At 36.6% G+C, this 106271-nt stretch overlaps 3 protein-coding genes across 3 annotated transcripts; all 3 read left to right on the top strand.

Moving 5' to 3' along the window:
- Window positions 1-9338: 9338 nt before the first annotated feature.
- LOC112046261 (uncharacterized) lies at window positions 9339-74994 on the top strand. Its single transcript, XM_024082856.2, has 6 exons — window positions 9339-9567; window positions 39623-39733; window positions 57057-57176; window positions 66998-67112; window positions 68066-68222; window positions 71750-74994. The coding sequence occupies exons 2-6, from the start codon at window positions 39668-39670 to the stop codon at window positions 71877-71879; spliced, it is 588 nt and encodes a 195-aa protein (XP_023938624.2). The 5' UTR covers window positions 9339-9567; window positions 39623-39667; the 3' UTR covers window positions 71880-74994.
- A 10423-nt stretch (window positions 74995-85417) lies between these two features.
- LOC128198559 (uncharacterized) lies at window positions 85418-89093 on the top strand. Its single transcript, XM_052884644.1, has one exon. The coding sequence runs from the start codon at window positions 85768-85770 to the stop codon at window positions 87763-87765; it is 1998 nt and encodes a 665-aa protein (XP_052740604.1). The 5' UTR covers window positions 85418-85767; the 3' UTR covers window positions 87766-89093.
- Window positions 87928-89198, top strand: LOC128198560 (uncharacterized). The gene has a single exon (XM_052884646.1). The coding sequence runs from the start codon at window positions 88024-88026 to the stop codon at window positions 88972-88974; it is 951 nt and encodes a 316-aa protein (XP_052740606.1). The 5' UTR covers window positions 87928-88023; the 3' UTR covers window positions 88975-89198.
- Window positions 89199-106271: the final 17073 nt, after the last annotated feature.

Below are 106271 nucleotides of genomic sequence, written 5' to 3'. Positions count from 1 at the left end.
ACAATATAATAAAAATGGAAAGCTTTGCAATTATGTGAAAAACTTTGTTGGCAAAATCTTTCAGAATAGTGGCAAGCCTCCCTTGTGTCTTTGTCGGCATTTTTATTATATTTTACGGAATAAAATGCCGTAGCTCAGTAGCCCAGTGGATAGGACCTGTGCTTTTCGAAAGGTGTAGGTTCGAATGCACCATTCAGTTATGTGTATGTTAAGGAAATTAAATATCACGTGCCTCAAAAGGTGAAGGCATCGTGTGACAACCTGCATACCTCTTTATTCTCTACGAATCTAAATTCAACCGCTGTGGGTTAGGATGGAAGATTGTTATCCTAACCCCTCTCATTCTGAGAGAAGAGTCGTGCTTAAAACTGAGCTGAATATGGTTGTTAATGATGAATGATTATTTGAATAAGTAAAGTTATCAGATGTTTAATGAAAAACTTTGTCCTAAAACAGCAAGGCATCAAAGGACGTGCTGTAGTGTGGCAAGTTCATTGATAACACTCCTATGACATGCGGGGGACAGGAGGAATGACTGTGCGGGTGTGAAATCGTGCGTGCGGGGAAGTGACGTGTATCAGTCGTGGGTTTTTATTTCATCGCTACACACCCCCGGCCCGCGCGCTACATCGGGAGTAGTAACACACCAAACAAAGACGCTACCCTGTATCCATCTATTCACATGCAAATTCAGAAAAGACATTCTTCCACACAATGAATTATAGCATTCAATTACATCCAACTTTAATGCAATAAAACCGATATAAACATGACTTTACACTCTAATTTCTGAATAAAAAGAGCCGTTTTTCCTTTACACGTACAACAAATATTTGCCGAGCTTTTCAGTTCATTTAATTAACCGACTTCCAAAAAGGAGGAGGTTCTACGTTCGGCTGTATGTATGTTTTTTTTTTTTTTTTTTTTTTTTTTATGTATGTCCAGCGATAATTCCGTCAATTGTGAACCGATTTTGAAAATTCTTTTTTTGTTTTGAAGGGTTTACTTTCAGGGTGGTCCCATTTTTTTCATGTCAGGATCTGATGATGGCATCCTGGAGAAATTGAGGGGAACTTTCGAAAGTTGTAGAGACGGCTAGTGCGTTTGTTAGTGTTTCCATAAGGTATTTTAAGCCACTACAACTTTATGAAGGTTTGGAGTTGGTCTGATGATGGAGCCGAAACACAGACGATGGAACTCGTCAAGGATTTACAGCAGTCACCTTTTGTTTGGGCTTGATTAATTTGTATTGATGAGTACTTTCCACCTATATGGGTTGTGACTGTATTAAGGGTCTGGTGATGAAGACGAGGGACAGTGAAGAGAACTCCTCGACGGTTCACAGTAGCTACCTTGTGTTTGGACTTGATAAATTTATATTGATGAGAACTTTCCACCTAGATGGATTGTGACTGTATTAAGAGTCTGGTGATGAAGACGAGGGACAGTGAAGAGAACTCCTCGACGGTTCATAGTATCTACCTTGTGTTTGGACTTGATAAATTTGTATTGATGAGAACTTTCCACCTAGATGTATTGTGACTGTATTAAGGGTCTGATGATGAAGACGAGGGACAGTGAAGAGAACTCCTCGACGGTTCACAGTAGCTACCTTGTGTTTCTACTTGATAAATTTGTATTGATGAGAACTTTCCACCTAGATGGAATGTGACTGTATTAAGGGTCTGGCGATGAAGACGAAGCGCAGTGAAGAGAGCTCCTCGACGGCTCACAGTAGCTACCTTGTGTTTGGACTTGATAATTTTATATTGATAAGAACTTTCCACTTAGATAGGTTGTGACTGTACACACGCAGTAGGTATGCTAACACTAAAAATTAAAAAATAAAAATTTTAATAAAAAAAATTCAACCGACTTCCAACTCGAAAATTAACCTAAACTAAAAAGCAAGAAATAACTTCTTACCTATGTGCTACCTTCTGATCAGTTTGAAGGCGGTGCCAATCCAGTGTCATGTTTTAATTAAAGCCGTTTCTGAAAGAACCACAGAAATTTTGTAATTTAAACGGCTTGAATTAAAACATCACTGGCTTGGCAGCCTTCAAACTGATCAGAAGGTAGCACATAGGTAAGAAGTTATTTCTTGCTTTTTGCAAATTCAGAAAAGACATTCTTCCACACAATGAATTATAGCATTCAATTATATCCAACTTTAATGCAATAAAACCGATATAAACATGACTTTACACTCTAATTTCTGAATAAAAAGAGCCGTTTTTCCTTTACACGTACAACAAATATTTGCCGAGCTTTTCAGTTCATTTAATTTGATTCTCCCTAATATCCGATTCTGAGGCGACAAGAATTTAATAATGCTCTTCATATAAATCGATCTCAAAAAACTGTACTCGAGGTGAAAATAAGGGTCGGTACACAACGCAGAGCGCATGCTCATGAAAATCTCTAAACATTCAGGAAATTTCGATAAAATTATTTTTGGCAAATAAAGCGATGGTTGGAGTGTGTGAAAGACAGCGTTGCCAGATGTCCATATTTTGGCGGGTCGTCCCGATTTTTAAGTTACCGAATAACATTCAAAAAACCTGTTTCAGTTCTGTGTACAATTAGACGATGTGTATATCTTGTCAATAATATTTAAATTCAGCCAAGTAGTTTTTGAGTTAAAATATAACATCATCATCTCCTTTACTTTTCCCACTTAAGTGAAGTCGACAGCATATTTCAACCTCTTCCATTCGCATCTATCATTCGTAATCAACTACTCCTTAATTTTGTTTTAAAATCGGGACGTCCCGCCTACATCTGGCAACGCTGTCTTCCACACACTCCAACTAACTCTTTTTTTGTCTTAAATCTTAACAAACAAAAGTCAATTCTTAACCCTTTATTACAGAAAGGGATGCACAAGGGTGAAATGTTGGGGCGTAGCTAGTCTATAATAATACTTAACAGGTATTAATATTATAAAGCTGAAGAGTCTGTTTGTTTGTTTGTTTGTTTGTTTGTTTGATTGAACGCGCTAATCTCAGAAACCACTGGTCCGATTTAAAAAATTATTTCAGTGGTCATTAGATAGCCCATTTATCCTTACAGGAACGGGAACCACGCGGGTGAAACCACGCGGCGTCTACTAGTTATTTATAAAACGCAAATGCTTTCAAAATATAATAAACTTTGAGTTAATTTAACTGAATAAAAAATATCCTAACACAATGCGAACCAGAAGAATAATGGCTGTAATATCGGGCCCTTGCAGCAAATTACCTGCAAAATAAATTCAAATAAACGGCGGCACGTGGAATAATCCGGCAATTTTTCATACAGGCTCAGTTACAAGTTCCAACTCCATTTAATAACTTCTGATTTATGCTGCGGATGGTCGGTCAAGATTATTGTGGACCAAGTGTCTGTGCTAGCCAGACATACCTCAGTTTATGAAAGCACATAAACACTAGCGGCCGCCCGCGACTTTATCCGCGTAAAAATCGGTGTAAACTTTCTTTCTACATTTAACCCTATAACGTTTTATAATATATTTACACATTAGTCTGTTAACGCTTTTTAAAAATATAACTTATAACACGAACCATTTATATTGAAAAAACTTTCAACCCCTTTTCAACTCTGTAGGGGAAGAATTTTGAAAGTTATCGAATCATATTATATTTAAGCATGTTTCTGATAATACACATGCCAATTATTATGCAAATACATAGATTTATTAGTATTAGTACACAACCAAACGAACACAGCACAAACATCATTCGAGCCAGGTGTCAAGTTAATTCGCACGAGCTTTAAGTAGTCAATTATGGAGTTCGGACTGTGGTCGCTTTGCAAAGTAGCAGGTTTCAAAGGTCAAACACAAAACCATCTAAGTTTAAAGCGTGTAGCAGGAATTATAAACAGTGATTAGAACACCACCCCAATCGACTGGCAGCTCAGCTCACTATACCAGACTATCGCATGATGAAATCTTTTTAACCATAAAATTAAACCGAATTCAAAATCACAAAACTAAAAAGCGAAAAATAGCATCGTATGGCCTAACTTCTGATCACTTTGAAGGCGGTGCTAACACAGAAGTAGAAACATTTTGTGATTTTGAAGTAATTTTAGAATTTAAACTATCGTGAGTGTTATTCATATTAATTGATTATGAAACACGGCCAAAACTCACGTGATATTACGTCGGAGTATGCCCGACTAGTTTCGAACCCATACGGGGCCCTTAGTCATGAGCTGGTTCTTGCATCGCGGCACGATCCAAACTTTGATTTTGAAGACAGTTGTTTTTTTTTATTAAATTTTTTTCTCTGCCATCAAATTCCTAGTAGCCAGGGGCTTAGCTTCCCATAAACTCTCAATAATAAAGGGACCACAATCGTGGGCAGTTGGTTCTATCTCCACCTGCTATTTACTTTTACTATTATTGTACCAACACAGTATTTTTGGACTAGTTGAAGGGAAATAGGAATATTGGTCATATTTAAAAGATGTGACAAATATTCTTTGCAAAAAAAAAATCATTTAAAAAGCAGTTCAAAATTCTAACGATTTCGGGGTTGCCACGAAACTAAGAGTCTGGCGATTGGAGTCATGATTTCTCATGTTTAAAAAGAACTATTTAAATTTGGACAAATGAGTATGTAAATTCTTGAAACCTTCCAAAGACACCAAACTTAAACTTCATAATTGACTACAGTACTTTTTACCTATGCTAAGCAGCATGGCTAACAAAACTTCAGCCTTTATTATATGATGTAGGTCTGGCTATAGTATGCTCTCGTGCAATTACAAGATGAGTTATATTCCAATTTGGACCCCAAACGTAATTCATACAGATACTAAATGGCATAAGGGACCCATAATATGGAAAATATTAACTTTTTGAAACGACTAACACTCCCTACCAACTAATCGTAAAACTAAAGCCCCAATAGTTCTACGGTAATGGGACTGTTGTTACACTTGAGAAGTATTGGGTTCGATCCCCGCCCTTTGGATTATTGTAGTACCCAGTCTTTTAGATTAAATTAAATGTAATAAAAAGGAATATTAATCATGTTAAAAAAATCCTATTAATATAATAAACACGAAAGTTTGTATGGATGTTTGAATGTATGTTTGGATGTTTGAATGTTTGTTACTCTTTAACGCTGCTACTACTGAAGCGATTTGGCTAAAATTTGGAATGGAAATGGATTTTACTCTGGATTAACACAAAGGCTACTTTTTATCCCGAAAAAATCCATGGTTTCCCGAGATTTGCGAAAGCTGATGATTTTAATGATACGAATGTTTGTTACTCTTTCACGCCTCGACTACTTAACCGAATTAGCTAAAATTTAGTGTTGAGATATATTATAGCATGGATTAACACATAGGCTAATTTTTATCCCGGAAAATTCCATGGTTCCCGAGGGATTTGTGAAAAACTAAATTCCACGCGGACGAAATCGCGGGCGTCCGCTAGTAAAGTTATAAACTAAACTGAACTAAAGCTGTTACTGTTGATTCAACAATAATTTCAGTTATATTGTAAGTCTAACCACAGAAATAGATATAAACTTGAAACACATTAATTACATAAAATTAATATTTAATTTTAGAGTAATTTCCCTGCGTTTTAATAATACACTGCGGAATGCAATTAAGAGCACGTCTCTAATGTATAATAAAACATTATACATTAGAGAAACGTAAAACGTTTTTTCAAGAACTTTTATTATTCCCAAGAGAAAATGTAGTTTATTATAATGAAGGAATTCCTGACACAAAAGTCATTCGCAATCTAAAATTATAATTATATATAATATTGTGTAATTAATTATAATAGCTAGTGCACAGTAAAACTAACTGTGATTTGTGTTGCATTATGGTTCGGCTTAATTTCAATATTATGAATTTTGTAGAATAATAAATAAAATGAAAAAAAAAAATATTACGATTTGAAAATGTATATTCTGAAATCCCCCGTTACTGATAAGTTTATAATAAAGACTTTTATTTGATAAATTCTTAAAAAAACACCGATATCTTAGGATTCTCCTCATTTTTATATACTACAAATCTACTCGATCCCGACAGCTTTAAAAAAACCGCATCAAAACCGATCCATTATTTTATAAGCTACGACACAACTAACACATAAATATCCAGATTATCCAAAGCTGCTCTAATAGGATCTTACCAAATTTGGCTAGGCAGGGAGAACAACACGAGCAGAGAACGGGGAGTGTTGATCGATCGTCAAGGAATTCCTTAACCCTACATCCTGTAGTCACAAGTTCAGGACTCTCCTCGGAGTATTTCTCTCTACCACGCGATGGACCCGGCACCCGCACGGTGAATCCATGGAATGCTAAGATATTCGTCTCTTAAAACTCATAGCTTCTCTCTTTTTTAAGTCGGGGGCTAATAATAAACACTAAGGCTATAAAGCCAGTATGATAATCCCTAAGTGAAAATTGTCTTTGAACCTTTTTCAACCTTAATGAGATGTGGGGATGATTAGTAAAAAGGTAGGATTTAATTTATTAAACCTATACGAATACGTATAACAAAACAGTTGAAACTGGGTGTCTGAACATGACTATTGAAATAGACGATAAAATATTTTTTACCGTATGAACAGTAGCGGCCCCAGTCTAACTTCGCTTTGCTTCGCTTTTACGCGATCACAAGAAGATCCCAATCTCAAGAAAGTTATCGGCCACAAACAAAGTTTTTAGCCACTTACATAAGAAATAGTGTGGACTCCTCCGAAGCGACTCAATTGATATTGATGAAATGTTATGTACATTTATGGAAAATTTCTTATTTCATGCCGAAGAAAAAAAAAAAAAATTTAACAAAAGAATTAAACCAAAAATAATAAAAATTATGAAAAAAACAAAGTAAACTTTTTGAGCCTATTTTTCATAGCATCGTCTTCAAACCGATCTATAAATATGACATAGGTACGATGTTTTTTTCGCTTTTTAGAATTAATGAATTTTTGAAGAAGGTTAAACTTTTTTGAAAACAAGATTTTTAATAAATTTTTAATTTTAGGCCTTAATAAAATTAAATGCCAGTATATGCAACTATGTGTCATTTATAAGTGTTACCACTAAACACCGCATCTGCAGATACAATGTAATAACAAAACACGGAAGATCACATTCGCCTCTATATTTCATCAAGTCCCTGCATTCTGTAAATTGATAATGTTAGTCACTTTTTTAACTTCGGCACCCTACAAACATAAAATTCTAATTAGAATAAGACGTGTTGTGAGAAGTTCGTCGACGAGTGTAACATAGCGGAATCGCACCCCACTCCCTAAATCTGTGAACTTACAGCGCAGTTACATCGTTCGTTTCCATGGCAACTTCGTTGTTAGTGACATTTGGCATCCATAACATAAATCATTCCTAAAGTTCGATTAGGAAGTGTTATACGCGAAAACACAGAACTTATAGCACTTAGGATGCGCCTAAGCATGCATACGCATGCGATAAGCGGCGAAAAGTTCAACGACGTATGTGGACGTAATAGCACCTTAATCTAAGAGCAAAAAGTAAATAATAATATATCGAACAGTGCTAGTCGATCGGTAGTGCGTCGTACAATAATTGTTGATATTACTGTTCCACATGACGATAATCTGGTTAAAGCCGAAAAGGAAAAAGTATCAAAATACTTGGACCTCACGAGATTACCGCCATGTGGAATGTTGAGTCAACTATTATTGTTCCGATAGTTGTTTCAGTCAATGATCTTATAGCGAAAAGCTTTGACCAACACCTTAAGAAGTTTTCGCTTAACTGATGGATCAAGAGTCGGATACAAAAGGCAGTGATTCTTGAGACGGCGCGTATTGTGAAGAGCTTCCTCACTCTGGAGCCCTAACCACCTGTTGCTTGGGCACTTGATTTTTTTTTTTATAAATTTTTAATAGTGTTTTATATTTATATTGATATTGTTAAAAATTACTAATAAATAAATGAGGGAAAAATATATCACAAACAAAACCTAGTTTCGCACAGAACAGCCCGCAGACATATGCTACTATGTAATGAAATTTCGCTGTTCATTTTGTTATTCAGTTTATCTACTGGAGTCCCTTGTCTTGTCTTATCTGTAACTTCAGATCCACATTAATGTCGTGTCGTTGTTATTTAGTGGTGTTGGTTTTGTCTTACAACTGTGCAATTAGGTCATGTGACGTCAAGACAAATTGCTCCGAAAAGTGCTCGCCACTTAGTGGTACAAATATAAAAATATGTGAAAATTAAACAACTTACTGTATAGATCAAGCGCTCAGAGGAAGTCATTATATGAAGAACGTATTTCGTTCACTTAAATATAACAATCAATCAATCAATTTATTTATTTGCAGATAGATATAGATCCATTATATATATATACAGGTGATGACTATAATGATGTAGTTCGACTCCTATGAAACATTGAAATTTTCTGAGTAATAGCCTAATTTCTGATGATAAATGATATTCCTGTGTCTAGATGAGCATATTAAGCCTTTGACATATATAATTATCAATAAAACCGTATAATAATCGTCCAGTCAAATGATAATAATACATACCAATGCCTTATAGGAACACACACACAGAACAGCTCATTGAAGGACGCATTTCTAGCTAATTCTGCGAAGTGTCTTTGAAACCTTTTTTGGCTTTTCACTAACCATTTAGATGAGTCATTTCCTTATTCCACCATCATAATAAAAAAATGGAATATCGTATTTAGTTACGTGAATAGACCCCATACAGGTACCTACATAATTTTAAGCAGTATTGGCATCAAAGCTGGCGAAGGTAAGGCGGAAAACCTTCTCGCGATGTATCTAGACACAGGAATATCATACGTAAGACTTTCCATAGTATAGCTAACAAATGCAAATAAACAAATAATGCCAATAGCACAACTTTGCGTTGAAACAAATGAGTGATTTGAAGCTGAAAACGCACTTAAAAGCTATTAGCACACGTCCGTAGCTGTATTGACGTGAAATTCGGGTCATATCCCGCGGGAACTATTGAATTTTGCGGAATAAAAATCAACCTACGTTCTGCTCCAAATTCCAATTTATCACTACCAAAATTCATCACAAACTATTCAACTTTAACGCAAAAAGGTCTTACAGACTTTAACTTTTATAAGAGTAGTGATAAGAGGTCAAACTCTCGATCGCACGAAACTTGAAGTCACATCGACTACCGCATCAACCAAATAATAAAATAAATAACTGAACCAACTGAACAAATAAGGAGCTTAAAGTTGAACGCCGAACAATTTCAATACCCCGAATCCCAGTTCCACCTCAGTTTGAACTCGACATCGAACGTCGACGCGCGCGTCTGAAAAACCGATTCTACTAAGCCATACTTTCCCGAACTTCAAATGAAAATACATCCGAAAGTTTTCTGAAATTCCCTTTCTAGTGACAAAGTAATCAAGAAACTTCGTTTTGACTAGATAAAATTAAAAGTATTATTTTTTTCGTGTTTGCAAGGTGTTTTTCAGTGCACCCTATTAAGTAAAGTGTTTACGTTTTTCTGATTTTTCCGAGTGGTAAGTAGACGTGTTTTTCTCATAATGATGCCATTTTTTTAACTTTTATTTTAGTGTGATGAATTTTTTTATTATAATAAAACTAAAATATTTTAATATTTAGTAGACATCTAACGTTTTTGAAACATCATTCTGTCACTTTGTTATAAGCCAAAAACATTCGAAAACTCATAATAAATAAACCACGGAACCCATTATAGTTTCGCCATATCCGTTTGTCGGTATGCCGTCATTTAGCTCCAAAACCATTTTTACTGTAAAGCTTTAATTTACGAGTAGCATTGAAGAAACTACAAAAATACCCCTCCTCTACATGTAAAATGGAGAAGATTTTATTTACTCGTGTATCCCATAGTGTGGATATCATCGAGAAGGTCTTTAGTAAATGTTGTATGTGTGCTCAAATCATTTTTCGATTTCATTAGGGATTAAGTGCTAATTTTTTCATCAGTTCAGTTTCATTTTCCGACAGAACTTTTAAATATACAATAGGTATGTTTATCATAGCCTCAATAGCTCAACGGTAAGAGCGGTTGGACTCACCACCGAAGGGTGGTGGTTCAATTCTCACCCGGTTGCCCTATTGTCGTACCCACTCCTAGCACAGTCTTTCCCGACTAATTAGAGGGGAATGGAAATATTGGTCATATTATAAAAGATAATATGGCAAATATTCTATTAAAAAAAAAACATCAAAATCATAAATTAATAGTATGTCAAAGCCTGAAGCTTTATACTTTAATTATGGCCTACACCAACCACGCCAATCCAATGCATGTAGGTATCGCAACGCTGACAACAACCTGAAGACTTTTATTAGCTTGACGTAGGGTAGGAAATCTAGACTTTACTTAGCTTACTTCGTGGAAACCGATCAAAAAACACCATACAACTTCAAACCTCATGCGTCTCTAGCGAAAGCTTACCTGGCGAATGGAGAAATAACTTAACAAATAAGTAAAAAAAATCAAAATAAGTAGACTTAGCTTAACGCGACTTCGTCCGCGTGGAATTCAGTTTTTCACAAATCCTCCGGGAACCAAGGATTTATCCGATATGAAAAGCCTATGTGTTAATCCAGGGTAAAATCTATTTCCATTTCAAATTACAACTATATACTATAAAGGAAATTAACTAATTATTTAGATATCTCACCTACAGCTTGTAATAGTATCTAGATCTAGAATATTGAACAAAATCAACTAGAAAGTTAATCTAAAAGCAATATCTGATGGAGACGTTGAGACATTTTTAATCATTCCAATGTAAATATAATAAACTCCTTTTGTACTTCAATTTTTAATTAGACTCTTACTTTTTATAGTAATATCTACCTATCTATTTGTTTTGTAGATAATTGCCCATATCTTGATTATGCAACTTTCAATAAAACTAAAACATTGGGTATAATGATAATTGTATACCATAGACTAGCTGACGCCGCGCGGTTTCACCCGCGTGGTTCCCGTTCCTGTAGGAATACAGGGATAAAATATTGCCTATAGTCTTCCTCGATAAATGGGCTATCTAACACTGAAAGCGGACCACTAGTTCCAGAGATTAGCGCGTTCAATCAAACAAACAAACAAACAAAAAAACAAACTCTTCAGATTTATAATATTAGTGTAGATAAGTTACGTCCCTACAAAATCACCGCAAAAAGTGATCCGAATTTAGCGACTCCATTGAGCGCACACATGCACAATTTTGTCTTTAATTCCGTTATATCTATAAATAGTTATATATCTATATATAGTTGTTACACTTCCTGAACACACAACTCGACATTGTAGACGATATTAAGGTATTATTTGTTTCAATAACGTTCGCTGTTTAATTTAATTTTTTTTTAGTGCCACATCTCTAGTACAATATCATTGATTAAACCAGTCTGAAACTGATATTAATATTTAGTAAACAATACCAATTTGGACATTGTAACGGTTCATTCATTAAATTATGAAATTTTCCCATTTCCCATTTATGTATGAAAAATGGTCGATCTCTTTTAACATTAATTAAATTTTTAATTGGTCCCGGTCAAAATGTGTGACCGGTTAAAGTGTCAAACTCATCTGCCCGCCAAATAGGACTATCAGTGTAGTGGATCTAATCTAATTATCTAATACCTACTGTATGATGTCCACGAAATGTTGTCAATTGACAATAAACTGGATGTCATTCGTTAGATACATAGAATCAAAATTTCGTATATTACGTAAAAGTAAGTGAATTAGCCTGCTAGTCCAATACTAGGTCGTTAAAAGGAGCTGATTAAGAAGAGATGATAACCATTTAAATACAAAACGAAAACTACTTCAAGTTAAGCCATCAAAAAGCCATAGCCGATACTCTTCGATTCTTATGGACCTTTTTTTCTCGCCCCTCCCTCCGCCTGCTCCTTTATCAGTTGAAATACCATTAAGGTAATAATTAATTTGTATAGGCTTTCAAACCCAACTCTAAACAGTAAAATACACCTTAAAAGACCAATTTACCTCCAATCTATCAGTTTCCATTAAAGAAAAAGGATTTTAATAAATACTTTCTCCTGGGAAATTGAATTTCAGATGTTGCTTTCCTTTTAAAAGTTTATTTACCAGTACAAAACATTTTTAGAATTACTTACTATTACTAGGTAAGTTAGTAAAAATATTGCGGGTTATTGTCAGTGGCGCGCACTTTATAGATGGAAAACAACACTGCCTACCCTAAGGACTCAATACAAACCTATGTTGGACCACAGTATACATAGAGAAGGATTTTTACTTGTAGTGCATATCCTAGTTAAAAAGCTTATACACGCCACTAGTTATTGTAGTAGGTACCTATATAGTCTCTGAATCGGCTGTAAAGTTTTTGAATGGACACTCACTAGTAGGTCTAATACGGAGTACCTTAGGCTTACTTTACAAATACCTTTTTTACGAAGTCGCGAGTAGCAACCAGTTTAATATTAATAAAATAATCTCGTGGGCACCAAGAAACAAATGATAAAGTAACATTGAAAACCATAAAACAATAATTATTTACAAGAATAATATTTTCTTTTAGCGTATTCCAAACATTACCGTAGCCTGTGGTGTGACGTTAAATTATTCAAACAGCGCCTAATGGAATTTAATAGCAACGACAAAACGTTGGATTATCTCGTTAAATTTGGGATAATGAATTATTCATTCATAAACACTCACTCCTAACCGCTCTCTAGCTCTACTATGAAGCAGTGAACAGAGTAAAAGCTAGTCAATAAATACATTTTAGGAAGGCTGACCTTTGGTGATGACATATGGTTTCAAAACTTGGTCGGCTCAGTGTCACACAGCGGGCGATAGGCCATACGACTATTTATAGACTGTATACTGTCATCGATATTTGCATGATCTGTAGAGAACGAATTAAGAATGCAGCCAAATACTCCAATGCAAAATATGGTCAAGATGAAAGCCACAACAAACTCAGTCGGATATTCAATCGTGGCTGCGTATTCAAATCAGCAGAGTCTAAGAGTGGGCGCACACAATGCGTTGCGGCGGCGATGAGGCGCCGGAGCGGTGCCGCTGCGTCGTCTTACATAGAAGTATCTGTGGCATGTCACACGATGCTTTCCGGCGCCGCACCGGACTTGCAACCACCGAGACGAGGCCGGGAGTGGTGAATGCGTTGCGACGTCGGAGCGGCACCGCTCAGTTGTTTATAGGTCACCAATTCATGAAGATTTACAAACTGTCCAACGCTGCGACATAACGACGTTGCGGCGTCACACCGCTCGTGTGCCCGCTGATACGGTGAAATCTTTGTGATTCATTGCGGCGGCTTTGCGGCGCCGGAGCGATGTCGCTGCGTCGTCTTACACATAGAAATATCTGTGGCATGACACACGATACGCTCCAGTGCCGCACCGTCCCCGCAACTGATGCGGCACTGGAGCGCATCGTGTGACATGCAACCACCGAGACGAGGCCGGGAGTGGTGAATGCGTTGCGACGTCAGAGCGGCACCGCTCAGTTGTTTACGCGTCACTATATTACTTTATTAACAGACTGTCCAACGCTGCTACACGTCGCTTCGAGATAACAACGTTGCGGCGCCGCACCGCTCGTGTGCCCTCGCTCTAGCTGGGTCGAGGTATCGGTTCAAAAAATTCAATTTACCCGGGACTTGTCACTTATACGGCCACAGAGGAATTATAATTATTGTACATTATCGAAAAATTACGACGTGCCTTTAGCTTTCAAGAAGCTTTTAAATTCAATTGAAAAGCTCTTTTTTATGCGGTTCGTATAATTGAATTAATGTTCAGCGGATGTTAGACGAATGTACCATTTTCACAATCGGACACTGAAAAAAGCTTTTAGTTTTTAGTTAAAAATGTATTATTTCCTTGAAATTGGATTTTCTTGTTTTAGACAAATATTTTTGTGAGTGTGTATTTTTTATTCCACTTTTAAATACCCATTAGTAAAGAAAGCAGTTTCTCGAGAAAAATCGGTAGAATGGAAGGAACGTTATGAGCGATGGATCATTCGACGCGGAATGAAATTCTGAGAAAGACGTATGTTTTCCTGCTATGTTTTGCATTTTTTATAATCAAAATGACAACATTATAACCAGGCCACAGTGTTTAAAAAAAAAACTCGTAGTCTAAAACCAAAAAAAAATCCTAAAAGAAAAAAATTCCAAAATAAAGATTGTTCCAAATTAGAACCGTTTTAGTATGAATGTAGTTTGAGAAATCTGTTTTTTTTTTTTAATATTTCAAGCAAAATTTTCACCAGACTTTCTTAACAACATATGATATTTAAATAAGGCTTTGTTTCGTGGAGATTGTAGGTATTGTACATATGGTTAAGAACATTAAAAATATATACGGTCGAATTGAGAAACCTCCTCCTCTTTTTGAAGTTGATTAAAAAAAAACGTATGCATGCGATTTCGTCCGCGTGACTACCTGAATACAATTTCAAAGAACACACTTTGATGCTAAGTTCGCCCTGATCCTTCCTTAGTCATTCTCTATGTCACAAAAAGAAACTACTTTGAACTTGCTAGTTGCATTCGTTAAAGTTGATCGTTAAAATTTCCATCAGTAAGTCAGTTATGTATATATTGGCGAAGCAGACTAAATTCCACTTCTGATAACGGACAAGCCGTAGTCTCAGAGCAGGTTCTAAGCTTAACGTGTCAAGGATGGCAGATACACAAAGTAACACAATAATTAACGTAGATTTTGTAACCGATCAAATAACTCACTCGCCGACATAATTATAAAAAAAATGTAGTTTATTTTTTGTCATTTTAAATCTAAAGCATAGTATGAAAAATATATAAACGGTACCTACTTATTTAATATATCTATCTTGAAAATTTTTGTCTGTCTTTCTGTCTGTTTGATCCACCTAATCTCCAAAACGACTGGACTATTTTAACGCTTCTGTCACTGGCAGATGGGTTTGGGCTTAAAATATTTATTATTTCACAAAAAAATCACAATAGTAACATAGGATATATTTTGTCCCTGCATTCCTACAAGAACGGAAACTACGCGAATGAAACCGTGTACCCATAAATATAAATAGCTCAACGGTAAGAACGGTCGGACTCATTACCGAGGGGTGATGGTTCGATCCTCGCCCCGTTGGTCTATTGTCGTACCCACTCCTAGCACAGTCTTTCCCGACTAGTTGGGGGGAAATTTGAATATTGGACATATTTAAAAAGATATGGCAAATGTTCTTTTAAAAAAAATTCTTAAGTCAACCGCATTCTGTAAATATTACTTACTTAAAATGAGAGTTCGTTTACTGTAGCAAAAGTAAGAAAGTAATTTTTTGTAGGAAGGTTTCGCAGTAATTTGTTTTTACACAAACCTAATTGCAATTCCAGTACTGCGCGTGAAGCCCTACCATTAGTTATGGGCGGGCGGCATTATTTCGGCCGGTTGTAGACAAATGTAGAGCCTCACTTGTTTTGTACATACATAATTTTCTTTTTTAATTTTTCTCTCTTCTAAATAAAAAACACATGCTTTGAGTGCCGGCTGTGTACTTATAAATGTCGTCTGTAAACAACTTTGTAACCAAGAGTTTTTTAATTCTGTACGTGTGAGGTCTGCCAATCCGCATTACCAATATGGTGGACTTTTACCCTAACCCCTCTCATTCTGAAAGGAGACTCGTGGTCAACAGTGAACTGATTCATCATTATCAACCTATATTCGGCTCACTGCTGAGATCGAGTCTCCACTCAGAATGAGAGGGGTTAGGCCAATACTCAACCACGCTGGCCAAATGCGGATTGGCAGACCTCACACGCGTACTGATTATTGGTCATTAATGGTGATGATGATGATTCATCATCATTATCAACCCATAATCAGCTCACTGCTGAGCTCGAGTCTCCTCTCAGAATGTGAGAGGTTAGGTCAATAGCCCACCACGCTGGTCCAATGCAGATTGGCAGACTTCACACACGCATAGAATTAAGAAAATTCCCTGGTATGCAGGTTTCCTCACGATGTTTTCCTTCACCGTTTGAGATATGTCATATTTAAAATTTTAAAATGCACACAACTAAAAAGTTGGAGGTGCATGCCCCGAGCCGGATACGAACCCACATCCTCCGGAGTCGGAGGCAGAGGTCATATACACTGGGCTATCACGGCTCAATAATGATTATATTATGTTAATGATAATGACCAAGAGCAAGACCAACTGCTTAACGTGCTCTCCGAGGCCCAGGGGTGTAAAATGACCAACTTCCCAACTCTGGACTGAGAATAAATGCTAATGAAGTACAACAATATTAATTGAATAACAAAGTGTGCATTCCCTGTAGACCATAGAACAACAAAGTTATAGAGACGGCCCGGGCTCAATCCACAATTACGTTGAAAGCCATTAGTCCAATTACCTTCCTAGCACTGATAAAGCGGTCGGATGTTATACCTAACTGAAAACTCGGTCACACGCCGCTGGCGACGCCTTAGTTTTAATTTTATTAACTACGATTTATTTACTTTGTATTTTCCATTACCATTACACAATGATGTTAGAAAAAAAAGTGTGTGTCAGCTCCGATGCACGAATGGAGAAAGATCCTCTTTCAGATCGACTGGCTAAATAGGTGTATGTTGCTCCGCAGCAGACACTATGTACGTCTCAATAGCTACGTTTATGAAGTGAAAGGTGCGCAACCGAGGAGCAGCAGGCTGCGGCACAAAAAACGTAACGCTGTCATTTGTTCATCGAATTTTACTGCCCATATTTTTTTTATACCGGAGGCCTAATATGAAAAATCGATTCTTAAGGTGTAAACTCCAAATAGAGGTAGACAGGTTACATAAACTACATTCGATGTTTACAACTGGCACGTAAAACTTATTTCAGCGGCGTTGTCAACGGTGCGATGACAGTGCGGCGACTGAGCTCAGGTTTGCTAATTAGCATAGTTTTAACATGCCACTTGCGGTCTGCGTATAATATATCTATCTCTTTTTCTTCTAACATCACTCAGTATCTTTCAGAACGTTTTACTTTGCAACTTTTGAAACTTCAAAAGTCAATAGCGGCAAGGGTGAAATGCTACATCGAAAAACCATGGGTTCATGAAGTTTCATGGTATACGTATGATGCGGATATGTTTACGCCTGCGATTACTGTGCCCACACGTAATAGGTCCTTTTACTTTATTCTTTTGCAAAGTAAGCCCTTGACTAACCTCTCACCTGATGGTAAGTCATGATGCAATCTAAGATGGAAGCGGGGTAACTTGTTAAGAGTAGGATGAAATTCCATACCTCCATCGGTTTTTACACGACATCATACCGGCACGCTAAATTACTTGGCGATGCGTCTTTGCCGGTAGGGTGGTAATTAGCGACGCAACGGCCGAAGTCTCCCACCAGTCAAAAGTCAGTCTTTCCGGCTCATTACATCTCTTTTCGCTACTAGTTCTTAGCGTCCTTTACGGTCCTGACGATGAAATAACGAACGACAATGCTTCCCAGGCAACACAAACACAACAAGCTACACATCGTCTTCCCCGGCGAAGACGAGGTCCCCGATATCTAACGTCACCCAATTACTAAAATCAATTACAAAAGATTAATTTTGAATCTGCTAACGTCATTTTAAAGGGAACGAAATTAGAACGGGTATTTGAAGCGCGAAATTTAGGTTTACTGATGGACTCCGAGCTGAGGTTCGAGAAGCATGTAGCTGTGGTGGCACGTAACTGCTTTTATAGGCTAAAGGTGTTATATAAAATACGACAGTATCTTAGTCAGGAAGTTCGTAGTCATTTAGTTGAAAGCCTCGTACTGTCAAAGTTAAATTACGCTGACGTGGTTTATGGGCCTCGGTTATTAGTCCGAACGAGCAAGCTCATTCAGCGGGTACAAAATGCGTGTGCACGTTACTGTTTTTCAATTCCCCCTAGAACACATGTTTCTCCATTTTTAAACCAACATGGTTCGCTAAAGATGTGTTCCAGGAGAAAGCTACATCTTGCTTCCTTATTATTTGGTCTTTTCAAGGATTGTAGGCCATCATATCTTTTTGAGAAGCTAGTGAGGGTATGCGATTGTAAAGAACAGTATAGGTGCGCAAAAAAGCCTCTTATGTTCCCGCGGCATTGTTCTGCGGCTTTTAGGGGCAGTTTTAAATATGCCGCCACTCGATGCTGGAACAACATTCCGCCACCTATTCGCGACTCTCAATCCAAATTTAGCTTCTCTCAGAAATTGAAGAAGTTCATGTTATATAGACAAAAAGAGTTAGAAGATTATGCAGTGGAGGCATCAATTATTTAATGGGAACTTTAGATGCAAATAACACATTTAGGTACAGTCTATTAATTGGTATAAGTATTCATATTTCTATTTATATATATTATATGTATATATATATGTAATATTAATTATTGTATGTTGGCATTTATCTTTATGTTATTATCATTTTATTTATACGCTCTTATCAAGGTTTTTTGTTTTTGGTTTTTTTTTTTTTAATTTTGTGTCTTATTGTATGAATTTTTATTTTGGATGTATTTAAAGTATTTTGATTAGATGTTTAATTTATAATTATAACTGACTGTGACGTCACCCGGGTCTCAGCTGAAAATCAGCGCTGCGCATTGCTTTCCTGCGATGAACGGCTAATGCTGAGCTGTAAACCCTTTCTGTTTGGTGTCACAGACAGTCATGTAATATCTAAGATAGGATGTACTGTTTGTGACACTAAAAAGTGAATAAACTTATTTTCTTTCTTTCTTCTTTCTTTCTTTCTTTCTTTCACCCAGTCGTGGGATTTTTAACTCACCCGCGCCCGCCTGATACAATCAGGCCAAAACACCCTTCCCGAACGGCCCTCTAAGCCGAGGTCCGAGTCTCAGAGGAGACGCCCTTAGAGAGTCGTTCCGCCCATCTACTCTGCTTCTGCCTTCGGGCCCCATCACGCAATGATTCTGCACCGCTGAGATCACCGGGGGATTGTGTAAGTGCCGTAGGCTCCATATAGGAATAAAAAACTAGTTTACTGTTAGCGATAATCTTTCGATCCCAGTCTCAGACCAATTAGATCGGGACCTGACTCGCTAGACGATACCCAAAAAATATCTTCTTCTTAGAGTGCCTCTCCATTACTGAAGGACGGTGGTCAGCTTTCTAAACTTTTCCTTGTCCATGGCTAGGCGGAAAAGTTCTTCGACTGTCTTTATGCGAGTCCACTCCCTTATATTTCGTAGCCAAAATATATGACCATTGATCAACGATCTAACGCGTATATAAAAACTGTAATGTGTAAATGTATAAATTGGGATCGACAATGAATCGATTTTAATTATTATCCTTCCCAATTCACTTCGTCCTCCACAAAAATCGACAGACTATATTGTTGGTGAATTTGGATGCTATACAAGTCCATAGCTAATAAGTAGAGCAACGCGCTGTTTCAGGAACTGCTAATAAACCAAACCTAATAATAATACTTGTTACTCGCCATCGTCGCGTAGAAATTTCATTGTATTATGTAAAGTATCAAATTAACACTACACGCTTCGTGTCACATCAATAATTCAACACGAACCTTCAATCAATCGTCCAACCACTTTCGACGTTATTAGGGCTAGAATACACAATTAGGCAGTTTCACCAATTAGTTGATTCAGTTAACTGAAAAACGGCACCCCTCGTTCCCAAGCGGTTGATTTAAAGCGTCTGGTGTTGCCTTTGACTTGTTGACTTCACAATTTTCTGTTTGACTTACACTAACGGAATACCAAACTAAGAGGGCATTGGTGATTTGCCTACGTGAGTCGTAGAACTAAAACGAATTAAATTACAAAGTAACAGATACTATAAGCAACTAAAATATTAACGTGTTTATGGTATCTCTAATAGAATTGTAACTCTTTGTTTTACCTTTATTACAGACAAACATCAAATTACGAAAATATTTCCCTATGACGCTAAGATGCTTCTTTTGGTACACCACTTACCACCAGATAGAACCAAATTAGTTATTTTTTAAAGGACGTTAGTTTTTTCTTTTGAGCACGTTCACTAAACTGTATGTAGAGAAGAGAGTATTGTAATCATCATCATCATTGTCAACCCATATTTCTCTGCTGAGCTCGAGTCTCCTCTCAGAATGAGAGGGGTTAGGTCAATAGTCCAGCACGCTGGCCCAATGCGGATTGGCAGACACACGCGCAGAGAATTAAGAAAATTCTGTAGTATGCAGGTTTCCTCACGATGTTTTTCCTTCACCGTTTGAGACACGTGTTATTTAATCTCTTAAAATGCACACAACTGTTGGAATTGCGTGTCCCGGATCAGATTTGAACCCACACCCTCCGAAATCAGAGGCAGAGATATCCCATATATATTTTTTACATTAGTAGGACCTGGGAATCAAATCTACTACAACCTACAAAATTTCTCCAAAGTGGTCGTCTTTAACAGGAACTATACAAAACTTTATTAGAACGTTTGATCAAAGTGTCGCAATAATTTTCAAATAAAATATTCACTGCGTAAGTTTTCCAGAATGTTCCAAGTTACAGATAGCCCCTGGGGAAGGGACGACTCGAACCCTCATCAAAGGGATCGAAGTATTGAGCAAGACCTTAATTTGTTTTTGATAAATTACAGCTTGCGCTTCTTTACAAACTATATAAGTTTTGACCCGGTTTTCTATAAGTTGTAAATATTAGAGGTCTTTATGACAGGTCGTCCGTGGAAGTACCCCCGCCATTCAGTATTGCTGTTTGACGACCTATATGGCGCTGTCGGTAGTGCTGTGGTACTCAGCAGAGAGGACTTTAGAAGTTTATACTTTCTATATTGGCTCTGGTCTAGTCTGGTGGTAAGCAATCGGCCGTGGCTAGTTACCATGCTAAGAAGTACTAAGACAAAGGAGACTCGTGCTCTACAGTGATCAGGATATAAGTTTTACTGATGATGATTATGTAGCGTGTGTTAAGAAATTAAATATCACGCCTCTCAATCGGTGAAGGAAAACATCGTGAGGAAACCTGCATACCAGAGAATTATCTTAATTCTCTGCGTGTGTGAAGTCTGCCAATCCGCATTGGGCCAGCGTGGTGGACTATTGGCCTAACCCCTCTCATTCTGAGAGGAGACTCGAGCTCAGCAGTGAGCCGAATATGGGTTGATGACGACGATTATGTAGCATAAAAACAAATTAATGATAATAATCAAAACTGCAGTTGCAGGCATACAGTTGTATTTACGCGATCAGATAGATCGTAGCGAATCATTTTCCGATATTCCGCTAAAGGCAACTGGAATCAGAGCAATATTGCAGTAATACGAGGGATACAGTGCACTGCAGGCAATAAAATGCAAATAGCCAGCTATTAAAGACGTAAATTCAATTATACCACCCATTTGTTACCCCATTTGTACCCACTTGCAATTACTTATCGAACAATAAACATTATTATTTAACAAAAGGATTCGCAAAGTACAAAACCAAGTAATTGTTTTGTTTTGTATTTTATATCCGCTTTCAACTTAAACAAGAAGTTTTAATTATTTTATGTAATGAGATTATGGAATATGTTTTTGTATTTTTTTTAATTGTAACTGTTGAGTTTTTGCCTTGCTTCTAAACTGAACCTCCCTTTTGAACCTGTGGTATATGTGCTAAATTTAATATAAGCCAAGGCTATTTAATGTTCATTTCCTGAATGTTCCTAGATTACATCATCGCTTACCATCAGGTGAGATTGTAGCCAAGGGCTAACTTGTTAAGAATAAAAAAAAATGTTCATTTAAAATCTATTATTTCACTATGTAGTTATGGAAGAGCGGAGTCTTCTAATACAGAGGTAGTTTTACTACTCCATAAAAGAAGGTTCCAATTTCGCATGTATTTATGTAATTTCAGAAACTAAAATATTTTTTTTTATTTACCTGTAGTTAATAAGCTATTTAAATTTATATTTTGTAACAGATAAATAAAGTGATGATGAAGCTAAGTTTGGATTTTCAATAGAAGTTTTACGATAGTGTAGGAATCATAAGCGGGGTAAAAATGTTTTAAGGGATAAAGTTTAAATAATGAATAGAGTAAAGTGTGATCAGAAAGCAATCAAATTGACTAATCTATTCTAATATTATAAAAAGAGGTACTATTTGTATTTTTGTTTGTAACGAATAAACTCAAAAACTACTTGAATGATTTCAAAAATTCGTTCACCAAAAGAAAGCTACATTATCAGGGAGTAACATAGGCTATATTTTATTCCCGTATTCCCACGGGAATGGGAAGTACGTGAACAAAAACGCAAGGTTCTGCTTATATTTTATAAGTAACTGTGAGAGTAATATATTTTGCATGTTTTATAAGTAATATAATTACCGAAGCGTTCGTGCGTGTCTCGTGTGAAGTAGGACGCGCTTCCATTAACAAATTAATTCACTCATTAGCCTCAATCTAGACTGAGTGATATAGTAAAACTTATTTTATCCGTCTGGCTGCCTGTCACTTTCAAGGCTAAGGGTGTGTTAGCAATGCAATAAAATGGATACAATTGGGACACGTAAGTTGAAAGAATAAAGTAAAAAACATTAAAATCATTTTTTTATTTTTTTATTCTTTACAAGTTAGCCCTTGACTACAATCTCACCTGATGGTAAGTGATGATGCAGTATAAGATGGAAACGGGCTAACTTGTTAGGAGGAGGATGAAAATTCACACCCCTTTCGGTTCTACACGGCATCGTACCGGAACGCTAAATCGCTTGGCGGTACGTCTTTGCTGGTAGGGTGGTAACTAGCCACGAACGTACAAACATTTCCAATAAAAACCGTTCGCGTTTCACAAATAAGGAACTACGATACTTTATGGAATAAAGATGTAATTTATCTACATTAGAACGGGTATCCAAAGCTGCCACTAATAGGATCTTACCTAATTTGACTTGTCAGGGAGAACAACACGAGCGGAGAAGGGCGGTGTTATTCGATTGTCAAGGAATTCCTTAACCCTACGTCCTCTAGTCACAAGTCCAGGACTCTGCTCGGAGTTTTTCTATCTACCACGCAATGGACTCGGCACCTGCACGGCGAATCCATGGAATGCTAAGATATTCGTCTCATATTAGAACGGGAATCCAAAGCTGCTACTAATAGGATCTTACCAAATTTGGCTAGGCAGGGAGAACAACACGAGCAGAGGAGGTGAGTGTTAATCGATTGTCAAGGTATTCCTTAACCCTACATACTGTAGTCACAAGTCCAGGACTCAGGAGTTTTTCTCTCTACCACGCAATGGACTCTGCACCTGCGTGGCGAATCCATGTCATCCTAAGATATTCGTCTCTCTATCCAGGATAATATCTCGGTACATCCCTAGCCAAAAGTGAAAGTGTAACAAACAAACACACTTCGCACTTACACACGAACTTCCTTCATTAGTGTGATTAGCTGACCTATTAATATTTTTGGTCTTTATTATCAACATATTAAAATAAACATCGAATCCATTGACAAAATGACTACATACTGTATGATATCCACCACTAAGCACCGGATGATATTTGTTACTTAGAATCTCAATTTAGTATATATCAACTACTAACGGTGAACTAACGGTGAAGGTAAACATCGTGAGGAAATCTGCATACCAGAGAATTTTCTTATTTCTCTGCGTGTGTGAAGTCTGCCAATCCGCACTGGGCGTGGTGGACTATTGGCCTAACTCCTCTCATTCTGAGAAGAAACTCGAGCTTAGCAGTGAGCCGAATATGGCTTGATAACGATATGTCAACTAGCATACATCAAGGATAGTGAATTAGCCTGCTAGTGGGTATTGTACTATCTACAGTTTCCTTACTAACTCATCCCTACAAACTAAAAACAAAAATACTCAGTTGGTCGAAACATCACACAATATATAAAAAAATCTTTAAAATATAAGAATTTCTATTATTTTTAAATAAAACATTTTCCTGCAAAGAAATTTATAAAGGAAATTTTCTGCGTTGTCTTGTTTTCAAAATACTATAGGAAAGCGATCCCCGGACAAAAGATCTTTGGTCGAACTTGGGCTTGGCCGAATTAATAGTACGTGATCAAAATGTACAATAGCACGAACAATAGTCTATTGTAATTAATGTTCTGGTTCTTAATAATATCGGACATACAAGTCTGTTTTATATTCTTAACTTGTTCGATCCATTCATCAATAGTATCATAGTCTTTCTATCTCTGCGTATTATATTATTATTAGCGGACGTCGCGCGTTTTCACCCGCGTGGTTCCCGTTCCCGTAGGAATACGGGGATAATATATAGCTTAAAGCCTTTCTCGATCAATGGGCTATCTAAAACTGAAAGAAAATTGGACCAGAAGTTTCTGAGATTAGCGCGTTCAATCAAACGAACTCTTCAGCTTTATAATATTACTATGTTTTACCTTCTCCGTTTGAAGCAAGATATTTTGTGATATTTAAATTCTTAAAATGTACACAACTGAGAAGTTGGAGGTGCATGCCCGGATTGTTACTGTCCCTGGTAGTTAGAGATTAGCGCATTTGAAACATGCAAAAAGACTCTTCCTGTTTATTATATTAGAAATATCTAACTATGTTAATTTGCAGAAAGGAGGCTGGCGTAAGTGGGAGGAACGAAGTGTCGTTCTCATACCTTTGTATTAATTAAAACTATTTTTTTTATAAGATGCGTGTAAAAAAAATATTTAGTTTTTACAAAACGTGAATCAAAAGAAAAAAATGTGTATTTTATTAACAAAAAAAATACTCTTGTTACCTACGATTGAAAAGCCTTATAGTATTTATGATGCAATCACGCAGTTGTATGCCAGCTTCGGTGTTTTTCACATTTATGTATTGATAGGGTACCTACTAATTTTAAGGTATATCTTTTTTCTCCCTGCTTTTCAAGACTGCTTACCATATGCTTTTTTCTTAGTTAAATCATGATAAACAACTATTAATAAGTTTCCATTATGTACGCTACTTCTATCTGCTAGTCCCAAAATGCATGCAATGTTTTCTTTCAATTTATTTTAAAAGAAAATTTTATTTCAAAGAAAATACCTTCAAACAAAGCCATTTCCCTCTCATTTCCCTCGCCTTAATATTCAATTTTCTAATAACTCTTCCTACCTACTGTTTTAAATTATAAAGCACAGTTATATGGATTTCCAGAACAAATCCACAAAACGTCAATCAGTCAAATCTTTTATTATGTGGAAAAGCATAGAAAAGTGAAGTTTTTTTGTTTATTCGACTAATTAGTTAAATTTTTTCCGCCTTATAAGGACGTTCCTCAAATTTTAAGGAATATTTAAAGGAAATAAGGACGAATATATTTCGAGTTCTCAGTATACCTATTAAAAATCGTGTGAATTTGGATCAAAGGAGATGTCCATTACATGGTATTTGTTCAAATCTTAATAAAAAAAAAAAAATCTGAATAAATGTAACTAAATAAAAAGAAATAAATCAAATTAAAACCCAAGTTTTTGAATTATATCAAGATGTCGCCATTAAAGCAACTATGACATGACATTTGACAGCAAACGTCAAAACGACTATTGCGTTGAAAACGTCATCAATCTGCCATTGTTACCCATATTAGTGTTGCATTTCTTGGGAGAGAATGAATATTATTTCGAAAGTATTAAAGTAAATTCGTAGATTTGTATAATCGAAAATAGTTAAAAATTTCATTTTCTATTATTTCCGCCAGGGTACAATGACTGATCCTGGGCTCCATACAGTTTTGGACCATCACCTTTAGTATTTAGATAAGGATTTGCTTTTTAAGTTTACCTAACCTATTTATGATTAGTCACACCTCGAAGAAGTAAAAAGACGTACTCGTATCTACTCGTAATATAGAAGTCGGGAATATATTTAAATAAAAAATGACCCTTCGTACTAAAACCTAGAATATTTGCGTCCAAAGTGTTCTAGGGGTGACTTATTCAGACGCTGCGTGCCTAGCCGCCATATCAACTGTGAGATAAATGAAACATTCGGAAATGGAAAGAAAATATTTCCCCGAAGAGACGTAAGGGCCTTTATAGCGGACGGCTTGTAACATCGACTTTTCTCGCGGTATATTCCTTTTCTATTTATAATATATTAGTAGTAGAGACTTACTACTTTATAATATATTAGTAGCCAACGAAGAGTTAATGGTTATGCGTTAACATATTATGTTGTACTATTTGCTTTTTCCTTCAAAAAATTTTGTAATGAAAAATACTAATTACGTTAAAAATACTAATTAAATACACAGTATATAAAACTTAAGTGACAATTTTAATTTTGTACAAAAAATAAAAAAAGATGTAAGAGAAAAGTCCTGACTATCATTTAATTTCGGGCGTTAATATTTAAAATACCTGAATTTTCAAAATTTAAAATTGGTTATACATTTTTAACTCTATTTTATTATATAAATTGTTGAAGAAAAACAAAAGTTTGCTCTAAAAAAAATTAAAATCCCTTTCATAATATTAACTATACTAATTATGTATACTCAAAATCTATTTTAAAACTATTATCTTATTGTTTAATTTCTAGAAATTCTAAAATACGTATATTTCTGAATATATTACCATTAACCCTTGTGGTTCGTACAATTACAAAACCTTATATTTATCGAAAATCACAAAGTTTTGATCAGACAGTCTACTATAATCTTTAGTGGATCCTAGAGCAAATGTTTCTCAAAGTGATGGACTGAGAACTAGAGATGGCCAGATCTACCTCATTTTATATAAGCTTACAAGTATAAAACATGTTTTTTTTTTTAAATCCACTGGATATCGTAAAAAAATCAAAATTGGCTAAGAAATAACAAAGTTATGAGGTAATAAACATGAAAAAAAAACTTTATAGTCGAATTGAGATCCTCCTTTTTTGTAGTCGGTTAAAAATCATGCGCCCTACCGAAACCGACCGACATACAAACATATTAAAGTTACGCGGCAATTTTGGCTAGTTACGTCAGTCAGCATTAAGTGACAGTGTTTTCCAACGCTGGCTACGCAGCTAAATTACTACTCTCTAGTATCTGAGTGACGTCATGATTTCTCATATTATTCCGAGGAAAATATGAAAGGACTACAATGGTCTAATTATCTATATATTACGCTTTATACATAGATAATTGAAGGCTGTTGCAACCACAAGTCGCCTCGGTCGAATTTTTATATTTGTATACCCTACCAACGATTAGAGAATGGGCTGAAAACGTTCAGTGTTTATATAATGAAGGAGATCCGGCTACGACAGGCTCTCGCTCTACAAAGAATCAATCAGACAGAGAGGGTTCATTGTTTATGAGGCTTCTCGTTAAAAGCAATTTCTTATTTCGGGAAAACAAGACTCGTATTATTAAATCGTTGCCCTAATACAGAACTATGATGAAATATTTTCTGATCGAAGTTATGGAATCGCTATTTTTAACCCCAAAAATATTTATACAAAATGTTCCGAAGTTAATGGATAAAATGCAAATGGGAGATACGGATAACTGATTTAAGATAGAAAATCGGATAAAAAGTATAACTTGGTCGCGATGGCTTTTTCAAAACTAATTAAATCAGTTTTAATTATCTAGGTGGTGTACCTCCCATTTGTGCCGTATCCATTAATTACGGGACAACCTTTAAATAAGTTTGTAACACATTATCTCGTAAAGTATCGCTTATTTCATCTATTTCAATATCGTATTGTATCCGTGCAAAAATGACAAACGTATCAAAAGGTCATCATAAGGAAAACAGGCAAAGATCATTCATTTTCAGAAAGTGTGTTCTAAGTGTGTTTCCTCGCAAATCTGTTATAAAACGTCGTTTGACATACGTGCGCTTTGATAATTACAGCCTTTGCTTCCTTACTATAGCTCTCGCCTTCGGCTTGAGCTACATATAACCTCAGCTGTAATTTCAACTTGTCGCACTTATATCATAATGTACTATTACCGTATGGAGCTGTCGTCCTGCCTAGTTCGTGATTACCCTATGAAAATTTGGATTCCTGGTGTTGGGTCTTGGGTCATTAAACTGTTAATGGGCTTTGCTTCTAAGAAATTTCAGTATAAATTCTTAGCTCGGAGTTGGGAAGTTGGTGGTGTTACCTTTTGCGGTTTTGGGTTTGTTGTTTTTGCTGTTTAGTGGTGGTTTGTACGTCACTGTACAGAAGGATAACCCGCTGTTCATCGTCGTTTACATGTGATATCAAAATTATCATTCTAAGACCCGCATTTTAGCATCATGGTAGTTCTAAGTTTTATATGATAATTTTTCCATTATGATCAAAGAAATTTCAAACAATGGTTGCCAATGCCAGGTTTTTATGGATACCTAACTTTCCTTTTTAACCAGCATATTCTCTTCACAAATTCCCAGTTTCCGTCGAGTGCTATAAAGGCTGTATTAAAAAATCATCTTAATAAGCGGAAAACTTGAAATTTCATTCTCGGGAATAGCAGTTGGCTTATATAGTATTTATGACTTTTAAAAACTTGTAGGTATGGCGCATATCTGGCTCTAAGCGAACTACAGCCAGTGAGATGATAATAACGCAGTTAAATTTACCTGCTATGACGTGCACGGTCGAGATTTCCGTCTATAAAAATAAAGTTCAATACATAAACACCTAGTGGGTAGATAAATAAATATTGATAATTCATTTATTCAAAGGTTGTCTGGTAGATATTGCTATAAGCAATAACACCGCCTTTGCACATACTTGTTTTCTATGTTTTTTTTGTTATTGTTTTTGTTTAGTGCAATAAAGTATAAATAAATAAATAAAATAAATAAATACTTGCAATTAGACTAATAATAATCTATAGAGCCGCAGCACCTAACACTTTTTCACTCCGAACGTAAGCCACTTCAATGACTATTGTGAGCGTATGAGCTAATCTAACACTCACCGATACGCACACAAGCGCACTTATCGTAGCGCAACGATGTGTCAAGGGCTCCCATTTCGGGGCACATAAAACGGCTTAAGAAACCTGCAATTACACACTATCTATGTGTTATAAATCTATGACTTGCAAGGTGTTCGATTACATATTCATTTAACATCAGATGAAAATTGAATTGAAATTTGAGATCGCAGTTCTGTATTAATAACTTAGCTTACAACAAAATAGCTTTAATATAGTGATTTACGCAATAAAAAACGCTTAAATGTATGTTCGAAATTCGTTTATTGCAATATCGCTTTGATTACAAGCGATTTTAAATCGTTAAGTGTATTTATTTGTAGTAAGTCTAACAGAAGGACCCGGTTACCAGGTTCAGAAGGCAAGAATACAAACCTGATAGATAATTTTAATGTATTAAAAGGTTTCTTCACATTTACAATAATATACTTTATTGAATTATTCATGCACATTGCACAAAAAATCACTAAGTATATTAAAAATAGTTTAATTAATATATAACCTAAGTCGCTGAATGAATATTCTCTAAAAGTAACATCTCACTAGCCTCAACATATCTCCCACGAGAGCCAGATTGCGCTGCATTGAGCTTAAACAAAATCACTCTTTTAAAACATTTGGTACTGAAGTATTAAGTCCACTACAATGATCCTTTTTACATACTCCCAGCATTATATTGGCCGCATTAGTTACATGATTTTCTTAAAGTGAAACAAATTATTTATAGCATGGCCAAATCAACTCTTATCGCCCAACTAAGAGAAAAGTCTAGTAGAAGGCGTTGGTACGACAATAGCCCACCGAGCGGAAATTGAAGCCAGGTCCACTTGGATTTAAATATGGCCCTTTGACTGTGAGCTACTAAAGCTTTAGTACATTTATACTCCTATAACCACATGGCATTTTGTGATCACTACTACGACATAAGCCGTGATAGCCCAGTGGATATGACCTCTGCCTCCGATTCCGGAGGCTGTGGGTTCGAATCCGGTCTGGAGCATGCACCTCCAACTTGTCAGTTGTGTGCATTTTAAGAAATTAAGTATCACGTGTCTCAAACGGTGAAGGAAAAACATCGTGAGGAAACCTGCATACCAGACAATTTTCTTAATTCTCTGTAATTTGAAGTGTGCCAATCCGCATTTGGGTGGACTATTGGCCTAACCCCTCTTATTATCGACTCGAGCTCAGCAGTGAGCCGAATATGGGTTGATAACGACCACGACTTGACAATTTCATCGCGAAATTCTATAAAATACAAATAGCTCAACGAAGTTCCGAGAATATTTGTTCCACTAACATTTAGCATCGAAATCGAACTCGGGATTAAATCCTGCGGTCGCAGATGAAAGTTACTGTGAATTTGAGTTATAATATAATGGAAACATGGGCCGAACGTTGGGCCGAACTAAATGTGGTTATAATTCAATTAGGTGCTAAGGCTCTTTCCGAACTGCATCCGATCTCAATCGGAGATTTTTCGATCCAAAGTAGTAATCGTAATATGATTGTATGAAGTGTTGAGCAGCTGATTGGAATTTTGTATAGACAGAATAGGATATTGAATATGAATTGAATATTTTTAGATTCGCCGTCCCATTGGATGAAACCCCGAAAAATTCTAAATATAGCGAAATGTGTTTTCACTCGCGAGAATATCGCTGTATGTATTTTCATTATACGTAACTTCTTAGAAAATGACATAACACATACTTAATGAATAATGTGCATGCCAAATTGGCAAGATACATTTACCATCTATATCTACTGACCACCTGTATAATATCATGCATGTCATCATCATCATCATCATCATCATATCAGCCGATGGACGTCCACTGCAGGACATAGGCCTTTTGTAGGGACTTCCAAACATCACGATACTGAGCCATCTGCATCCAGCGAATCCCTGCGACTCGCTTGATGTCGTCAGTCCACCTGGTGGGGGGTCGACCAACACTGCGCTTACTAGTGCGGGGTCGCCATTCCAGCACTTTGGGACCCCAACGTCCATCGGCTCTTCGAACTATGTGCCCCGCCCATTGCCACTTCAGCTTCGCAACTCGTTGAGCTATGTCTGTGACTTTGGTTCTTCTGCGGATCTCCTCATTTCTGATTCGATCACGCAGAGATACTCCTAACATAGCTCGTTCCATCGCCCGCTGTGTGACTCTGAGCCTTCTTATCAGGCCCATAGTTAGCGACCAAGTCTCGGAACCATAGGTCATCACTGGCAACACGCACTGTTCGAAGACTTTTGTCTTCAGGCACTGAGGAATTTTGGACGAAAAGATGTCGCGAAGTTTCCCGAATGCAGCCCAGCCGAGTTGGATTCGACGGTTCACCTCTTTCTCGAAATTGGACCTACCTAACTGGATCATATGTACTAGGTATATGTATTCGTCTACAATTTCGAGTGCAGCGTTCTCAACTATAACTGGGTGGAGCGATACATGAGCATTACACAATATTTTTGTTTTGCCCATGTTCATTTTCAGGCCCACCTGTTGAGAAACGCTGCTGAGGTCATTGAGCATGGTACTAAGGTCATCCAGAGTCTGTGCCATGATGACTACATCATCCGCGAACCGCAGTTGAGTGATGTACTCGCCATTGATGTTAATGCCAAGTCCGCCCCAGTCCAGAAGCTTAAAGACGTCTTCCAGTGCGGCGGTAAATAGCTTCGGAGAGATCACATCTCCCTGACGCACTCCTCGCTGCAACTGGATTGGCCTCGTAGTCTGATCCTGAATACGGACTGACATAGTGGCGTTAGTACCATGCATGTATCTGCAACTAAATAAATTGATTGATTGATTGATTGACTATTCTACCTGTATTAACACTAATTGATACATCCCATTAAGTAATGACCTATGGTTCCGAGACTTGGTCGCTAACTATGGGCCTGATAAGAAGGCTCAGAGTCACACGGCGGGCGATGCAACGAGCTATGCTCAAAGTATCTCTGCGTGATCAAATCAGAAATCAGGAGATCTGCAGAAGAACCAAAGTCACCAACATAGCTCAACGAGTCGCGAAGCTGAAGTGGCAATGGGCGGGGCACATAGTTCGAAGAGCCAATGGACATTGGGTCCCAAGGTGCTGGAATGGGGTCTCCGCACCAGAAATCGCAATGTTGGTCGAGCAGGTGGACAGACGACATCAAGCGAGTCGCAGGTATTCGCTGGATGCAGGCGGCTCAGTATCGTGATGTTTAGAAGCCCCTACAAAAGGCCTATATCCTGCAGTGGACGTCCATCGGCTGACATGATGATGATGTTGATACATCCAAGGCTTTCACTGAAAACCAGACCTTGTGAGAGACCTTTATTTGGTCAGTGCGCTTTTCCTTTCACTTTTCTTGTAACTTGTATAAAAGCTTAGTTTTAAGTTTTTTACTGACCAAATAAAAATATTTTTCTTTCATTCTTTCAAGGCTGTCGACAGCATGCAATAACGTTATTCCATTTTTAAAAAACCCCATAACTCAAATACATCATCAACAAATCGTTACCGCGCGCGCGGTGACCTAAATCGCTACCTATTTTTCTAAAGCGGGCTAACTCTCGCGAGCTTTTCACATTTTGATTGGTACTTTTTACGCCGAGTCAGCGTGGGTATCGGTTTTCCCGTAATTCATGCGTCAACCCCAAACAGATGCGATAGGCTGAAAGAGCATAAATGGTTTGACATAGTACCTGCTTTCCACCATTTTGATTTTATTAACCGACTTCCAAAAAAAAGGAGGAGGTTCTCAATTCGGCACGTATGTTTTTTTAATGTTTGTTACCTATAACTTACTATAACTTCGTTTTTTTAGTTTGAAAAAGTATACTTCATGATTGGTCTCATTTAATTTTCATGAAAATAAAAAATAAAAAAGGACGAAACACAGAAGAATAAAATCTTTTTGCCAAAAAATTCAACCGACTAACAAAAATAACAGTATGTACTACCTTCTGATCACTTTGAAGGCGGACACAGTGATGCATTAACTCAAGCCGTTTTAAAAATCATAAACTTTAAGTATTTTTTCTTTCATTCAGAAACGGCTTTAATTTATACGCCACTGGCTTGGCACCGCCTTAATTGATTTAGATCATTAAACATAAACTAACTAATAATTAAAGTAAATGGATTGGGTTTACCAGAAATTTAAAATCTCTTTACCATATTTACACACTCATGATATATATACTGATATGCGTAATTTACGTAATTATTTAATTTAAATCTACACCGAGACATCTTTATTCTTCATAAATTCCTGTCTAAATCCTACAGTAGGCGAACCTACCAATAAAGTTAACAAAAGGGTAGATTTCGTACAAGTGAATGAGGGTCAAAGATATTTATACTCTATACAAAGGCTTCTGTGGAATTTTGTTACAAATAAGTATCCAAGTAAACCAAACTATGTAGTTGTAGATCTAAATAGTATTTAAAATTGAATTCTTGGAACTTTTGCATGTAGTACGTACAAGGTACATCCATTGTATGTAATATATATTTCAATTAACATTATTTCCGATGGTAACTGGCGTCCACCACTAACCAATACCTTCGTTTGATAATTAGATTGATAATTAAGAGAAACTTTTTAGCCGAGCTGGGAATCGAACTCCAGACATGTTATAAAAGCAGACAAGGCCACTCCATGTGCTCTAGAAAGGTTTAAAATTTAACTAGAACAATCGCCATTAATTAATTATTCTAATATTAGTCAATTAATATTATCACAAAATTAAGGAACTTCAAAGATAATCTTTTTTTACGAGACTTTAAAAGACGTAAAAATAACATTGAAAAGAAAACAACAAATAATAATTTGAATTAATTTTATCCCAAGTTCTTAAAGGCGCCCTTTTTCCCTAATGCCAAAAAGAAAACGAGAATTATTGACGTATCCTGTTGTAAATTAAAACTGTTTGCTGTCACAATGCAAATTTTTTATCACCCCCAAGCGTGGTCAGAATTTTATTTAGACATTGTTTTTAAAGAATCCAATTTCCGTGGACGTCACGCGGGGACAATTTTTCAAAAACACCCCTCCAAATTAGTAAAATTAGAATTTTCCTTGTCTCATTTATTATTGCCTAATTCACCCACGTAGTTCTCGTTCTTGTGAGAATACGGGGATTTTAATTTACCCAAGGTCACGCACAGATAACGTGGCTTTTTATTGTTAAAAGTTATTTTTTTTAAATTGTTTTATTAATTTATTAATATCCCCTACAACCGCACAAACAAAACTATGAGAGTTTGTAATATTAGAAAAGGTGAATAGATTTTTGTCAATAAATAAATATTATTTTAGAATGATCTCAGTGTTACAAGTTGGTAACACTGAGATCTTTTGTGACAAAAACCCCTAAAATCGCCCGAAAAAATATAAATTCATAATGTTTTAGAAACAACATAATGTAATATATTTCAAAAGTCTATATTTAGTACATAAAATATTACGTCTTCATCTGAACGAAGATTCTTTACGAAGAATCAGATGAAGACGTAATATTGAAATCATACATGACACCGAATAAATTTCATGACACTGAATAAATTTAACATTTTTTTTATTGGATAAATATTGCCGCCAGTCACCACAGAGTGGTTAAGAACAAGTAAGAAGTAGTAATATTGTCAATTTAAAAATATAAAAGAGTCAAAAAATCCCTGAAAATACCCCTAAAATCCCCCCATTTCTCTCTTTATAGCAGACGGGATATGGAGCCACCATAGCGCTCCGATACGGGTTAGCGGGCTTATTGTGATAATGTTAATTCATTTAACAAGTACAATCAAATATTAATGGTGACCGGCAGCTTAAAATGTTCTATGAGGGGAGTTACGTCTCCCAACTTCCCAAGTCGAGATTTTTTCTTTAAATTAAAAAAGGAGAAAATCAGTATAAGTAAAAAAGCCCGATCCAGGATTTGAACCCGAAGTTACATAGACTAACAAACTACTACTAAGTGGACCAACCAGGCAAATTTAGATCGGCTGCTAGTCAAATTTAGATTTTTTAACAGCTTTGTACAAAATGCTAAACACTCTTCATCACTGGCTAATAAAGTTCAAACAATGTAGCAGAAATCTGAAATATCAGATCTTTTGAATTGCACATAAACAAATCCTCACAGATCATCAACTGTGCGCAAGATCATAATATTTATACTTTACGACTTATTCTCAGTAGGGTTGCCAACCACACTCACTTTACTCTCCACTTAATTAAATAGGTTTACTGGTCTACTTTATTATTCTACTGTGGAAAATTGAGTAAGTAACTGTCATTTACTACCTCAGACCATTTAGTTTAGGACCTGCCTTGCTAGATGGTACCGCACTGTCAAAAGCATATGATCACGATCCAATTCTGGTGGTGAATTTGGATGCGATATTCCAAAGGTAATCGATCTAAATTGTGTTTTTGGTATATTTGTATGAAAAAACGTTTTTATAAAGAAATTGGTATGGCAAATCATCGTTAGTAAACTAAAAGAACTACTTTAAGTTTTGCTTTTATTAAATTATATTTATAATGTAAATTATAATATAATATAATATTATATTATAAATTCTTTTTCCTGCGGGCCGCAGGACGGAGTGTTTATTAAAACCGACTTTTGGGTCGTGAAAGAGAAAATTATTAAAATAATATTCATATTCACATTAAATAAATTGTGACAGCCCTGTCTGTAAGTAAAATGTGCCAGAAATAACTACGATCTCGGTAGATATTTCAATACATCTAGCAATTCCGTTGTTCTATGATATTCCTTTTGTTTATGTTTTAACATTATTCCCAGATCTCCGCCTGGTTCCAATTTACTATCATCTTATATAATATTAGTTTCACATAGCTTTCGTTTTGTTATTTATTCCACTTCAGGATTCTGAGAAAACTTACTTAGTGAGTGACTGTGAAAATTAAATGTGAAAGGTTTTATTTTGAGATTTATTAGATTTATACTTCATACCTTCAAGGCAACTTGTCTCTAGAGCCCCTCAAATTTAATCTTTAACGCTGTTTTTCAAGGATATATCATTATCAGCCTATTTTATCAGCCCGTTATATGGAGCATAGACCCACTACGCTGCTGCAATGGCTTAGTGTTAAATTCATCAACGACTATTTATCGTTATCAATATTTATCGCTATTTCAACGGTCCATAATAGGGCCAGGAGTGGTGTGTGTGAGTGGAGTGGACTTAGGCTCCATATCTGTCTCTTTTTATGGAGCTTAAACCCATCACGCTGCTCCAATACGCATTGGCGGGCTTGGGTTGGGTAAGGGTTAATGGTAATGATTGGGACTGACGGTTTAACGTACTCTCTGAGACACGAGTTCACCATCAGCTTCCCAAATTCATTCTGAGAATTTCTTGGAAGAAAGGACTAAATATCCCATAGTCCAAAACAGGAGTCGAACCCGTGATCTGAATCCACATTGGCTAACCATTGGACCAACAAGGCAGTTTGAATTTATATCATCATCATCTCCTTTATATCCCACTTAAGTGGGGTCAGCAAAATATGTCAATGTCAATCTATTCCATTCGTGTCTGTTACTGGTCAACTCATCATCCCTTTACACATGTCCACTTTCACATACTCCATCCACTTCTTTTGTCTTCCTCTCCTCTTGTGTCCTACCACTTGCAAATTTAACATTTTTCTAGTAATTTGACTTTTATCGCCCCGCAATACATTAATTTAAACATCATCTGTTTGTGTTGCATTATGGTTAGGCTTAATATCAATATGTATTTTGTAGAATAATAAATAAATAATAAAATCTCCTATTTTTTAATTTACATGTATATCTCCTCTTCTACAAATATGTAGGCATATTAATATAGTGGGCCGTTAAAGCAGATTTATAATGTGGAATTTCGAATATGAATGAGTAGTGCTAGCCAAAAATTTAGATATAGTGTTACAAATTCCTCGATTACACGTGGTATTAACATTTATTATTTATGTTATAGTGGAGGGGAGCTATCAGTGTTGGTATAAATAAGAGGATATTTGTTGACTTGGGATCCGTTGTTTGTTAGTTTACGTTAGTATTTTTGTGCAATAATGTTTTGTGTTGTAATTATTTATTGATATTTTTTTGTTTATGTTGTGTGGGCATGAAGAACATGTCGGGCAGGGAAGGTGAGTGTTTTTTAATCTGAAAGGATCTTTTAACTATCTACCTACCTACCAACCTACCACCACCTACTCTCAAGATCACAAGTCCTAGGACTTGCTCGAGGTGTTTCCTCTACCTCGAAATAAAGGTACAATCACTGTCGCTGCTACCCTACGTGTCACAATAGGTAACTTAATACTGGATTAAATACTAACACAAATAATATATAACCATTTTCGAATGGATTATAACACCTTTTATATTACACTCACAAATCATTTCATTTTTGTAAATGTTAGGTTCGCGCCAACCATGTCTCTGAGAAATTCTCATTTTATATCTTCACTGTTCTCCTTGTTCTTATTATCATATAGGTATATGCAATGTACGAGATATGTTCCATTTTGCTCGCATTCACGTCTAAACATCATATGTTTTGGCACGATTTGCCACATAATTTCTTTGCTTGTTCCACATCTTTAGACGTAGCTTCTACGGTGCATTCTTAAGAGTTTACAAAATGGTCATGGTAATTCAAAATTTAAATCGCCAATTGATTCCTCAAAGACGTCAATATTATCACAACATTATTTCTATCGGGCTTTTACAGGGTTTAAAAATAAAATAAAATTGTAGTAAAGACAAAAATTGTATCGAATTATATAAAATAGTCAAAGCTACAATCTCACCTGATGGTAAGTGATGATGCAATCTAAGATGGAAGCGGGCTAACTTGTAAGGAGGAAGATAAAAATCCATGCCCGTTTCGGTTTCTACATGTCACGTATCGTACCGGAACGCAAAATCGCGGTATGTCTTGCCGGTAGGGCTGTAACTAGCAACGGCCGTAGCCTCCTAACAGCCAGACATGGACCAATTAAGAAACCCTCAATCGGCCCAGTCGTGGATTGAACCCAGGACCTAAGTCATGTAAATCCACTGCGCCACGGAGGCTGACAAATATTTATACTTTTAAATTATTCATGCTAGATTGATTGCTTATAAATTGTGAAACTATATACTAATCAAATCTTGTAAAGAGACACGTAATACTTGCTCAAAGGCCGTAATTAAGCCGTCAATTTCCAGTTCATGCACCTATTCCTCTATAATTTAGCTTTAACATACCGCAATATTAATAAACATCACTCACCTTAATAAACCATTAAGAACCCGTCCCCAATTTCGGAAATAACCTCTTCGTCTTCAACCTTAACTCAAAGAATCTTGGCAATTTCGCCGTTAACCATCCTTGCAATTTCGTCGCCGACAATGCTTTCAATTTCGTCAACGATCGTTTCAATTTATTAAATGAAGCCTTACAAAAGGCGAGTGAAATCTCAAGAATCATATTATACCTATATTGGCTTTCCGTGTATCTAGGGATTTAAAATAATATCAAAATCTATTTATTATATTATTAAAGAAGCAATGAAAGCCCAGTGGAGATGACCTCTTGCCTTTGATTCGGAGGGTGTAGTTTCGAATCCGGTTCGGGGTATCACGACTCATACTTATATAAGCATTAATATGATTTACTACGAGTATATGGCTGATACTAAAATGAATTTTGCTACTAAAACAGAAAAGAAATCCGACTTACTTTCAAGTCAACGTCGTATCCTCTTGAAGCAAAGTTTCGCAATTAACTCAACATTTTATGAAATTAGCAGAAAAAATCAGGTTGCCGAAATTAAGAACATAAATCTCTCATGTTTAAGCCATCCTTGCAATTTTGTCGTGGTGCCAATTGTGTTCTTAGAATTGAAGACGACAATCAATTCAATTTAGTTCAGAAAGGGTACGAAACATTCCAATTAGTCCAGTTACAAATGATTATAGACCTAGGATTTTTTACAAAAAACTTGAATTTGGTGTGTAATTGTGTAACTTGATCAGATCCACTTGACAGCTCCTTTTAATAAAATAAACGTCAAATAAATGTCAAATCCCTAGGAAAAAGGAAAACTGTCAGTTAGTAAAATGTAATGAATTTACTGTCAATTTGATTTGATCAAGTTACGCAATTACCCCCATTATAGGTAAGTTTATGTACTTTACTTATTTTTTACCATAAATAAACGGTAAAATTGCAACATCTTGCATTGGTAGGTATGTATTGCAATTAAATTATTTATGATTAAAAATATCGATAGGTAGGTAAACAAACCTATATTATTTAATGAATAAGCCAATTAAAATCATTATTTAAATTCGCTGTTAGATATCCTAGGTCATCATACACTAGCGGACGCCCGCAACTTCGTCCGCACTTAGACCTCCTTAATCCGACCCTGTCGCAAAAATTCGTTCTTAGCGGACATCCACTAACTATAAACTAGCATCCTACGAAATATCATCTTTCTACGTCAATCGGTTTCGAGATTTCATGATGACTTACGCACTCTTAGAACTTCACTATGATTTTCTTTATTTCCAGATGTGATTGTGAGCTTGCTAGCAAAGTGTACCGACTGAAGAACTTATGAAGCGCAAAATATGTATGACGCCATCGTTCACGTGTGACGACGACATGGAGGAGCTGAATGTGGTAAGCAGTCATTTTTTTTAAACATTTACCATATATTTAAAAACTAGCGGACGCCCGCGACTTCGTCAGCGTGGAATTCAGTTTTTCACAAATACCGCGGGAACCATGTATTTTTCCGGGATTAATAGTGTTTATCCAGAGTAAAATCTATTTCCATTCCAAATTTCAGCCAATTTGCTTCAGTAGCCGCTGCACAAAGAAGGAACAAACATACATGCTTACACACAAGCTTTCGCATATTATTAGTATAACCTTTAGCAATGACATAAGGATGGAATTTGGTGTAGACAAGTGTGCGGTCATCAATGTAGAGCGAGGAAGGATAGTGAGCTCCGAGAATATAGTTATTTCAGAAACTATCATTCTCAGATCACTCCTTGAAGGCGAGACCTATAAATACCTTGGAATGACAGAAGCACTTGGTATTGAGACAGGGAATATGAAACAGGTAGTGAAGGAACGCTTCTTTGGCCGCCTGAAAAAAGTCCTAAAAAGTCTTTTATCAGGCGGTAACAAGGTGCGTGCCTTCGATAGCTGGGTCATGCCCTTACTCATATACACTTTTGGCATTCTAAAGTGGACTCAAACCGAACTGGATTCCCTGGACTGTAAAGTCCGCAAACTGCTGACGTCATACCGGATGCATCACCCCCGTTCATCTGTAATGAGATTGTACATCCCACGCAAGTGTGGAGGACGTGGCTTCTTAAACGCCAAGAACCTCCATAATCATGAGGTGTGCAATCTCAGAGATCATTTTCTCAAGATGAATGTGAGTATGTTTCAGGATGTCGTTGCAGTGGATAAGGGACTTACCCCGCTATCCCTAGGCAAAGAGAACTGGCGCAAGCCTATATTAATTAGTAACTCAGATCGTGTGGCAATATGGAAGAGCAAGGAGTTGCATGGACGATTCTACAAGGCCCTTACTGGGCCGGATGTAGATCAAATAACATCTGTATCTTGGTTGCAATTCGGTGACCTCTTTGGGGAAACCGAGGGTTTTGTCTGTGCAATTATGGACGAAGTTATAAAGACGAGAAACTACCGGAAACACATTATGAAAGATGGCACTCTAGACATCTGTCGAGCGTGTCATCGTCCTGGGGAGTCCCTCAGGCATATTGTGTCCGGGTGTTCTCATCTTGCTAACGGCGAATACTTGCACAGACATAATCAAGTAGCCAAGATAATCCACCAACAGCTTGCTCTTCAATATGACCTTATCGATTTTGAGATGCCTTACTATAGGTACGACCCAGCGTCAGTTCTTGAAAATAGCAGTGCATTGCTCTACTGGGACCGAACGATTATCACTGACAGGTATATTGTAGCCAATAGACCTGATATAGTGCTAGTCGATCGGTCAGTGCGTCGTGCAATAATTGTTGATATTACAGTTCCACATGACGATAATCTGGTTAAAGCCGAAAAGGAAAAAGTATCAAAATACTTGGACCTTGCTCACGAGATTACCGCCATGTGGAATGTTGAGTCAACTATTATTGTTCCGATAGTTGTTTCAGTCAATGGTCTTATAGCGAAAAGCTTCGACCAACACCTTAAGAAGCTTTCGCTTAACTGTTGGATCAAGAGTCGGATACAAAAGGCAGTGATTCTTGAGACGGCGCGTATTGTGAGGAGGTTCCTCACTCTGGAGCCCTGACCACCGGTTGCTTGGGCACTCAAATGTCCCGCAGCGGGAGGGTGAATTTTTTTTATAAATTTTTAATAATGTTTTGTATTTAATACTTATATTGTTAAAAATTTAAAAAAAAAGAAGTAATAAATAAATGAGAGAAAAAAAACGTTATTAGTGTGATGTGTTGTGAAGTGTGGTTCATATCATATAGTAGCGGAGCCCAGGATGCTAAATTTGCAGTTACTCGAGCGTCATTGAGACCGATTACATTTAGTAGATTAAATTATAGGACGAATAAATGGTTATTTACTTTTTTCGCTTTTAGCGGTGGAAAAAAAACTACAGACTTTAAAAACAATTTTTATTACTTTGGCTTACTGAAATTGTAAAAAAAATTTTAGCGATTAATTAGGAGATTATTTCCTTAAAAATAAGTAAAAAATTAATCGCACTCGTACCTCGAGCACTAAAATATAAGGGTTTAATTTTGTAACTTTGAAACCCTCCCATTCCATTACGTTAGGCTCAAATCGTCAGATTTTCGAAATGTGCAGTTTTTAGCTATCAACTCACCTACCTTATCTTAATCTGACGTGCTGGTTGAGTATTTATGAAGTTAGTTTTTTTTTTTGGTTGGCCTAAACGTACCCACCAATATTAAGGGCTCATACTCGGTGGAGGTACTCGACAAAGTGTAAGGTATAGTCCCTTATGTTTATCTGCCGCGCTCGAGTAACTGCAAAAATTCCCTCTTCGGCTCCTCTACTAATACAGTCAAATGCGTTTATGTAGTATGCTGTTACCTAAAACATCTACAGGATTCCGTTGCAAGTAAAAAAGTTCATGTTTTTCAAATTACAAAAAACGAAACACCCAGCGTACGAATAACTTGGACAACAGCAAGATAGACAAATAACAATAAAAGACAAATAACATGATTTATATATTTTTTTTAAATAATAAAATAACTAAGCAATTCGGATAGCAACAATTCAATTGTTTGAAACAAAGAATCAAATCACTGCTCACTCTTACCACCTAATTCCAAATCAGCGTGTTCTACTTCAATCAAAGAAGGTTCATGAATTACTGTAATTGGTGTCTCTCCACCATCTTCATCCAATCTACATTTATGTATTTTCAAAAACTCCTCGTGAGCATTAAGCGCAAGTCTTCGTTCTTTACCCTCAGCCAAAGTATTATCCCAAGAGAAAGCTATCTTATAGGGATGTTCCCTTACCATTTTACTAGCATTGTCTTTTAAATAGTCATATTCATCTAAATAATCGTTTTTGAGGTTGGTTTTATTATCGCCGAGGTAACTTTTTTTTGGCTTTACTTCTTTCTTTATAGCTTCTGGAAATAGAATGGCGACAGTATCGTTGAAAATCGTTTTCTGATTTTTCATAATTTCTAACATTCTTCGCTCTTTTTCCAAACGCTGTGCTTCTAGTTCTCTTAGAGGTTTTTCTTGTTCAATTAACTCTGCCCTGTTTATTCTCTTTTTAACGGCAATAGTCTTTTCGATAAGTTTCTGTATGATCATTTGCCACCTTTCTTCTGGACCTATAACTCTTAATTTTTGTTGCCGTCTAAACTCTGCTTCTTCTTCAAGTTTTTTTTCTTCTTCTTCTCTCAATTTACGTTTTTCTTCTTCCTTTAAAGCCAATAACTCACCTTCTTTTCGCCTAATTTCAAGCAATATTTGAGGATTATTTCTCATCCATTTATCTTGCCATTCTATAAACGTATTTTTAACTTTAAGCTCTCTTATAATCATGCTTTCTGTGCGCCCTATATAGGCTGGATTTTCAATCATAAAAATTGAAGGGTATAAAAACATCCTAAAAGCGCCATTTGTGTCGCTAACACCAATTATGTTTTTAGTCAAAGGCAGTGAATGCAAACTTACACTAGTAAGCATATTACCGGACAATGTTTGAATGGATATAGGCTGATCGCTTCTTATAAGAAGGTCCCACGTTTCTAAATCTCCTTCAGATGTTGTCAGGAATAACAAACTAGGTTTATATAGAGACCAAGCCCCATCAGTTAAACGACAAGGCCGCTTTTTCCAAATAATAGGCCGATTTTTCAATTTATCTGACCAAATAGCAAACATTTTACCACCTACTGTCAATGTTACGTGACTAATAAACGGATTTTTTTGTGTTCTCGTTAAAGCGCCATCATGTATATGACAACTAAACAATATGTCGCAATACTCCGAGTTCACCACTTCCCCTGTATTAAAATCGTGACCTTCCCACGTTATTCTACTCAACTCACCGTGTTGTGTTCCACAATAAAGTATAGTATTTATTTCAGACTCGCTTTGTGGAATAATTTCACAATTAAAGTATTTTCTTCCTGTACCTGTTTTTCTTGGAGTATAGGTATATTTGATTGTAGGAGAATTCATTCCAAAACTTTGAAGAGGCAACGTTTGAGGATGACCGGCAACGCCTAAATGAATTTTATAACAAGGTTGCAAGTTACGATCCAACACTTTGTAGGGTGAAAAGTCGACCATTAAGCCAGAAGGCCTTCTTAATACCCTCTTAGACTTCTTTACTTTCTTGCCTTCAAAAAGTGTTACATTTTCAACAGACAAACTCCAAATTAATATAAGACCATCTTCTGACCCAGTAAAAAACATAACTGATTTTTTTTTATTTTCCATCATTAAACACTTTCCAGTCGTTGTTACGTTGAAATTAGGGGAAAACCAATTAATAGCAGTTATTGCCCCATAGTGACTAGTCATTAAATTACTCAAAGCAGTATACTGAACAATGGATTTATCTTGAACATTTTTCATCCACCCCATTTGAGCGTTCATTGCAATTCTGTATTTCTCTCTTTTTTCACTCAAAACTTCAATTTTATCAACATTTTCTAACTTGTCTGTTATATCCCAAACAATAACTTGACCGTTAATACATCCACCTATTAAAATATTTTCATTGAATGGACAAAACGAAAGCACTTTGACCTCCCGCGGAGCATCTAAGGTTAATTTTGGAATTAAGCTATCTATATGACTCCAGATTAAAACAGGATTGATTCCATAGACTGCTCGGTGTATGGGATCAGTACGAAACCCTAAAGTTTTCATTACTGTTGGTGATCCATCAGAATAACAAATAGCAACAATTCCAGACCACATTGGATGAAAAACTGCACTAGATATATATTTGTCCTTAGCGCGAACATCAGTGAAGCACACATATTCTCCAAAAGTCATAGTATCATAAATATCAACAGCCTTTTTTGTTGCCAGGTTTGGATAGTCATTGCTATACATGTCCATTACAGTATTCAATAGCACAATTGAATCCATTTCTGGCACCTTTTCCTTCATAAAATTATTAATCGTATTTATATAAGACGGCCTGCGCATACGTCTGAAAGCATTTCTGTATGTCTGGAGACCAACTTCATCTACTGGTTCTTTGTGCTCTTCCTCCTCGTCAGAACTTTCTTCTTGTAGCTGATTTTTATCACCTCGTCTATCTTGCCCTGTGTCGCCACCGGCTTCAATATCTGCAAAATTTACCTTGCCTAAGGCGTCAGCAATTGATTGAGTCCATTTGTTTTGTGGATATCGCAAAACTGTTTGTGCGAAGTTTTCAACTGTGCTTGGAGTAGCTTGACACGCAGACTCAACTCTTTGTCGAAATATATTGTTGAACTTTTGCCTGTACGGTGTAAGTTCTATAAAACCATCACGAACAGAATTAGTATCTCTTATAATGAATTTATGGGGTTCATATTCTTTAGGAAACTTTGCCTTAACTTCTATTTCTAATAAAGGTCGTGTATTAATTGGTATTAATTCCTTTATTTCCATTTCACTTCCTAAGCTTTTCCATGGTCGAGGCTTTTTGTTGACTGCTTTTTCAAGTTTCTTTTGTTGCCTTTTTATAAACTTATCAGATTGTTGTTTGCAATGATCTCGTGCTTCAGTTGTTAGACACATGTAAAACTCGTCAACGTCCTTGGACTCATCGACAATATATCCCATCAGTACCAAATCTTCTGTATAATTTTCAAGATACACTTTAAAGGGAAAAAATTCTGAAGCATCACCGCTAGATTCAATACTTTCTAATATTTTATCTTTTTCAACGAACTTCCATGGATTTTGGGCAATTATATGAGTGCCAATAACCATTTCAATCTGTATTTGTGTTTCCTCCCCAAGTACTATTTTGACTACTCCTTCAACGTCATATTTGGGAATAAACCTTTTTCTCCGAGGCAATGGTTGCGCCATTTCTTCAGCTGGTACTTTTTCTGTAATATTTAATAATATAAATTATGTAATTTAACAAGTTTATTTTTGATGTGATGACAACTTACATATTGTCTAAATAATTGTTGACAATTTGACAGTTTCTAATTGCTTTTTCAAAACGTAATATAAAATCTATTTAGACTATCATATATTAGATATTAATATATGATTATTATAAATTAATAATTTAAGCAATTAATAATTATTGGGCCGTGAGTGGATATGACCTCTGCCTCCGAATCTGGAGGGTGTGGGTGTGAATCCGGTCTGGGGCATGCACCACCAACTTTTCAGTTGTGTGCATTATAAGACATTAAATATCACGTGTCTCAAACGGTGAAGGAAAAATATCGTAAAGAAACCTGCATACCAGAGAATTTTCTTAATTCTCTGCGTGAGTAAAGTTTGCCAATCCGCATTGGACCAGCGTGGTAGACTACTGGCCTAACCCCTCTCATTCTGAGAAGAGACTCGAGCTCAGCAGTAAGCACAATATGGGTTGATAATGATATTAGATATTTAGACATTTATCTGTACCAATTGTTAGGTTTCCGTAGAATTATATGTCTACTAAATAACTGTTATATGTACTTTCAATTCTAAAAGTGTTATTTTTGATTCTTATTTAATAAAAAGATGGTCAATTGATGTCGACCAATCAGTGAGCAAGAACAATCGCAGACGTCGACCAATCACGGCCGACCAACTGTGGGTCGGTAGGGGGGTACGACGACTGCGGTCGAGTCGGGCATTCAGTCTTGAGATTTTGCAGTGATTACTAAAAAGTGTTACTAAGTTAAGATAAGTGAATAAATAGTAAAATTGTTATTGTGCACTACGACGTTTTACTTCCACACTGGCCTGAACCTTACAGATCAGAAGTGGGATAATCAAGAAAATTTACATTTTCTTGCTACGTCCACGCGCTCGGAAAAACGTAAGTACTTGCATTCTAACTTAAAACTCAAACTTAAAAATAAAAGCATTGTCTACCTAAGCAAAATAATAAACTAAGTGTAACTCGAAGGTAATAAATCCAATACAATTCACTAACGCATGAAAAATGAGGCTTTCAAAAGAGGAAATTTATAGTCAATTCAATGTTAGATGTGGTCAACAATGAACGATTATTTAAAACAATTATACTTAAATATCGTCTAAATACGTACAATGTCGAGTTGTCTGTTCAGAAAGTGTAAAAACTATAGATATACATACGTATATAATAGAAATAAAGACAAGATTGTGCATGTGTTCACTCAGTGTTGTAGCCTATTATTCGGATCACCTTTTGCGGTGATTTTGTAGGGTCTATAGTATAAAATTATCATTAAATGAATCACAAAAATAAATTCAACTCGATTTGGTGTTAATATGAGATTGTTTTTTTTTTTATTATTTATATTTATATATTTTAATTCTTCTGGATACTTTAGTTTTTTTTATATACACTTTTTTTTTTATTTTTTATTTATTGGATATTTTTTTTTGTTTACATTTTTAACATCTAAGAAAGATTACCACGTGTTCAAATAAAAAAATTATTACTAACCGTATTTATTCAAACTTATAGATAATCGAAAATAGGTATCAGAACTTTTAAAATAGTACGAATTTTTTATTTTTATATATATAAAATTCTAAGCTGGGTTCTTGAAAGTTTCAGATAATGGAAAATGATACCGAGTATACCCAAGGTAAAGGGTCTAAAAGAAAAAAAACTCCAGGTGGGGAGTTAAGGCAAAGGACAGAATCCCTAGGTGGAGGGATGATGTCAAGGAAGGATACCCTAGGTGATGGGTCATATATGCAAGGGGTGAGGCCCCAGGTGGGGGGGGTCTCATCTAAAGAGGGGTGAGGCTCCAGGTGGGGGGTCTCATCTAAGGAGGTTGTGAGGCTCCAGGTGGGGAGTCTCACCTAAGGAGGGGTGAGGCCCCAGGTGGGGGGTCTCATCTAAGGAACTCAATCCCAGGTGGGGGGTTGAGGTTACAGTTTAGAAAAGAACCGGAACATGTAAATGGAGGAGGAAATATGTCTGATACGGATGGTTGTACAGGAGAGTCAAGGAAAGAATCTAGTAGAAGGAACAGAAAATCACGGTCAAAGCGACGTCACGCTGAAACTGAAAACAATGAAACAAGCGATTCTTCAAGTTCAGTCGCCGCAAGTCGCCGCCTCCAAAAAGGTCGAAAACGTTAAGACGTAAAGATGAATATATGATGGATAAATTTTTAGCTATTTTAGAAAAAGTTAAGAGTTCGGATAAACCTAAAATAACGTTTAATACGAATGTGGTACCGGAGTTCGACCCTTGGTCTAACGACCAATCTATTTTAACTTGGATCAATAAAGTGGAGGAGTGTGCCGAAATATATGAAGAAAGGGAAATCATACACTACTCATTGCCTAAATTAACCGGCGTAGCCAGAACATGGTATCAGGGTTTAACTTCGATACTACATACGTGGCTGAAATGGAAAAAGAAATTAATAGAATCTTTCCCATGTAAAGAGGATTATGCCGAACTCTTAACCGAAATGTTGTCTAAAAGGGTAAAATATGGTGAGTCATTAGAACATTATTACTACGCAAAGGTCAAATAGGTGCAAAATATCCGGAAAACAGGCAACATGTCTGTTACATGGTGTAGAGGATCGAGCTATAAAAGTAGGCGCACAAGCAGCTCAATGTCGGGAACCAGAACAGGTACTTAAATATTTTAAAACTGTTAATTTAGGTATATGCAGGGATCTTGACAATATGCGGAAAGGTAGATACGCAGTCAACACAAATAAAGCAGATTCTTCTAAATCAGGTAATTATTTTAATCAGTTAATTCGGTGTTTTAACTGTAACGACTGTTTTAACTGTGATAAAGCTTCATCATCGGGTAAATGCCATAATTGCGACGAGGTAGGTCACCGCAGCTTTAAGTGCGTAAAACCTCCCTCCAGGTGCACGGCGTGCAATCGATTCGGTCACCTTACTCTACTCTACAATTGAGACTAAGACTACGGCTACTTCGGGTAACGATCTTAATCACAAGCAGATCTCAGAAGTAATGACTGAAGATGTTGAAATTAATAAATACGTCATGGACATCACTGTCAACGAATCTACGGCCATTCCTTCACTGAAAGACCAGACATCTTGATAATTAAAACCCCAGAGGAAATTAAATTTCAAAGGATCGTCCCAAATATGCGCGCAGTGCAAATTTCCACTGGTTGTCCTATGCTAGATTGTGTAGTATATTTAAAAGAGGACCATAAATCAAATACTATTGGAAGCTAAAATTAAGTATGCCATCGTTTACATGGACGATATATTATTGATCCCATCAAAGAACTTCGAGGATGGTTTACAGAGACTGGAAGAAGTATTACAGCTACTAAAGCAAGGTGAGTTAACTTTAAAGCTTAGTAAGTGACATTCCTTTCTTGATACTATAGACTTCCTGGGATTTGGCCTGGTAGTAGAAAAATAGAAGCTGTCGATAATTTCTCGGACTTTCAGGTTTTTTTTAGACGCTTTATTAAAGGATATGCAATCCTTACTGCACCATTAACAGATTTGTTGCAGAAAAATGTAGCATGGTCGTGGAACAATGATGCTCAACAAGCATTCGAAAAAGTCAAAGAGTTGCTAACAGTTCGACCTATTCTTGTGTGACCCCAAGGCAGATGTAGAACTACACACAGATGCATGTCAGGTAGGTCTAGCAGGTATATTGCTTCAACGGAACTCCAATAGTGCATTGCAATCTGTGTCGTACTTTAGCCGAAAGACGACAAGCGACGAACGTAAGCTACACTCTTATGAGTTGGAGACGTTAGCGGTTATCGCCTCGTTAAACAGGTTCAGGGTGTATCTTATAGGAATACCTTTTAAAATTTACACGGACTGTAACGCGCTTAGAACAACGTTAACCAAAAGGGACTTGATACCCCGGATATCTCGCTAGTGGATCCAGCTACAGGAGTACGACTGCACTATAGAATATCGTCCCGGAACTCGCATGATGCACGCAGACGCCCTTAGCAGAAACCCGATAAATAACACAGTGAGTGAAGAGCATGTTCTAGATGTCTTAGCAATCGAAAAATCGAACTATGATTGGATATCAACGGTGCCGTCTGCTGATGATCCATCTATTGAAAAAGCCACGGATGTATACACAAATTATAAACTCAAACGACAGAGTTTATATAGAGTCGTATAGTAGGAGAAGAGATAAAATGGTTACCTCGAGGCGTGAGATGGCAGGTTTTGAAGATGAATCATGATGACCTAGGTCATTGGGGGTTAAAGAAAACTTTGCACCGCATTAAAGAACATTTTTGGTTCCCAAAAATGCGCAGGTTCGTAAAAAAATATGTCGCCTCCTGTTTAGAGTACGCCCATCATAAAGCTCCTGGTGGTAAACACGAAGGGATGTATATATAAAAAGTAACCAAACCTTTTCATACTGTGCATGCAGATCATTTGGGACCCTTCATCAGAAGTAAGAAAGGGAACTGCTACTTGCTAGTAATTATCGATGGCTTCACAAAATACGTTAGCATTAATGCAGTCAAAAATACTAAATCTATCACTTCAATACGGGTGATGAAGCAATATGTAAGTTAATTTGGAGTTCAGTCACGTTTAATTACAGATAGGGGAACGGGCTTTACCAGCAAAACATTCCAAGACTTCGTTAAATCATACGGCATTAATCATATTAAAAATGCTGTTGCGACTCCTAGAGCAAACGGTCAAGTCGAAAGGTTTAACAGGACAATTTTAGACGCGCTAGCTACATGCAGTCATGGCGAATACGAGAAGTTCTGGGATGATGATGTTGAAGATATACAGGTACAACTAAAAACAAAACTATACAAAAGAACCCCTCTGAATTATTATCTGGCTTTAATGTAACCAGCAAGACAGAAGGTAAGTTACGTAATATAATTAGCGATACAATCAATAGGATTCCGTTAGAAGAATTAGATGTGATTAGGAAAGAGACAGGAGAGAAAATAAGAGCAACAGGTAAGAGACGCAGTTAACTATTATAAACATAGAAAGGCGGCAACACAATATAAAGAAGGTGATTTAGTTCGAGTGGCAAGGCAAGTACCTCACAAAAACTTGTATCAAAATATCAAGGTCCCTACCGCGTGGTAGAAATAACGACAGATTTCTGATTGAAGACACACCTTTGACACAAAAACATGGCCGGAAATACGAATCCGTGGTGTCTGTTGATAAAATCCAGCCATGGATGAATTACAGTAGAAATTATGAATCTGAATCTGAATCTAATACTGAAAAAGAAGATTAATGTAAATGTCTGGTTGTGTCTTCGAACAGAAATTACTTAATATTATAAACCATTATACATTATGTTAAACTTAACAAGTGTAATTATAAGTATTTATTTTTCTCGTTAATTTTATTTGCTTATTCATTTTTGATACTTATAAAAGATTGATTAAAAAATGTATTTATTCACTTAATTAATATTTTTTTAGTAGCTATATTATTCATTAATTAGGACTTATAAGATGATAAATGTAATTTAAAAACTTTATTCTACGGATGCATTAATTTTATTCACTAAGTTTCATTTCTTTATTGTTAAAAATCACCTATGAATGAAATAAAAAAATAAATAAAAAAATAAAAAATGTTATATCTACACTTTATTTTTTTAACTTAAGTGTAACTTACAAATAAGTTTAGTGATTATATTGAAATTAATGTATTAAAAACAAGCGAAGGGACTCGCGTAGGATGGCCGAGCTGTTAGGTTTCCGTAGAATTATATGTCTACTAAATAACTGTTATATGTACTTTCAATTCTAAAAGTGTTATTTTTGATTCTTATTTAATAAAAAGATGGTCAATTGATGTCGACCAATCAGTGAGCAAGAACAATCGCAGACGTCGACCAATCACGGCCGACCAACTGTGGGTCGGTAGGGGGGTACGACGACTGCGGTCGAGTCGGGCATTCAGTCTTGAGATTTTGCAGTGATTACTAAAAAGTGTTACTAAGTTAAGATAAGTGAATAAATAGTAAAATTGTTATTGTGCACTACGACGTTTTACTTCCACACTGGCCTGAACCTTACACAATATTATAATAATATTAGTAAAATATTCTAGAGAGGAAAGATTTGATTGTCTGTTTGCATTTAAATAGACTCTGACACCGATTTGAAAAACTTCACTGTTGGAAACCTATACTGTATTTTATGCTATATTTTATCCCAGTATTCCTACGGGAACGGGAACCACGCGGGTGAAACTGCGTGTCTTTTGCTAGTATAAAAATATAAAGATTCCCTGTATATTTACTAAATCGAACAAATAATAAAGTACACGTGTACTTTTTTATTTGTTCTAATATTCTATTTTTAAAGAGTCGGTGATATGAGAACATTAAAAATACATGAAAGAGACGAATATGTTAGCATTTCACGGATTCACCATGCGGGTGTGAATCCAACTCTGAGCAGAGCCTTGAAAATATGACCAACTTGTACCTATAGGGTTAAGGAATTCCTTGACAATTAACTAACACTCCCCTTCCTCACTCGTGTTGTTGTTCTTGCCTAGCTAAATTTAAAGTTCTTGAACATAACCGAAAAAGCTTCCAACTTACAATATTTGTTCGAATGATATTTAGATTGTATACGTTGATTAAATAAATGTTTACTTGGACTAAAATTTTCTCTTGAAAAATAACATCAACATTTTATTGTTATATTTTATTCATTTTATATGGAAAAGAATTAATATTTGTTTTCTTTTAAATATATCTTCTTTTAAATTATCTATAATAATATTACGAGTAAAAAGCTGAAGAGCTTGTTTGTTTGTTTGAACGCGCTAATCTCAGGAACTACTGGTCCGATTTGAAAAATTCTTTCAGTGTTAGATAGCCTATTTCTCGAGGAAGGCTAGTCTGTAAATTATCCCCGTATTCCTACGGGAACGGGAACCACGCGAGCGAAACCGCGTGGCGTCATCTAGTTATACAATATGATTAGACGATACAGACCCCAACACTGGTTCTTTATTATTATTATCTGTCGTAAATTGTTTAAATAAAGCTTCATGGTGTTTAGACGGATAATTTGAATTTCATAATTATTGTCACAGTTATTGTTGTGAATTCTGGCAACGATAATATTTTCTTAGCGATAGATTGCAACGAAACCATAGGCGTATAATGGGCCGGGGGGGGGGGGGGGGGGGGGCACCGATATGGAATACTATTATGATACTAATAAGACTTGATGTTGCGTGCCTATACGCGCCTACATGCGCTTCCTAAAACAAACTTATACGCACGTTTAGAACGCTAGTCTGAAACCGCTCTTAGCAATGCGATTCTAATTCAAACGTAACTGTAAATTTTGACTTAACTTCACAAGCGTCATATACGTCGAAACAGCCTTATCGTGCCCCAGATATAGGACGCAATAAATCACTCTGAACATGTACCTGCCCGCAATACAACTGCAGACTGTTTATTGTTCCGATATTAATTAAGAGTGGGCGGTGGCGTTAATTAATAGAGTTTCCGTGGCTTCATGATATCTGATGCTAACGAGCAAATAAAATGAATCTTTTGCTTTAAATAAAGAATCATTAATTATTATTTGACTTATTTTGAACATGATCTGTATTTGCTTTTCCTGTCGTAGCTTTAATTGATAATTAACCGCTAGGGTTAACAGCTAGGGTTAATTAAACTATTGCTAAGGGATCATGAGCTTCTTTTCGATTTTTGAATTGGATTGATGAAAATATTGTTCTTATTTTGTCTTTTACTTTGGCTAATTTATATCTACCGCCTTTTTGTTCTTTGACAAGTTACTTGACTGCAATCCCAGCTGTTGTGCAGTTTAAAGATAGAAGCGGACTTAACTTGGAAGAGGCCCAAATTTATTCTACCCGTATATCCGACGATTTCTACGCAACATTCTACCAGAATGCCTAGCAGTACGTATTTACCAGTAGGGTGGTAACTAACTACGACCTGATGCCTACCACCAGAGCAAACCTGAGTAATTTAAAAATTATGAAATACTAATCTGACCTGAGCTGAGAATCGTAAACCCAGGACCTCTATGTTGAGAACCACAGCACTGCCGCAAAGAAGAAGGTTTAATTCGTTGGCCAACCAACTTCAAATTCTACTGAATCTGATATGTTGTAATACGTATCTCACCTGTTTCATCTCGATACTGTAGTGTGGTATATTCTTCATCAGAGCTGGAATCTGAAGAATCTTTAAGCTTTTTGAGAACCTTAGATTCTTCATCACTCTCTGGATCACTCATTACTTCTGAAACAAATTCGGAAAACTATAGTCACTTTTCTATTTTTTTTATAAGTCGTAAAGACTGTGTTATGACTAGTATGAATGTATGACCTCACAGTGTTTACCCTTAACCGTGGAGCTACTGACGGTTTTTTAATTAATTCCTTTTATTTATTCTTCTCCTTTAGGATGTAACCACATTTAAATGCCTAGGCAATTTTTATTATCTTTAATTTCAGGATTAAAAAAAACTATTTTCATTACTTTTATTTTTAGTCTTGTTTTATACGGTAAGTTTAATGAAAAAATTTAAAATGCCTCAAATTAATTAAAGTAATTAATTACTAGGCAAGAAAGTAATCGAATATTTGGACATAATTTGTAATCTGAAGAAAAACATAAACAATTACTTCGCTTTATATTTTAACTATATGATGGTTTTCTGTACTCCATAACTACTTTAATGGGGCACCATTACGGTAGCTATAGACGTAAGTATAGCTACTTACACACCTAGGTAAGTAGGTATACTTAACTAGGTGTGTAAGTAGGTACACCTTTTCTACCTCCCAATAATCACGATAATATAAACGTCATAACTAATGTCGTGGTACATACCTATAAGAGGGTGAACTGACAAAATAACAGCTTTTACAAGTTGACGAAGTTTAGCATAAACGACTTTTTATGTTTTAACGTATCACATCAAACCTTATTAACAGAAATATGTCTCAAATCGAAGATTTTTCACTAAAACTTGTATTGCACTTTATTTACTCAATAGCTATGTTACTCGTAGACAGAGTACAATGAAGAACGCATATTATATGTATGATCAGTGTTGTGTTAATCCCGGACTTTGTAAACAAACGTTAGTTGCCAGGCGAAGTTCTAGTTTGTACGCAAGCGCTTTATTTGTAACATTCAACTTCGTTATAGTCTAGGATCCGAATTAGAAACGCTCTTCACCCATCTGCTGCCCTATTTACTATTTTGGTCTTTATTATAAACCTATTAAAATAAACATCAAATCAATTGAACAATGTCTTCTAACTATATATGTATGATGTCCATCAGTAGGCACCGGATGACATTTGTTACATAGAATCTCAATTTCGTATCTATATGTCAACGAGTAGTAGAGAGTTTTATACCAAATTAAATATGTCAATAAATATATTGTCAATGGTTTGTCTAAAAAAAATCAGTCCAGGATATAATTATGATCATGACCGGAATCCAGGAGTGATTATTTCAGACAACCCTATACCATTGTGTTCGTCATGATATTTCAACTTTAATTCATTAATCACTAACCATACTGCTAGTTACTAGTATCGATTTACTTGTTTATACCTGCGTACCCAGGAGTTGTGACGTGAAAAAATAGTCAATCTAACGTTTGCATATTCTATACAGGCTTTATATTTAGGTCACTCGATTGGTATGGACTTTGTCGGTTAACCAAACTAATGAAAGTTTGTAACACAAAATTAAATTGATAATTAATCATAATTATTGTGGCCATATCATGCCAATACATATGTATATTAGCAAACCGTTGGTAATACATGTATATTTAATTTGACATAAAAATCTTTGCACCCAGTAAACAGAAGGGTGAAGGTTTTCTTACATTAGGATCCTGTACTATAATAGAGTGAGAGCCTAACCAACTGAAATGGGGAAAGTTTTTCTTTAAATGTTACTTGGTTTCTTACTTTTAGCACTCTGGTTTCTTACTATGGCTGTATTCGAAGATGTTGGCAACGCAAAAAGTACTTTTACTAGTATGTTTAGTAAAATTGTATTAGAAAATATCATTTAATGAAGAAAGTTTCAGATAAAATCTTATTTAACAAACATTTCGTATATAATTCTTAGTGTATTTGTCATTTTTAATTTTTAAACATTATATTTTTTACATTTTAATTATTTATTTTTAAATTCAAGTACTTAATTTCTCTGGACTCTATTAAAATCTTGAACGGACAAAGTCAAATGCGTGTACTAGAAAATTATAAAAGAGTTTCGATCTGGATACCACTTGTACAACCTCTTCTAATTTTTCGGTAAAACGACCACTTCAATATACCTTTTTTCATACCTCCCGCAATTTCCTCCTTGAGCTCTTGGCCTATACATTGTACGGATTCATGCCTTTGTTTGTGTAATTGCCCGAAAAGAGAAGGGTCGCGAGTTGGCCCATGTAAAGAGCTTAAATTACTTAGACCCGCTATAACTTACTAATATCACCAGTTCCATACACAGACGTTTATGATGAAATACAAAGGTACGGGCAACATTGTGCGCTATTTTATACTTACAGAAGATTCCCTTTTTTTATTATTTTACAAATTGGCCCTTGACTACAATCCTACTTTCTACTATTCTACTAATATTGTTTCGCCCTCCCTCGATTCGGCCCATATTACCGAGAGGTTGAAAGGGCCATGGGAGGTGGTGGGCTGTCCAGGTCTATTCTACTAATATTATAAACGCGAAAGTTTGTATGGATGTTTGTTACTCTTTAACGCCGCTACTACTGAAGCGATTAAGCTGAAATTTGGGATGGAAATAGATTTTACTCTGGATTAACACTTAGGCTACTTTTTATCCCGAAAAACCCCATGGATTCCCGAGATATACGAAATCCTGATGATTTTGATGGTATGAATATTTGTTACTCTTTCACGCCTCGGCTACTGAACCGAATCACCTGATATTTGAAGTAGAGATAGATTATAGTCTGGATAGTTAAATCTTTAAAAAAAGTCAAATAAAAAATATTGTCATGTGTGGCATAATGTTGAAATAAACGCATTTTTCTTCCTTTTTTTATAGCCAAAAGATAAATAGAGAGATCTATATTTATCTCTCTCTATCTCTAGGCGGGTAAAACAGATCAGTAAAGCTGGGAGCAAGTCACATCAACTACGTGCGATTCGTTTTTGTCATCCGTCCGGTATTTCGATCTTATTCCGTCCTTTTAACCCTAAATATGAATATTGAAGGTAAATACCCCTACCCCAAAATATTGAAGGTAGTTTATTATTTGCAGGCAGCACTGTCACACCGGAAGGAGTCCGCGGCGCCGCTGACGGCAGAGCGGGACGGCGCCATCTTCCGTCACCCTCTGTCGTACCCACTCGCTTTGGTGCTGCGACTTCGAGTTCTTCAGGTACCAATGGCCATCGATTATTTATTGTATGCGACTATCATTTTTCCACTAATTAATCGCGGCTCCGTATCATGAGATCTAGAAAACAAATCATAGAATTTAGGTGTCCATCTCAAACAATGTAAATGCAACCTAAATCTATCATCATCATCATATCAGCCGATGGACGTCCACTTCGGGACATAGGCCTTCTGTAGGGACTTTCAAAGATCACAGTCCTGTGCCGCCTGCTACTCGCTTGATATCTTCAGTCCACCTGGTGGGGGGGTCGACTAACACTGCGTTTTCTAGTGCGTGGTTGCCATTCCATTATATTATAAGGAACTAACTTATCCTAATAACTATATAAATCATGCCCACGTGGAATGATTGCAAAAATATTGGCTGCATATTTTCCGCGCTGGACAGCGAGGCTGATCCTTTGCGCAAAAAATGAGCCAGCCCTTCTGTTACCAGTTGAGGCAACTAGTCGCGGTGAAATGGTCCAAATGAATTTTTTGGCACTTCGACTCCATGGCCCAAGGGTCTCCACGGCAAAAGGAACAAATATGTAACTCTCAGTCAGAGGGGCAAACTTGTGCCAATTACCGGTTTCAGCTTTTTTTGCCGCGGCTCCCGGTCTCGATTCTGTCAAATACAAGAAGCTATAGCTTGGCAATGGGCTGGGCACACAGTTCAAAGAGCCGATGGACGTTGGGGTCGCAAGGTGTTAGAATGGCGACCCTGCACTATTAAGCGCAGTGTTGGTCGACCCCCCACTAGGTGGACTGACGACATCAAACGAGTCGCAGGGATTCGCTGGATGCAGGCTCAGTATCGTGATGTTAGGAAGTCCCTACAAAAGACCTATGTCCTGCAGTGGACGTCCATCGGCTGATATGATGATGGTGATGATGATAGCTTGACAACTTCGTTCGTAACATTCCCGATGTTCCGCGCGCGCCGGGGGGCGTGTAGCAATGAAAAGCCCATGATGGTTTCACACCCGCGCAGTTTTGCCCTCTGTCGCCCGCATATCATGTTATAAACGAACTTGCCAGACCATAATTACAAATACCTCTATTACTACTAAAATACATAAAATACAAGTGTTTGCAGAGGCATATCTTCGACTGAAATCTTTGCCGTTTAATCACTTTAGTGAGCCCAAACGTCCATCTTTACGATAATCTTAATTAACATTCAGATTTAATCCTATTGACATTCTAATGGATAACTTTGCTTGTCGAATTGTTTGAATTTTAGAATGGAAATGGATGAAGGTTTCATGTAACCTTGAACTTTAACAAAATAAGAATGATATATTACTAATAGATATATATAATATATAGCATAGATTCCGCTCCAGTGGGAATATTGTAATAAAAACTATTACTTGGGTTGAAAGAGGTTAAATTTGTCTAAAAATTCAAATCTCACCTTTATGGGATTTAATGGGGGGTTGATTTTTTTATAAAAATGTCAATTTAAGTAACATAACTATCGTTGACTATCGTTAAAACGTAAAATAAAAACGGTTTAAAGGATGAAAACTTACACATTTTTTAAGACAAAATCGTGGACGTTCTCATGTACATGTTTTAAAACTTTTACATTAACATATTATTTAGAATTTATTTAAAAGGAAAACGACTTTATTCCTAATGTGAGTAAGTACCTAATTATTTTCCTTGTCATTGTAATTATAAAACTAGCCGTTACTTTTATCCTTCTAATTTGTTATTAACTAACGACTTTTCTTGCCTAATATTAAAATTGTTTACTAGATTTTTAACCGACTTCCAAAAAGGAGGAGGTTCTACGTTCGGCTGTATGTATGTTTTTTTTTTTTTTTTTTTTTTTTTTTTTTTAACCACTACAATTTTATGAAGGTCTGGAGTTGGTCTGGTGATGGAGCCGAAACACAGACGATGGAACTCGTCAACGATTTACAGCAGGTACCTTTTGTTTGGGCTTGGTTTATTTGTATTGATGAGAACTTTCCACCTAGATGGGTTGTGACTGTATTAAGGGTCTGATAATGAAGACGAAGTACAGTGAAGAGAACTCCTCGACGGTTCACAGTAGCTACCTTGTGTTTGGACTTGATAAATTTGTATTGATGAGAACTTTCCACCTAGATGGGTTGTGACTTTATTAGGGGTCTGGTGATGAAGACGAAGGATAGTTAAGGGAACTCCTCGACGGTTCACAGTAGCTACCTTGTGTTTTGACATGATAATTTTGTATTGATGAGAACTTTCCACCTGGATAGGTTGTGACTGTATTAGAGGTCTGGTGATGAAGATGAAGGAGAGTTAAGGGAACTCCTCGACGGTTCACAGTAGCTACCTTGTGTTTGGACTTGATAAATTTTATATTGATGAGAATTTTCCACCCATATGGATTGTGACTGCATAGGGAGTCTGGTGATGAAGACGGAGGACAGTCAGACAGTCAGTAGGTTTGTTCACACTCAGTGTGCTAACACTAAAAATTAAAAAATAAAAATTTTAATAAAAAAAATCAACCGACTTCCAACTCAAAAATTAACCTAAACTAAAAAGCAAAAAATAACATCTTACCTATGTGCTACCTTCTGATCAGTTTGAAGGCGGTGCCAATCCAGTGTCATGTTTTAATTAAAGCCGTTTCTGAAAGAACCACATAAATTGTGTAATTTAAACGGCTTGAATTAAAACATCACTGGCTTGGCACCGCCTTCAAACTGATCAGAAGGTAGCACATAGGTAAGATGTTATTTTTTGCTTTTTAGTTTAGGTTAATTTTTGAGTTGGAAGTCGGTTGATTTTTTTTATTAAAATTTTTATAGATATATAGATTTTGTCAATGATTTCAATGTCGGAAAGTACTCGTTTCCTCGATAAAAAACAAATAATTGATAAAATCTATCAAAGGTACAGGAGAAACCCTTTTCTGTAACCCTGATCAGTATGATGTCAAAATTAGTTTTGCGTTTAACAGGTTAATTAAGAATGCCAGGACTCTTATATTGCGTTTAAATTAATCTAAGAACTAGGTTTTGCGTTCGTGAAAACCATGGGTTCGCGAGCGACAAGCTAGTCTTTTTTCTTTTTTACTATAGATTAAATTAAATTATGACATAATCTTGATCTTTCAAAGTGCTTGTAAACCAAGCCTAATTGAAATAAATGAATTTTGACTTTTGACTTTTATAACTAGTTAAATATAACTAGCAGCGGCGAAAAGTTCATGCAAGCCGATTCCCGCCGGGTTACCTCTAACAATCAATGCGGAGTTTGTAACACGCTATATGAATTTCCTTTTCTTTGGGACAGCTTACCTTCATCCATCCTTCCATTTCATTCCATCTTTCGTCACTGATAACTAGAGGTTTTTCTTCGTTCCTGGGCTTTTTCCGCACTTGGAAACTATGTTCTCTTTTTGCTAAATAAATGTTACGTTACCATCAAGGTACTATTATTATCCTCCATATTCATATTGATATATTCAATTGCGTGTATTCCTTTCATCAAAGTTCAAGATGGGTTCGAGTAGAATCATAGATAGGATAGCTTGCAAATCTTTGTTCGGAAAACCAATTTCTTTCTAACACAGGCGTCGGGATATCAAAGCGTTTTGACGTTCCATACAAAATTGTATTGAAGAATTGAGGGTTCTATGTATAAAATGATATTACATCAAAATACTCCGTCTGTGATTCCGATTGCTTGTAAATATTCGTTATCAACCCATATTAGGCTCACTGCTGAGCTCGAGTCTCCTCTAAGAATGAGAGGGGTTAGGCCTTAGTCCACCACGCTGGCCCATTGTGGATTGGCAGTCTTCAGACACGCAGAGAATTAAAAAAATTCTCTGGTATGCAGGTTTCCTCACGATGTTTTCCTTCACCGTTTGAGACACATGATATTTAATTTCTTAAAATGCACTCAACCGAAAAGTTGGAGGTGCATGTCCCGGATCGGATTCGAACCCACACCCCCCGGAATTGGAGGCAGAGGCGAACCCACACCAGTCGGAATCGGAGCCAAGTTGGCCCTTGTAAATATAGTGTTTACAATTGAAAATTATTTAACACATTTAAAAAAGCAATTTTTGTTTATAATTGTCTTGTAATATATTATGAAATCTTTAATCTTAGGTTATATGTTAATAAGCAAAATTACTGAATACCTTACTTAGTACCTGTCCAGGTGTCACAGAGCAAGTCTCCACAAACACGCAGGTATCCAAAATACATGAGACGCTACTGTAAACCTATGATTTATTTATTGTGAAAATAAACTGTTTCAGATCCCTCTGTGATTTAACTCCATTAGTTTATACCCAAGCGCTTTTTTGCAATTTGCAAAAGCCAAAAGTCTTCTGAAAATAAAATAACCTTAACATAATTTGTTTACAAAGTCCAGTTCAAAACTACGGTTTGGTGTTTATCCGACACTACCTTTGCTACGGAGTTTGAAACTTTAAGTTTAGATTAGAAAAGCTTTACGAGTAAACAGTTAAAAGTTGCACGTTCAAAGCTTGCATACAAAACTAAGTGCAACAAGTCTGACGAGGCTAACGTGGAGATTTTTCCACAAGTTTTAATTAAATTAAACTCCGTTTAATGTTTAATATTTTAATTTGGTTTAGTCCATTGATATATTATTATGTGTTCACACACTACCTATCCTCCTACCTTTTTTTGACGGCCTCCGTGGCGCAGTGGTATGCGCGGTGCATTTACAAGACGAAGGTCCTGGGTTCGATCCCCGGCTGGGCCGATTGAGGTTTTCTTAATTGATCCAGGTCTGGCTGGTGGGAGGCTTCGGCCGTGGCTAGTTACCACCCTACCGACAAAGATGTACCGCCAAGCGATTTACCGTCCCGGTACGATGTCGTATAGATACCGAAAGGAGCGTGGATTTTCATCCTTCTCCTAACAAGTTAGCCCGCTTCCATCTTAGACTGCCATCAGGTGAGATTGTAGTCAAGGGCTAACTTGTAAAGAAAAGAAAAAGAAAATACCTATCAATATTACTTATGTTAGTTACTATAGCAGAAGCCCGCTGCTTTACCCATACTATAGTTCCCATTCTTGTGGGAATACGGCAAATCTGTCCAATAGTTTTGACTTTGTTACATTCAAAATTACAAATTTTTCCTCATTATAAGAAAGTTACTCGTAAATACAATAAACAGTTAAGAAGTTCCAAAAACTTTAAAATGTGAGTACCTAACTTCTAAAATGGATATGGTAAGTAAATTCCAGCCTTCGCATTGGAATTTATTCTTCCAATTGTTTTTAACGATCTTCCGGATACGGTCAAAAATCTTTTAAAAGATACGAAAGTGCATAGGCGGAAATTGAAGGAACACTTTTTGGGACATTTGCTTAGTCGAGGTCACTACACCATCGATGAGTTCCTTAATGATAAAGTTGCTTGGAGGCCGTTGGATCAACTTCCACCTTCACACAGGAAGTAAAACTATAAGAAATTATAATATTGTCATCAATTGTATTGTTGTCTTCTCAGCAAAATCTGCCTTCCGAACCGGTGGTAGAATCTTTACAAATAGTCAACTGACGTATCAAAAGTGCTTGTATACTGAGCCTACTTGAAAAAAATGAATTTTTGATTTTTTTTTTTGGTCAGCCTCTGTAGCGTTGCGTAGAAGTAACAGCGGTACAGTCACACAATAATTATGTTTTACTACCCGCTAATGGTGTTTTTCTTTCTTTTTAATTATTTTTTTTTAATATTGTTTATGCCTGTGCACAGGTAAACCAACTGCGGTTTGTGTTGCATAATCTCTCATTTATTTATTACTTTTTTTTTTTAATTTTTAACAATATAAGTATAAAATACAAAACATTTTTAAAAAATTATGAAAAAAAAAAAAATTCACCCTCCCGCTGCAGGACATTTGAGTGCCCAAGCAACCGGTGGTCAGGGCTTCAGAGCGAGGAACCTCCTCACAATACGCGCCGTCTCAAGAATCACTGCCTTTTGTATCCGACTCTTGATCCAACAGTTAAGCGAAAGCTTCTTAAGGTGTTGGTCGAAGCTTTTCGCTATAAGACCATTGACTGAAACAACTATCGGAACAATAATAGTTGACTCAACATTCCACATGGTGTGTGTTGCATTATTTTTAGGCTTAATTTCGGTATGTATTTTGTAGAATAATATATATACAATAAATAATAATAATATGATTGTACACTAGCAGGCGCCTCGCGGTGTCACCCTCGTAGTTACATTTCCTGTGAACATTCATCATTATCAGTCTATTTTAACCAGGCCTCCCTCCTCATAGTAGAGGGGATATGGAGTTTGAACCCACCTCGCTGCTTCAATGCGAATTGACGGACTCAGGATGATAGTGTTAAATTCATTACGATCATCATCAAATGTTAATGATAGTATTTGTGACTTACTGTTTATCGAACTCTCCGAGACACGGGGATGTTTTCCAAATTCCCAACCCCGGTCTAACTAAACTGTTAAAAATGTCCCTAAAGAAAGACAAGCTTAGAACTTCATAACATTAAATGTTTGGTTCAAATAATGCTGAACACCATTTAAAGCCACAAAAGGGAACAAAATTTCAAAGTTTACAGAGTTTATTGCAAATTGTATAACATATTCCCTACTTGCTTGTGATATAAGATGTATGAAGTTTAGTATTTGAACGACATAAAGTAACTTTATTTTCACAGTCTACCCACGAACAAAGTAAAGCTACATATACATCAGAGGGTCAATGTCTTAATAGCAGCCTAGAGTTTGGAAGCTAGTACAGCCGTAAAGCCGTCGGTTCTGCGCTTGATCTCACACTGGTCGTGTCTGTCTGCCGTCTCATCGGACTATGAGTGTGCTTCCTGCTTCTTTGATTCATGGCAATCCTTCGCTAGAGATTTTTTAACGGTGTTTTTTTGCAGGATTGACGTGAAGCTAAGTGATTAGTGATTGGGAATATCAGTTCTTATATTCGTCGTCATCAACCCATATTCGGCTCACTTCTGAGCTCGAGTCTCCTCTCAAAATGAGAGGGGTTAGGCCAATAGTCCACCACGCTGGCCCAATGCGGATTGGCAGACTTCACACACGCAGAGAATCAAGATAATTCTCTGGTATGCAGGTTTCCTCACGATGTTTTCCATCATCGATTGAGACACGTGATATTTAATTTCTTAAAATGCACACAACTGAAAAGTTGGAGGTGCATACCCCGGACGGGATTCGGGATTTTATAATACTTAATACTCGTATTAATGTAAATAACACATACATTAGATATAATTTGTGTACGGGGAACGAAATCGCGGACGTGTGCTGGTCATTATTACAAAAATATTTATACGCCAGTGAACACGTGGCTTTATATTTCATTTTCTATGTTTGACTGCGATAGAAGAATAAATAGGGTGCTTTCACATATTTGATGTCGTACATATTTCATACACATCAAATAGTAGACGAAACTATAAAGTTCATGTCGTAATATGATACTGCTATATTAAATGTGCCCCTGGACAGCAATTTCTTTTTAATATCTTGTTTGGTAAACTGATCCATGCGTCAGGTAAGCTGGTATACATATCTACTTTATAACTGCTAATAGGCACGTCAAGCACTAACCGACCACGAACACGATGGCCGTGCGGGCCAGTGGCGGATTTACAAATATGCCGCCAGTAGGCTATTGAATTTTTGCTGCCCCTTCTGTCTCTATAATTCGATACCGTAGTTCGCAATCATATTTATTTCATATTTTCAATAACTTGGTAATTTAATATTATTTCAGTAGGTACTTACGTAGAATTTTCACTTTATTTCTGAAATACAAAAATGTTTTAGGCCAATTTTGCCGCCCCTAAAATCTGCCGCCTACTTAGCCTACTGGTAAATCCCCCACTGGTGCGGGCCTATTATGTATTTCGGTGTACCATTCAATTAATGAGTCACTACATCATTTTTCATCGTATTTTCATCATAATTGTGATTATCTAACATAGTTATTTCAACGAAATTATCTTGACTACGTCATTTTACACCAAATAACAGTGATTTTTTTGTTTTACGGTCATCTAAGATGATTATTTCAACGAAAATACGTAAATAACGGTTTTTCGTTGAAATAATTTCACTAATTGCTACTGCTACTTGAAGTGAACTTTGCCACACTGTAAAATGAAGATACTTATGTAATTTCCTTGAAAATGCGATGTTAGATTAATGTATAATCGAAAATATGATGAAAAACGATGTAGTGACTCGTTATTTGGATGGTACACCGAGATACTTAATAACCCTGCTGGTCGCAGAGGATACTGGATATGCGACAACGACCACGACCGCTTGTAAAGCGGCCGAAATTCGGGCTGCAGTTCTTTCACGACAACACTGGCTGACCGATTCTTTAGCCATGGAGCTATTTACGTGGTCTAATTTAATTATCATCATTAGCACCTTTTTGCTATTACTACACTAAGCTCCATCCTTTTATAAGATATTTGGAGCTTAGACTTACCATGCTGACATAATTAATATAGGTGGGCGAATGATAATGTTTGAATTTGGAACGACCACTTGCATGTAAATGACCGTGACCGGGCTTCATGCCTTAACGACTCCAAGGCAGCTGCATCAACCTTCCAACTCCGGGATGCTACTGAGAATTTCTTGGAAAAAAAGCTCATTATTTTAAGTTAATCTAAGACTGAACCCAGGACCACTTGATCGGAAGCCTTAGATGTAAACTAACCCCTGGACCAAAGCAAACCGAACAGAGGCTCGCGACTTTATCCGCGAGATAATCGGCGTAAACTTTTCAAGTACTTAAAGCTTACACATGTACTAGAAGTTAGAATTTATTTAGTAAACTATCCTCAAAAAATAGACATACCTATTATGAATGAACGAATACACGTTTATAAATATGTACCGTCGCAGACTTTTTATGAGAATAGAATGGAAAATATTTTATTTGTTAACGCAACACATTGAAGACTTCAAACTAACACACGTCTTGATACTTATAACTATTATTTATAGAATCTTTATAAAGAAATATGACTTTTTTGATATAATATACTTAAGGGATTAGGCAGCGTTCGATGAAAGCTCCCAGACGGCTTGACCTTTTTCGACAGAAATTTATACAAAACCTTAACAAATTTATAACCTTTTTCAAGAATTACTCAGTGGTCAGACGCACTCGGGGATCCTGGGTTATTTTAGAAGTTATCTAAATTGGCTCAGGACTGGTCTGGTGGCTTCGGTCGTGGCTACTTTTTACGGCCTACGTGGCGCAGTGGTATGCGCGGTGGATTTACAAAACGGAGGTCCTGGGTTCGATCCCCAGCTGGGCAGATTGAGATTTTCTTAATTGGTCCAGGTCTGGCTGGTGGGAGGCTTTGGTCGTGGCTAATTACCGCCAAACGATTTAGCGCTCCGGTACGATGTCGTGTAGAAACCGAAAGGGGTGTGGATTTTCATCCTCCTCCTAACAAGTTAGCCCGCTTCCATCTAAGACTACATTATCACTTACCATCAGGTGAGATTGTAGTCAAGGGCTAACTTGTAAAGAATAAAAAAAAACCCTACCATCCAAGACGATGTTGCGTAGAGGTAGAATAAATTAGTACCCGTTCCAATGTATCCCACTTTCATCTGAGACTGCTTTTTTCTGTCTGAGTAGGTGCCGTTAGCTCCCTGCGAAACCACTACGGCGTCACCAGGGGGATGAGACTGCATCTTCACTTAAAATCATGTGAGATCGCAGTAAAGGGTTAACTTGTATAAAAAACATAGTATAATAGTATGACTCAACCATGCTATTTATTACAGATAGTATGCGGCATCTCAACTTTGGTCATGGGAAGTGTCGCCTTTATAGAAGAGAGGCAGAAGTTCAACATGGGGCTCGGCATACCCGCTGGGAGTCTCAGCATAGTAGCCGCTGGTAAATTGCTTCATAAACCTACCTAAAATATTGATAAATGTGATTTTTGGTCGACTGTTGGTAATCTTTAGTTTGTTGGAAACATTTTATTTCTAGCATATTGTAATACGCCTTATATTTGGACCCTGGAAAGATCCAAAAGGTCCAAACTCCATAGTACCCTATTTACAAGTAACTTACCAATGTTATGAGTACAAGCTGACATACATTCAGCTTTTGTAAAATAAGGAAGGCACCACTACAGGACACACCACTTAGAACAAACGTAATAACATTAAAAATTTAATGAATTACAGTCGAATTTCGACTTCATTACGTGCGTCTAAAAATTTTACCCGACTGCGTCAGAAGGAGGGTAATGTTTTTCAAGCATACATGTGTGTATGTAAGTGTCCATTTCTTTGGCCGAAACGGCTGGACGGTTTTCGACACATAATTTGTCATTGTGTTCGTCAGGATTGTGGTAGTGACATAGTTCATATAAATTTTCAAAAATGGCGCCTGTATAAATGTGGGGGTGGGTTTTGGTTCTGATGATGGACGTCCAGTGCTGGACATATGGCTCTTGCATGGACTTCCAAACATAACGGTCTCGAGTCGCCAGCATTCAGCAGCTCCCTGCAACCCGCTTGATGTCCTCAGTCCACCTAGTGGATGATCGGCCAACACTGCGCTTTCCGGTGCGGGGTCGACATTCCAGCACCTTAGGACTCCAACATCCATCTCTCTTCAAACTGCCCTGCCCATTGCCACTTCAGCTTCGCGACTTGCTGAGCTATGTCAGTGACTTTGGTTTCTCATTTCTGATTTGATCACGCAGAGAAATTCCAAGCATAGATCGCTCCATTGCTCGATGAGTGACTTCAAACCTTTTATGAATTACAGCCGAATTTCGACTTCATTACGTGTTAATACTATACTCGTACGTGTTAAATAGTATACAATTTTCTTAGCGGTGTCAATCCACACGTCGCGCGGCTGGGGGGTGTCCAACGGAGCCAGCGCTGGCGTGGCGGCGGCCGTGCTGTGGGCGGCGTCGGGCTGTCTGCTGGTCGCGCTGATGGTGCAGTGCTCGCGGACTATACTGGACCCGCCCGGGTTCAATCATGGGTACAATTTGACATTTTTTTATCATTATTTATCATCATCATTAACAACGATAAACGGCTCATAGTTGAGCACGAGTCTCCTCTTAAAATGCACATAACTAAAATGTTGGAGGTGCATGCCCTGTACCGGATTTGAATCTGCACCCTCTGAATCGAAGGCAGAGGTCATATCTATTGACAAGTATTTATGCATTACTATATTTATTCCCACCGCACGCCAATTCGCATAAGAGGTAATCTAAGCTCCATATCCCGTTTTATTTAGGATAGAAGGCTTGGCCTGTAGTGAGCTGTAAAAATAAGATAATAATGACAGTTAAATTTTTGCCCCTTTTGGTCTACTAGAACTATAATGTGCGATACAAGACAATCTGCGTCTACTTATTTTTCGACCAATAACGAAAATATCTCTCTTCCATCCCATCACAACAAAAGTAAAGAAAGACTCGTAAGGCGTCATTGACGCATCTTCGGCCTGCTGGAAAAAATTTTACTTCTAATTTAATTACTTTTTACAGCAACTGTAAAAACACTTTAAAAAATTGTCGGTTCCTGTGTTATGGTACCACCGTGCCGCTAGATAATTAGTTAAGCATTAATGTTTATGTAGGCACGAAGGCGTTAACCTTAAAATAATTAACTCCGAGCTCGGTATTAAAGTGTTGTGGCTCACCGGAGAGACGTAAACATGTAATATGTTAAGTAGTATATTTTACATATAACAAATTACCTTTTGCGTATAATAATATTGTCTGGAATATTAGGTAATTTACAAAAGGAAATAATTGTTTGAACTCTACAATGTACCTAAAGCCTCAATGGTTCAAAGGTAAATAAAGAGCCGGAATTAACGTCATGAGATCATCCGCACTATCGTTTTCCCCACTATAAACTAAATTTATTTTATTGAAACCGACATATAGGTAACATTGAAAAGATGGCAGATATTCTTCTTTAAAGAAAAAAATAAAATTAATCTATGAACATTGAATATCTGAGGTTGTTTTGGATTAAGAGTATCGTCAGTCTGGGTGGTATTGCCAATTGGGGGATTTTTCGAATTAAATTATTCCTATTAATTAACTCTGTAAATTAACGCCAATCATCTATATATATAAAAATGAATTGCTGTTCGTTAGTCTCGCTAAAACTCGAGAACGGCTGAACGGATTTATCTTATCTTGGTCTTCAAATGTTCGTGGAGGTATAGGGAAGGTTTATAAGGTGAGAAAAATTAGAATAATTGCCGGGAAAACCATAAAAACAACCCTTTTCTATTTCCCATACAAACGTTTAAGAGTCAAGGGGTAGGGTATGGTAGGGCTAGAGTAGTGTAGAGTAGGGATAGGGAAGAAGTGCACATAAGTCAAAGCGAAGCTTGACCGGGTCCACTAGTTCTATATACAAATGAGATAATTTCAGTTTCGTTTGCCGATTCTTCCATTTCATAAATTCATTTCTGTTATTCTTTTCGCCATTTCTACTCCTATCCATTAATAAATTTTTAAAAATTGTTACTACGTGGCCAGGATATACAGACAACCTACTCATAATATATTTTTAACTCACTAAATATAATTTAAGACATTGTTTCTAGTTTGGGTTTCTAGTAGATACATTTTCTTAGACGCCATTCGATTTGCACATTTTATGTTAAGTCATTGTTATTTATGTCATTGTACCTATATTTAAGTACCTAGGGAAGACACGGACTTACCAAGTTTAAGGGCCAGGACATGATTGTAATTGTTTAATGAGTATTTCAAATGAACATTTCTTATTTCTTATTTATAGTTTTTAATTTGAAATAAAGGGAGTCATATAGTTATAACAAGCTTCCTCAGTGCTCCTGAAAGCAAGGCAACTGATCCTGAAAGCAAGCGCCAAAAATTCGTATGCGAAAACTTCTCATACAATTTTCACATTCTTATTTAAATTTCGCACAGAGCCAGGTATATGTCAGTGTCATATTTGTGTAGAGTGGGTAACTTCATTTCGGCACAACAAGTTTGGAACACATGCACGAGTTGGTTTTCGCAATGAGGTTCAAACAAGGATATTTTATACTAGAGATATACTAGACTAGCGCATCAAAACTGAAGCGGACAAATGTGCATAATTATCTTAATTTCATTTAGTCGCTCGTAATCATCATATCAGCCGATGGACGTCCACTACAGGACATTTGTAGGGACTTCCAAACATCACGATACTGAGCCACCTGCATCCAGTGAATCCCTGCGACTCGCTTGATGTCGTAAGTCCACCTGGTGGGGGGTCGACCAACATTGCGCTTACTAGTGCGGGGTCGCCATTCCACACACGCAAGTCTGAACGCAGTCCGATTTGAAAAATTATTTCAGTGTTAGATAGCCCCATTTATCGAGGAAGAGGGCTATGTATTATTCCTGTATTCTTACGGGAACGGAAACCACGTGGGTGAAACCGCGTGGTGTCAGCTAATACTTAAATATTGTAGTAAGTTGTTGTAGGAAGTGTAAAAACTATATACATAAATATAAAATGTAAGTAAACACAAAATTCTGCATGTGTGCGTTCAGTATAGTCGCTAAATTCGGATCACTTTTTGCGGTATTTTTGTAGGCACGTAACATATCTATAGTATAAAATAATCATTGGGTTCAAACTACTCGAAGCGTGGGCAGACACAGCATTGGTAGAGGTGCTGAAGTTGAGAGGTCCGCTTTGGCAAAGCTTTCGTATTTAGCATATATAAAGTTTTTAGTACCTCGCAAAATAGTGAATGCTATTGAAATAAATTTACCTTGAACTTTAATAGAATTAATACTATGGGTGATGCCTAAAACATGGAAGTATTTGAAAATTAGAGCAGTCTAGAACACGACACTGTTGGACATTGTTGGACGTTGATTCGGCTTGCTTTGTAATTATTTGATTCAGTGTTCCATCTGTGAGATCAATACCTTTTTTAGCGGTTAAGCCACCTGTTGTATGTATACCGTTTTTAATTTATTATATAGTGTGTCTAGGGTACAGAAAAGAGTGTTTCATTTTATTAATATTCTATATCTATTAAATTCTATTATAATTATATACTACATTAGGGACTGAAGGCGAAATTACCGCTCTGACTCATAGTTTTCCAAATCTGCCAAGTAGGTAACTTACTTTTTGATATTGATTTTTATTTCCAAATTACAATTTTTTTTATTCAACGACAAAGGACATGTCCCAATTTTGTATGGAGGCTGGGCCTTTATTCCGAGTGTCAACATAGTAGAACAAATTATTTTTATCTTAAAAGAACATAAAATATAGGGCTTAAAACCCAAAAAAAAATACTATCGACCTGCTTATAAATTATAAATAATAAAGGCCCATTTTGGGACATGCCCTTTAAAATGATCTAGTTGTGGTGTGTAAAGTGATGAAGCAGTTTATACAAATAGGGCTATAACTTAGAACGTAGGCGTAAGCGTATTTCTCACATAATCGTATTCATATGGCCGTATGCTGTAATACTATAATTATTTACTCTGATCACAGGGACGGACCCGACGAGGAAGCGAAGCCGTCGTCACGTGACCTGGTCGTTATAGCGTTTGTGCAAATCGCTCTCGCCGCCGCTACGCTCCTCAGTGCGGTGGTGTGCGCTCGCATCGACTGCAGCGCATGACGCGAGCCTTCGGGCCCGCTCGCGCGCCGCCGCGTCAGCGAAGGCCCCGCCGCCCCGCCCGCGTCCGCTCCCGCCGCCGCTCCGCCTGACACAGAGCGCGAGAAAGTTGGACGTGTTGCCTGGCTTATGTAGACTTTTGTTATCTGGAACTACTGCTATGAGTATATAGTGTCACCGCGTTAGTGAAGTGCTCCGCGACCTAGTCATCTCCGCCGTCATCGCCGCTCCTTCAGTAACAGAGTGTGAAAGACTGGACATGCTACCTATACCTTATATGTAGACATCTATAATCTGGAATCAGTTCTTTCTATCATCACCTAAGCGAAGCCCTGGCTCCGCTCACGCCGCCGCTCTGCCTGACACAAAACGCGAGTATTTGACGTGTCTGGCTCATGTGACTCTTTTTATCTGGAACTATTTCTACATATTGCTACTAACGTGTCATCGCGTCAGCGAAGCGCGCTCCTCGGCACCCGCGTCCGCTCCCGCCGCCGCTCCGCTTGACACAAAACGCGAGAATTGGACGTGTTGTCGGCATATGTGACTTTTTTATCTAGAACTTTTTCTACATATTGCTACATATCGTGTCATGGAGTCAACGAAGCGCGCTCCTCCGCTCCCGTCGCCCATTCATATATACGAGTATAACCTCCATAACTGCACTGCAAAACTCTTATACGACTGGTCATGCATGAGTTACCTTATAACTTGGATATCCTGGTTATGACTTATTGCACGGATCCATATAAAAAGTTTATAATTTCTAAATTGGTTTAGTGGTGCTAACATGCGATCAGAGTGAAGAGAAATAGACAAAATATAGTCTAAATGCGACAAAGCTGTTCCATCTCTTTTGTCACAACGCAATGAAAGATAGCGGTATTTCCGGTTCTACCGCCATTGGTTGAAATTTGTCTATTTCTATTCACGAGATTATCCTGGTGGTCGCATATTTGCCGCTTTTTTGAAAATTTAACAGTTTTTAATTGAAAAAAAAATTGGCTGGCCCTTCACATCGATTTAAAAGAACAAACTTCCATACACATCTCTTTTTTCATTCTCCCCTTTAATTTTACTTTCTTTTAGGTTTATTTCCAAAAAAATTAATGTCTAAACCTTACTGACAAATCTTTATCTGTGTTGTCTGCTAGCATCAGTAGTTTGGGCTGATAAATCAGTCAGCCAATTATCCTTTTAAACATTACCATTAAACTTGACTATCCGGACCTCAGTTGTTCTGATTATCCGGACAGCCAACCGTGACCGCAACTATTTACGTATGAATAAGGACATGTTTACACAGACAGCGTTAATTATCCGCAGTCCGCGAGCTGTCTGCCCAATGCAAACCATTAAATACCTTTCCTATTGATTTAACAATCGGAATACCAGATTTCAGTTATTCGCATTTTAAGCTATATGAATTAGTGTTCCAAAAGACTCGAGTCTTTTAGCTCTTTTTTAAGACTCTCATTGTATTTAGGCTACTTGAAGGCCTAATGTAGATCCGACTTTATACTGTCGTAAGTATCCTGTAACTCATGTGTTATTTTATTGTGGTAAACGCCTTCGTGCGTTACTGAGGAGATGAAACTTTATCCATATCAACTGAGATTAATAATTAAGTGAACATTAAGAAACTTTGTGCACGTATAATGTGTTTTAATGGTCTTAGTTAAGTAATTTCAGCACATTACTATGTAATACTTAGTAAGTGTATACAGTCGAATGTTTGAGTTGAGTAACTTATTGTACATAGTTTAGTAGAAAGAAATATATTTATACTTAATATTTAATATTAATACTTATACTTACATCAATTTCATTTCAAATATTCTTATATAAATTATGAAATACGTACAAATACGTAAGGAATAGTAAAATATTGTAAATAGTATTATGTATTTAATTAATAATAATTGTAAGTATTTATTTTTTATTAGATTTAAAGGCATGTTCCCACTTGCCGGATCCTTTTACCTACACCAAAAGAAAATGTATTTTAATTTAAGCTAAAGACTTGTCTTGAATATTGACACTTGACTGATACTAGACTCGTTGAGTTGTGTCTAACTTTGAATTGTTGCTAAAATAAAGTAGAAGTTTTGTAACTAAATCAATTAATAAAGTCTTAATCCTTTTATTTTTAGTGTCTATATACTGGGTATACTATATATTTTCTAAACAAGTTAATAAGTAATTTAACATATTTAAATTACTTAATATAGTTATGGTACAATAGTATATGATATAAAAACGAAAATACCTTAACACAGAATATTCTCCCACTAAAACCCTACCTTTTACCAGTCATACCTTGTACATCCGGCAAGTGAGAACCGTCCCTTATATTAAAAAAATAATGTATTTGTATTTACGTAATGTTGTACTTATAAACCTACTTTCAATGTTACCTTTTAGAATAAAAGTAAATGTTTTCTGTGTATATGTGACCTAATTACAATAATGTTAATAATTCTCAGCTAAAAAACTTATACCAAATCAAACCCGCTTTCAATGGTTCGCTCCACGAATGTACTTACTCAGAGATCTTCAGTACGAGAGGAATAGCGACGGTGCACAACTTGCCACCACCCCTGAAGTGACGACCACTACCATATGTTTTCTGTGCCACTACTCTATCATGAGTGTAGCGACGAACAACAAAAAATAAACTTACAATTTCTCAATTCATTCTGTTCTGATGTGGCTGTGGTCCAAATTTGAGAAATCCATATAAATATTTGGGTAATCCATATCTGCTGTAAGATAATTTCATTTTATTTTTTTGTCTCTGATTGTCTTACATATACGTATATAGTTACTCAATTTTACTAACAATATTATGTAAGCAAAATTTCTGTAGTCACGGTGATGAAGTATTAAAACACAAGAATATCTCTGAAATTACTAAGTGTCCAATTTTAACAGCGTCACTTACCATCATAGGAAACCAAGTACTTCACTGCTACCGAATAACTCGTATCTAGCTGGGAATTAAAGAATAACAAGTCACTCGCCTGCTTTATATTACTTTTCATACATATTTTCTGTTTTCTTTTTAAATATTGAACTTGTATTTTTGTAATAAAACATTTTGTTCAAATAGATACAACGTTTATTTATATTTGAATCCTAAATAAACAGTACCTTTGATAACAAAAGAATTATGTAGGTATGTATCAAACCAACAAGCAATATGGTTCAGAGTTGTATTCCTTTAACCTGAATCGGCCTGTCCATCAAAGTAACGGACCACTTGGTCAAGGAATATTTGAAAGCATGCGCTGACAAAATTGTGCTGTTATATATTTTTTTAATATAATTAAATATCTATTTCTTGAAGTCACTGCCTAACTTGAGAGCGACTTAACCGATTTCGTTCACTTTTATATGTTTTGTAATACTTTGTAGAAGGTTCTAATGAGACAAAAAATAATATTTTATTATTAACTTTTTACAATTTCATTACGTCCCTTTTAGCTTTTTAGTGAATACAAGGGTGAATTTTGAATGGGGTAATTGATATCACTATAATTCTAATAAAATTTGAGATCGGCTTATACACTTAATTTTATAACATATTAGGTATCTCTTAATATTTAATAGGTACATATTTTTTGAAAGAGTGACACACTAAAACTTACTAACACATTCAAGGCTAGGAGCATTATTCAAATCTTACAGTTAGACCTCTTATATGTATTATGTACATAAATAAAGACAGTTTATATAGAAATAAAAACCGGTCGTGTGTCAGTATGCTCTATAACCGTGCAAGTTAATGATTTTCCTTTATTTTCAGTCGATGACCTCTGTTTTGCATACTTTTGCAATTTAGAGTAGGTTCTTTCAAAGCCTAAAAGGCTTTTGCCGTTTGATTTGAAATTTTAAGTGAGTAACGACGGCATTGCTGTAAAAATAAGTCTGCTTTGATGTAATTTTGTACTTGAGCTGTTCCATTCAGTGTGATATCACCCTTTATTTTTTTAATTGATTTCCAAAAAGGAAAACGTTCTTTCTTAACGTAGGTAACACCAACCACTGAATTTTGACTGATAATTTTTTTATTATAATTTTTTATGATAATTATTTTTTTTTTTATTCTTTACAAGTTAGCCCTTGACTACCTCACCTGATGGTAAGTGATAATGCAGTCTAAGATGGAAGCGGGCTAACTTGTTAGGAGGAGGATGAAAATCCACACCACTTACGGTTTCTACACGGCATCGTACCGGAACGCTAAATCGCTTGGCGGTACGTCTTTGGCGGTAGGGTGGTAACTAGCCACGGCCGAAGCCTCCCACCAGCCAGACCTGGACAAATTAAGAAAATCTCAATCTGCCCAGCCGGGGATCGAACCCAGGACCTCCGTCTTGTAAATCCACCACGCATACCACTGCGCCACGGAGGCCGTCAAAATTTTTTAGATAAAAGATAAAGCTAAGACTCCAACCCAGGACCTCATGAAACCACACAGCGTAACCTTTTGTCGTAAAATATGCACCAAAGTTTGGAAATATTCAAAAATCATAATACATTGTTAAAGTATAGGCCTCTCTCAAACAAATATGATATTATTTTGATAAATAGGTACAAAATGGTATTCTTTTTCAGTGAAATAGTGCTCCAGTCTAGTCTTTAAATTACCCACCATAAAGATCCTTTTCAAAAAACTTACACTCTATAAAGATAACCCTAAAAAGGGTGAATAAATAAGGCAATTTCATTTATAACCCAAAAAACGTTATCGCATTTTTGTACCACTTATCTGTGTGAATAAAATGTTCTCCTCAAAGGGTTAATCCCCAAATCTGGGCAAGATGGAGTACATTTGTTACGTAGGTCCGACAGGGGATGTTTGGACCCGGGTATATAAATACTAAGTATTTTATTGCTGTTTGGATGCTTGAACTTTATTACGTTTGTACTGATTTGTACTTTAAGCCAAGCCACAAATTCAGTGCGAGTAGTGTTTCTGTAAATAAAAGCAACCCTGATCGAGACTAGGCTTAGGTTAAAAGATATATTCTCAGAAGTAGCACCTAATGAGACATTAAAAGGGCATACCTACCGGCCAATACAAAAGCCCGGGGAACCCAGGTATACCACAGCATAAAAGTATATGAAGATGATAATATGATGTATAAATATGGATATGGTTAAATAATTGGCTTAATAAAAGTATGTTTCTTGAAGAAAAAATATTTTTTATTTCTCATACTCGGAAAGTAGTGTTGTTTTGATCTGAGTATTGGGTGGAAAATGCTGCTTTCCTCCATAGGTAGGGAATAACTCATACAAATTACTTCCCACCTAAGGGCCGGAATGAGCCGGCCGGGCTGCCAAAGTCATGGCATGGCTTTAACCGAATAAATCTAATCTACTACTTACTACTTACTTATATAAAAAAGATATTCAAAACTTTCTATTTAAGTTCAAACACAAAAATTATTCTAGCAGCTCTGCCAAGTCTTGCAGCTTGCAAAATACTCATTGTCTGTTTTTAATGATTAGTGAAATAGATTTTAAGAAATGTCTTAAGTTTTTTTTAATTTGTTTTAAAGTACTATAAAAAGAATAAACACAGTTTTTTAGACGAAAAATACGCCAACATTCGTGTTGGATAACGTGAACTTGTACTTAAAAAGAGACAAAAGAAATAGGTCAATTGTCAACGGAGATTGAAGTGTCTCTTGTAGGTGGGGATTGTGTCTTATACTCTTTGTAAGTGATACTTATGATGTCTCAAATTACCATAAAAGTGGCTTTACCATACAAATTACTATCAAATAAATGTATGACATGAGCCGTGAAGCCGTCTGCTTCTGACTGTAGAGGAAGTAGGTTTGAATCCGGTCCAGGGCATGGACTTCCAACTTTTCAGTTGTGCAAAAAAAATATATCACGTGTCTCAAACGGTGAAGGAAAACATCGTGAGGAAACCTGCATACCAGAAATCTCTTAATTCTCTGCGTGTGTAAAGTCTAGTGCTATGATATCAAATAACTTGGTTTTATATGAAAATAAAGCAAACGTTAAAAAAGTGAAGGCACTCAACCCCAAAAAGCAGCCGTTTTTAATATACGTTCCATATATAAAACTACGTTTGATAGAGGCGTATAAAACGCGCCGTTCATTTCGTACCGACAAAACGAAAAAGTACTTTTATTACACGCAGAGTATATATAATTCAGGGCTTTCAGGGTTTTCAAACATGTGAAGTGTTCAAACATAAAACTTGGGTAACGCAAAAATAATTCAAAGCTTATTTTTTATGTAATGAGGACTGGAGTGGACTTCAAAAACGGGAAAGGCACTGGGATTGGTTGAGTTTTTTACGATTGTAATTTATTTTTTACGATTGACTGCGAAAGAGGAGACGTCAAAGAAAATATATGTATCACTCTTACTTATCTTGGACTCGTCTTTTTAAAAAAATTAATTATTAACATACAACTATTGGTTGCCCGTTTAGAAAGTATGTACTTCTTTTTCCTTCCTTCACCAGTCGTAAATACCTAGTTACAACCATACAATAATCCAACAGGTAGGGATGAACGACCTCCAAGCAGGGATGAATGACGAATGAATGAGTCCAGCCAGTAACAGTGTAGGTATTGAATATTTCGAATTATTAAAATATTAGTACTCGATTTAGAAAAACCCCTAAGTTAACAACCCTAACATTCATATCAATGATTTGGATTTTTCATTCGAATGCTACGTAAAAGTGTTTTTTGTTGTTTTTATCCGACTGCAAGAAGGGTTATGTTTTTCGTGCGTATCTTGTATGTATGTATGTAATATTCCTTATTACCTCAAATCTTCCAAACCGCTGAACAGATTTACGTAATTAAGGTATCGATAGGTTTGTCTTAATAACCCAAGTGTTCTTGGTGGTGGTGAGGTGAAAAAAATGTTTTTCGTATATTGTTTTTATTGTTATTATATGGGTATCAAACACAAGGAAAAGGAAAATTTCAAAATGGTGGTATCGTGGCCATATTAAAAAAAACTTTTTTTATTAAAACTTTTTTGCAATAAGGCGTAAAAATGCGGTGTCTCTCCTACAGAGATTACGCTAGCAGCAATGGCATCCTAAGGGTATTGGCTGCTAGGCCTGACTGCCCGATACTAGGCCATTGTGTGAAAGTAGCTATAGGACGTTTATGATTAATCATTTAAAATAAAATTTCAATGTTACTAACTATACTAATTTAATAAAAAATGTTAAAAATGTTACTAATATACTAACAATGTTTGAAATCTGAAATTAATGATTATTATAATCTGAAATAAATGATTATTTATCATTTATTTATTATTTATAAACGTTATTTATATAACGCTATACAAAATACGCGAGGCGGATGACTACAAGAAAGTGCGAGCAAGTTAGGCAGTCGGGTTTTTTATTTTTTTAATTATTGACTTGTTAATAATAGCTATAGTTAGGGTGTATTTATTGGAACTTTAAACAATTGAATGGTTATTATTTGAACCGATTTGATTGCATACATATTATTAAGCAGAAGCAAGTAAATAAAGTAATGAATAAATATAGTTTGTAGAATTATTAAAATTACATTGGTTTGCTTTATGATTATGATTTTTTGGTGTAAAATACGCTAATTCTAATAATATACCGATATATATAAACTAAAATTGCAGAGATTTGATTACTTACTAATGTTTCTTCACTAAATATAACCACATACTAATTACTATCTACATCCCTGTTAAACCACTAGGAAAACTTTTCACTGGGACCTCTTGATTAGCATGAAAGTTTTCCCTGATATGAATCAATTCAAATAAAGGTCATTTTCCCGGCTAATCCCCTTGCTACAACGGCCTAAAGCTCCTGACCCGGTTATATCACAATATACCTTTATTAATTGCCAATATACTCGTAGAATACCAAATTATAAAAGCAAATAAAAATGCTTTTGTTTGATATCTCGGCTCTGAAAATGTACAATAAAGGTTGTGTTCCACTAACAATCTTTATTTTAAATTAAAAATTTTTTGCTCCCAATTACTTCACAATACAATATGGTGTATCATTATCAAATTATATTTTGACGGCCTCCGTGGTGGTATGCGCGGTGGAATTACAAAACGGAGGTCCTGGGTCCGATCCCTGGCTGGACAGGTTGAGATTTTCTTAATTGGTCCAGGTCTGGCTGGTGGGAGGCTTCGACCGTGGCTAGTTACCACCCTACCGGCAAAGATGTACCGCCAAGCGATTTAGCGTTCCGGTACGATGTCGTGTAGAAACCGAAACCGAGTATGGATTTGCATCCTCCTCCTAAAAAGATAGCCCGCATCCATCTTAAACTGCATGATGATGAGATTGTAGTCAAGGGCTAACTTGTAAAGAATAAAAAAAAATAGGTCTATGAAATATTCTATAACGGAATTTAAAAATAGGTGTCATCACCTCAATCAACTCACATTTATGTAGCGAGGTGGTTTTAACTTCTAAATTCTCTTGAATGATATAAAAGGTTGTTGTACAAAATTTATATTACATACATACACACATATGAAAATTAATATTAGAAATCGAGTAGAAGAGAGTTCGAAATGAAAAAGCAATATTTACATAATCTTCGATCTCATCTATACATACATGCCTATACTACCTATACTTACCTATGGGCTAAAAGAAAGCATTTGACAATGAGTCGAAACTTCGACGCTCTTTCCGGAGGTCATAGGTTAAATTTTTTACCTTCTCACATTTATCATTAAATACAAAAAACATCCTAAAAAGAAAACAGGAACCACGCCCTTATAATTCAACTTTTTTATTATTCCATATAAAAACTTTTACAATGGGCCTCCTTATTTGTTCTTATCGCGAGAAACGTTAAACGGCCGTAAAACGCCCGTCCGCTGGTTTTCGACGTTGAGTAACATTCTACGTTCTAGAGAAAACACTTCATCACTAGTGTGTTCCGGTCAACTGCGGCGATATCGCTGCACTTCACAATCATTTCATACTACCTACTGTGTTGAGCGAAACGTGTAAATGGCACTTAATTGATGACGCTTATGCATCGCAAGAAAACAATATCATAATTAGCGATCTAGCACAACATATTTGACTAGTATGGGTAGACTCAAGTAATGTTATAACGCTGCAGCAAATACTTTAATCAGCCAGTCCAACCTCTGCATTTTGTAAAGTTACCGCTTTGACATCATTCATTTCCATGGCAACTTCATTGTTATTGTTATTTTAATTTTGGTAAGACATGTAATACAGGCTACAAGTTCGTCGCCAAGTGTAAAATAGCGGAATCGCATCACTCCTCTGTTTCATGATTTTTATTTGACTTCTCTATTACGTAGTACATAGCAACTCAATGGCATAGCAACTTTCGATGATAATATTTGTATTTTGGAAATTGCAAATTAGAAACGAGGTTAGAAGGCGTAATAACAGTTTCTAGAAACGGTTGCCTAATTTTAGCTTTGTTTTGTTTCGGTTAGGTTTGGTTTGTCTTTGATCGTTGTTAGTAGAAACAATATTAATAAAATTATAGCTGTGGGCTGAGGTTCTATTTTATGATTAAGGTCATATTTATTAACCGACTTCCAAAATAAAGGAGATTCTAAGTTCGGCTGCTTGTTTTATGTATGTCCAGCGATATTCCGTCATTAGTGGATCAATTTTAAAAATTAAAATCAAAAATATTGATTTAATGAACAAGTATTTTCTATTATATTTAACCTTTCAGTATGTGAAATAAACAATATTGATATATTTATTAGTAAACAGAATATAAAGATATAGGTGCAGTAAATTAATAAAGTGGATCCCACTTAATTAGAATATTTTTTTTAAAGAAATACACCATAATCTTCTCTGAAAAACATGAATTTAAAAAACGAAACCCCTATCCAAATCTAGTAGGAGTTTTGAGATCGCGGACGTAAATGAACAAACATGAGGTTCCATAACCTTGCTTATCGTTGGTTAGTTAGGTTATTTAGTTACTTTAATCTTCTTTTAAATAGAGAGCAAAATATATTTACGTAAAACTGTTTGGTTTAAGAGATCTAAGGGATTGTAAGGGTCAAAGGGCTAAGAATAGACATCATAGCACTTTGTTATATGGGGCACACTATGTTAGTCGTACCGTAAAATAAGTTACCCCCGAAGTTGCACAGAATTAGGTAATACGTACAATATCATGTAGGCACAGTGTGTAAAATGTAGGTAAACTGTTTAAAGCTAGGTAATTGCAACAAAACCCAGTTGAATTATTATAGTTTTTAAATTGCAATTTATTATGCCGTTTGTTTGTGTGTTGTAAGCGTCTGTTTATGATTCTGTTTGTCTGTCTGTGTTACTTTTACTTCTAAAAAATATGTGAAGGCTGACGTGATGCACCTAATATTATTAATAATTATTAAGTATTTTACATAAAAGTTATTAGTCTACTCTACATAGCTACATTCTCGAGTGTTTTGGGTTTTTTAACCGACTTCCAAAAAGGAGGAGGTTCTACGTTCGGCCGAATATATGTTTTTTTAAAACTATATTTTGCATTGTTTCTCACAGTGTATTTACTAATAACTGTCTCTCCATGTTGGGAACAACATTGCCAGGATGCTTCATTGCGAGGGCTAGAAGAACTTGGAGTACCTACTACCAGAGTGTTAATAAAGGATCTCGACTTTGTGTACGGGAATTGTGATGTAAGTGACATCAGACAGCCTATGTGACATATCCAAAAAGAGACGCCTTTTGCTCACAAAACATACCTATTATACAGAATGCACGGAAGTATTTCCCATAACTTCATGGTGTTGACTAGTCCACTTATAAGAGCCGAACTGCGTAACAAATTATTTAACAAAAAAAAACTTTTTAATTGTTATACAAAGTAATTTTGACTATCTATGTAACATACGCCTATATATATCCTTGCATTTTAAAATGTGTTATCGTAGTCGTGAGACTGCCGATATCGACGAGATATTACAACTGGCACTCCGCACTTCACTAGTAAGCTACTTCATGATATTTATCAATGAATAAGTTTGGCTAGGTCATTAGTTTTCCTTAAAGAGTATAACCCTAGTGTCGAAGCATTACTCTATGATTTTATTTTATTTAGCTCTGTGCATTGCGTTTCTTTTAAAAAATGTCAAAAAAAAAAAAGAAATTATCTGTCAATGTCATTCTAACCTAAAACCATGCGCTAAAATTAACATCACTTTGTAATATTGTATTTTAATTCACAAATCAAAAGTAAAAAGCTGAGTCTACGTTATTCCGGCCTTTTTATTTCTTCGACCATCAAGAGCCACGGCCGGAACATTGGTCCTTCTACGCCAAATTCTATCAAGATTTGAACCATCGATCGTCTGGATACATCGTATTGTTTCGACGGAAATCTACGAAGACTAAACTAATCAACTGGATAAAAGTACACATCAAGCCTGGAGATATACGGTGGATGCTACCTACTACTAATAAAGCGCAAAGGTACGGTCAGTCAGCCATCCTATTCCCAAACTAATCCGCCTTTTCTTTGTGTTAATCTTGCGCTTCAAACTGATTTCAGTGTTCGGTGAATGCGAGTTACCCATCTAGTTGTGATCCAGCTGTACAGTGTCGCAGCTAGCACCTGTGCCTACGCTTTTGTATCAATCGTGAGTACTTCAGTTTTTCATTGCCACCAAAATGAGTTTGCCTACTTCTGAAACTGGCGGGAAATCCCGTGACAGATCGCCTTACAGAGCTAGTGAAGATGCTAAAATACGTGATTTTATTAAAAAACGTGGAATTATTAAAGGAAGATTCACTAAATTCATTAATTTTCTTAATTTATTGAGTTCTGAAAGCATTTTACATAGTCAACAAATCGCAGATCTTAAGTTACGCATACAGGGCGTTAATAATCTTTTTATTGAGTATAATAAAGTACAAACTGATTTAGAAGAGTATATACCTGATACAGATCTAGATGAACAGCTCACAGAGAGAGAATTATTTGAGAATAATTATTATAGTGCGTTAGCTCAAGCAGAATGTTTAGTTACTAAAAACAGCGCCTCAAATAGTTCCCTGCAAAACACTAATAATAAACATAACTCTGTTAAACTGCCTACTATCACCATGCCTACCTTTAACGGTTCTTATGAACACTGACTTGAGTTTAGAGATACATTTTTATCTTTAGTACATAACTCTAATGAAATTAGCAACATACAAAAATTCCACTATTTAAAATCTTCCCTTAAGGGTAGTGCAGAGCTTGTAATAGATTCGTTGGAATTTTCTAGTGATAATTATGAGGTCGCATGGGAATTATTACTAAACCGATACAACAATTCTAGGCTGTTAATACATAACCATGTTAAGTCTCTGTTTAACTTGCAAACACTCAGCAAGGAATCACCCGCATTAATTCGAAAACTAATAGATAGTGTATTAAAAAACTTACGTTCATTAAAAATCCTCGGTGAGCCTACAGACTCTTGGGACACCTTAATTATTTACATGGTTGTGTCTAAGTTGGATCAAACCACCGAGCGTGAATGGGAACAACACAAAAGTACATTGTTTTCTAGTAGCGGCAAACCAAATGCATCGCTCAAAGTTGAACAGTTGCTTCAGTTCTTGAAAGACCGGGCTGATATGCTTGAAACGCTGCTAGTGTCACACAATAAATACCACGGCACCACAGCCAATACACGCTATTCCAAGCCGAACGTTCATTGTAACTTAACATCCACAAACAAGCCACAGTCCAACAATAATAATAACTACAAAAAAAACTGCCCGTCTTGCAATGCTTTACATCCCATCTACTCATGTGAGAAGTTTATTAATTCTAGTATAGACTCGAAATTAGCTTTAATTAAATCTAAGCATCTATGTATAAATTGTTTACGTTCAGGCCACTCCCATATTAATTGCAGGTTTGGACCGTGCAGATTGTGTAACAAGAAACACAATACTTTGGTTCATACTGAAAACATAAACAATATGATGTCTGTATCAAATCATTCATCGCAAATAAGTAATGATCGGGCTGTTCCAGCTGCTGCAGGTGCAGTGCATACTTCATTCCACCCCGCCGCGACTTCCACACTGGCTTCTGAGTCAAATGTAAGCATTGCCAATGAATGTAGTAAATCCATTCATGTAAACAAGGCCCACACTGACACTAAACAGTACGAGGCAACCCCATGTGTGCAACCCGTGTTGTTGTCAACGGCACTAGTTGAAGTGGCAGATCTTTACAACAATTATCAGGTAGCCCGCGCTCTACTAGATAGTGGGAGTCAACGCTGCTTTATTAGCAAATCTTTGTGTAATAAACTTAAATTACCATTAATACCATCTACAGTGGAAATACGAGGTGTTGGAAACTTAGTGACACAGACATCAGAACTATGTGACATTACAGTGAAATCGCGCATCAACCCCGTCTATTCCACACAACTACGTTGTTTTGTTTTGCCGAGTGTTACATCATCTATGCCAGCTGTTTGTGAAAGCGCACGGGTTATTATACCTGACAATGTTCAGCTAGCTGATCCTTGTTTTTACGATTCTCATACTATTGATTTGTTGATAGGCGCTGACATATTCTGGGAATTGTTAAAAACAAATAAAATTAAATTACAAAGCGGACCCATCCTTCAAGATACGCATTTCGGTTGGATTATCTCCGGCCCTCTTAATTTACATACGCACAACAATAATTATAATTTTAATCATTTACATTGTAATTTAACGCAGTCAATCGACATACAACTACGAAAGTTCTGGGAGCTCGAAGAGGTATCCAAGTCTGGCGTCGATACGCGCACTGATGAGGAACGTGCCTGCGAGAACCACTTCGTCAATACTACGATGCGCAATGACGATGGCAGGTTTTCTGTATGCATTCCTTTTAAAACTTCGCCTGATACGAGTGCCTTGGGTGAGTCATTCTCGACAGCAGAACGAAGGTTTCTAGCTTTGGAGAAGCGCTTGCAACGCAATCCCAATTATAAACAACTATATAGTGAATTTATTCACGAGTACATCGAGCTAGGGCATATGACTCGAGTAGACAGTTATGGCAGTCCTCATTATTTTATGCCACACCATGGCGTTTTCAGAGAGCACAAGGCAACTACAAAGTTACGAGTGGTTTTCGATGCCAGCGCTCCCTCTGGAACGGGTGTGTCATTAAATGATCTCCAAATGGTTGGTCCACCTATTCAAGGAGACTTGGTCTCTATTTTGTTGCGATTCCGACAGCACAAGTATACAGCATGCGCAGACGTGGAAAAAATGTACAGACAGTGTTTAGTTGATGACGCTCAACGAGATTTACAGCTCATCCTGTGGCGCGACCATCCATCTGAGCCAATGAGTGTTTATCGGTTGAATACTGTCACGTACGGAACCGCGTCAGCGCCTTTCCTCAGCTGTAGGTGCCTGAAGCAGCTAGCTTCAGATTGTGCAAATCCACACATTCAACGCATAATTAATGAGGATTTCTATGTCGATGACTTGATTACAGGTGACGACGATAAACACACCTTAATAAACTATTGCGAACAAACTGCAGATGTCTTACAGTCTGGCTGTTTTCCACTACGAAAGTGGTTATTTAATTTTAATTATAATGATGCTAAAACATTAGGCTCTGATTCACCGTCAAAGATGCTATCTCTTGGTGAGAACGTGAATTCAAAAACATTAGGTTTGGGTTGGTATAATTTGAGTGACGAATTTTATTTTGAATCGCATTATGATGACATGTCACACAAGTTAACTAAGCGATATATCATGTCAATAATATCACAAATTTTTGATCCACTCGGATTACTTAGTCCATTTATCATCACGGCTAAGGTGTTGTTACAACGGCTATGGTTATTGAAACTAAATTTTGATGATGAAGTGCCTCACGATGTCAAAGTAGTTTGGTATCAATTTGCTAACGCGTTACCTATGCTTAATCAAGTACGTATACCGCGACATGTTGTAGGTGACGACCATAAATATCTTGAATTGCACATCTTTACAGATGCATCGGAGTCGGCCTACGGTGCGTGCATCTACGTACGAACGATTGCTTGTAGCGGTACAATCACTTGCAAACTATTATGCTCCAAAAGTAAAGTCACCCCTTTGAAACCAGTCAGCATCCCAAGGCTCGAGTTATGTGGCGCTTTACTTGGAGCAAGACTATACGAAAAAGTGCGGGAGTCGCTTCGTTGTCAGTTTCATAACGTCATTTTTTGGTGTGATTCCACGATCGTACTATGTTGGTTACGCTTAGCACCAAATAAATTAAAAACGTTTGTACAAAATAGGGTTGTGGAAATACATGAATTAACGAAAGGTTCCGTATGGCGGCATGTAAACGGAAAACAAAACCCAGCCGACTTAGTGTCACGAGGCATGCGTTTGGAGGATCTTTCGTCTTCTATCTTTTGGTGGGACGGGCCATCGTTCCTTCAGGATGCTAATTTCAGTAGCTCGACGGAAGATTCAGAGCAGTGTTCTGTAATGTCGACAGAGCTATTGCCAGAATTAAAACCAAAGGTGATACATTCGTTAATAGTAGACGCTACAAATTCTTTGTTCCCGTTTAACCGTTTCTCTCAACTGAATCGCATGAGGCGCACTTGTGCTTATATGTTGCGCTTTATTAATAATACTCGCCGTAATAATATTCGCAAAATTGGTGTTTTATCACTCGATGAACTCAACAATGCAAATACAACACTTATACGTTTTTCACAGTTAGATTCTTTCGCAACAGAATATCAGTTAATCCTGAATAACAGCGAATTAAAAACCAAACATAGCCTATCTAATTTGAGTTTGTTTATGGACAAAAATAAAATTTAGCGAGTTGGTGGACGGTTAAAAAACTCACCTGAATTTCCATTTGACAAGAAGCATCCTATACTTATATCTTCTAAACACTGGTTTTCAGTGCTACTGTTCCGTCATGAGCACAAACAGTTGCACCATGCAGGATCACAACTGCTCCTTTATACTGTGCGCGAGTCATACTGGCCGATAGGTGGCAGGAACCTCGCTAGGCGAGTAATACATGACTGTGTTACCTGTAGGCGCTTTAAAGGCAAAACACTGTCTCCTATAATGGGGAACCTGCCCCAGGAAAGAATTACGCCTTCATTTCCATTCTTCCGCTGCGGTGTAGACTACGCTGGGCCAGTTTTCATTTTAAACCGTAAAGGTAAAGGCGCGAGATTAATTAAAGGTTATATTTGTTTATTTGTTTGTTTTGCAACTCGAGCTGTTCATCTAGAACTTGTCAGTGATCTGACTAAAGACGCATATTTTTTAGCGCTGAAAAGACTAATTTCCAGGCGGGGAAAACCAGTGGAAATATTTTCAGATAATGCCGGAAATTTTATAGGCCTTATGAACGACTTTAGAAAGTTCTTACATAATTGTTCTTCAGACATCATTGAATATGCCATCAGTCAAAATATTAAATTCAACTTTATACCCCCATATTCTCCTCATTTTGGTGGCCTTTGGGAAGCTGGGGTCAAATCTTGTAAACATCATTTAATAAAATCATTGGGTAACGCGCATCTCACGTTTGAGGAATTTACTACAGTTTTAACGCAAATAGAGGCTATCCTTAACTCCCGTCCACTAAGCCCTCTCTCCACAGATCCTCAAGATGTCCTGCCTCTAAGTCCTGCCCACTTTCTGATTGGCCGACCGCTGACAGCGCCAGTGAGCACCGAACTAACCGACGTCCCTATGCTGAGACTCGATAGATACCAGCGGATAGAGCAAATACGTCAACATTTTTGGGCAAGGTGGTCAAAAGAATATGTATCGGAGCTACAAACGCGGACTAAGTGGAAACAGAACGAGGCACAATTAGAACCAAACACGCTGGTCGTCGTTAAGGATGACAACTCTACTCCACTCAAATGGAACATTGGACGAGTTGTGGCTACCATTCCTGGTCGTGACGGCATCAGCAGGGTAGCTGACATCAAGACGTCGTCGGGAACGATACGACGCGCGTTCTCCAAGATTTGTCCTCTCCTCGATTCGTCATCAACGTAATTGGAAGTTGGATCTTCCAAGGCCGGGGGCATGTCGAAGCATTACTCTATGATTTTATTTTATTTAGCTCTGTGCATTGCGTTTCTTTTAAAAAATGTCAAAAAAAAAAAAAGAAATTATCTGTCAATGTCATTCTAACCTAAAACCATGCGCTAAAATTAACATCACTTTGTAATATTGTATTTTAATTCACAAATCAAAAGTAAAAAGCTGAGTCTACGTTATTCCGGCCTTTTTATTTCTTCGACCATCAAGAGCCACGGCCGGAACACCTAGAGTTCTGGGGAATACTCCCGAGCACCCTGTATAGCATACGCATGTAGCGTAACGTAAGCTATACTATATTCATACTATAACGGGATGTAGGAGGGTAGACCGCACTAAAATTAGTTGGAGCTTATTGCATTAGAACAGTCGCTACTCGTAGCTCTCACCACAATAGAATTAATCGCTTACCTACATACGAGTACGTCCCGGTCACGAACAATGTTCGAGGTCTGAACTTCTAATTCAAGCCGGCATTGATGGGTTTACAATAGTTCGATATTCATATCTAGATTGTGTGTACCCACGCGTTACATATTCAGTGTTCTCAGATTAGACTCAATAGGGAATATGCATTATGATTCGAATTTGTTATGTATTATATGTATGTGTATTGTGTATTCACACTCATAACAATATATATTTTTTAATTTCATCATCATATTAGCTGATATGCCTTTTATAGGGATTTCCAAACATCACGATCCTGAGCCGCCTGCATCCAGGCAAGTCCTGTACTCGCTTGATGTGGTCAGTCCACCTGGTGGGGGGTCGACCAACACTGCGTTTTATAAACGGGGTCGCCATTCTAGCACCTTGGGACCTCAACGGCCATCGGCTCTTCTTCTTTAATTTGCTTAATTTAAATTATTAATTTATAAAATTACATATTCCCGAAAAGTTTTTGCTTATCAGCATTTTTGGCACCTTGTAAACACCTTTTTAACGTTTCAAGATGATCGTCTATGATCTTCGAAATTTTTCGGCGTTTTCTACCGCAGTGGCCTTTTTAAATATATGTCGTAAAAATGCGTAGAGTCATTAATAAAAATATGGACAGAACCACTGACCTAACCTTGGTCATCGGTTCTGCCAATTACAATAGGTATGCTATGCTTAACCTCACTAATCGCTTACACAATACTACTCTTAATTTTACTATTTTACCCTGGTAGTTGTGGTAGAGGAAGTACATCGAGCAAGTCCCAGGACTTGTGACCATTGGGTGTGGTTTAAAGGCGCCTTTTAATACTAGTAAACACTCACCAACCCTGCCCGACGTGCTCTCCATGCCCACAGTAAACAATTTAAGATCAATAATTACTTCATCACGAAACATTATCGAACAAAATCACTAACGCGACAAGCAGCATGACGCCTCAAGCTGCTCAACAAAGAATTGAACCAATTAATAGCCCAAGTCACTAATTACTTTCCTTTTCTTAATAACACTACTTAACACTTCACTATTTCACTATACTTAACAAGTAGATTGTAGAAGACGATTATTCCATCTTAAAAACGCGATTAGAACTGAATTACTAAATCAATAGACTACGGAGACAGACGGAGGCAGGATGCCTCACTAGAGTGAATACACAGTGACGGTACACGCGTACGCGCCATTTGGGACGTGATGCCATTGGATGAGAGTTACGTGATCATTTCCTATTGGTCGATCGCCGCCACGTTCGTTATGGTGGTAACGTTTTACAATCTTAATTACTTCTAGAGTAAATAATCAAAACCTAATTACATGAAAACTTGATTCTAAATTTATTAAATTAATTAACGTAGATTTTGCTGACCATTACGACAGCAAAATCTCAACAGAGAACCTAAAGAGTTTCTTTTCTACTGCTGTCACCTGTCATCATTACTTGAGAGACTAATTATTAATTAAATCAAAACGGAATAGTATTTTGACTGCAAAATGATCAGACCACTAGATAACAAGTCGATTCGAAATAACCACAGAGCAAACATGACAACTATTAAGTCTGAGGCCATAGAGCCCTCAGTGAGCCAAGCTTCCACGGCGACATATATGTTTTTGGCAATAAGAGCCAAAACGCCTGTCGTCTATATTTCAACTGTTTCATGACGTCACTATAACAAATCCCCATGAACCTATTACGTTGCAAATCCCTTACAAAAATATTAATAAATTAGTTTGACGTCATTCACGACTATAAGTAACATTGACACGTCACAAAATGGACGACAGTGTTTTTGACGTATGGAAAATTTGAAAAATACATGATTTCTGTATTAAGTTTTATAAGAAATCCTTAACGTTTATTAATTAATATCGATATATTTCGGACCCTTATTCCATGTGCTATGCGAAATTAGTATTTTTTATAATAAATTTGATATAAGTCAACTATTATACACCCTATTACTGCAGTTACAAAAATACCTTTCTCACCATACGCCCCATTCTGCAAACTTTTTGATCCAAACAATAATTTTACATCGCACGCAAATGCGACCTTATATTGCAATCTCTTAAGAGCACTTACTAGATAACCACACCTACAATATTTCTTCTGTAAATGTACCTTTTTTATTTATATACGTAGAGAGTGATTCACTAAAGTCACATTACGGTTATTTGCTAAAGAAAACCTCTCTACGTGTAATATGTAAGCACTTCGCTACACGTGCGAAGAAAATCACGTACACAACATTTGTCCAATTTACATAGAACTCCCATTTTTAAGGCGATATTTTATGATGGAAATCTATTTTAAATAGCTGGGTTATTACTGCATACTACTTTAGCTTGTTTGGCAACATAAGATTAAATTTGATTTTGACTTACCTCGGAGAGCACGTTAAAAGTCGACGGTTCCGATCATTATTCCACATATTTGTAAAAAAAGTAAATATCACGCGGACGAAGTCACGGGCGCTTACTATTATTATATTTGCGATTTAAATATCGAACATTTTTTAAATAACACTTTACGCACGCTTGACTTTGGGAGTAAGCTGGAATGCGTTACGAAAAATGGAATCGGGCGATGCGAACAGACAAAAACAAATTCGCGTGTTTTTAATATATTATGTAAAGTTACTTTACCCCACGGTTTCACCCGCGTAGTTCCCGTTCCCGTGAGAATCCGGGGATAAAATAATATGACCATACTTACCAATAACGTGACTTTCTTGTAATAAAAGAAATTGCATAATCAGTTCAGTAGATCTAGGGATTACCCCTACAATACTATAAACGTTACCTCTTTATAATAATAGTATAGTCAAAAACGTCAGTAACCGAGTATCATAACGACCGGATGGTCTGTCTGGCAGCTGAATCCGTGACCAAGCTTCGATGCCGGGGATTATAAATATTTACCCGTCATGCATGTCCGGGATTTGTCGCATAATCGAAATTAGATTAAATTTATAATAGAACCTCAATAAAAACTACATTATAAAAATCGAAAGTAATAAAATACAGATTTCATTTAAAAAATGTTTTTTATATGCTTTTGTCTTATTTAACTCTTTAAACATGACATCAACCCATATTCGGCTCACTGCTGAGCTCGAGTCTCCTCTTAGAATGAGAGGGGTTCGGCCAATAGTCCACCACCCTGGCCCAATGCGGATTGGCAGACTTCACAGACGCAGAGAATTAAGATTAATTCTCTGGTGTGCAGGTTTCCTCACGATGTTTTCCTTCACCGATTGAGACACGTGATATTTAATTTCTTAAAATGCATACAACTGGAAAGTTGGAGGTGCATGCCCCAAACCGGATTCGAACCCACACCATCCGGAATCGTAGGCAGAGGTCATATCCACTGGGCTATCACGGCTCGGCTTTACTCTTTAAACATAAAGCATTAAATAACAATAAGATAATTTGTTTAAACCACCTAGATACTGAAAAACATTTATTATTTATTTATTTGTTTATTTCACAAATATTTTCCAGTTTTGTGAATAGAACCTTCGACCTGTGACACTGGGTGATGACACTAGGCAGGGTCACCACCCACAGCGCCTATCAGCCGTATTATCTTGTTTCAAATTATAGAGAGTAATTTAAAAAAAAACGAATTTTACGAACTATAAAATAAACAAAATATCGAAGCAACTTCATTTGTTTAATTTCAAACGATGCATTTGTGCGTTGTGTTTTTATTTGTTTTTGGAAAATGCCGACCAATTGGGGAAAATGGAAGCCTTTTACAACCCACCGCTGTGTCAACATCGGCTCGGGGCATTCGGTGCGATGCAAATATACGCACAGTCGATATCGTATTCTGAATAACAAATGTAGGAGAGAAAATGAACTAATAAACGCAAGCTTATTCAAAAATCATTTTACAATGTAAAAGTAATCTTTTACATTGTAAAATGATTTTTAAAGACAAAAAGTGTTGAAAATTAATTTCTGTATAACGGCATAAATATATGTAACTTACGTAAAGAGTACAAATTACTACTTACAACGTGTGCAGTATACGTAAAATAGATGGCGTTTACTTAATAATGGTGCTTACTGTGCCGTTTTGAAGCAACACCATGTTACTTAAGGAGCTTGTATCAATGGTATCATACTAATGTTACGTGCCTACAAATTACCGCAAAAACTGATCCGAATTTAGCTACTCCGCTGAGCGCACACATGCACAATTTTGTGTTTACTTACATTATATACTAGCAGACACCCGTGACTTCGTCCGCGGATCGTCCGTAGGATTTATGTATTATATATAGTTTAAACACTTCCTGAACACACAACTCGACATTGTAGACAAAAATTTAGGTATTGTTTGTTTAAATAACTAACGCTAGTGGCATATTTAATAGTATAAAATCTTTGGCTTACATACAATATGGTGCTTTTATCTAATCTAGCTTATCACCAATGTAAATAATAGATAATATAAATATATATTTTTTACTGTCATTTATTTATTATTTCTTTTTTTTATAAATATTTAACAATGTTAATATAAATATAAAATACAAAACACTATTAAAAATTTAAAAAAAAAATTAACCCTCCCGCTGCGGGACATTTGAGTGCCCATGCAACCGGTGGTCAGGGCTCCAGAGTGAGGAACCTCCTCACAATACGCGCCGTCTCAAGAATCACTGCCTTTTGTATCCGACTCTTAATCTAACAGTTAAGCGAAAGCTTCTTAAGGTGTCGGTCGAAGCTTTTCGCTATAAGACCATTGAAACAACTATCGAAACAATAATAGTTGACTCAATATTCCACATGGCGATAATCTCGTGAGCAAGGTCCAAGTATTTTGATACTTTTTCCTTTTCGGCTTTAAAATAAAATAAACTAAATTATTATTATGTTTTATTGAATAAAATTAATTTAGACACAGTCTTTCAGAAAGTTCATGGCAAAGGTTTAAATTACCTCTGTAAAAATGAATTACAAACAACATTGCTTTCCTAAAGAAATCCGGAACTTAATTTTACGTTTGCTTTTCTTTAGGTAATGAAACGTAGAACTCGCAAAACGAAAAACAACAGAACGTCGTAACTCGTAGCCATCTCGTAGCACTATGGCTACGTTCCACTTAGGGATCTTTAAGATCATGCTCACGACAGCAGCTTTTCCCGTTCTACTTGCTTGTGAGCATTGCAGTCATAAACTCAAGTGGAATGGATTATGGAGCGAGCGAAAAAGATTTTGAAAAAAAATTTACCTACATTTTTTATTTAGATTTTCCAAAAAAACAAACCATTTATTTATTTATTGCGGTACAAACGGACGGCCAACTTTTAACTAAGCCGATGATCCACCCGATGGTCAGTGTAAACTAAATTTATCTTATAAACAGAGTAATTTAAAACAATGCGCTCATCCATTTAAAGCATAGATATTAAGATAAGAGAACGGAAAGATATAATAAATAAAATAAATAAGCATTTATTTCTGTTTTTAACTTTAGGTACGTACAAGTACTTGCTAACAAAGTAATTGAAAAATGTAGAGTTGACAACTAGGTATGATAGTAATTTTTTATTCGATTTATCCCCCTTTCAAACCGCTTGTCGTATCCATTCTGCCCTCCTATTTTCTTAAAATCATCATTCCATCTCTTCAACTGAAAGTTATTTATGATCAAAATAACAAGCAACTTCCTGGTACAAACTTCACTCGTCAAACTGTTAATGTGGCAGAACGAAAGTCCGATAAATGTTTGTTCCCGAATTCTTTTGTTCGGGCCGCATCAAATGCTTCGAACAAAGGAAAATGACGTTCCCACAATAGTTCGTCGGCCCATTGTGTTGGGACAATGAGGAAAATCTTTGGAAAACTTTGCGTTAATGTACCGCTGAGTGTTGCACTAATTGCAAATGATATAGAAGCCTAGATATGGCGACTAAGACCCTCTTTCAACCGACTTCAAAAAAAAGGAGGTTCCCAATTTGACGAGTATATTTTTTTTAATGTTTGTTACCTCATAACTTCGTCATTTATTAACCAATTTTGAAAACTTTTTTTTTCTTTGAAAGAATATAATTCCAGATTCCAATTTTCATGAAAATAGTTTTAGTAATTTATAATCAAAATAACTGAAATACGTCTTCCAATTCGTCGGTTCCATTTTTATGTTAAAAAAAATTGGTTGTCTGTAAAGTCGGTGACTGACGATAGTTGAAGGTGACAACGTAATAAGAAAATACTGATGTAATGGTTTCATTTTTCACAAGAAAATGTTCGTTTTTCTAAAATACTGTTTAATAATCTTCATAGACCAGACTATACTTTATTTCTTGTAAAAAAGCTGGCAACCCTAGAGCGAGGGAACGACGCATGACGTCATCTTTTTTCGAGTGTGCAGTCAGCTTCATCGAATTATAAGACGTAATCACGTCAAAAGAATATATAAGGCTCAAATCTCAAACTCACAAAGCAATTAACATTAAATACGAGTACATAGCAAGTCCATTGAGCTAGGAAACGAGAAAGTAAATATGGTAATGTAAATCAAAACTGGAATTAACTTTAGTGATATTGTCTTATAACTTCAACTACCTAAAAGCTAAGATTAGACCCGCTATACTCAACCTGCGGCCGTCCGGGCTTTTGTTGTTGGCCTATCTAAGACATCTGATATTAAATAAACCATTTTGAAAACAAACCCCGCGCGCCTTTCACCCACCGGTAGGCGTCCGATGCCTCACGCGTTTTGTCTTTTATGTGCTTTATACTCATTACCGTAGTAGTTGATTTCAGAGACGATACTATTAGCGTACTCTTAATTTATATATAATTTAAAAAACTATTGCGAAAACCTAAGAAATTATTTATTAATGATGCGGCCCGAGACACCATGACTAACACGTGTTTGTGGACCCTTTGAGACAAAGGTAGAGTACCATTGGATTAGACCAACAGGCGTTAATGTACCTACATATTATTTTAAGAAAAATAGCAAATCTATAGCCACATGGCACAGCACAATAAATAAATCTCCTATTTATGCTTAACTAGCGGACGACCGTGACTTCGTTCGTGTGGAAGTCAATGTAAACTGTCAACCCCTATTTCACCACTTCAAGGGTTGAATTTTAAAAATTCTTGAATAACGTTATATTTCTTACTTTTAACGCTAAAAATGAAGGAAATTCCATACAAATTTTCAAACCCTATTTTATCCCCTTGGGGTAGAATTGATCAAAATCCTTTCTTAGAGTCACAACATCTACCTGCATGCCATATGTTAGCCCGATCCGTTCAGTGGTTTGATATATATTTAGACTTTAGGGCTAGCCGTTCCAAAGATTACTCCGGACAAACGGACAAACAAAAATAAAATAGTAAGTAATACAAAGTTACTTTGAAATTACAGACAAACATTTCAATTTTATATATATTACGGCTGAATCGATTTCAATGGGACTTTCACTGGAAGATAGAGGGGGTTATATAACTTATACATGCATGACTTTTAATACTTTCAAGTAAGTGATGCGTAGTAACGCACTTAACTTAGTCTAAATATTTCTCTTTTTTGTTCGTTTCCAAATTTCGTGTGTCAGAAATTTAACAAGATAATAACAACAAAGATGAAAGCTATTATTATATTTTTAAACGTTAAAAGCGTCGTTATCAGGAGCCATACAAAGCCCGTCATTCGAGTCGCTGCTATCAGCGGCTACAAATTATGCAAATTGCCGACATCAACCTTAATGATAATATCCTTGAGGGAATGCTATTGAAATACGGGTTTTTTTTATTCTTCTTCATTTTCGTCGTTCATCTAATTTCATTGATGAATATTCAAACTATTAATAGTAAGTCATTGATATAGAACGAGAGCCGATAATCATATTCATCATTATCAGCCGATGGACGTCCACTGCTGGACATAGGCCTCTTGCATGGACATCCAAACACAACGGTCTCGAGCCTTCTGCGTCCAGCGGCTCCCTGCAACTCGCTTAATGTCCTCGGACCACCTAGTCCACGAACAACACTGCGCTTTCCAGCACCTTGGGACCCCAACGTCAACGTCCATCGGCTCTTCGAACTATGTGCCTTACTAATTGCCACTTCAGCTTCGCGACTTGATGAGCTGTCAGTGACTTTCTTCTACCGGAATGGTAGTTAAACCTTATTTAATGAAGGCTGAATCTTTCTCAGTCCACGTAAGGTAAGTACGGTATCCAAGTATGGAGTCTTTTTTTTTTATTATTTTTCTTTACAAGTTAGCCCTTGACTACAATCTCACCTGATGGTAAGTGATGATGCAGTCTAAGATGGAAGCGGGCTAACTTGTTAGGAGGAGGATGAAGATCCACACCCCTTTCGGTTTCTACACGGCATCGTACCGGAACGCTAAATCGCTTGGCGGTACGTCTTTGCCGGTAGGGTGGTAACTAGCCACGGCTGAAGCCTCCCACCAGCCAGACCTGGACAAATTAAGAAAATCTCAATCTGCCCAGCCGGGGATCGAACCCAGGACCTCCGTCTTGTAAATACTGTACCGTGAGATTCAAAAGTCCAGCTCCTCGACTGTCTGAACACCTATAAAACGTAACATTCTCATATTTGCTACCAATGATATTAGAAGAAAAAGAGGTAGATAGGTTACTTAAACCACATTCAATGTTTACAACTGGCACACAAAATGTATTTCAGCGGCGTTGTCAACGGCGTGATGACAGTGCGGCGACTGAGCTCAGGTTTGCTAATTAGCTTAATTTTAACGTGCCACTTACGGTCCGCGTATCTATCCTATCTACCACTTTTTTTCTTCTAATATCATTGTCTGCTACGGAATATTATGAAAAATCTAGTCTCAGACATTGACATACCATAATCAAATTTACAAAATCGAATTATTGAACCTCAAATTATATTTTATCAAATATAAAATTTTACAGCTCACACTGGAAATCCACTAAACTCCGTTGGGAAATAAAAAGGTCACTTTTACATTGAAAATGGAATTTTCTCGGGCGAGAGCTTTCGGCTGCCTACGCTGGCACCGGAAGTAATGAGGACACGACTTAAGGACGTATTTAGAAATGCCATAACGTAAATATTTTGTAATTTTTCACATAAATGTATTTTCATGAATAAACATTTCGTATACTATTTGGTCAAGTAAGTATTCATCATAATAGGAAATATAAAAACGTTACAAAACTTACTCACCTTTTATCTTTACCGAACTTAACTACCTAATAATAATATCTATTAATACGAGAATTCTCATGATAGCCCAGTGGATAAAGTCTGCCTTCTATTTGGAGGTCATAAATTCGAATCCGTTCCGGGGCATGGACCTCTAATTCTCTACGTGTGTGAAGTCTGCTAATCCGCACTGGACTAGCGTCATGCTAACTAACCTAACCTAACCCCTCTCATTCCGAGAGATGACTCGTGCTCAACAGTGAGCTGAATGTGGGTTGTTTATAATGATGATGAACAATATACTTATTTTCAATTTATCTATAACTAGCTGACGCCGCGCGGTTCCACCCGCGTGGTTCCTGTTCCCGTGAGAATACGGGGATAAAAATAAAATATAGCCTATAGCCTTCCTCGATAAATGGGCTATCTAACACTGAAATATTTTTTCTAATCGGACCAGTAGTTCCTGAGATTAGCGCGTTCAATCATACAAACAAACAAACAAACTCTTCAGCTTTATAATATTAGTATAGATTTTACACTTTACAAAACAAAGCCCTCAAACATACCGAAGCGGTTTAAATCTGTCATTCTATTCGCGATAAACTTAATACTACTAAGCAGATCGTCATGTGGTTTTCATCAATCGATGGGTGATTCATGAGGAAGGTTCAAATATATACTGTCAAATCATCGTCAAGAGCAAACCCTATTACGTACCTACAGAAAAAGGGAATGGGTTCGACCTAATTTAACTAGTAGCAAAAGAAAGTAGGTATGAGTAATTGAGTAGGTATTAGTTTTGCTGGCAATTCGTCCTTTATTTTCCCATCGCCCTTGGTCCATTTATCTCGACGTGTCCACAGAGAGGCGATCGTTAATCAGACGCGCGGCGTCCGATAATGATCATTGATTACTTCCGACGTAGAGCGTATTTATTGCGCGAACATTACGAATATCCCTGACTGACATTTCATTCAAAATCCATGATTGTGATTTCTGAAGGCCTCCATGGCCGCGGTGGATTTACAAGACGGAGGTCCTGGGTTAGATTCCCGGCTGGGCCGATTGAGGTTTTCCTATTTGGCCCAGCCCCTGTAGCGAAGTAGCACGTCGATTCTCTTTCTACGATCGCAAACGCTTTGAAAACTAAAAAAAAATATGGGAATGACAGATCTTGATCACGTGACCTGTCGATAGCAAACGTCGTCATCTAGCGGCATCGACTTCAACCAACAGTACCTAGTTCTTTTAAAACTACAAGAAGTCATCTCTTTCTGGAATAAAGAAGTATCCCACATCTTTAGGAAATCTTAAATTGTTAAATTATCATATTTTGCACTACCCTAGTTATTCAGACAGTTTAGTTTTGTTTGTCTTTGTTGGTCTGACTTTGTTAGTGGTCCAAATAATTAAATAAATATCAGAAATTAAAAAAACTATCTGTGCCAAATTTCGTGAAAATTGATTTACTAGTATGGCAAACAAATGGCTTTTCCCCCTTTTCCCCTTTTGAACAAAAAGGAGCTTATTTTCCGAAGCAGCACAACAATATCGATAGAATATAATCGTCATCGAACATCGCGTGCCTCAGTACGAAGCTCCCATCACTATGGACACGTCAGATAAATGGGGCGAGAGAAAATGAAGGACGGAATTGTGTTTTTATTAGCTAACTACTCAGCCAGCCATAACCGGTCAGGAGAAAATTGTCGTTGAGTGTTTATCTATAATCTATAACGGACTAGGAAAATGTTATCTCAAAAAACCTAGTTTCGTGCTTCTGAAAGTTCGAGATACATTTTTTGTTTGTTTGTTTTTGTTTATGTTGTATTTATGGTTGTATTTCTTTTCTGTTTTTTTTGGCTGGAAAATATATCGTATCCCTCCCTGTCCCGTGTCGTGTCCAAGTATACCCACCAAAATTAATATCGTACCAACTCAGAATAACTATAAGATACTTTTCTATAAAAAGTGAATTTAGGCTTTAGATCCACCACGCTCCAAATTGTGTTGGCTGGCTTATTGTGATAATATTTAATTCTGTAACAACGAGCGAAACCGACGCACGACCTGATGTGCCCTTCGAGGAATAAGAAAGTATAGGTAATAGAAGGTAATAAAAAATATTATTTATTTAGGTTGTTTGGATTAGGTACTCTCTCTCTATGCGTTTCCAATTTCCTGCTCCCTAATATATTTTTTTATGAGGTAGAAAATCTCAATATTTCAAATCAAGAACCCTAATCTAGAACCTCATGTCCTGTCATCAACCCATATTCGGCTCACTGCTGAGCTCGAGTCTCCTCTCAGAATGAGAGGGCTTAGGCCAATAGTCCACCACGCTGGCCCAATGCGGATTGGCAGACTTCACACACGCAGATAATTAAGATAATTCTCTGGTATGCAGGTTTCCTCACGATGTTTTCCTTCACCGATTGAGACACGTGATATTTAATTTCTTAAAATGCACACAACTGAAAAGTTGGAGGTGCATGCCCCGACCGGATTCGAACCCACACCCTCCGGAATCTGAGGCAGTGGTCATATCCACTGGGCTATCACGGCTCTACCTCATGTATGAAACCGCTTTAACTCACCATTGGACCATTAAGGCAGCTTGACTTTTTTAAACTTATAGTTAAAAACAAATATTTCATACTTCAACCAAAACTCGTATCTATGGTCTTAGTTTCCAAAGCCTAACCTCTTAACCAACAAGATCAATATACGATCAACTTCAAATAAAAAAGAATCAACTGAGATCACGTTTTGTTATTCATTATTTACAGTTACTCTCATGTTTCCAGAGAAGTAATGGAAAAGCTTCCTCGCATACCGATAGAGTCAACAGAGTTGCGAGTAAACACACGTTCGGTAAACGAAGTAACGAATGGTGTATTTTTTGTTACCTTTTCTTAGGTAGATACATTCTTAAAAGGTCAAGGTAATGTTGGGCAAATATTTTGAGTAAATCCTATCAGGGATAAAACCTTCGCTAGATCTATAAGCATACATTATTTTTTAAACTTATCAACTGATCCACATTAAAATAGCGTTGTAGACGTATTTCCCTTCCCTTTATTTAGACGGAGGTCCTGTAATAGGTCTTTAAAATAGCCTGATTAGTGATCAATGATGATGATCAGAAGAGTGAACTTAGAGCTTAGACCAAAATGCTATACCAATACTGAAACGACGGTTCTATATATAAGATCTATCGAAAGATTCGACTTCAAAGGTTGTTTGTCATTATTAAGTTTAACTATTGCTACTAGACTTGGTCGCTGACTACGGGCCTTATTAGAAGACTCAAAGTCACTCAGCGGGCGATGGAGCGAGCGAGCGAGCGAGAACTTGGAGTTTCTCTCCTTGATCGAATCGGAAATGAGGAGATCCGCAGACGAACCAAAGTCACTGACATAGATCAGTCACGAAGCTGAAGTGGCAATGGGCAGGCCCCATAGTTCGTTGACAATTTTCTCGCGAAAGACGGCGCGGGGGTTTATTGGTATAATCTATCGATCGATCGATCGATCGTTATTAACCCATATTCGGCTCACTGCTAAGCTCAAGTCTCCTCTCAGAATGAAATAGGTAAGGTCAACAGTCCACCACGCTGGCCGAATGCGGATTGGCAGACTTCACACGCGCAGAGAATTGAGTAAATTCGCAGGTACCTTCTTTGAGACACGTGATATTTAATTTCTTAAAATGCACACAACTGAAAAGTTGTAGATGCATGCCCCGGACTGGATTCGAACCCTCACTCTCCGGAATCGGAGGCAGAGGTCATATCCACTGGGCTATCACGGCTCTCTATAGTATAATCTCCTACTTATATTATAAAGAGGAAAGATTGTTTGTTTGTGTGTTTAAAATAGACTCTTGTATGTTTTGAATAGGCTCTGGTACTACTGAACCGATTTGAAAAATTTTACACTGTTGGAAACCTACGAGACGACGAATATAGCACGCGGGAATAATTCCCGCGTGCTATATTTATCCTCGTATTCCCCACGGGAACGGGAACCACGAAGGCAAAGCCGCGCGGCGTCTACTATACAAAACATGCGTATAGGATAAACATGTGGCACCGGTATAAAAGATTATTGCTAACATTTTTTATTTTCCTCCACACACCTGAGTTTCTCGACGGAAAAAGAAATAAACAAAGTTAGTCGTCAGTACATGTGCTAGAGTAATGGACGAACATTAAGTTACGCGTGTATTTATGAGAGAGAAGTTTGCAAGGAATTATTCGAAACAAGAAACTACAGACTATCTACGTGTGTGAAGTCTGCCATTCCACATTGGGCTAGCGTGCTGGAGCCTAACCCCTCTAATTTTGAGAGGAGACTCGTGCTCAACAGTGAGCCGAATATGGGTTGTTAATGATGATGATGATGAAGAGACTACATGTACAAATAGACGATTCAAATAATAAAAAGCATCAGGCCATCTCTCTTAAGAGAAGGTGACTTGGAGTTGAAGGCTAAGCCCGCCAAATCGCATCGAAGCAGCATGGTGGTAGTTCAGTGTGTCCAATCCCGTCAGCTGTCTTGTCAAACTATTAGGTAGTATGACAATTATGTGACCATCAAGTGTTAAATTTTAACGTAGCGCAGTTGCATGACCAGTGGATTTACAAGACGAAGGTCCTGGGTTCGATCCCCGGTTGAGCCGATTAAGGTTTTCTTATTGGTCCAGATCTGGCTGGTGGGAGGCACACTACCGGCAAACACGTATCGCCAAGCGATTTAGCGTGTAGAAACCGAAAAAGGTGTGGATTTTCATCCTACTCCTAACAAGTTAGCTCGCTGCCATCTTAGAGTGCGCCATCACTTACCAACAGGTGAGATTGTAGTCAACGACTAACTTGTAAAGAATAAGATTTATCATCATCATCATATCAGCCGACATCCACTGCAGGATATAGGCTTTTTGTAGGGACTTCCAAACATCACGATACTGAGCTGCTTGCATCCAGCGATTCCCTACGACTCGCTTGATGTCCACCTGGGAGGGGGGGGCACTGTGCTTTGTAGTGCGGGGTCGCCATTCCAGCACCTTGGGACCCCAACTTCCATCGGCTCTTCATGTGCCCCGGCCATTGCCACTTCAGCTTCGTGACTCGTTGAGTAGTGGTAACTTTGGTTAAGAATAAGATTAACTTATAATAATAAAAAATAAAAAAAATATAATAACCGGAACTGACGATTTAACATTCACATTCACCAAATAAGTTTGCTAAATGAGGTTTTTACTGAGCTGGTAAATACGACGAACACATCTAAAAGTAATTCCAATCAGCAAACAAACTTTTCTTACTATTTCTGACGGTCGGATAAAGTTTTTTGGCGCTTGTTTCAATCAGGACGCATTGATAGAAAACGTGAATGATAAGGAAAATAATTCATCAAGAAATCCTACCTACATAGATACTTGTGATTTCTTATTTGTTACATTTAGAAGAAGAAGTCTATACGAAGTCACGTGCTAAAATAAATAAAATAAGTATTCAATTTAAAATAAATAAAGTAACAATTCAATTCGCACAAGAGCTTTTTAACGGACGTTAAAAAACGTCCAAATACAACAAGCATGCTCAATTATATGTTAACACGATAGCGTTCTTAAAACACAACGCTTTTTTTCGAGAAGTGTTGCATTTAAATTTTAAGCAACAGATTTTCATTTATATTTGCACGCTTTAGATATATTTATATTATTTATATAGATATGTCATATTAATTATTGTATGTTGGCATTAATCTTTATGTTATTATCATTTTATTTATACGCTCTTATCAAGGTTTTTTGTTTTTGGTTTTTTTATTTTGTGTTTTATTATCTTTATTTTTTATTTGAATGTATTAAAAGTATTTTGATTAGTTGTTTAGTTTGTAATTATTACTGACTGTGACGTCACCCGGGTCTCAGCTGAAAATCAGCGCTGGGCATTGCTTTCCTGCGATGAATGGTTAATGCTGAGCTGTAAACCCTTTCTGTTTGGTGTCACAGACAGTCATATAATATCTATGATAGGATGTACTGTTTGTGACACTAAAAAGTGAATAAACTTATTGTCTTTCTTCTTTCTTTATTAACAGTCGTTAAAAAAACTCTTGGCTAGTGATCACCCTAAACAAGTACGTACTGCCAAGCTATTCAGTGTTGCAAAATGAAGATGCGTAGAATATTCCACAGTGTATATAGTAAGTATCTAAAACTTGTTACAGATTTTGCTATATATTTTTAACCCCCCACGGAAAAAGAAGGGTGATATAAGTTTGAGGTGTCTGTCTGTCTGTTTTTATGTCAGTCTGTCAGTCTGTCTGTGGCACCATAGATCCCGAACGGATGAAACGATTTCTTTTGTATCAAATGTGATTTACGGACGAGTGTTCTTAGATGTATTGATGAAAATCGGTTGAGCCGTTTAAAAGACGTAACTGTGATTGCCAGTCAAAGCAGAAAATTCGTCGAGTAAATCATTCTAGCCACGGAACAATACAAATCCGGCTTTTGTGAGAGCAAAACGCTCAGAGCCATCTTTGAATACTAAATAGTTTCTATAAAAAGCTTTGGCAACAATTCAATGCTTTGATCCTAAATTAATAAATAATAATTAATTGGTTTAGAGTCCTATAATAAGCTACTATGTAAGTTGCAGACAATGTCTCTCCAAACTTTCTAGGTGGAATTAAATAATTGATTGCTCGAACAGAGTTTTTATAAAATTAATGAATTTAACAATTTGATTGTATACTTCATGACATTAGACAATTTTTCATATATCATTCTATTTTGTTTTGTTGTTCTATAAAAACTAAATTAAATTACGGTTTTGATCAGTCCTGAACTCATCGCTCATTGTTATTAGTTATATATATATTAGTTATTATATATTATTTATTATATATTAGTTTATATATAGTATAGTATAAGTTAATATATAGTTATTAGTTATTATATATTACTTTATTAAAACTAATAAAATTAAAATAACAATGAGTTTATTAAGGTATACGATAAGTATTCATGGAGGTATTAACCTCCATGAATACTTATCGTATACCTTCAGAACGGTTAAATGTCAAAAATCAGGATTAAACTTGGCTCAATGTTCATATGTTACTAAAAAGTAGGTTTTTCACTTACTTTTTTGTAGCATTTTTTTGTAGTATTATACCTAGTTTCAGTAGTTATTTCCACATCGGAATAAAACTAGAATATCGGAAAAATCGTAGGGTACAGTTAATCAATACAATAAAGTGAAAAAGTAACCAGACTTCATTGTTTTTAATATTTAATACGTCACGAGAGTGTACCTAATACAAGTACGAGTCTACCTCTAGGTAGGAGTGTAACTTCTTTATGAACTAATTTTGTACATAACCTGTAAAGTAGATTCACTTAGTTTCAATCCGTTGAGACGCATATTAACATACTGTGCAAGGTTATTCAATTAAGAGTGAACCAGAGGTAGAAGGCGCTCCATAGTATGGGGCAAGATATAAGAAACACAGATTGAACCATTTGTTATCTATACTTATATTATAAAGCTGAAGAGTTTTTTTGTTTGAACGCGCTAATCTCAGGAAGTAATGGCCCG

Source organism: Bicyclus anynana, chromosome 12, assembly GCF_947172395.1.
Source record: "Bicyclus anynana chromosome 12, ilBicAnyn1.1, whole genome shotgun sequence".
Classification (NCBI taxonomy): Eukaryota; Metazoa; Arthropoda; class Insecta; order Lepidoptera; family Nymphalidae; genus Bicyclus; species Bicyclus anynana.
This window is presented reverse-complemented; position numbering and strand designations above follow the sequence as displayed.

Excerpts from the sequence above, each read along its gene's own strand:
- LOC112046261 (XM_024082856.2), top strand. The coding sequence starts at position 39,668 with ATGAAGCGCAAAATATGTATGACGCCATCGTTCACGTGTGACGACGAC. Across the intron at positions 39,734-57,056 it reads ACATGGAGGAGCTGAATGTG|GCAGCACTGTCACACCGGAA; the intron begins GTAAGCAGTCAT and ends TATTATTTGCAG. Across the intron at positions 67,113-68,065 it reads TCTCAGCATAGTAGCCGCTG|CGGTGTCAATCCACACGTCG; the intron begins GTAAATTGCTTC and ends CAATTTTCTTAG.
- LOC128198559 (XM_052884644.1), top strand. The coding sequence starts at position 85,768 with ATGCGCAATGACGATGGCAGGTTTTCTGTATGCATTCCTTTTAAAACT.
- LOC128198560 (XM_052884646.1), top strand. The coding sequence starts at position 88,024 with ATGGGGAACCTGCCCCAGGAAAGAATTACGCCTTCATTTCCATTCTTC.